General features: G+C 40.8%; 10 protein-coding genes across 11 annotated transcripts in view; 5 read left to right on the top strand and 5 right to left on the bottom strand.

Moving 5' to 3' along the window:
• The window catches only part of rplp2 (ribosomal protein, large P2), a 2,618-nt gene extending 646 nt beyond the window's left edge, over positions 1-1,972 (bottom strand). For both annotated transcript variants that reach the window (XM_079218699.1, XM_079218700.1), the window contains exons 1-2: positions 1,897-1,972; positions 56-179 (exon numbers count right to left, since the gene is read on the bottom strand). In XM_079218699.1, coding sequence (XP_079074825.1) covers positions 56-178 — 123 coding nt within the window. In that variant the 5' untranslated portion in view covers position 179; positions 1,897-1,972. The remainder of the gene's footprint in view (positions 1-55; positions 180-1,896) is intronic.
• Positions 1,973-5,602: 3,630 nt separating this feature from the next.
• LOC306736753 (adenosine receptor A1) lies at positions 5,603-7,698 on the bottom strand (the record flags this gene model as incomplete). Its single annotated transcript, XM_079218415.1, has 2 exons — positions 7,197-7,698; positions 5,603-6,239 (listed from the first exon to the last, which is right to left on the bottom strand). The coding sequence occupies exons 1-2, from the start codon at positions 7,550-7,552 to the stop codon at positions 5,603-5,605; spliced, it is 993 nt and encodes a 330-aa protein (XP_079074541.1). The 5' UTR covers positions 7,553-7,698.
• A 4,862-nt stretch (positions 7,699-12,560) lies between these two features.
• Positions 12,561-13,771, top strand: LOC306736621 (adenosine receptor A1-like; the record flags this gene model as incomplete). Its single annotated transcript, XM_079218273.1, has 2 exons — positions 12,561-12,889; positions 13,132-13,771. The coding sequence occupies 2 exons, from the start codon at positions 12,561-12,563 to the stop codon at positions 13,769-13,771; spliced, it is 969 nt and encodes a 322-aa protein (XP_079074399.1).
• A 17,111-nt stretch (positions 13,772-30,882) lies between these two features.
• Positions 30,883-39,755, top strand: LOC306736371 (tubby protein homolog; the record flags this gene model as incomplete). The annotated part of the gene is made up of 13 exons (XM_079218002.1): positions 30,883-30,897; positions 33,027-33,159; positions 33,284-33,400; positions 33,496-33,627; positions 36,341-36,460; positions 36,641-36,787; positions 36,856-36,938; positions 37,051-37,215; positions 37,332-37,444; positions 37,540-37,648; positions 37,774-37,872; positions 38,237-38,408; positions 39,622-39,755. The coding sequence occupies 13 exons, from the start codon at positions 30,883-30,885 to the stop codon at positions 39,753-39,755; spliced, it is 1,539 nt and encodes a 512-aa protein (XP_079074128.1).
• Positions 39,756-58,322: 18,567 nt separating this feature from the next.
• On the top strand, positions 58,323-75,843 carry tead3b (TEA domain family member 3 b). The gene is made up of 13 exons (XM_079218915.1): positions 58,323-58,362; positions 65,447-65,511; positions 66,392-66,454; positions 69,235-69,246; positions 70,224-70,349; positions 70,501-70,541; positions 70,718-70,774; positions 71,228-71,292; positions 71,394-71,530; positions 72,605-72,778; positions 73,329-73,472; positions 73,558-73,710; positions 74,282-75,843. Exons 1-13 carry the CDS (start codon positions 58,356-58,358, stop codon positions 74,393-74,395), a joined length of 1,158 nt encoding a protein of 385 aa, XP_079075041.1. The 5' UTR covers positions 58,323-58,355; the 3' UTR covers positions 74,396-75,843.
• Positions 75,844-78,829: 2,986 nt separating this feature from the next.
• On the top strand, positions 78,830-83,482 carry smpd2b (sphingomyelin phosphodiesterase 2b; the record flags this gene model as incomplete). Its single annotated transcript, XM_079218272.1, has 10 exons — positions 78,830-78,879; positions 78,979-79,075; positions 79,280-79,356; positions 79,741-79,834; positions 80,860-80,949; positions 81,041-81,123; positions 81,342-81,474; positions 82,081-82,185; positions 82,300-82,483; positions 83,058-83,482. The coding sequence occupies 10 exons, from the start codon at positions 78,830-78,832 to the stop codon at positions 83,480-83,482; spliced, it is 1,338 nt and encodes a 445-aa protein (XP_079074398.1).
• Positions 83,483-86,570: 3,088 nt separating this feature from the next.
• Positions 86,571-96,076, top strand: pkp1b (plakophilin 1b; the record flags this gene model as incomplete). Its single annotated transcript, XM_079218037.1, has 13 exons — positions 86,571-86,757; positions 87,895-87,986; positions 89,156-89,610; positions 89,736-89,877; positions 90,520-90,727; positions 91,166-91,346; positions 92,748-92,865; positions 93,485-93,664; positions 94,180-94,350; positions 94,486-94,639; positions 94,846-95,032; positions 95,203-95,287; positions 95,606-96,076. 13 exons carry the CDS (start codon positions 86,571-86,573, stop codon positions 95,678-95,680), a joined length of 2,235 nt encoding a protein of 744 aa, XP_079074163.1. The 3' UTR covers positions 95,681-96,076.
• Positions 96,077-96,631: 555 nt separating this feature from the next.
• On the bottom strand, positions 96,632-101,175 carry tnnt2b (troponin T type 2b (cardiac)). The gene is made up of 10 exons (XM_079218034.1): positions 101,121-101,175; positions 100,961-100,982; positions 100,802-100,865; positions 100,582-100,698; positions 100,421-100,498; positions 100,088-100,189; positions 99,874-99,983; positions 99,694-99,784; positions 98,940-98,980; positions 96,632-97,049 (listed from the first exon to the last, which is right to left on the bottom strand). The coding sequence occupies exons 4-10, from the start codon at positions 100,678-100,680 to the stop codon at positions 97,010-97,012; spliced, it is 561 nt and encodes a 186-aa protein (XP_079074160.1). The 5' UTR covers positions 100,681-100,698; positions 100,802-100,865; positions 100,961-100,982; positions 101,121-101,175; the 3' UTR covers positions 96,632-97,009.
• A 6,697-nt stretch (positions 101,176-107,872) lies between these two features.
• On the bottom strand, positions 107,873-109,351 carry LOC306736257 (troponin I, slow skeletal muscle-like). The gene is made up of 5 exons (XM_079217873.1): positions 109,314-109,351; positions 109,112-109,243; positions 108,900-108,989; positions 108,485-108,661; positions 107,873-108,118 (listed from the first exon to the last, which is right to left on the bottom strand). The coding sequence occupies exons 1-5, from the start codon at positions 109,320-109,322 to the stop codon at positions 108,020-108,022; spliced, it is 507 nt and encodes a 168-aa protein (XP_079073999.1). The 5' UTR covers positions 109,323-109,351; the 3' UTR covers positions 107,873-108,019.
• Positions 109,352-114,661: 5,310 nt separating this feature from the next.
• Positions 114,662-118,006, bottom strand: csrp1b (cysteine and glycine-rich protein 1b). The gene is made up of 6 exons (XM_079218583.1): positions 117,952-118,006; positions 116,963-117,079; positions 116,379-116,547; positions 115,979-116,108; positions 115,777-115,870; positions 114,662-115,328 (listed from the first exon to the last, which is right to left on the bottom strand). The coding sequence occupies exons 2-6, from the start codon at positions 117,069-117,071 to the stop codon at positions 115,252-115,254; spliced, it is 579 nt and encodes a 192-aa protein (XP_079074709.1). The 5' UTR covers positions 117,072-117,079; positions 117,952-118,006; the 3' UTR covers positions 114,662-115,251.
• Between the last annotated feature and the right edge of the window lie 26,173 nt (positions 118,007-144,179).

Below are 144,179 nucleotides of genomic sequence, written 5' to 3'. Positions count from 1 at the left end.
AAAAATCTCAACAGTTTTTTAAAATTGCATACAATGGCGATTTTAAATGGCCTACCTTGTTTAGGCGTTCGTCCTCAGCCTCAATTCCTACGCTGCCCAAGATGGCCTTGATGTCCTTTGCAGAGGGGCTGGTGTTTCCACCGAGCACAGCCAGGAGGTAAGCGGCCACGTAACGCATTCTGTATTGACGGACAAGACACAAAATTAACAATTTGCGTGCGACTGTGCAAATGATGCAAATCTGACGTCAAATCTGAGCGATTAAAATAAGACTAGTCGCATCTCAACCTACAGGCTTGCATGTGTTAAAAGCTGCTGGAACTTTATTATCCATCCTAATAGAGTAAAAATACACCACACATAACTAAAGACAGGAATTTATTTTGGTTAATTAATTTTGAGAATAAATCATCACTACATCTTCATAAATTCAAGCAGCAAGACATTTGATGATTGATTTAAGCTAAATTGCCAAACATTTCTGCTTTTCAAATCAAGCTGATTAAGATATGCTGTAATTCCTGTCTCAAATCAGTGTCATTATTTTGGGGTTTTGGACTGTTGACGAAATAATCTTAAATTGTGATGGCCATTTGTCACTATTTTCGAATGATGAATTGTGCAAATAATGAATAAATGGTAATATTGGTTTTTTGCAACATAATTCCATTAACAATTAAGGCACTGATTATTTTCTCAATAGTTAGTTTGGAATATAAAATGCACAAACATGTCCTAAAGCCCAAATTAGACACATTCAGTTCTTACATTGACAGTACTATTCCTATTTATCTAGTCACTGCAATAAGACTTTATAATAAATCATCTCTGGCCAGATCCTCCAATTGAATCAATAACCAAAGCACCGCTTTTGTCATTTAGTTATTCACTGTATACACACACACTTCTATTTCACTGTATATATTTCATATACACTGTATATACTTTGCATTGTTTAGTGAAATGTAATGCATTCTGCTCTGCTATTTTATAGTGTGTGTATATATATATATGATGATATAGCGTGATGATACTACGTTAGGGTACTTATAATAACATACAAATATTAAGTATGAAAATACTCCCAAAAAAAAAAAATATATATATATATATATATATATATAAATATAAAAAAAAATATATATATATATATATATATATAAAAAAATATATATATATATATATATATATATATATATATATATATATATATATATATATATATATATATATATTTTTTTTTTTTGGGAGTATTTTCATACTTAATATTTGTATGTTATTATAAGTACCCTAACGTAGTATCATCACGCTTCCCGACGCAGCCCACTCAAACGCATGCTAGTTACGCCATCTGGCAGGATCATTTTTAACTAACGTTAAACGTAATGTTACGACATGTTGACGTTAAACACATTAAGTGAACTTGGTAATACAAATATAAAACGCAGGCACACAATAAAAGTAAAGTTACTTCACAATTCCATGTATGGTCTGAATATTGTGTTCATCTCTGTAATAAGCGAAGGGAGGAGCCCAGGCTAGCTGGTCGTATATTTAAACTATGCTTACACTTCCGTCAAACACAGGAAGACAATAAGAGGTCGGTGTTAAGAGTTTCACCGTTTTACATTTTAACGTTATCTCTTCAGCAGTGTCACTCTGTGCCGCTGCGATTCATTTGTGATATAACGTTAAAGCTAAAAGAAAAAACATGGCGACCAGTGTTTTTCTAACGACGCCACCTGCTCTCCATTTCTCATCAGCGGCTTCTTGTCCAGCAGCGCCGCGTTTTTCAGTAACTAAAACCAAAGCCTCGAGTACCTGTCGCATTTAAAAACACAGTTTCACGTCAACTAATTTAGACACGCATGTTAATTTCATCAAACGCGGACTTACTTTAAGTCTAAAGAGACACGAAACGTCGGTCACGCTAAGAAGAAATCCGGAAAGAAGGAAGAGGATAAACCGGAAGTTATGGAGGACTTTAAGCTGTTGATTTCATTGGTCCATTCTGACGTCAGCATTTCTCTAAACCAATGAGAACGAGTTTAAATACATGAGTTAAATAAATGCATCTATTTATCCCATTATTTAGTAAAACACTGTGCTTATCTAGTATCTAAATTATAACTTTCTAAAACTTTTTTTTTGTTATTAAAATCATTGCTTTATTTAATTATTATTGATAGTTTTTGCATTATTGTTGTTGTAAGTAGGTTAATGCATTGAAATAATCTGCAATGAAGACAAGCTGTTAAACTGTATAAGTGTGTACATTGATAGCTTGAGGAATTATTTAGATCCCTTGCTTAAGTAGGTTGGTAGTTACTGTAATACTGTAAACAATTGTTTGTCTTGCATTGAAAGTGATAGTATGTATGTATAATGAAGGAAATGTACTTACAGTATTAAAAGTAAAAAGTCAATGTGGAAAAACATAAAAGAAAACAACCCAAACCTCCAAATTATTCTCAAAGTTATTATATTATTAGCATTGAATTAATTAATTTAAAAAAAGCAAATCCTCGCTAGAACCATCAAATGGTCGTTAAACATGTTAAAATGATCACAAATCAATTTTCAGCTTGTTAAATGGTGTAAAATATCCCGTTATTGCATGGTACAGTGGTGCCAGAAGTTTTGATATATGTTACTAAAGTGAAAGTAGTTACAGTAGAAGTTACAACTCAATGTACATGCATGCCAAAATCACATATTCTAGGTCTTCTCTAATAACAATGATATTATTATTATTTTTAACACAGTGTGACACTGATTGAGAATTTTACAATGCATGTTGCAATGTTATCAGCCAGGACGGGACACCCTAACCAAGGTATTAATACACAAAAGAGGGACACACTTAGAAGGTGGAGATTCTAAGAATGGCATGTGCAGCATACTCAATGACAAAACAGGGATTCAGTTGATTGCATCATTTATTTCCATTAATTCACCATTAAAACATAGTTTAGAAATCATCATCAATACATTACTGTATCTAAGATGGAGCTATAATTCTTTGCTGGGTATTTGTTATACCTCAATGTAGAAAACACAAAATCATGATGAAGTGATCCCCTTCCATTCACAACCTACAATTCAAAACGCTCCTCCTGTCTCTCCTGGGCGAAGAGCCAGTTGAACAGAAAGACCACCACATCTGAACCAAACTCTGCAATCTTCTTCAAGTTGGTCACATACCACATTTTATAGCCAAATTCTCCCAGTAACAGTATGATACAAATGGCCAAGAATCCAAGGAAGATGCGGTCCATATAAAAGTTTGCCTTTTCTCTGAAGGTCCACTGCTCCCAAGGTTGCGCATGCTGGGCTTCAAAGTATTTACCAAAGTGCATCAGGGCTGTGTTTTCGTTTTCCAGGTCTTCCTCTGGGGCCTCCAGGTCTTGGACACCATCAGCTTCGTCTGTGTCAGCCATTTGATAGTGGTTCGGTGCTGCAAATTTCCCTCAGTTGTCTGATGATATCAAAAAGATAAAATACAATATTGCTTTTGGAGATTTAACTACAGATAAATGAAGCTTCACAAATCTTTGCTTTGCAACTGTTTTTTAGAATGAATGTGAAGGGTCTTACCTCAAAGAAGATTAGTTTAGGAAGAAGATAAGATGCTCACACACAATTGAGACTCTTGGCTTTTTTTGTCTCCACAGCTACACCATACTTTTGCCCCTTCAGCATTCGACAGGCCACCAGCCACGGGAGTGTGTGTTGCGAAGGTGGTAAAGTCTAGTTGACTATGCAGCACCTCCCTCACTAAGACGAGGGCTGGGGATTAGACCGCACTCAGCAGTTTCAAATCCCTCATCAAGGATGAAGGCGACAGATGGTAACATACGTTTTGATATAACGCCAGCAGGTTCATGTGTGAATGTCTCAGGTGGGCGCGGCATAAATATGACAAAAATAAACCCACATATCAAATGACAAAAAACATTTATACATGCATATTCTAAACCAAAATGTTCAACTTCCATTAAGATCTGTGAATGGAAGTGGTGTTACATGGACAGAATCCAGGCAGAAGTCAAACTGATGACAATGCAGAACTGCTTTAGCCGAAGCTTTAGCTTTAGAGTTGGAATAAATCACTTCAGCATGAAGCTCTGTGTGCAATTTACTCAAATGTCTGCCACAGCTATTGAAATATGCCTGAAACTAGCTGAAGTAGCTGAAGTGATGCCGGCATCCTGTGATAAAGACTAATTTCCGGATTGCTTTTAATGTTATCAGGGTTCTGTTTCATTTGGCTCAGTGACTTTATTGTGAATTTGCATTCTAGGCAGGGCCCTTCCCCTTCTCTGTATAATGAATGGCTTTCTGTGAAACATAACATGTCAGAACACACTGTCCCCTCTATTGATGAGACCCAATACATTTCCATTCTGTTCTTCTGCTTTTGTTCACGTGACAACTCAAACATCCAATGGAAGGTTTTGTGCCAAGTAAAAATCTCCCTATGCTATAGCAGGCTGTCCGTTAGTCACGTGATCTGAATAGCACCAGCGTTTTCACTTATCCAGTGACATATCTCTCTCTTTGAATGATGGAATGCCATGCGATGTGATACATAACTTCATGTTCCCCTCAGGGTGAACTGTATTAATTACATTTTTAATAATTTCCTTACTTTTGATCAAATTCTTGCAAAACAGATGTTATTAGTGCTAATTATTGAATGTTAGCATGCTAACACGCTACACTAAGATGGTTATTAAATATGGACAAAGTCTCTTTGACAGTGGGTGTCTCCGGCCGTCGCCATCTTGGCAGTGATGACACAGCCTAACTCTGAAAATGAGCAAAAAGGTGGATCGTGCGTGGAGCTGAGGGGAGTCCAGGTGACGTAGCAGAGCGGACAGCTAGCAGCTAGCATCCTGAGACGGAACCCTCCTGTCACTCAAAGTGGTCATGCCATAATTATGCCAAACTTTAAGCCTAAATAACATGTTCATTTCTGCTGTAAAGTTTAGCGTTTTAACATGGGGCTCGCTTTTGGAGCCAGCCTCAAGTGGCCATTTGAGAAACACTACATTTATCAGCGTTTTAGCGCTAGCATTATTTATCAGCACTGGAGGTTGCTGCCTGCTTGCATTATACCTGCTTAGCATCAGCATGTGGGCATTTAGCTCAAAGCACCATTTTGCCTAAGCATAGCTGTAGATTATTAGTCTTGTTTAGAACGTATTTGCATTGTTATAAATGAAACGTTGGCATATTAAATGAAGAAGCTATGCATGTTTATTCTGGTATATTTCCCAAAGAGCTCTTTGAACATGAAATGTTTGTTGCATCACTTATTATGTTGACATATTTATTATAATTCAATATGAATCAATTAAGGAAACCTTAAGTGAAAACAAACAATGCAAGTTATACGCTTTGGATTGCAGGCACATTTTCTTAAAATCAATCTGTGTCAATGAATTAAGAATGGATCGGAAATGAACTTGTCCCGAGTCTCAATGAAGTGCTTTGCTTTTGTGTTCGTTAATAGGTTGATATTTCAAATATCACATAATCCCATAAGTGTCATTGGCGCACCATCTCGCTGTCCGCCACAGAGGTGCTGTAGTCCTTGTTACAGCTGTACATCCACTTTCTCCGTCAGGGCCGGTGTGCTGGTGGGACACGGGGTGGGCACCGTGGGCTTACATAATATGCAGCGGTGACTGATCTTGATCAGCGTGACACGGAACGGCTTTATCCTGAATGCATAAACCATTGGGTTGAGTGCTGAGTTCACGTGGGACATGAAAATGCCGAAGTACATGGCAAACTTGGGTATGGTACACTTCGGGCAGAAGAATAAAATGCAGTTCATGATGTGTATTGGCAGCCAGCACACAGCAAAGAGAAAGACCACCAAGGCCAGAGATTTGGCCAGCTTCAGCTCCTTCCGGTAGTACCTTTCTCCGTCACACGTGGCCTCCGCACGCCGATTAAGCTGTCGCCGGATCACCCAAAAGATCTCGGCGTACAGGGCGATCATTATGGACAGCGGCACCACCACCCAGCCGAAGAAATTGAAGTACACCATGTAGTCCATCCTCATGACTGCGGTGAATTCACAGACAATGTCGCTGGAACTGCTGTGGTTTCCTTGAGCATTGCGGTTATTCCATCCAATCATTGGAACCAATCCCGTGAGGAAGGAGAGGATCCAACACAGACAAACTGCTACATATGCCCTCCTCTGGGTCACTATGGTGCTGTACCTGAACAAAGTTATTGGAACACAGTTGAAGACAAGTTGATATTTAATAACTGAAATGTATGCATACTGCTTTTCTACATTAGCATTGATTTTTTTGTTTTTTGTTAACGCGTCAGTCCATAGATTATTGTTCAGAAGGATGTCTCTCAGGTGCCAGCTTTGACATCAGCAAACAAAAAGTAGTAGGGGCGACTGCCAAAGTTATGTAACAAACTGTGCTTATGTCAGTTCTTTAGACAGACATGGACGTTTTCATTTACTTAAAAGCTTTTGGTGTCCAGCCCATTGATTTATATTAAAGCAGACAGAGATATATGGCCACGTCAGACTCTGAGAGCCACCTCCTCCTGACGCTAAAAGCAAAAATGTTGCTCTCTGATGCAAATAAGCAATAAAAGCAATAAAAAAAGAAACTCTTTCTACTGTAAGTGTGACTTTAGATATATAAGGATAATCAGTAAATGGAGGGCTTTTGCTGAAGGAATTAAATTCACCAATATGTTGATCCTGAGAGACAATCTCGTGATTGTGGGTAAAATAAGCAAAATATACTACATTTGACTTGTAAGGCAGTGACGCATGCCGTGTAGTGAGGTATTAATAGTATTCTCTCGAAAATAGGATTGTGAATAAATAGCACATATTTCGGTTATATAATTCGGAGGCTATTTCTATCATAAAAGCTACGACGTATTAGAACAGGCAATCACAACCAGTCATAGATAATGTGTGTGAAAATGGCCGCTTCCTATTGCTCTCAAACATGAATATTTTATTCTTCTTACCGTAAACAGACATCAACAATTACAGCAAATTGATACTGCAATGATTTTCGAAACAATGTCTTCACCACATCCACCATCCAACACAATCTTAACCAAACTAATCTCTAAAACTAAAACAACTAAATTACACCTCTTTAAAGTGAAAGTATAACTGACAAACAAAAGTTCCTCACTTGGTGGGAATCTTGACACGCAGGTATCGGTCAATGGCGATGGCCAGCAGAGAAAGGATGGAGCTCTGGGTGATGATCAGCAGCAGACAGGACAGGAAGAGGCAGGTGTAGAACTGAGTTTTAAATCCCAGACTGATGATAATAGCCAGAGGGATGACCAGAACCCCCACAGCGATATCAGCCACGGCCAGAGACACAATGAAGCAGAAGGTGGTGTTGCGGAGAGCCCGGTTCACACACACAGCCAGCACCACCACCACATTCCCCAACACAGAGGCAAGCGCAATAGCAGTCTCAATGGAGATGTACATCATGTCCACGTGTTCCCGACGCTTGATACCAGGAGAAGAAGACATTTTTTTACGTTTCACAGCTTACCTCGACTCAGATTGTAAAAAAAATCAAAATCAAAATTGGTTGTTAAAACGTCATGCATCCACTTTGGGTTTTGTTTCAGCAAAAGCATCTTCCATGACGCATGTTCTCTGACTGAAATAAGTTTTGTTTCTCTTTGCCACATATACTCAATGCGTATCCCTTAAGCTCCAGAAAGGAAGTTGAACAATTAATCCTCAGCATGTTGTTCAAGCTTTTGCGCAAGACTGGATATCAGCACATTGCTTCGCCTCTACATCCTTGCTCTCCCTCTCTTTTCCTCTCTCACTCGTCTATAAAAACGGTTCGTAAAATTGAGGGGAGGGACTTTGCTATCTGCAGTACCCTGCAGCAATAGTTTTGATCACATTCGTGTGTGTGTGGTTTCTGAGAGCAGCTGTGGTCTCTACTTGATTACTGACAGGATGCATTTTGATAAGGGTGTTAATAATGATAAAAGCTCTCAGCTGAAGATGGATGTGCACTTGAGCTGATTTTATCTTTTTACATTCTCATTGGTAATAGCATGCAAGTTCAATGCCAGTAAAAAAAAACGCTTGAGAAAAGAGAGTCGATATTACATTTAGTAAATCTGACTGCACTGATCACTTTAATGTTTAACTAAAATGTCTTGCTTGTCCTCGTCACAGTTTTTCCCAAACCAAATTTAACTTGTACTTATCTTCAATAAAAACAGTAGGGATCAATATGTTCTTTGATTTGTGTCCAGTATCCTGAAAAACCATTGGTCTCTGCATGGGAACGCTGGGTCTAATGGCTGCACAACTTCTGCGAGCACCTTCCCGTTGGGCTAAACTCTTCGCAAAACACAATGAGCTCTTTGCCAAAGGTTGTGTCTGGTGTTTGATGGTTTGGCAGGTGAGCTATAGCACCAGTCATGTCACTGTCAGTTCACGGTCTATCAACCATGACGATACCTTCAGGGCCTGCCACTTGTACCATCGGCATACTCATAGTGGATTTGTCTGATTTGGGGCTGCGCCCACTACGTGTGTTGTAGAAATGATGATACTGGTCAATGTCAGCCTCTCCCCCATGCTCCTCTCTCGTCATGGCTGGAGTCGAGGTTCCTTCCCATCTTCCGCAGTCCCTCAAGGATGTCTCTGGAGAATGAGAATGTTCATTAGGCGTGCTAGTGATGATTAGTGAAGAGACAGTGGAGGATGGGGACATGACAGGTTGTTGAATGATGGGTGGAGGCATCGCAGTTAAAGGGTTGTGATGAGTTGTGACCTGTGGGGGAGGTGCTCCTGGCCGTCCTGTGATGGGGTTGAGGAGATTGGCTTGTGGTGGAGGAGGTGTCTGTGCTCCCTGCTGTAGTCCAGGCTTGTGGCATGTACGGTATGCGTCGAGATCTGGAACCACCATTCTGTTTTTGTATGGATAAACTTGAGATGTAGCCTATGGGCTTTTAAAGGTTATAAAAAATGGCGTCCCCATAAAACTAAACTGCACTCAATTTCGTTTGGAAGAAAACACATTTTCTCCCGTTTTATGGTAGTTTGAAACCGGGGGTTGAATGGGAATTGAAACAAAACAGAAAATGTAACAAAACTAGGTTAATGCAACCAAACTACTTGGTTTGGTTTAGTAAAAAATCCAAATGGCTTTAAAATCCAAATGTCAAACCCCTCCTTTAAATGTGTGTGTTTCATCACACTAACTGAAAGAGTGATAAAACACACAGATTATACATGCAAATAATAGCCTATAAACATTTTCAATTCATGTTGGATGTTATCATCTTTAGTATGACTGACTACCTAAACTGCAGTCATGTCCCACTTTAATCGTGCAATATCAATAAGAAAGACGCATGGGTAAATTGGAGTTAACATGGCAATTAAGGTTCAATTCCTTATCTATTCCATCTACTAACTTTAGCAAATGTATATTGCAATGCAGTAACATCTGCTGCAAAACTCTTTAATGCTTTCGTCATGCACAAGCAGTATTGGTATTTTAATCAACACATTTAAGTGGTGCTTCTTTAATAAAAACAACATGACACATTGTTTCTCTCGAACCTTTCTATAACCTGGACACTGCAGATTAAAATGCAGGTAGGAATTTGATCCTAATGTTCAATTACTTATACAAACTTGTTGGCAACAAGTATCACTGAGCAGGCAATCAATGAGATGGTCTTCAGTCTCTTAGGGAAGCAAATTCAATGTCTGCCAGTAAATATACTCGGTCCGATAGAGTCTGACTTTCTTTCACAAAGAAAGCGATGACTCAGGATGTTGTTTTTGGACATTTAATCTCAGGCTCTGGTCGAAGCATTAGAGGGTTCATGAGCACACTCATGACACTGAATCAGTTTTATTAGGGCTCTGCCTTTATTCGCTCCATTCGCTGAAGACGCATTGGCTATCAATGTCAAAAACACGGCCGCATCAAACATATTGGTTCAGCACTCAAAAAACATTATGCTGCATTTGTTGCACTCTTATTGTTATTGCACCATTTCTTTTTTCCCCCTCTCGGATCGATCCAGTAATCTAAAAGGTCCCATTTGTAGTCCTGTGGTTACACATTAACAATGGATGTAACATGACTGAGAAATTGCATGTGTTCCACCAAGTATTGATGGTCAACCCTTTGAAACCATTGTAAGGGCTATTTTGGCCTGTAAAATAAAAAACAGACATTTACCTTTTTTATATAAATTGCCTCTTTTTTGAATTGTTCCTCTTGATCACTGTGCACTTTTATCATTATGAACCTCGAGTTGAATTATGACACCAAATTTAAATCTCACACAGATCTGTAATTTTATTTTACCAATATACGCAATGTGCATAGCAATGTATCTAAAATATTGTCCTCCCATAATCAGGACATTGTAATTATATATAACAGCACGAAAAAAAAGGCTGCCATCCAAACAAATTCAAATCTGAGTTGAAATCAATAACCCAATCAACCTTCCAACAATCCTGCTCATCAGCAATAAACCAAACACATTACGTGAAGAAGGCAGTCAGAGGCAGAGTAGGGCGGGTCTTCGTAGAATGCAGCTGGGGAAATAAATAAATCAAACTAATGTTAATAACAGACCGTGCAACGGCTAATGGCTGTGAAAGAGGGAATTTGGCATGTGGATGAGAATGCACTTCAGCATAAAAAAAAAGCGCCATTGGTAAAATTACTGCATGCCCACCCCTGCATTAGACATATGGCATCATAGATTACCATACATATATATATATATACATATATATATATATATATATATATATATATATATATATATATATATATATATATATATATATATGTATATATATATATATATGTATATATATATATATATATATGTATTCCACTGATATTCCTCCACAGAAGACACCCTTTTGTAGCACCACACAACATTATCTACAAACAGACGTAATGAATTTAATTATGGTCTGGCAGGGATCCGCTGGCCCATGTGCTACAGGGATTACATGACAGTAGAACTTCTGTTACCGGTTCCAATTAATAAAATCATTCTCAACATCCTCACAGAGCATCCCAGCTTAATGCAGAATTAATTTCACTCCGACATAATGACTCCAGTGGTGCTCTGTCTCCATTTGTGCCGCTATTAATCGGTCAACCTCCAAAAGGATATGAGAGTTTAAATTAGCTGATTAGAGTGCAATTAAAAATAACTCAAGTGTGTGTATGGTGGTTGATGACTTGGTTTCTTCTTTGTTGAGTATTGCTAGGGATAGAACTGCTTGATAAAAGCAATTTCAGCAATAACTACCCAGTTCCTTGTGGTACTGCTGCCATCATCACTTTCATATTTAGCGGTCTATTGTATTTGGTGAATTCTTTTGAAAATTATTGTTTGCTTGCACATGTTTTTTTGTCTGTCATGCCAGCTCAGTAATACTTGGGCTCCATTTATGCCGAGACATTGGTGTTATTAGTATTACTTAAAACATAAACAAGGCCACAAACACACTATGACGAGTAATACAGGTAGATTTTGGTGAATCGCGTATCATTTTTATAAAAATGAATAAAATGTTGTTGAGTAACATAAGCACAGTCACATCACAACCCTCTTCCCAATGTGTTTCCACTTTCCCTTTTGACACTAACACTGTGACAGATTTCTATCAATGTTCTATCAATTCCAAAACTTAACATGTCTGTGCAGCTGTACAACCTGCTTTCGTGAGCTGATAGGAATGCACCTTTTGCAATTGTTATCAAGAAATTAGTCTAATTGCCTAATGACAAAAGTACTGCCTTGGCATTTTTTTTCTATTTTGTGACATTATAACCTGAAATTATACTGGTTTTTATTTGAGTTTAATATGATGGACCACAGAAAATAGTACAAATTAGTGAAGGGAAATAATAATAAATAAAAAAAACTGAAAAGTGGTGAATGCATTGTATTAATGTTCATTTGATGTGAAGCCCTTAAATAAGATCTGGTGCAACAAATTGCCTTCAGAAGTTCAGTGTGCAAGCTATGTGTCACATGATGTGTCACATCCTGTGACACACAGTGGACTTAATGTATCTAATTATATGTGACTTCTGAAGATCATTTGTAGCAACAGATCATAGGGGCTTCATAACGAAGGTGGTAAATACGCACACACCACTTTACAGTTTTTTATTTCTTAGATTTATCTTTTTTTTCCCATTTTGAAAATGTTCTTGTAGTTCCATCACATAAATTATTGTTTGTAATGCAATGTAATTGCTGGGTGTAATGACATGCATTAAAAGTCAAATGCGAGCATATAATGACAAAACAAGTAGAATTACATAAGCCTGCAAAAAACCCAGATGCATAGCTTACAGGGAAAGTATTTTGGAGTGTCATCACAACTTGAAAAGAAAAAAACAGCGTGACTTCCTCAAAGGTTTCACAATACTGAGATTAAGACCAATACTCAGACTCACAGAGTGTTTAGACGCCATTAACTACCCAACATCAGCCAGATAGGAACTACAATGGATGTGGGAGAAGTGATCTACACGTTGTTGGAGGTGCTCATCGCTGTCGGCTGCTGTCTTGGTAATGCGCTGGTTGTTTTGGCGCTGTGGACCAGTAAAAGCATTCAACAGCCCACCTTCTGCCTTATTGTCTGTCTGGCTGTGGCCGACTTCATGGTTGGCTGCGTGGCCATACCGCTGGCCGTGGTGGTGGACGGACGAGTGAAGACTTCATTCTACGGCTGTCTCTTCATCAGCTGTGTGGTCGTCCTGTTGACCCTCGTCTCAGTTTTGTGTCTCACGGCTATTGCAGTGGACCGCTTCCTCCGGGTGTACATTCCTCTCAGGTCAGATTATTTCTTGATTGTTTATTATGCCGAGAAACATGAAAAAGTATGGCTTTAAATTACAAGGTTTATATTTTTTGTATCTGTTTTATCTCAACCTCATTTCAGACCCTTTTGCATGGCCTACACTATAAAGACTTTTATATTTTACTGTACATCACAAGGATTACTTAATGATGCTTTTCTATATAGTTTGTAATAAACAGTTGGTTAAATCAATAATTTCTTTTTTTTCTTTTTAGGTACAAAAGGACAGTAACACAGAGACATTCTCGGCTTGTGGTGGTAGCGTGTTGGCTTGTTGCAATACCACTGAGTTTTGCTCCCATGTTTGGATGGTACAACCATGAAACCTTGTCCGAGTCAGTCAACTCTACTATTGTCTGCCAGTTTATTACTGTGATGCCCATGTCATACCTGGTTTACTTCAACTTCTTTCTCTGCACCCTCACACCTCTGTTGGTGATGACTGTGCTGTACGGATACATCTTCTGCACCATCCGAGGAAACCTTCGAGAGAAGCCAGGCAACGGTCCCCAGAAACAGTCTCAGAACTACCTGCAGAAAGAGAAACAGCTGGCAGGGTCTCTGTCTCTGGTCTTAGTTCTGTTTGCTCTGTCCTGGCTCCCTCTCCACATTATGAACTGCGTTGTTTACTTTGGGCTGAATGATGTACCAGCAATAGCTTTCTATGTCGGCATCCTGCTTTCTCATGCTAACTCGGCTGTGAACCCAGTCGTGTATGCGTTCAAAATAGAAAAGATCAAGACAGCGTACCTGAAGCTCTGGAGACAGTATATCACATGTGGAGAAGAAAACCAAGGATCTCAGACCAGCCAGACGACAGATAACAATCTCAGCAATAGTATGAACAGCGTATAGCCAAAAACGAGTAAAGGAAGATTCCCTTGTTTGTTTCTTTGTTCTTAAGGAGCAGGTTTGATTGTCTCTCGAGCATAATTAAACATTTAAACATATTCACATTGTGTGAATGTTTAAGATGAAAAATACAGTATGTGAAGTGTATTGAAATCCAAAGGCCAACTTTTTAATTAATGAGGATGATGTTCTGTGTATTCAGTATACAGTAAGCACATCTTCAGCAGTTTGCACTAAAGGTTCTGTTATCTGTAATGTTCAAGAATGTTTCTGCGTCCTGTATATGTGAACATGCGGCAACTTCCACTTGTCTGAAAAGCTTTAGTTTAGTTTCACATCACTGTTGTTGCTTTTTTTGTTTCAGGTCCAGTTCTTCATATCCTTTTCAACAGAAAGAACACTGTTGGAAATCATATTCACAAAAAAAAGAAAAGAACCTTTGCACATCTTTCCTTAGCTGAACAATTACTAAACATAACTGTCACTTAGGTGACAGTAATTGTGTGTGTACACCAGAAACATACAATGTTACTTTTTAAGACTTGCAGTGTTTTATTTGTTCCATATTAGACAGGTTTGAGCTGCATGGCATCTGTTTATGATATTTAGTTCTCCTATGGAAAAGGAAGTAGAAAGAAACATTTTAAAACAGTCTAACACAACTACACCACGAAATGCCACCTCAAAGATGACCAAAGAGTTGAGTTGACTAATCTCTGACACAGTCTCACAGAACCCTCACAGAATGATGAGATGATTCTGATGGGCAGGCGACACCTTGCATGGTAGTCCTTGAAATCTGTTTATGAATGGGTGTGTATGGGTGAAGGACATAGTGTTAAAGCACTTTGAGTGGTCGGAAGACTAGAACGGCGCTATACAAATACAGATCCATTTACCATTTATTGCAGAGCTGTTGAACATTGTACAGATGATCATATGTGTGCGGTCAATTGTTTTTTAATATTAGCATAATTAACTACTGAGCTATGTATTTTGAACCAGCAATCTCAAAGGTATGTCTCCTAAATTGAAGAATAAAATCCAACTTGAAATCTATTTGTTGGTAAATTGACATCTGTTGGCAACATGCATTGAATTTTTAGATTGTTTTTAGTTTTAGAATTGTATTATGAAGTACGGCATCATAATGAGATAATCACCCACAAGCAGTGAAATGAAAAAAGACACCAAACCAGCAGCCTCAAAATAAAATGGTGACACTTGCTCATGATCAAGTATGGTTATTCAATTGAAAGAAGAATACAACATTTTCTTTGACCCATTATTTATTAAATTATGCTGAGGTTTGTTTGTCTTAAGTTCATATTTCAGAAATTCTGTAGGTAGCCTACTGCATGAAGATGTATTATTATTATTATTATTATTATTATTATTATTATTATTATTATTATTATATATTTACAGGTTTGTAGTTAGTTGTGTGATAGTTAGCCCTTTTTTCATTTCCTCACTTTCCTTCACACCTAAAAACCCAGTTCCTCAATCCAAACAATGCAAGGGTGATACAAAGAGAGCTGCAGGATTTTAGCATCACCCTGATTCCCTTGATAAAAAGCATTTTAGTTTTTCCATTGTATTTTATATTTTTGCAGAAAATAAGCTTTGTGACAAACATGAATTCATGATCCCATTCAAAAAGTCAATTCCTTTCTGGTTTTAAGATTCTTGCACAACATTATTGTTTAAATTTCCCAACAGGTCGTGTTTGCGTTCACCAAGGCTATACTCAAACAGTTGAGTATTGGCCATATACAGTAGTTGGCTATTTGTGCAACTCAACAGTTGCCCTGATGCTTGCAATTTACACATTGAGTGTGTGGATGAAGCAAAGTTGTAAAATTTGACTAATTTAGTAGCTGGGGAGTTAGCTAGCTTGCTAACTCCACCATGCTTTCATGCTACACCGGTTACAGAAAAGAAGCCCAACAGCAATTTACACATTGAGTGTGTGGTTGAAGCAAAGTTGTAAAATTTGACTAATTTAGTAGCTGGCGAGTTAGCTAGCTAGCTTGCTAACTCCACTATGCTTTCATGCTACACCGGTTACAGAAAAGGAGCCCGAGCTGGTGGATGCTGGCTCAAAATAGTCTGTCCATCACTCCCTGCTATTTCTTAGCTGCAGGGATTGATGTGGACGGGTTGCGCTAGCTTGCTAGAGATCGTCTCATTTGTGGTCTGATGAACGGTAAATTGATGAGATTCAGTCGGAAACACAAATGTGCAAATAGGCTACTATTTCAGTAGTCACCAAAACAAGAAAGCAAACATTCATCTAAGAATAACATGAAATGGTATGCTTCCTGTGATTAGTTTGAATGGGTTTCACACCAGAAATGAGCTGCTAGAGTTTATTTGATAGTAGTCCGAGAAAACCTCATGCAAACAACGCAGCAAGGGGGTAAACGCTTAAGGGTTCGGTTCAGCCGGACCAAACAAAGCTACGTAAACGCAGCCTAAGAATCTACTGTATATACAGCTGTATTTTATTATGTACAGTATGTAATTAATCTGAAGTCCAAATAAACTTGCGTTTATTGTCGATTAATAGTCTTTTAGTGAGCATTTACTTGCCTGCTGTAAATAGTTTATGTATATTTACGAGCCACTATTATCATCCATCGCATGTAAAAACTAATTTATTTAGACTACGGTGTATTGGTGCACTTTCAAACTCTTGTTGCAGCATGCAGCTAAATAACCGTGTATTACTTGGAAGATCTTTAACTACAATGTCTCATTTCCTATTGTGAAAGACTGCGGCACGTTTGGCACAATTGTCTAACAGTAAATCAGCTGGAATTAATCAAATGTCAATCCTTTAATCTGACTTTTTAAGAACTAACTTTTCACACTCTGGGTTTATAGAATAGTTAATTTTCTAACCTCAAATAATTTGTAATGCTTATGACGTGTCAAGTTTTTTTTTAAATTATAATGCATACAGCGCTGTGGTTGTGATTTCATGAATGTATGCTGCATTGTCGTGAGAGAGAGAGATAGTGTGACTACTGACAGTGGCAAGAGTGTGGCAAGTCTGTGGCAAGCGTCAGTCAGGTGTCAGGACAGCAGCACGTCTGTGGCAAGTGTGTGGCCGTAGTTCTGTCCTTCACAGTAAGATATCACGCTTCAACAATTCCAAACTGTGCAATAAAAGCTCCTTAATTTCCATTTGAGAATGCTACAAAAATGAAATTGAATAAAATACCCAACAATACATAAATAAAGCAATAAACTGAAATGCCATGTTGTAAACATGTTTTAATATATTGTATATATATTAGATATTTTATAAACTGAATAATCAATTTCATATATGAAACAAAGTAAAATATTGACTTGTGGTATGTGGCAATAAATATGATCAACATGTGATTTTTTTTCCAGTTGACCCAAAACAATAGTAATTCTTTCATGTGGTAATTTTTGACAACATAATGTGTAACACACGGGATACTCCAGTGATGACAAATACATTGTATTCATTTGGGTGCTTATTACAGTCTGTGATTATTTATTGTGCACATTATGAGCTCATCAAGGTGTCAAAGTAGCATAGAGTTGTGCACAGTCATCTCCTGTGTTGTTGCATTTAATTATATCCTTATCAAATATCATCATCAAAATATTTTACGCAATGAGACACACTACCAGCAACACATTAATGACCGCAGGTCTTAGTCCTATGGACTGCCTCAAACTTCACTGAGACAAAACTTGGGAGTCCTACATTTAAGACACACAGCTTACATTTAGGAGTTTCCAGGAGCTACTTTAATCACAAGGATGTCTTGTGAATATGGTCACAGATACACACAATAGAGTTCCCAAAGCTTCAAGAGTGGGTTTTTTTTTGGTCCAATTTCCAGAGTGATGGTAGTCTTTGGCCACAAGATGACAGCAGAGTGGCTCTGACGCATTCAGTGTGAGTGAGCTTCATTCCAAGCACTCACTGTCCCTCTCAAGGAAGGTAATAGGCTGTGTAGTTATCACCTGAGTATGATTTACTCGATCCCACAAACTATACAACCTACTACCTCACCTTGCTAGGCTCAACTTCAGCCACCAATAAATGGCCTTAAAAACAATTAAACGTGTGATAACATCAGTATATGTTGTTAGAATAGACCAATTCCATCATTGTGTCTCGTAAATATATAAAGTCGTTGTTGTGTCCAGTCTTCTCCTCAGAGGTGAGGTTTTATTTATAAACATGCTTTTTTGTTGTTTCCTTTAGAGTGGCATATAATAACCAATAACCAGATAGTTACTAAAAACTATAAAAAAAAAAAAACTAGGGGGTGGGTTATGTCTTATATCTGCTTTACTCCGTGTGTTTGTTCCTTTATTCCTGGAGCCTCCCGAGTGCATCCAGAGCACATCTTCACAGCAGATAAACCTGTCTCCTTAGGAAAGACAGTAGACTGTATAGTTATCTCAGAGGGAGGACACAAACCCCACAACTATTCAATCTACTACCTCAGCCTTAAGGACAGATGCTTTTGCAGGGAGCCGTGGAAACTTGTCGGTCGAACTGTGACAGAAAAATAGAGAGCGATAAAGTGAGGTTTTATTTCACTTGGTACAAACAACAGTTGAAAAATATGTGTTTAGTCTGTGTCAAAGGATTTCATCACTACAGCACTTCTCAGAAATTAGACGTTCAAAGAATTACCCGTGACTTTGTGTAGAAAGCCACTGGATTTGCATTCAAAATACACACATGCACACGCACACTGGAGAACAACTTTATTCAGACGACACCCCCCTGCCATGAAATCAGGTAGTCTGGTAACAGTTTTATCAGGAATTACCTTCAAGGAGCAATTTCCTCTCCAGACTCACCACATTGTAGCCTGAGTTGTAAAACCATGGTTTGGTTCACCAGACTCTCGCCAGTCTGCTACTCCGGTAATGTAAGTAAGTGCTATTCAGTGTGAATATTTCTGGCCGGTGTTACAGAACTACAGGTGACGGATACACTGCACACACTGCTACTTTCTTAATGGCATGCACATTAACAATGAAATACTATTTGTCACCACAGAGAGTTTAGTTTCATGGAAACTGGCTCATAATGAAGGGCAGCTGTTCCAAGAACTAGTACCTATTTCACTCTTATACTTGGCTTTCCAGCTGCGCTTCCCAACAGACAGAAAAAGTAGTTTAGTTGAAGCACTCCCCCCCCCCCTAGTTCAGTCCCTTCTGTCTCAACAACCAGAGAGCAAAGGGAGAAAGATGGAAAATGGCAGTACCTCGGCCATTTTAGAGAGTCGTTTGGCACCCGTACCCAACATCTGTGGTGCAACCTGTTAACTTATGCCTCCTCCTTCCAATCCCTATCCATAAAACAGACTGTTTCTATACCTCCAAATAAAGGTATAAGTGGCTGAAGGAATTGCTATTTCATAAATCATTTCAGAGAGTTGATTGTTGCGGATTCACGGATGCACGCTAGCTATTTTTGTTTTTGCTTGGAGTTTTAATCGAGAAGCCGCAGGTTTGACTTCAGATTATTGCCTTTTTTGCTCAGTGTGAAAGCCACTTTAAGTCCATTGAAAAAAAAAGGTCTGCTGTGCCAGCTAGAGTCTGGGACACAAGCTGGGCAGAGCTGTCTGGGCCCCGACAGAGCCTCCCTTTGGCCCCAGACACTGTTATGGTAGACGACGATGGTCAACCCATGCAAAGGATGGGACGCTTTGCATAAATTAGCATGTGAACCGTGGTCGCTGAAAAGCGGCTGGGCAGTTAACATTCTGAATTCCTCTTTGGTCTAATTAATGCCGACAGTGATTGAAATGTTTTGGCAGGCTGTGCGGCTGCGGTGCCAGGGCATGCTCATTTGGGCAGAATGAAAAAGACACAAGGGCATCAGAGAGTGAGGGGCCTTAATTGAGATGTTGAATTAATTAGACGGTAAATGGTATCCAACTCCTCTAACCGGCTGGCCAACGCAGAGGGGGTGGATTCAACTTTTTATACAAAAAGAAGTTGTGTGGATTTCAAACAAAAATGTTGTTGTGGTGATGGAGCATAACTGTGTGGTTGATAACCTCTAGAATAATGTTAGGATTGATACCTGCTTATCTATGTTAAGTACCTAAACATTCAAACTAAATATAAGATTAATCAACACACACACACACACAAGTTAAGTGTTGGCATTGTTTCATTAAATTATCCGCAGTCAGTCTGATTCAAGCATCCGTTCTTACCTTGATTGTTTCCAAATTTTCCTGTTCGTGATTATGCCTTTTAACAAAAGCTGTACTCGAGGTAAACACTCATTAGTATCTCCATTGCAATCCATTTAGTAAGGTGCGTAGAACGACAGCAAACGTTCTTTTTTATTTATTTTTTTACACCCGGAAGTGATGGTTTGACTTTCACGGTATATCCGCACGTTGCTGATGATAAGAAAATGGCCGCTCATTTGCAGAGTATAACGAAGGCATAATGTTATCAATCCGTGACGTGCATGTAAGACTCACTCTGACCGTGTCAGCAATATGTTGACTGCCACGTTGGTTGTTCTTTCAGAGCAACTCGTCTTAATGGCAAACGTTCAACTTATCAAAGATATCCATGTTGTGGAACGCCTGGGTGGCGAAAAAATTAGTCGATGAAGGCGCAAAAAAAATATACCCATTACAAGTTGGCGTTGGTCCATGACGATCGGCGGTGTACGGGGGACGACTGTGAGGGGGGAAAAGGCTGAGGTTGGTTCTCTTGAGCGGCTCCCTCCAATATTTGGTGCCAAGAAATGGGCATTGTCTGCGTGCCAAGCTGAATCTCAATGAGACAGAAAAAAGGGGGTGATGCTGTAGATGCAGCATTGCAGAACCCGCCGCCGAGGGGGGAGGAGAGTGTTGGCAGCCAAGCAATGAGAGGATGCCATGTCAGAAAGGGGCTATGATACCACACAATAAGACATGGTGGCATAGCGCGCTGCCAGATGCTCAGTGCAATGTGAGCTAGGTGATCGCACATAGAGAGAAAGGTCCTTTGTTCCCGAAAGCAGACTTCGTCCATATGTTGGGCAACTGGTTATGTTTTGCACAAGCTCCTGGTTTCAGTTTAATCTCATCATCTGTGATGCAGCCTGTCTAATAAACTCCGGTCAGTTTATCGCCATCTCGCAGGCCGACGTCTTTATTGAGAAAATAATTTACAAATGAAGTATAGTGTCAATAGTAGGTGTCCCAATGTACCGATATTGACTAGAACTAGTGATATTTAGTAATTTAGATATTGATAAATAATATAATAAATGAATAATAATATAATATTATGTCAATAATCCAGTGCCTTGATGATTGTGTTTCAGTTGACTCGGACGATGTCATGGTGGCAGATGTTAGGCTTTGTGGATTTTTTTGTTCATCACTGGATCTGGTTGCATTTTCACAGTCTATTAGTTTAATTGTTTTTATTTGTACGCACGTTATGATTACTCTCTCCACCTCCTCATGCTTGTATTTTGAGTATAATACATTTTCTGGAAATAGGACAAAATGCACAAGAAACAGAGTTAAAGAGGAATTTATATATATATCACAAAACATATTTTGTCGACACTAACCGACATTATTACAGCTCTAGTTTCAATGAAGCATAGAATAACTGAGATACTATAGTACTATATATGTTCTTACAAAAGTACACGCATATTGAATCCAGACAAGTAATTGTATCCACTCTGCTTATGAGCTTTAAAAAAAATAATAATCAAAAACTAAGTAAGACGTGTGCTAACGTAAATTAGTGCCAACAATTTCAACCAATAATATCATGAAATTCATCCATCAATACACCTACAGTCCTTAAATGTAGCTCCGTATTGCGCGTATATCGTCCAATTTTTTGCAGGCCAATCAAAGGCAAAATATTTTATTTAGATTGCTCTTGTAACTGTACACGGCACAAATGTTCTGTTTCCCTTGCAGTACAGAAGATGCTCTAACATCTGTTTCGCTGGGATTTTAATCTTAAAACCCTTTTGGGGGTCCAGACCCCAGGCGGGGGGCCACTGCACTATTTCATATCTGGTCCTAATTTAAATTATTGTCAGGATGTCATTAGATGGACTGGCTTTGTTTTAGGGCCTCAGGTCAGTTCACCATGCCATTTCTGAGATAACATACATACTGCTGCCACTTCTACCTAATGTTTGTTGAATAAGGAGCAATGTGCAAACCAACGGTGGTGAGCATTAGAAATACCGTTTTCATTCATTTAAGTGAGATGAAGGTTGACAAAATAATTATAATAAAATACTTTTCAAATTCAACATCTAAAATGGTTGGCACCACTTGTGTTATCGGACATAGTAACACAGAAACCGTTGAAACATGAGCTAAAACCAGGCCTTTTGAAAATGTGACATGACTGCACACCGTATGTTGTCTTCTGTATGTCTTTATGGTCCGTATTGTACTGTGCCTGGCACAGTAAACTATTTATTAATACACTTAGCATCACAATATCTAAATTGCTACTAATAGAACTGATCATTATTGAAACTTTAGAACTTACTTCACTATATTCTGATATAAGTACAATGTATCAAAAGGGCAATGCCACTATATATTTTCTTAAGTTACGTGAAGTGCTTTGGTGTTTTATTAGTGGTGTTTATGTTGTTTATCGAGCTGTGGAAATCTCTGTTCACTACTCAGTGAAGTACGATAGATGGATCTTTACTTCACACAAATACTCTCTCAAGAGACCAGGGTGAAAAAAAAGACTTAGAAAGCACTTTCTATGGTTTGTTGTATTCAAAGTTTGCAGTTTGATGTCAATACATCTCGTGCCTGAATGTTCAGCCAATCTCAGGAGAGTGAGAGTGAAATTGAGTTGTCATACGTGGCTCTATTGTGTCACTGCCAATCCAATGTTGCACACATTTAAAACAAACGCAAGGACACTGGTCGAACATCTGGACCTTCCAGATGTTCGACCAGTGTCGACCAGATCAAAATGGATGTCTCGTGGCTTTTTGCTCAAAACTAGAACAGTGGTAGTTTATATAGAACAGTCGTAGTCTAAAGAATCAGATCAAATGCTGTTTATAGCCCAATAATTTGTTTGCTAACAAACAGGAAGAGCTGAATGTGTGTATGCAGTATGACCTGATAAAAGCAACAACGCCCCCCAAAAAAAGAGACTTTGATCCTGGCAACCACAGAGTCACTCTAAGCAAGCGGGGGAGATGACTTTCCAAACAACATGTCATCAAGCAAGTTCATCTGAGGCGAACCACGGGGGGGGGGGGGGGGCAGGAAATAAGTTAATTTTCTCTCTTGCTGCCCATCATCGCTGCCTCCCTGCTTCTTTTCAGTGTTCACCCTTTGTGTACAACTGTCGTTATCACGACAGATTACGGTATGCAAACAAAAACCATACACAGCTGCACACCGAGCGGCATGTGTCAAAACGTTCACACAGTTCAAACAGTCAGTTTGCAATAAGTTCGGTTCATAAAGGAGAGCAATCTGTAGAGGAGAAGAAGAAAAAACACGTTATTTGTGTAAATGTACCTAGTTTGTACAAGTGTTTTTATAGCTTTCGTGCTTCTTGCGTTTAAAACCCAAACCGTTAAGCCTGGATCTAAAACCGAGACCCTGCAATCTCACAACGTGAGCATGGATAGAACAATGCTTGCAACAGGGGGATCTGGTTCATACTGGTTTGTGAACAGGTCTATCAAACCGCAGCGTTCGAGAACACGTCAGAAAATGATCTTATTTGCCTGTATGTTGGCAAAATGAAAGAATCTTTTAAGAAGTTATTCCACCGACGTCGGATACTTTTTTGTTGTACATTTTGTGGTCAAATAAACGGCAAACAACAGCCACAATACAGCTGAAGGTTATTTTGTGTTGCCTCTGGTGCAGATTCCTCGCACCTTCGTTGCAATCATGCAAGACAGAAACCGAAATGCTTGATAAAAAGGGCTAAAGGCCTTTTTATCTCTGAGAATTTCCTCTGAAACTTAGAGGCAATTATCACTTTTGAGGGAGTTTTGATCGAGCCACTGGAGTTGTTGTGTCTTTAGGCTCCAACTTGCAGTACATTTACATGTCATCATGTTGCTTTTTACTGGTCTCGTACTTTAAGAGGCAGTTACACAACCACTAAAATGTCTTTTTATTCAGGGCATGTGTTTTTATCGTTCAGAGCTATGTAAACAGACTGCTCATTACGGAAACTACAGACAAGCTCCGTTTATTATTTCTTAATGCATTCAAACTAAATCCCCCGCGTGTCTCAACCCAACACAAACGGTGAAGATTTATGCGTCGTGTTCGGTGCAAGCAAAGCAGTGTGGAGGGTGACAGTCAAAGAAGTGTAAAAGTGCAAAAGAAATGCATACAGGGAGACTTCAGCACAAAGAGGAATATCAAGGCCGAAACAGAAGCAGAATCAATAAATTTGAAATACCTGGAGGTGAGTTTTGTGTGTACAGGTCAGGCTAGTGTTCACCCGCAGAGAATTAGGCCATGGTTGAGGCGAGGAAGAAAAAAAAAAAAAAAGGCGGATTGGAAAAGAAGACAAGAATGCGTTTTCCACATCCCTCTCTTTCGCCTGCAAGACGAGGGAAAGGCTGAGCGGTGTACCAGCGAGCAACCCCACTTGAACAGGGGCTGGGGCTTGAGAGCCGTTTCTGGGCCGTGCCCTCCTCTCTCTCCCTGCCCACTTTCGCCCCGCTGCCAAGAGGGAGAGACAGCAAGGAGAAAGGGAGGCAGGAAAAGAAATCATGAAGTCACAGAACGCTGCTCACACCATCCCGAGAACAATACCAAATCTGCCCGGGATTGGCGTTTAAAAGTAGACTTGAGTTCTGAACACATAAAGGGGGATCAGCTGTAGATTATGTGTCACCAAATAGACATACCACTTTGACTGGGAGGGGGGAAATAAACCCAGGTAAAGACATCAGAAGTGAGTACTTACGTGCGGCAACAAAGCCAAGAAGTTTGACAGATTTATCCACAGTTGGCCAAACAGCTCAGTGCCAGATATTTTCCCCAAGCATTTCAGAGCAAATTAGTTAAAGGCTTCTCTCAGAATTGCGCAGTAAAGACTTTTGTCAGCAGTTGGCATCATTCCCAGGTAGCACATGCCTCATAGGTCCCATTTTCAGTAGTCACTCCCGACGTCTTTAGTTGTTCTGCACCTGCCTGTGTTGTTATTCCTTACATAGTGAAGAACCAAAACCACTGAGGTTCTGATTTGATTTGGACTGTTGCAGTGAAAGGAAACCAGTGTTTACTGTCAACAGACCAAACGAGTGGTGTGGGATGTTTACCACAATACATCCTCGAGTAGCAAAATGTTTCATGGAGCTCTGAAGTGAAAACAAGGGCAGGGAAAGGGTCACTCTCTGGGGGAAAAGCAAATCCAAAGATAGTGTTTCGCGTGGGCTATCACCACAAAATACAAGAAAAACACTCAAATAGTCCTGAATAGAGCGCCACACTTAAATTGTCAAACGTTTCCATGCCACAGAGTACCACAGACACTCATTAGTCTCTTTCCTCAGGCAATATCCAAGACAGCTTCCTGTGTGACGTCACTAACTCCTTCTTTTTTTGAAAGCAATTATCTCCATACATATACTTTAAATCCTTTCCCTGCCCGTGCCGTCTTCTTTTCAGGACAATGTTCTTGAAGGATTTGTAGTTTCAAGTGCAACAAAAAAAGCCAAGCATGAATCGTTGGGCTGACATCTCAGGCGGCTCGAAGAAGAGAGCAGAGGAGAGCAGAGGAGCTGCAAACAAATCTTAACTCTGTCTTTCCTCTTCCTGCTCACGAATGCCGAGCTTGTAAAAGTTTCAGCTGCAAGGATTTGGGTCAGCCTCTATTGGCACCGGTTCAAAAGAGCACTGCCTGTTTCAGAAAGAAGAAAAAACAGAGGGGACAAGTCTGCGAGGGGAGCGATGGCTCTTTGTCCTCCCTCTCCTGTCATCCTCTCCCTCTCTGGGACTCGGGGCAGTGACCGCTCCCAGGACTCTTACTCTCTGCTCTCAGGGTAATGGCACCTCGTGCCAGCTCAGCCGTTGAGGCATCTGTTGCTCTGTTTGGTATCCACGGCGGTCTGGATCGCTCTGGGGAGGCTGGTCTCTATCGCAGACACCCAGAGAATAGGAAATGCAAGCTTCAGCACTATTTCCTGGATACTTTGTCCTCCATTTCAGATGTGTGTCAAGCTCTCACGAGGGTCAGCTCTGCTTGTGTTACAGTTCACACAAGGTTCTGGCTGCTTTGCCGTTAATAATTGTGGCTCAGGGAATCTCATCTGACCTTCCACGTTGCTTCCTTCGACCCCCTTTAAGCGCTCCGAATGTGCTTTTTCTTTCGCCATGTTCTTTTCCTTGCAACATTGACTGAAAAGAATAAACGTGCACAAAAGTATGTTAACGCAACCCATGGTTTGACATTTTATTTAACCCTCCGTAGTGTTATGCTCATGTTACAAGGGTAAGCTTGTTGTAAAGCCTCTCTGTGCAGGTGTCACATGGAGGACACAGATCTCTGAGCGCTGTGCACTGCCAGGAGCAGGCAGGAAGGAGATCTGTGTGAAATAATATCTGTCAACACCCATGTTTTTCTCCCCCCAGTGTGCCCAGAAGTTAAATAATGACAGGACTGATGATAGTACAAACAAAAATCCTGCCACAGCAAGCATTATTTAAACTTTCTGAAATGAGAGAGAGACTGTCTTTCCTCTCTGGTTCCTGTTTGACTAAAACCATTAAAAGGTTTGAGACAACTGTTGGCTGTACTTCAGAAACACACAAACCCTTTCCATAGCCATCTACACAATCAGAAGGGTGTAAAGATCACATGACCGATTGTAAGATGTAAAAATGATTAAAAAAATAATTGCTCATTCTCCGAGGTCATAAAATTACAGTTCTCAGTAAACATGCTGTACAAGGTTACAAGTTACATGCAGGACCCTGCCAAGAACACTGAATATACTGTATGTGAAAACATCATCTTCCAGCTGTTTGATACATTATGTAGTATATGTAATTAGTCCATGAAGGCCCATGAGTCTTCAGCTCATCACTCACACTTCTACTTAATACCAAGTACGTGACAGTGTACATGCATATGTGCATCCACCCACATGTCTGTATGCATCTGCATCCATGTTACTGTACTTTTGAGGATTGAGTTGCCTTTAATAGGCTCTGTGGATACGCATTTGTGTCTAAGGTCTCTGGCTTTCCTCTGGGACCATCCAGCTGAGAGCCTGCTTTCAATATAGCACAACTGTCAACTGGGGAGGACTGGCTTCAGTGACTTTTTTTTTACCACCGACCTTTTTAAGATCAAATTGTTTACGAGAACACAACATTGTTTTCCAAGAGCACAACCTTCGTGGTAGATCTAGCCTTTTCATTTTGCTCTCAAAAAAATGTAGATCCTGCAAAAGGAAAAATGAATAAAAACATTGTCAGTTTTTTCCAATATCGTGCAGCCCTCCTGTGCATCGTGCACATCGTTGGGCATTTCACTGGCCCTCCAATGTTTCTCTCTTATGGGTCAATAAGGGCAAGTAATGCACTGTGTACAGCCATAATATGACCCCCTATTATGTTGCTGATACAATTTTATTAACAAGGAACAAAATGAGTGAAGGGATGTTCTCAATTTGCTCTTTATTAGATTGGGGACGTTGCTGCTGGAGCCTTCATGGGGAACTTTTGTTTCACTGTTGTCTCCTCTCCTCTTACCAAGCCAACCCTCCAGTCCAGAGAAAACCATATGTGTGCAAGTAAAGAGACAATTTTGTGCTGGGAGGAATAGAAACTTGATATCTTAGTCCCTGAGACAGCAGCAGAAAAATCTAATACAGTTAACAAAGTTGGAAACCCAGGGGACCCTTCAGGGGGACTGTACTCCGAGCCGTTTAATTCAAGCATTATGTTTATGTGCAGTTCTGATTAGACCTTTTTCTTGACTAGCTATACCTTTACGGAGCTGTTAAGTTTAGTTTTTTATCAAATGACATCCCAAAAGTAAACAGTATAAAATGGAGTTCTAAGGCCTTAAATGTGCAAATATTTAGGATTTGTTTTTTTTCTTCATGTCAAGTAGCCATGGAAAAAGGTTCAGACATACACCTTTAAGAATCTAAGAATAGTAACCCCGTCTCTCCATTTTTCAGGATGTGACCTTGTTGAATCGACAGTGTCAGATCATTTTTATCTTCAACCCATGAGACTGCCCCGCATCTTTCCATTTATAATGAATGGACAACACCTCCTGCCATTGTCTTCTTTTGTACGATCCCTCCACTGGGGATGGACTCATTCACCCCAGACTTTCCTGTTTCGTCTGCATTGTTTGTCCTTCCTGAGATACGGGCCCGCTCTGAGTTGATGATTCACCTGGCTTTACAGTGCCAGCGAGTTCACATCCTCAACGACGTGCTGTTTCAGCACTCAACCCACGGGTGAACTAAAATATCATCGTCATACAGGCCCCTTTCTCAAACACAGGCCACACCACTAAAAGCTCTACCTTTTATGTATTTAACATAATTCACCCTGGTTTAGTGTTTGTACAACTGCTTTGAATGGTCCCCGTTTCACCATAGCTTTGATTAATGTGTTTTCATTTCATTCAGGCTTGTTGTTACAGTTGTTGGTGTAGTAAGAGCTGGTTTTACGGCCTTTCTCCTATACTCCTGGTGCTTCTCGATGCTTCAGCAATGTTGACCATCTTGCTCGCTGTAATAAAACACGTCTGAGACGAAACTAGATCGGAAAGGCAATGTATGGTGAGCAACACAATGTAGTTTCTGTCTCTTTAAGATCTTGATGGCTTCTCCGCTGCTCCCCTGAGGTCGCTGGCCTTCTTTAGGCCGCCTGCCAACTGCCATGTTACTGTCAAGCGTTCGCAGAAATGCCAGCAAAGCCATTAGTCTAGACCCTTTTCAACAGTCAGCAGACTGGACAGCGTGAGCAGCACAGTGATGTGGAGAAACACAAGGCCTGGCCTTATAAAACTACAAAACACATCACTTTTCTTTATTTCCTATCACTTGTTGTTCCCTTCAGCTGGGATCACTCTCCTCTTAACTCCTCTTGCGAGCTCTGAACCTGCAACCAGGCAGGACTGAGATAGAGTTTGAGGTTGTAAAATATGTTTTCCAAACTGTTTTGGAATATATAGCCAGTCGTGTACCTCCATGTGCCCCCTGGTGTCTCACAGCGGCTTCTTGCCTTGTTTTTTTGTCTCTTGGGGCACAGCAGCATCTGGTGGTTGACTGAGGAAATCACACTTTCGTCACATCATCCTGCCTTACACTCACACTATTGTACACTTGAAATACAGGCCAGTGAAGATAACTTTTCTTTTTCACCTTTTCCCAGCTTATCTGGAATCCAAACATTGACCTTTTGGCCATAAACCACATCTAATTTCAAGGCTATTTGTGCATTGTGCCCTTTTATTCTTGTTTAGTTATACACACCTACATTAAGACTTTACTGTTTTTATTTAACCTGTGTCTGTTATTCTTTCCCCCAGTATTTCGCTTTTTTGAACACCTCCACAGAAATGCTCACAGATGGTGAGTAGCTGATTACAGTAATCCCCACTGAAGGGTCGGGCATCCTGGTTGTGTGGTCGATGGGGGGGACCCTGTTGCTTTGTTAAAAAGCCTCTTAGAAGTCGGGTCATGTGACCCCTCGGTGGGCTGCAGGGCGTGTATGGAGCCTTGTGGACATCCTCGGACTGGATAGAGACAATCACACTGCTGCCAAGAAAACCCACAACATACTTGGTGAGAGATTGTATTGCATGTTTTTTTTTTATGTTCATACTAATATATGCAGGTTTAAATGCAGTGGTGTGCTTTGGATATACTTCTGTCTGACGTGTTTGCTCATAAAGACCTAAAACCTGGATGTGGCGTAACATCTTTACACACCAGCTATGCCCCTCCACAATCACATCGTGAAAGAGGCCTGGACGCCAGACAGGTATGTCAACATTACAACACAGAATTTATACAAATGTCTGTGTAGTTCAAGCATTTTTCATATGAGGCCATGTAAGTGTTGGATATGCTCCTCATATTACTCATACCTGAATCAACTGCAACTTTCTGAATAGTAATTACTGCTTCACCACACCCACTTTCCACTGGTACGAGCCAAGTAGTGCTAAACCAATGAGTGTCCTGGGAAAGCTTTACTTGTTGTTATGCGGACCTACTTCAGAAAATGAATCGGCATCTTTTTTAACAATCAATTAATTGTTTTTAACTGTGCCTATTCATTAAGTAATTCATTAATTAACAAACACATATTTTCTGGTTTATTTGTCTTCTATGGAATTAAATTAGATATTATTAGGTGAATATGGATATTACATGTTATGCACCAACCATTAACCAATGAATCAAGAAAATATGTAGATAAATTGACAGTGAGACTAATTGTTGGTTACCATCATTTTCCATAATCACACATGTGATCACATATAGCAAATTAACGCTCTCCTTAAGTATTTTGTCGACACCAAAATGACTTAGTTAGTTCGCTTAGTTACTATTATCATTACATTTCATTACTAACATGCACATTGTATTGTTTTTGCCTCAGGATTCAAGAGTTTGAGGATTCTGCACAAGCTCCACAAGTTCAGGTGAATCTTTTGTATCAATTTCCAAAAATATAATGCATCGATTGAAACTGGAAACAGTGAAACTGCTGGCAGTCTGACCTGCAGTACAGTCTTGGAGACGGAAAGACAAAAGGACAAACATCTTGTTATAGCTTGCATGAGTATCCCCGATGCAAACATGAGTTTTTGGTCTGTGGATAGTGATCGCGCATGATCAACAAGGCCTCTCCCTCCTGCCGAGCCTTTGTTGGTTTCCCCCGTTGACGTGTTTCTACAGAGCAGATGGCTTTACACATAAATCCTATTAACAACTTTCTGCTGATGGCGACTCAGTGAGTACAGGGCTTTCTTACTCTTTCATTATCTCCGCTGAGAAGCCTGCTTTTTTAATTTTCTACCCTACAAAGAAAAGCAGTGGTAGAGCTGAAGTCAGAGGTCTCGCCATGTCTGCAGAGAAGGTAAAAGGGGGCGGTTGTGGTTTTGTGGATTTTTATTTTTATTGACTTTCAAATAAGATGTGATTACTTGTTTAATGACATGAAATTATATTTAGAGAGAGAGAGAGAGAGAGAGAGAGAGAGAGAGAGACATGGGATAAATGGTACTTTTTATAAGAGTTGAATAACACTTTTGCATACAACAATATGTATGTGTTTATTATGTTTATTATTCAATGTTTACAGTTGGACTACCCATGCATAATTTAGACTTGGGGTACAAAGCATCCATGAGTATGTTTAGTTTTGTGATGTAGAATATTTCATTTATTGATATCTGAAACAAATGTTGACAATATCTGACCCACATACTGCTCCGTGTACAAATGCCAGCATGGGAAGTATTTCATGAGCGTAAGATCCAACAGAGACTATATGATCACAAAGCAGTCACAGCATGGACCGCCTTCATATATTCATACTCATTTATTACGACGTTAAGTTGCATCCTCGATTGAAGATGTCCACGTGCATGGAGCAATGCATCTGCAAAAGCATGCATGAGGGATTGAAGGCGCTCAGTAATCCAGCCACCCAAACCCCTTACAGTGCTAGTGTAGTGACGTCCATGGTAAATGCAACTGCATCTCTTTTTTTTATTGCCTTTATTAAATCTATTTTTACTATGACCATATGTATCAACAATTGTACAGCAGTGTTTTTGCGACTAGTCAAGCAATCATCAAACGCAGAAAGTGGGTTAAAAAAAAAATTCACTCAGTATTAAAGATGATTATTGATTAATAATTCCATAAATGTGTTCATTAAATCCATTAAATGATTTTATATGATTTTATTTTCACAGCGGACAAAACTGAACAAAACATTATTTATTTTTAAGTTGTCTACAATTTAATTATACATTTTCAATAGCTCCTTTGGGTAGATTGAAACATGACATTTGACAACTTTAACACAACAATGAATGACAATGTGATGAATACAGAATCTGCTGCCATAACTGTGAGTTGTGGATTGTGTGAGAACACAAATAGATCTCCATCCATGCAGGATCTAATAGGATTACCTTGACTGTCTCTGCTGGACGCAATCACATTGATCTCCTTCTATGTGTCTCGGCTCAGTGACACGTTGTTCCTGCCGCTGGTTCAGTCTTCAGACTCCTCACACTTCTAACATGGAAACATCAGATTATTGTATGGCATATAAACATCCTCATATAGATAAATACATGTAAGACTTTACCTTAAGCTTGAAGCGGCCAAGATGAAAGCTTGTATTGCGGGAGATGAAGGAACAAGAACAAACTGGAGAGATTTACATTTAGACAGAATATAAAGAAAATACAGTTTATTTTAGAAACAGAATAACAGAAAGATTCAATAGATACATCTTCTGACTCCCCCTTATATTTTTTTCAGTGGTTAACTCATTTATTCATTCATTCATATATCCTCCTCCCCGGCTGCACCTCATTTATTGATTTCATAAAATGATTGACCTGTCTTTTTGTGTGTTTTTTTTACGTGTGATGTAAAGTGTGTTTGCAATTTACAGTGATTGTGATGGATTTGTTTTCTTAGTACTCAGGAGGAGGCTTGAGAAAATTACATAAAATTGTTTTGTAACTTGTTATTTTTGCATGTGTTACATAATGTGGAATCAAAGATACTTATTCAGTTCTAGAAAATTCAGGTTTGCGCGCATCATTGTTCCTACCTGTACTTATGACTTATGACTACATTTGCTGTGACAGTATAACATATAAGGATATTTTTGATAAAAAATTGAATGGGAACAATTGGACAAAAAAATAACAAGTGCTATGTTATACTATAGAAACATTTGTAATAGCTTTAGAACTTGTAACGATAGTTTTTCTTTTCTTTTCTTTCTGCCCCTCGCTCCCCTGCACATCTGTCTTTGAAATGGTAAGTCATTATCATTAAGATCTTTAAATCTTTAGATCTATAAAGAGATGTCTATTTTAGTGATAATTCCAAGATATGTATTTTGTTTCCCAGTTTTTATTTTGTCTCCAGTTCATGTCATTCTTTCTCTGCCCTCTTGTTCTTCTTTCATGAGCCTCCAACCTGTTTTTATTTTTATTTTTTACAGGAAATCTTTAGAAGTTAAAAAAGAAGAAAGAGGAGACAAATGGCACAACAGAAGCCAAGATGAATGTAAAAGAAGCCAAGCCCAAAAAAACAAAGGTTAAGAAAAATGAAGATGTTTCCGACGAGGAGAGTCCTGCCATCCAAAGTGAGGGCTCAAAGAGATTATGATAGTTTGAGCATTTCCTCCGAAGAAAGCAGATAACAAAGTCTCTATGACTACTCTGATCTTATCACATTGGTGAACTGTTGTTTCCTTATCAACATTTTAGATGGAAAGAAGGTGAAGAAAAAGAAAACAGAAAAAGAGAAAGAAGAACCAGAAAAGGAAAAAGAGAAGGAGAAAGAACCAAAAAAGAAAGCCAAAAGTGTTCCAAAAAAGAAGAAAGGTACGTCATTGGTGGCATGTGAAAACCTGTGAGAAGATTAATCAAATATATTTTGCAAATGAAAATACAACTGAATATGTGTTACACCTCTGCAGGTTCAGACTCCGATAACGACGACGACGATGACAATGATGAAGACGCCTCCAAAAAAAAGACGAAGAAAAAGACAACAAAGGACAGCTCTTCATCTGCAACTTCTGCCAAAGAAAAGAAATCTAAATCTAAAGGTACGGCAAAGAAGCAGGGACCCGGTTCTGCAAAGGCATTAGCAGCGTGATCTAAACATCAGTTATGAGACCAGACTAATGTTGTTAAGAGGATTGATTTTATTGTGTAAGGGTTAGTGAGTGGAAACACTGACTTTGTAGCGCAGACAACAAAACACGGCAATCAAGTGACTAGCTCGCCCTTAAGCGATCAGCTTGGGAAAATGTCGTTAAAACGGTCAAATCCTGACAATCTTTTTAATTCTACTACTCTGCTTTATTTAACACAACTCCTGTGGCCTTTTGTAGCAATTTTACTGTGCAGGAGATCTGGAGAAAATGATGTGAGACGCATGAAGTTATAGTTTTTTCCAAATTGTTGAATACATTATCAGTGATTTTGAAGCTGAGATGTGAAGCCGGGGTTTTCTCCACTTTAGTGTCAGTTGGAGTTGAAAGAGGACGTCATGTTTTGCTACACATAGAGACTGTTCTGCCGGTCCAGACAGCTTTTCTTCGGCTCTTTAGAATGCATTCCCATGCAATGTACTTAATACAGACATTCGTGGTCTCCAGAGGATGAGTTCTCCTCACTCTGTTGACCCTTGAGCTTTCCTGTTGCTCCATCATTGGGTTTATATTTGGTTTAATATCCATGTTTCTCCATTCGTGGGAATTGTGATAACTTTGATGATCCTCTGACTTTTCATCAAGCGGAATCATCTGGTCAAAATTGTTCATTTGTCCAATACTTGTTCATTTCTTCCAAATTTAATGACACTCGTCATGCTCAGCTGTTCTTCGTGTTCAGTGCTAATTAGAACATGTTAATAAGCTGAGATGGTGAACATGGTCGACATTATATCTGCTAAACATCACCATCATTAGTATGCTCACATTAGCATTTAGCTGAAAGCACTGCAGTGCCTCAGGCGGTAACTTCTGGCTCTGAAAAGTGAAGCCAATGGGAAGCGCCTGAAACTTGTCTTTTTTCAACAAGTTATTAGGGGGCGACTCCTCTGGTTGCAAAAATAAATGTCTTTGTATAGAAGTCTATGAGAAAATGACTCGACTTCTCACTTGATTTATTGCCTGTGAAAACATTCTGAAGAAGAGTTTATGGTCTCAATCATGAGTCTTCTCTTTATGGTCCCATTTAGAATAAAATAGACCATAAAGCAGGCTATGCTTTAGGGCGTGGCCACCTTTTGATTGATAGCTCAATACCCCGGCAGTGCAGCCGTGGTTTTCTCCACTTTAGTGTCAGTTGGAGTTGAACATTTTGCTCCACACAGAGATGGTGATGTGCCCGCTTCTTATTTACGGCCTATGCTGTGCCTACTTATAGCCTCACAGACTCTTTTAGTATGACTGTAGACCAGTTTAGTCCTGAAATATTCATCCAGCACATCAGATTAAAGATTTGTTCATAGTAATGTCACTAAGTATCCATTTGGAGAAGAAAAAAAAACTATATGAACATGACTCACCTGTCTTTTACAGTGTGGGCAGTGTGAGTTTCATTATTCCTTTGAAGAGCTGAATTCAAACTGATTATTAGTGCGTGAGATAGAACTTGATTATCACTTTAACACTGAATTACTCTACGACATCGCCCAGAGTGTTGCTGCTCTTTTCCATTACTTTGGTTGGATTGTCTCCAGAGCTTTTGCCTCTGAGCTGAACTTAACCTTCCTCCACCTCAGATCAGCCGTCAGTCATTTCAGTAATACCTGCTCCGACTTGAGCTTGTGTCTCCTTGCTACTTTTGAGTAAAAGAAAGCCAGGTGCTCGACTTTTTTGTAACCATGGAAATGGATTTCATTATACCAGCAGCCTATTTTATGGTTGTTATACTTTTCTTTTCTTTTATCAGTGAGTTTCTGATACAACATCAGTATGTTTATTTGTGATCTCAGACTTGTAATTTATTTCAGTCACTATTTAGCTGTAGGTGAAGAAGTATGACTAGTCTAAGGCAGTCAAGGCTATTTTAAACAATGAGTTGACATATTTTAAGAAATTTGTACAATGCTTAAGTCCTTACCTAAGCAGATTTTTAACCACATGTCTTCAATTCCTTAAGTCCATTCATCCCACAACTATACAGGCACCACTTTGAGCAGTGATCAGTCAGCAAGTCAAGATATGAGTTCATGTTTGGGCAGATTCATATTTGAGAAACGGGATTAAAGAGTGAGCGTTGACAGCATCTCGAGAGTCATCGAGGTTTTGAGTACACAAGCGTAGATTTTGACCCTGATATCTTCCAGGTTAAGCTCCCTGAGTTATTGTCTATCCTGTGCATGTAAACACAGAGTGATAGCGGAGAAGATATTTGCAAGTGATGTCAGTCTATCTTCCAGTGTGCTTCATCAGCGTTCCCCTTGGTTTAAAACAATAGGATCCAAACATAAACCTAGCAGTCCGATGTGGGCGGGCCCTGGTGAAGTTTGAGTCCCTCTCACCTTCTCATGTGCTCAGAATTGGACAAATCCGCTGGAAGATAGAGGGAGAGCAAATTTCATTAAATGCTGCTCTTACTTAATTTGTCCCCGGATCAAATCCTTGCTTGCTGGTCGGTGACAGTTTTGTTTTTCCACTATCTAATACACAAAGGAATGAGATGTACATTATTTGCCTGATTACATTTCTCAGTGTGTGCTCACATCATTCTTCATGTTCGGAATCACATTCAAGGACATTTAACATTTTTTAAATTCTCACTCTTCAGAGGACAAAGATTCTGATGGAAAAGAAAAAAAGTCAAAGTCAAAGGAGAAAGACAAGAAGAAAGAGCCAGCTTCAATGTTCCAGATAAACGGAGACAAAGACTCAAAAAGCAAGAAGAAAGGTAATTACATTTTGATAAACTGTCACAGCTCAAAACTTTATGGTTGGCCCTTTCCTACGCTGTTTACCCTCCTTTAATGCAAATGAACCCGCTGTGAAACAACTGCTGTGTCGTTATTGCTTCAGACGAGTTCTTGCAGATTTATTACAAAAAATATCTTCACGTGTGTCTCCTGAGCAGCTGCCAAATCCGACAGTGAGGACAGCGAAGAGGAGACGAAGTCGACCAAATCAAAGAAGAAATCAACAGCCGGCTCAACATCCATGTTCCAAACATCCGGAGACAAGGAAAAAGAAAAGAAGACAAAGAAGAAAGGCACGTTTACCAGTACATTAATCCTACTTTTGAGTCACTGGCAAGCATCTAACTACATTAATATGTGTTGTATTGTTCAGCAAAGGCAGAAGAGACTGATGATTCTGACTCAGAGAAAGAAGAAAAATCTAAGAAGAAAAAGGGCAAAGGGAAGAAGAAAAAGGTTTCTCAAATGTCCCAATTCACCTTTTAAAAGAGTCACACAGATATTTTAGAACATTGTATTTCAATGTGACAGGATGAACATTAACGTATTATTATTGCTTGTTGGACAGGCGAGGTCACCATCACCTGAGATTGAGTTTGACAACTTGGAGAAGTTTGTGACGGCGCCGGCTCCGCAGGGCGTGACCATCAAATGCAGAGTCACTCGAGACCAGAGAGGGATGGACAAGAGCCTCTACCCCACCTACTACTTTCACCTTGACAATGCAAAGAAGGTCGGGGGAAGGAGTCGTCCTCGTGTGCACATTCAGCGATTTGTCTACATACCATTGCTTTCTTTCTTTTTTTAAAATCCAACTCGACTACTGGTCTTCTTTTCTTTTCTTTGTAGACATTCCTGTTGGCCGGCAGGAAAAGAAAGAAATACGGAACTTCAAATTACCTCATCTCCATTGACGCCACAGATTTATCCAGAGGTGGAGATAATTTTGTTGGAAAGCTGAGGTACATCGAGAGAATCATGAATTCATTAAAAAGTTGAATACCAAATTGAAGTGCTTTTTTACTGTGAGTTTCCAATTGTTTATTGTATTGTCTAGGTCCAATTTAATGGGAACTAAGTTCACCGTATTTGACAATGCTCTGAATCCAGATAGAGCTCTTCCAGACATGTCTAATGCACGGCAGGAGCTGGCGGCCATCATCTATGTAAGTTATTAGAAATCATCTATGTGGAATTAAATGAATGCAGTTTAAGTGTACACTTGGTTTGAATACAAAAGTAGTAAAACATTTTTGAAAATAATCCTGATTTGACTTATTTCTGGCATCAGGAAACAAATGTCTTGGGGATGAAAGGACCGAGAAGGATGACGATTATCATCCCAGGAATGGACAAGAACAACGAGCGAGTACCTCTACGACCAAGAAATGTAAGAATGTACTTTGAGTAAAACATAAAAAACTGCAAAAATGTACAGAATGACATACTGAACCGCCCATCTCGCTAGGGTCTTACTGTGTGTTACAATTCATATTGTTGGAACTTATATAACAATGCGTAATTGGGATTATCAAGTAGGCATCTCAGACTGTGGCTATTTATACCATCAGATGACGCATTAGCAAAGTCAGGCATCCCAGAATCCATTGCTGCTATGCAACATGTCAACAGATTATATACATACTGCTCACAGCTTTTTTGTATTTTTTTGTAATTTTGCAACTACACAAGGACAACATGTAAAATACTATTACTATTGTTTTCCTGACTTGTGCTTTGCCGATTCCTCGCAGGAATGTGACGGCTTGTTGATAAGGCACCAGAATAGAAGGATGGAAAATCTGATCGAGCTTCACAACAAGACGCCCGTGTGGAATGACGAATCTTCATCTCATGTGCTCAACTTCAACGGCAGGGTCACCCAGGCCTCCATCAAGAACTTCCAGATAGTCCACAGCAAAGACTGTGAGTATCCACATCGTCTGTCCTCACAACGAGATGTTAGGAGACCAAGAAATACAAAGCACTTTACTGCCAAGTCCCTGAACCTCACACAGATGTATAACTATGTAAAGTAACACAACATAATGAGGTTGATGTACTTCCTCTTTAGTTTTGTTTGGAAATGAGGAGATTTAAATTTATGAGGAGACCACGAACAACTATTTTTAACATTTTGTCTCATAGCTATAGACACGGGTCACACGTTTAAAGGCTGTTCATCAAGGCACTCGTTTTTAAGCGTAACGCTTAGTTTTAGAAACAAAACAGTTTTTTGCCAAACGGTTTTTATTTAGAAATACATATTGTTTATGAGCAGATCTGATCACAAAAAACATTACATGAAATGTACTAAATACATAACTACACTCTTAGAAATAAAGGTGCTAATTAGGGTTCTCCGAGATGTCCTCTTTGGAGAACCATTTTTGATTCCTGATCAAATATTTTGTAAAGGTTCAACCTGAAACCCTTTCAAAGGGTTCAGCCTAGAACCCAACATACACATTTACATCTAGAACCATTTGAGGAAGGTTCCATCCTGAACCCTCACAGACAGCCCCTCTATGGGGTAATGGTTATAGCCAGAACCCTCTTTGTAAGTTCTTTCCAGAAGTTCTCCACTTTCTAGTTCTACCAAGAACACAACCGGGACATTCGACTGAGAACCATTCTATATTCCAGGGGTTTCATCTAAATCCCTAAAGGGCTGATGTGGTGCAGCCCAACCCACAACAATCACTTTTCACAATCACAGCTTTTTGAGAACGAGTGGGCTGGATTGTGTTGTGTATTCCCTTTTAATGCCGATGCTTTCAACAATCTTTTAAGTAAAGGGTACTTTAATGGAATGCTGAGTCTTACAAAGAACCCTGAATTGAAAGAAAAAAAAACATTCTCCAAAAAAGGGTTCATTTGAAACCAATGGTTCTGGATAGAACCTGAGCATTTCAGGAAGAACCCATTTGGAACCCTTATTCCTAAAAGGCTAACTGTTAGGATTTTTGGCCCAGTTAGAAATAAATTGTTGTTGCCATTCAACTATGATAATGTAAGACCTTTTTACATTACTAATAACTTTCACTTGATATGATCCTATAATATTTGAATTCAAACAAATAAATATGTGTTATACAATATCTATCTACCTATTTAAATGATCCCTTGCCTTTTTCAGTGGACTACATTGTGATGCAGTTTGGACGAATAGCCGATGACATTTTCACGCTGGACTTCAACTACCCGATGTGTGCCGTGCAGGCCTTCGCCATCGCACTCTCCAGCTTCGATGGCAAAATCGCCTGCGAATAATATAAAGATTCCCAGTTGTCTTCTCACACCGAAACCAGTATGCAAAATGCCCACATTACGACAACTCTTTGAACTCGCCTTTTACCGCTCCCTGTGATTGGCGGATCGTGACGATACCTGCTGCTGCGCTTCGGTCTCCTATTATCATCTGATCTGGCACCGCACGACACAGGAGAGTCCTGGTTTTTGGCCCGGAAATTCAGTGGAAACGTCAGGATTTCTGTGAATCACAGAAAGACACACATCCTTTTCAAAGGACCCCAGTGACTGAAGAGTGAAGGGTTTTAAGGGGATGATGGTACACCTGGATTATGAGGGTTACTAAACATCATTGAAAGATGTTAAACTGCGTTATGTTTTGGGTTTGTTTTGTGCTGTCTTGTATTGCTGTGTATTTAAAATACCAAATGGTTATAATGTCTTGTGTCACATGTGACCAAAAAGTAAGTCATGATTGAGAGTGTCTTGTTACTTTGAGGCACAAATCAGAATTTATTCAAAGAGTCACGCTAAGTTATCAACAGTCACCTTGCTTCTCTCACGGAATAACTAATAGCTTTAAAATAATAAGGAAAGTGTTTTTATTTGAAGGACAACATGTATTACGTCTCATGTCTTTAACAACTGTTCATTGTTCATTTTCTATAGACATTGACAGATACATTCCAGGTTTACGGCATTGTTAGAGTGATATAAAAGTTTAATATTTTAAAAAAGGAGTGTCTTTAGTTCTTATATTTGGTGTTATAACGTTGTAACGTGATATTTTAACAAAATAGAGAAGATTTCTCTGCTCTCTCAGATGATTTCAGCTCCTGTAGGATTTTCAATTTTGTATTTTTTGGTTCCAAAATTTTATAAAATGTATTTATTTTTCTGAACACTGCCTTTGTTGCATTTCTAGGCTTATTGTAATAATATTATTTAAGAAAGCATGTCAACTTTGAAACTTGTATTTGTATTAAAGGACCAGTGTGTAGAATTTGAAGGATAAATTGGCAGAGATGGAATATACTACTAATGAGTATTTTTCCTTTATTATATGAACAATTAAAAATAGTCTTTTGTCTTTTGAGGTTTTCGTATTTTGGCAGCGGCCACCTGAGTTCTCCTGCACGCTTGGCACACGGTAGAAGTTTCAGTCGTTGCAATCTGCAACCTCACCGCTAAATGCCGCCAAATTCACACTGCACCTTTAATTGCGTAAGTTGTTAGTGTTTGTGTCTACCTGCCCAGGGACTGCAGATGGAAAATATTTTCTAGCTGAATCTGGTACATCTCTTCTCCTTGTATAAGATTGTTTTTGTACATGGTCAAATAAATGTAATAATCTATAATTAATTTCCCTGAAGTCACCATTCATTGTATAAATACATGTTCTGTCAACTTTGTATTGTTGCACTTAGTAAGTGTTACAAAATGCTGAAATATTACAATAGAAACTAGAGACCATCTTAGGATGGGAGCACACCAGCTGTGATTACAAATCAGGCCAAAGGGCCCCTTCCCACTTCATGAACTGCTACTTCAGGCGCCCTTGCTTGGACCACACACACACACACACACACAAACACACACACACACACACACACACACACACACACACACACACACATTTGAACATGTCCTTCATTTTGATCTCAAAACAACTGCATCTTGCACGGTTGCGATGCTATAGCGGTGACAATATCTGTCAACAGACGGACCGACAGAAATGAAAACACCCGGCAAAGCACTCACAACCTCTTCAGCAGGTTTCTCAGTTGGTGACTCCAGGATCACATTTTGCCGTAATGACTCACTAAGGCTTACAATACAACAATACTAACGTTGCTGTCGCAGCTGGTAATTAATGGATTTTAGGCTTCCAGCAGCCAACCGGTTAAGACGCATACCACAACGTCAATAGTTTGAATTCAGCCAGAGACCTTTGTTGCGCTCCATCTTCTCTCTCTCGCCTGCATGTCTTGTCTGTAATAAAAAAAAACTGAAAGAAAAGAAAAACATGGATTTTGTCAGTGCTGAATGACAAACTATATTAAGAGAAAATCCCCCATAATTCCTGGACTACACTGTAGGTTTCAGCAGATAAGCTTTAAAATATGTTTTATGACAGTACTGTATCATCCTCCATGAGCTGGCAGATAATCAAAAAAGACTCCTTCTTGTTGCAGGTTTTGAAAAACACCCACGCTGTTCTGCAGTAGTTGTCTGGCATGTTGAGAGGAGAGCTTCACTCAAGAGGAAAAACCTGTTTGAGCCGAGGGCCTTGAGAGCAAGTGAGAGGAGTGTATTCTGCCTGAACCTGCTCAGGAAGTTGTTCAAACTCGCAGATCAAACGAAGCCCAAAGCTGGCAGCTCTTCTGGACAGATGCTGCAAGGTGAGTTCTTCTTTCCCCCATTGTCTTTTTCTGTATCGTGCATTCCGGCGAAACAACTGCCAAGAAAACAGTTATCATTCTCAGACGCTAATACCCTGAGTGCATCTACTGTACGAGTGAGTCATGTTCACACAATCTGCACGTACAGCAGCTCTGCTTTAGTGCCTCTGTGGTGGATGGATACATAGCCGACCGTTCCAATGTTGCAACCATGCTGTTGACCAACAGAAGGAGCTGTTGCAGGATGGACATGTGTTCAAGGTTCTCAGTTCATTTTGTTCACACTGATGAAGGCATTCTCAGTCGTGAAAGATTTCCCCTTCACAAATTAGCTTAAAATATATGTAGTATCTTTCATGTTTATTCAATTTAATAATCTCACAGTGAACTCTCACTGTGAGTCATACGTGCTGGAAAATAGATTTGAGTCAAAGTAGAGTAGAGAAATGATACATTCAAAGTTAAAGTCGGTGAAATGAAAGTACTTCATTAACAAAGGTGAGTCAACTTTGTGACGTAGGATCCCTTTCAGAGTGCTCAATTATTCAAATATTTCAGCAGTCAATGATGCATCTGGGTTTGGCACAGCACCAACTTGTTATTTTGAAATAAAATCATATAAATGAATTAATATCTGCAGCCCAGATAAACGTAACATCTTGGCCCTTTTATTTCTGTTTATTTTACTGGGACAATATCACGTTCATATTCTTTATCTCTTATTGAAGCGATATGACGTTTACACTGAATGCATTTGTATTGCTGCACTATTCTATTAAATGCAAATATGTTAGATGCCTTGTAGCTGGGGAATCAGACGTAATCACTGTTTATTTTAAATTGTTGAATCACTGAACAGGTTTGGGCTGTGGATTGGTAATTTATAGATATCATGAACAATTAAATTTACTCAAACACTGTCCTTATAGGTACACTTTTAAGGTAATTATAAGTGAATGCTACTTTATACTATATATGCTTTATAGATGCATGTGTATATGTATACATTTATCTGATATCTTTAGTTACTTTGCAGATTCAGATTAATAATACAAAATATAATTAACAAATTAATTATGGTGTATTATTATAGATTAAACAGCATTATATACATTTGTTACGACAAGCCCCACTTGCACCAGCTGCAACATTAAATATATATTTTAGCTCTAACGTCAAGTTCTGAATGCAGGACTTTTACTTGTAACAGAGTACTTCTACAACACTTTCACCTTTACTTAAATAAAAGATCAGAGTACTTCTTCCACCACTGCAAACGTGTACAATGCACGATAGTACCAGTAATTACAAACTGATTGTACTTCGGTTGATGCACGATGTAGGCTGTGTTACTTGTATGTGTATTGAGAGGCTGGTTTTTGGGCAGGAAGCTGCAGCCCGGGCTGCAGGGTTTTGGTGGGCGTGGCCTGGAGGGAAGTCCCTGCCCCCCAAGCTTGTTGATTGACGCGCACCAGTGGCTCCTCCTCGCGAGTCTCTTTTTTTCTTTTTTTTCTTCCTCCCCCTTCGTTTTCCAGTGTAGTGCGTTGATTTCATACCAAAGTCATACTTAACATTCCACTTATACTGTCAAACCTCTGAGAAATATTACGGGACAAAAACAAGGCGCCAAATTAAAAGAAACTAACTAAACTGCCCGGCTGCTCTCATTGAGAAGAAGAAGGTGACTGCCAGATTATATATTTAAAAATAAAAAAGGTAAGTTCTCCACTCTTTCTGTTTAGAGCCCTTTTTTCTGGGAGAGTTTTTTTTCTTTCAAGCCGCTGGTCTCGCTGAAGTTTTCAGATCATTGTCATTTTTTACATTTTTCCGCGGAGCTCCCTTCGTTGGGAGGGAAGAAAACATTTGCAGATTGAATGCCTATTGTGTTTGACTTTCCCAGTGTGCATGGATATCTATGACAGGCTCTGTACCATCATATTTCCACCGGTAGCCAATTGACACGCTCGCACACATACACACTATTACAAGGCGTCCCGTTTGACAGCAGAGAAGTGGGGCCAATATGTTTGTTTTCTGTCTCGCTCAGTTCATACCTGGATCCCCCGGACACTTCCAGCCTTGTTCCTCAAGAGGAATCCAACGGTTTTACAGACAGGAACACAGGGAGAGACGGACACACACACACACACCGATTTGGAGGAATACACAACTTCAGTCTGGTTTGGACCTCTGCGTCCCGAAGGTAAGACAAGTTCTGGATTTGTCATCATGGTTAAGTGGAGGGGAAGTGCTCCTGTTCGTTCACATGCATTGATTATTGACACAGGAAAAAAAAGACACATTTACCACAACAACAAGAAAAATGTCATGAAATAATCTGTTTCAAGGAAGATGTTCTTTCTCTTGAGTTTTTGATGAGACATGTTCATCAAGACTCATTTAATGAATACAAATATATGTGTTTTCTATTATCCATATTTAAACTATGAATAATATAAAATACAATACATATATTCATTAAATAAAATTTGTTCAACAAACGTTATTTATGGTTATAAAGTTAAAACCACAGGTTATCAGCAGATTTACAAATACACGAACAAATGACACATATGAAGTGATGCCAGTGCGTAGACCTGTGACTTCACTTCTGCATACCCAAAAGGGATTTATGTTACATCATTACTGGTATGTCCAGTTTAATATGAATACATACCTAACCACCTGTGTTAGTTTATTAGCTGATCACAAAAGAAAAACATCCGGACATGACAAAAAGTTATACTTTTGTCAATTTAGAAGAAATTCTGAAGCCATGAGAAATATGTGACGGATGTAAAAACATTTTTGAGGGCTTGTCGAGAATTACACAAGCCATAATATCCTTTGCAAAGATAATTAGTTATATAATAGTATCTTGTGTGTTTTTTTAATAATCTATCTATCTATCTATCTATCTATCTATCTATCTATCTATCTATCTATCTGTAAGCTTGCTCCGCAGACTGATTAACCTCAACTGAGGGATATAGGCTCTGACGTAGTCAGTAACGTAACTTAAAGGAGCATTTCAACACACTTCTATAAATCACTAAACACATCCTATTAAAGTCTATTATGGCTCTTACACTATCTATCTATCTATCTATATATCTATCTATCTATCTATCTATCTATCTATCTATCTATCTATCTATCTATCTATCTATCTATCTATCTATCTATCTATCTATCTATCTTTTCTTTCTTTCCCTTTCACTTCTGTCTTTCGTGCTAACAAACAGAGCAAGCGGTGATACTCTGCAAAGTCCTACTAAGTACATAATTCATAGGTGAGGATTTGAGATTCATGGATATGTATGCGAGCTAATTGTATAATTATATGAGTGCCACCTCCTGCTACACCTGCTATTAGTCTGTGTCGTTAATTCAGACTTGAGTAGATTGCTTCCGTCTGACCAAGCCAAATGTTTTGGTTCATTAGAAAATGGAAAAAATAACTAACACGCTAGTTTGTAAAGTCAACAGTCGTCAGGTTTGACATAACAGAATGCAGTCTGTCAGGTCGGTCACAGCAAGCAGAATAACCTGTTAACGTTCCTCTGCTGTCGGTCTCCTTACTGTCTGCTTTTACTGCAGCAGCATTCCTTAAACAAGTACAATGTCATATTTCCACTCAATATTTTACACATGTTTTAAATATTTTCACCAAGTTTTTAGTGGAAACACAGTTTTCACAGCTCACGGCTGTAAGTCTAAATACGAGTTCTCTTGAAGGGAGGCAGCGTTGCAACACAACGATGATCAGTTATCGCATTGGAAGTTTTCTTTTCCTGTTTGTCATGTTAGGCCATAGTTGAGAGGCAAGATCCACAGTTTGAGCTATACTTTCTATTAACATGTGGAAATGATGTTCTAAGACGAAACAACCAACCAGAACGACCGAACAAATGTGTCTTTGGTAAATGAGACACGCCAAGATGCCTAATAATAGATTTCGATGCTGATGGGTAAATCTGGAAAGGATTAAGCATTCTGCTGCTCCGACAGATTCCCCTTCATTGTTTTCATGCAGCATGAATGCATCAGGCCTCCCAATGTACTATGTGGTCTTTTTTCTCTCTCTCTCTCTCTCTCTCTCTCTCTCTCCTTGAACGCACTTTATGTTCCTAAGCCGTTGTGGATTTAGAATGAACGCCGTGTGAGAGTTAAATTCGAAGGGAAAGTTTTACAGCTTCACTCATGTCATAGAGGTCAATTAGATTACTCGGGGTAATATCCCCTTAAAGTGGCAGTTTTCTCTCTTTTTTACTCCCCAGCTGTGTTCCTTGGGGCCGTTTTGTCGGGAAGGAAGAGTTAATGAGCATGTGCTTTCTTCATGAGGGGGCGGAACGAAAATAAATATCTTATCCTCTGATGTTTAAGCTTTCTAAAAGTGCATTCACAATCTGTGGAGACACTGTAGGTATTCCAAATAGCATGTGGCGCTCTGCAAAGGTGCATCCCTCCTTTGCAGAGTGTTTGCTCGGCAGCAGGGTCTGTTGACCGTTTGTCAGCAAGCGGCTTCACCCGTTTGTGTTAAACCCACAGAAGGGCGGCTAATGAGCTTTTTGCCCATTTGTGCAGACGTTGGCCGCTTTTTTAGCACCATCCCCAGAAGTGCTCGTCCAAATGGTGGACACTTGCCCCTCTGTCAACCCAGATCCGAACAAATACCACTTATGTCTGCGTGGCGAGCACACAGAGGGCCTCAGAGAAAAAGCCTGCAGCTCTCAGCAGAAGGGCATTAATGGCAATCTGGAGGACAATATGCAGCCTGATGCTAACTAGCAGCGGGTTGGGTTAAAGTTATGTCGTTTATTACAGGGATACGACCTAAATGCTGCACCGGACAAGTATATCTTTAAACATACCCCGGTTACTTCACTCTTCGCAATTGATCAGCATTGTTTTTGCGTTAATGCACTGCACATGTTGACATATCCTCCAAACCATGAGGTTTTAACAGATAAGCTTTCTGGCCTCCTATTCGGACCACTCAGGGGAGGAGTCGGGGAGTGGCCTAGAACAGTGTAGTCTTTGTATCGGTTGTCCCCAAGTTGCTAAACGTTGTAGTTGTTCTTTCTCTGGCGACCGACTGCTGGAAGTGATGTTCCACACAAATGTTCTCCAAAGAGGAAGAGCTCAGAAAATCAAAAGTCTGTGTGGGTGTGTGTGTGTGTGTGTGTGCCAGCGTCTGTGGCTCCTCCAGCCTCCATTATAGATAACATGAGGCTCACTGAGCCCGTCTGTTGTTTCAGAGACGGGTGTGTGTGTGTGTGAGGCCTGTTTGTCGCACTGGAGCTCCAGTGACCCAAGGGCACTCATGTGAAACCCCTTTAATCCTTTTGCTCAGAGTGTTTTGGGTTGGGGGATGATCTCCCTCTGCAGCACAGAGCTATTTGTTTGGCTCCTAATATAAAACAACACAGGTGCCCGAGTGAATTTGGGGCTGATCGAGCCTTTATGAGTGCATGAACTTACATTTCAATGTGCAACAGTACAACAAGTTTCCTCTCTCTGGTTCCGATTTTTATGTCTAATCATAATTTCCCCTTGTGAAAGTCCCCACTATACGTCCCTGATCAAAGCCGCGGCTGCTTTTAATGCCTTGTTCCACGATTTATATGGCTGGATGAGTTAGGGGCTGGCGCTTTCTGCTGCAAAAGTTATGCATGTCTTAAAGGTTTCACAGATTATGGCTTCAAACCGCTCCCCGACCACAAAATGACCAAGTCAGGCTAGAATGGCTTCTCTGCTGCTTTCTCTGGAAAATTTCCGATTAAAATGCTGATTCAGGCTTTAAGAAAAAGAAGGAAAAAAAAGAAACAGAGAGAAGTATTCTGGCGCACTTCAGCCGTTTTGTGTCAGTCTTTCCCTCCTCAGCTGGATTTAGGCTTAACCCTCTGAAAGTGTGACAATCCAAGGTAGACCACATAGGCAGCGGCGTTCAAACAGAACAATGAATAAATGAATCGGGCCTTGTGTTCATGCTCTGGCTCGACGTGTGGTACCCATTCATCAGTGACTCATTTAGGAAACCAGTAACCTCTCCTTACCTCAGAGTGAGCTAGCCTGTTTCCAGGCGCTGAGATCTGATCACGTGAAAACAACAAATAAAAATCAGTTGCGGGGAGTTTCATACGGCGTAAAATATAGGTTGGGCTCTTCCAACTCGGATCGCTTTTCACACATCCTCTTGCGTGCAAGACGTCGCTCTGAACATTATTGTTTTTCTTGGGCATGCAGCTGGTATCAAACTGCAAATGTTTGACTTGACAAGAGAAGCGTGTGGTGTGTGTTCATGTGTGGTGTCTGTGTGTGTGTGTGTGTGTGTGTGTGTGCCTTTCTGTCTCAACTTTTCCCTCTGCCTCTCTTTCTGCCTTCTTGCCGTGTGAGCTGTTGGCTGTCCAGCCCTCCTCTCACTCTCAGCTCTGATTGTTTCCTGAGCGCCGTGCCAGATAGGAAGTAGGAGGAAGTTATTGGAGGAGCTGGAGAGAATTTATTAGGGCCAAACACAGACACGGGAGGGAGAGAGGAGGGTGAGGGTTTTCTTTTTTTGGGGGGCGATCGGGCTCGTGCTTTCATGAGTCTGAAGAAGGCACTTGTGGCAAACTTTGAGCAGACACTCACGCCAGCTCATCGCCGTCCTTTTTCATTTCTTTAGAACGGCGACAGGGTTAAACATGTGCGATTTCTGCTGTAAATGCATCCGAGTCTGTGTGTGTGTGTGTGTGCGTGTGTGTGCCTGTCTGTGTGTCAGGAGGAATAAGGCTGCGTCTCCAGTTCCCTTCAGAGTGCAGCTTTCCTGGCCTGGACCCTAAAATGTTTTCTTTATCTGTAATCTGACCCCAGAGAGCAGCTGCTCTTTCTGCCACCAAGTCCTGTTGTTTCCCCTGTCGAGAGTGTGTTTGTGTGGCTGTCGTCGTGTCTGTCTGTGTGTGTGTGTGTGTGTGTCTGTGTGTCTGTGTCTGTGTGGGGGATGTCTCTCTGTGACATCTGTGAGCGCCCCTCAACCGTAGACGTGTGGAGGAGTTTGAGGCTGTGGTTCTGTTAGTGTGTATAATGTGAAGTTTGGTGGAGGTGTGTTTTAACTCTCAGCTAAGCAGGGGGTTGGAGGGGCTTTCGGCTGCCAGCAGGGGTCTGCTCTTTGCCAACAAGTGTCCCGACTCGAGCAGCAGCCTAACAAAGGCTGCGTTTTGAAAGACAAGGGACGAATCTCGTAGTGCATCGGTTAGCAAACAGACGGAGGTACAAACATTATGCCAGGAGGCGTGTGATGGAGAGACCAACACAAACAGTGGAGGAGACAGATTTGAAGGGAATCTGTTAACAATCTGCGACATGAGTCAGTAGACTCGAGTCAGGGTGTTGGAGCTACGGACAAGAGAGAGGGAGGCCGATCGCCACGTAGTGTTTGACGTGATCAGAAATGTCATAAAGAAATTGTTCAAAACGAGTCACAGGAATGTTTTGTTTCGGAAATACTTTTAATTCTTCAATCTGCTATAATCAGATTTGTATGTTGTATGTTATTGACTTTGTGTGACATGAAAGGATTATTGCCATAGCTTTGCAGAGCATTTTAACTTCTTTGAGCTCATTGTTTTGGTTCTACGACCTACACCTAACGTCACTGTTTTGTTTCAGGTTAAATCCTCTCATCAGCGTTGTTTTTTTTAGCAAAGACCTCTGATATGACTTGCTCAGCACCAAATAGCAGATAGACACAGTTAGCAACTGGTTGGTAAACATGACGGAGCATTTAGCAGCTAAAGAGACAGACATGTATCCTGGAGACCAAAACAAAGCTAAAAAAAGGTTGCTCACTTTCATCTAAGTATATACAATGGATGAATAGCCATGTTAGAGTCATCATTTTTTTTTTTTTTTAAAGGTAGAAAATTGTAAACTACCACTAGGACTTCCAGATATCTACAAGTCTACATTATCTGATCTCCAGAAAAAACAAATATGAACAATGTTAACTTGTTTAATCAGGTTACTGCTTTGTTTTGAGTTGACCGAAGATAAGCTGCTCGATCACAGTTGGCCCCTGAAATGATGTAACGTCACTGCAGACATGAGCAACGTTAGCTCCCTAAGGACTTTGTATCAGTTTCCTGTTTGACACCAAGCACCAAATGTGCCTCCGTGCCCATCCTCAGTTCCGATGGACCAGGTGCATCAACACGGGGGGCCTGGTTTAGTCCTTGTCATTTGATGCTCCCGCTCCCCGTCCCACAATGCAAAAAGCAGCAGACGTTTTTTTTCTTTCTGCAACGACTTTTCTGTGTGTGTTCGTTTGTTGACTCCCCTTTTGGTATTTACGGCGTCTTTTTAACGAGTAACATCAAAAAGGTCACGCTTTTTTCACGCAGGCTGCTCTTGACATCATTAAAATACGAGTTTCTCTGTCTGTTGCTTTGCTCATGAGAAGGAGTCACTCAGTCGCTTTGAGGAGCAACAGTTGAAGTTAAACAAACAATGTGAAATTAACAGAAACTTAAATATTTTGTCTAATACTCGGCACATTCTATTGTTTCTCGTACTACTGGCTCTCACGGGTGGATGTATCCGAATATATACATATATATATATATATATATATATATATATATATATATATATATATATATATATATATATATATATATACTATCGTTCAAAAGTTTGGGGTCACTCAGACATATTTTCAGTTTCTTCGCAATTGCTCGCATGGAATAGCCTTCATTTCTAAGAACAAGAATAGACTGGCGAGTTTCACATGAAAGTTCTCTTTTTCTGGCCATTTTGAGAGTATAATCGAACCCACAAATGTGATGCTCTAGATACTCAACTAGCTCAAAGGAAGGCCAGTTGTATAGCTTCTCTAACCAGCATAACTGTTTTAAGCTGTGCTAACATAATTGCACAAGGGTTTTCTAATCATTCATTAGTCTTCTATGCGATTAGCAAACACAATGTACCATTAGAACACTGGAGTGATAGTTGCTGGAAATGGGCCTCTATACCCCTATGAAGATATTTCATTAAAAACCAGTCGTTTTCACCAAGAATAGTCATTTACCAAATGAACAATGTATAGTGTATTTCTGATTAATTTAATGTTATCTTCATTGAAAAAACAGTGCTTTTCTTTGAAAAATAAGGAATCTCTAAGTGGCCCCAAACTTTTGAACCATATATATATATATATATATATATATATATATATATATATATATATATATATATATATATATATATATATATATATATATATATATACATATACACGATCCATCCTGTTTGGTCTGAAGCATCGGGAGGTTTTCGACGCATCTTCCTTTCTCACCAGACGACTGGAGAAGCGCTGTTGCCATCAGGTCTTTAAAAATGACGAGATGTGACCGCGTGGTTTTGACTGAAGGTCTTGCCCCACGGTAGTCTTTGAATTCCACTGCTTGAGTAGAATCCCATCTGGTCGGTGCATCAGAGAGCACCGAGATGATCTCATGTTCAGTGGAAGATAAAAATAGAGGAATAAAAATGTGGCAATGTGAAGAAAAAGAAAAAAAAATGCATCAGCGTTATCGTGTCGCCTCCTGAATGCCAACGCCGTCCACGAGCCGCTACATGAAACACACGGCCTCTGTTTGTTTTCCTGCCTGTAGGTGTTTGTAAGGGATTTCCTTCTCTCCGTGGCACCTTTTTAACAAATGCCTGCGATGGAATCCCTTTCCAGGTTTAGGTAATACTGACCGCTTTCCTCCATGTGACCCGGCAGCTTCACAGTGACTCAGTAGAATTACTGGAATTCATTGGGACATTTCACCGCACACAATCTCGTCTAGGAAGAGAGAAGAAAAAAAAAGAGGGGGAAACTGAGTGCGGTGCCAATAAACTCTCGGTTTGGTTCGTGGATGGAGACGGAGCAGAGATAAGCCGATTGCTGAAAACAGACTGCAATGTGATCGCTCCGTTCGGGGCTGGGAAAACGGGAAGAGGGATTGTGGTGCATGAGTGGCGCCGTTTGAATGGACATAGGAGGCGCAAAGCTTTGCAGCGTTGTTCCCGCCGCACGCTGGAGTTCTGTAGCGTGTTGCTCTCGTGGCCGGACTCCCAGAGAGCAGGACGGGAGGCGTGTCTCTGATTTTTATTTTTTTTGTTAAATGCGGTGTCATTCAATCGAGATCCTTCAGTAAATAAACCCTCCCATCTGGGAGTCTCGCGCACAGGTTTGTGCTCGGGACCGAGGCCTACAGCTAACAATTGATTTCATTATCCATTAATCTGGAGATTATCTTCTCAATTAATCTCATTTGTGTTTGTATGAAAACAGTGAGAAAAAGTTCTCAAGGCTAATTTATCAATGTGTTATCAAATAAAAAGAAGAGAAGCAGGAAATCCTCCATTTGAGAAGCTGAAAAATGAGATCGATGGACTGCATGTGTTCGCTTGAGCAGCTCGGTGTATCTGCGGTTTATTTTGTTGCGTGATTCTGTTGTGAGTTTCTCAACCAAACTTGGCTCAAAGTGTCAATACAGTACCTTTTATAACAGCTGTTCTAATGTAATCAACATGTTAATTCCAATTCTTTACAAAAGACCCAGTGGCAATAAATTGCGTCAGAGAGCCGAATCCCAAACGGCCTCCATCTTGAGTCAAACAAGCTGTTGCGCTGGAGTCCATAAAACTGTCTTTGCGACTTTATTTACTGCTCACTTGTATCACGACTATCGTCCGGGTTTTGAATCCTGTGACTCCACAAGAGGATGTATTGAAAACAACCCGGCTCCGCTGACAATGCCCTGCCTCTAGTCTGAGCTCTGAGCGTGTTCACTGCTGATGTTGCATTCCAGCTGGAACAATCCCACTGTTTTCCAGACCCCAAAGTGGACGCCTAAATTGGACAACACCCCCACATACACACCCCCTTCCCCCCGGTCTGCTCTCCAACCAACCAACCGACCCACCAACCCACCCACTCCTCCCATACACGCATCCCCTGGTCTCCTGTCCTTATTTGGGTAGAGACGTTCTGAGCGCTGTGTTAGGGGGGGGGGGGGGGGGGGGGGGGGGTGGCAGAGGAGGGAGGGCGTTGGGTTGACACAAGGGAGGCAGGAGGAGAAACAGTGAGCACTCGCAGCCCTTTCTTAATAAGGACATGTCTGGAATTCAGGCCCCTCTCTCGGTGAAGAGCCTCTCTTTTCGCAGCACCTCACTTGAACGCGCTCCCGTGAGCCTCGGAGCCCCGCGGAGGTCGCGTTGCACTGGAGACACTTGCTCCACGGCTCGCAGGGCCCAGCCAGCGTTGCAGTGTTTTCTGTGCTATAATTGGAGATAAACAATAGAGCGGCCGCCCCTCCCTCACTCCTTCACTCTTTCACTGTGCCACCCGTCTTTGATTTGTTGCCCCGGCTCTACTGGAGCGGTTGCCCCACAGCACCTGTGCATTCATTAATGAAATACTTTGGGATGCTTGAAATACATTTTTTTTTACACCAGGCCACACAAAGGGCATCTGTTGCTCTCAAAGCTGAGAAAGAAATGTGTATTTAAGGGTTAGACTGGTGTTGATGTTCGTGGCTCTTTGTGCCTAAAGATGTTTCAGTTTTTAATTTGCACCAACAAACAGCAGGAGAATGAAACAAGATCAAACGCAAATGATTTATTGTTACTTGACGTGCTGCTGTAAATGTTGATCTGGCTATTTAAGATTACAAATATGTTCTGCTCCCAGCTTCTCAAATGTGTTGGTTTAAAGCTCTTCTTCGTCGTGCATGACAAGTAAGTGGGTAAACGAGAGTAAATAAAACAAGTCATTTGAAGTCGTCATTTTGTGCTGTTGGAAATGATAACCGGAATTATTATTATATTTTTAATTTTGTAGCCGATTAATGATTAAGAAAATTATAGCTAATGAAAACAATTGTTCGTTGCAGCCCTTCTGCATTTCTTTCTTGAAACATAACAATTAATATTTCAATCGACAATTTACTAACCGTTGCAGCTCTGATTCAATTGATTGATTTATTTACTCCAATTTCTATGTTTTTTGCTATTGTCTTTTTTAAATTATTATTAAGTCAGCTTAAAAAATAATCAGGGGCAAAAAGCAGGATCGCTTCCAAAGTTTTCCCCATGAAACAAAATTGAGGGGGCAAATAAAATTGTGACTGTATGTAAATCGGACAAAGATGAAAATTGATAAAATGTTCTACCCTGGTGCAGATCATAATTAAACTAACTGTAGGCGCATGTTGTTAGTCTTTGGGAGCGATCCAGCCGTGTGATCTGTGAGGACGGACATGGATCACTTGAGCTGCTCAGTTTCAGTGTTGAGTTCTAACACCATGACCCTGTCCGCAAAGGGTCCGCCATAACCAATACCCTCTCAGCTAAAATTAGCAGCTCAACTTGTGGATGGCTGTCAAACTCTCGTTTGACTTCAGTGACGTCCATAAATTTCATGTTGTAGAATATGATCTACTCGTCTTTGATCTTTTTTATTCCTGTTACATGATGATGAGAAGAGAAAGGAAGCATTAATAATCCTCCTCCTCCAAGAACCAAGAAGAGGAGGCTGTGGGAGATTAAGGCTATCACCACGAATATATCTTGATTTAAAACTTCTTGGCAGCACAGCTTTTGCATAATTACACAATGAATAATTATAGAGAGGTATGTGGCCTTGAGGACAAGGTAGATATTTTCTTTAGATATTATTTTTCCAAATAAAGTTGAAAGAGAGAATCACATTTCAAGACTGAAACTTAATTTCTTGGTTGATTTTTATTTCACAAGAACCGTACTGGTCATATTTAACTGTGCAAAACCTTGTAAAAGAGGTCAAATATGGCTCATACTGAGGGAAAACGGCTGAAAAGGATAATGTAACAAATCATTCTATCATATAAACTCTAAATGTAAGTATAATATAACTCTGTATTTATCCTTTATACTTTATTTTTGTCAGCATCTGCAGAAATGCAGAAAGTAGAAACACAAGCATCCTGGGAGGATCGTGGTTACCTCATAGACTTCCCTTTGAGAAACAATACGATGGTGCTCCAGCTTGAAAAATACTTAAGATCTTTGCCTGCAGTCAGCCATAATCCAACCACACTGGGACACAGTTCCCAGACCGCAAGAATTCTTTGAGGCCAGCGCTGATTAGTGAGGTCTTTAAACCTCGTTTTATGGAATATCTTGAATTCATTTGGCCAGTTCAGAGAAATTAAATCGAGGAATTATAGTAATAATTACAGTTAGCATTGTTTATTCATACAAATTTAATGAGTGCAAAAAACAAAATGTCAAAGAAAGCCAAAGTTGTGACCTATAGATGAATGGCATTTCTTATTCCAGTCTCTTTATGCTTTACATGAACTCACTCAGCTCTGGGCCTTCTTTGGAGCCACACAAATAATTCACTGTAAGTATATTTATAAGGAAAGTACAATTATCGCCTTATGTTTGTATGTCTCTGCCAACCGGTCACGCTGCAGTTTACATCCATGTCCGTCCAAAATGCCACAATTGTATCCCCTTAGACACCATATGACCATGAACTGTCTATGAGAAGTGAACGTAGTCATCGTGATGCCACACATTGGTTTGTGGATTGCGGTTTTGAAGCCTTGGGTTTAGCTGTCGCCATCTTGTTTTTTTGCAACCAGTGAGTGGAAGTGACTATGTTGGTGGAAGCGACGTTCAGACTTTGTTTAGGGCTCTGGTATAGCGACCTGTCAATCACAAGGTAGCCCCGCCCGAACGCATACTCTGCTTTATGGTCCATTTGACTCTAAATGGATCATAATTTACTAAATGAACATCATGCTGTATTGGAGAAGACTTGAAACAAGCGGTTGTTCACAATGTTTTCTCATAGACTTCTATACAATCGGACTTCTCTTCGCAACCACAGGACTCGTCCCCTGATTGTCAGAGAGAATGCAAGTTTAAAGCCCTTCATAACTGGAGGTTGCCCCCTGGTTTTGACCCAAAACGTGTTTTGTGAGGTCCCAGTGACCTTTGACCTCCAAAATTGAATGAGTTCAACCCAAGAAATTTGCTCCGGGTGTTCCTGAGCTATTGCGTTCACTAGAATGGACATAACGGATAACCCGAAAAACATCCCGCCTTTGGCCACAGCTGTTGCCGATGCAGAGGAATCAAAACAGTAGAGAAACTGAGCGGGGATTAAGTTCACACATGTGGAAGGTGTTATTTAAATTGGAGATGAAATATAATTTTATTTAGTCAAATCCATATTGTTCCATTTCAAACATGGAAACAATAAGAAAGCCTGTTTTTTCCAGTTTCGTGTAATGAAATGAAGATGAAATGGCAGCGGATGTAAATAGCCTGAGAACAGCTTCCCAAGATTCATGAAACTTCCTCATTTAACAATATCGCCAATCAAGGTTTTTCAGGATCCATCATGCGCTGGCTGAGTTCCTCCACACACAACATGTTGACAAGACACATGGTGGCTTGTAATTATGATCGATCTAATGCATTTGTTTGAAATGTTGTGCGACAGAAGGTTTTCTTCATCGTAATGGATTTGTTTACCAGATGGCATCACATGAACCGCATTTCCAACTGTGGCAATAGTTTTACAATAGATCCTTTCTCCGTCTAGAAATAACATTTATTTTGTAGTACTGCAAAGCTGCACATATTTTTGGTTTAATTAGAGAAGTGTCTTTTATCGAAAATGTAAAATTATGGTTGAACACAGCATGTTTTTTTACTTGATGGTGATTGTTTTCAGATCAGATAAACAATGTAAAGCATTAAATAATAAAGTTGGTGATATTTTTTTATCATTATTGGCAACAAATGACATGAACGGACCAAAACCGACAATGCGTCAGTAGGTCTCTCACAACTGTCTGACTTTTCCGTCTCTGGTACTCGGGGCCCAAGCCTATTAAGTCCTACTCGAGGCATAAATCCTTAAAAATGGGTCACACATCTAGAGTTTCATTCTTAAATAAGACTAAGTTGTTTCCTAGAACAGCTGGGCACTGTCGTTTTTAGAAAAAGGTTCTCAAACAGGAGTAAAGCGTACACTTGTTGGGGCCTATTTGTAGCTGCAAATCAATTCAGAATTGATCCGCAAGTATGTTTACATCACCAGGAGAGTGTGTGTGTGTGTGTGTGTTGGGTTGAAGATGTGGTTCACTGAGTTCACAGCTTTGGTTAATACTCTGATTCTTCAGATTTCTACAGTTTGTTATTTCTTAATATCAGACCGATGTTATGAATAAACAAACGTTGCTCTGGAAGCAGTTAAGATCTCCGCACACAGTGAGAAGACAATTTTGCTTTGGCAGAAGCAATAAAATCATATTTTTTTAATCAATTTTTGTTTTACATAATGTATTTCTTTAGTAAGTATCCGTGTAATAAGTGGACTAATGACCAGTGAGCGGGCTTTATATTGAGGTCCTGCTCACCCTGTCTGGGATTATTGCTCAATGATGACCGGCCCGCTGTGCATTATCCCTTACTGAGACAACAATGGAGTTCTGTAGAGGTGCAGAGAGGACGTATTATTGGAGGCCAATACCAGAAGCTAGCAGCACACTGATTCACTCGCCAAACAAAGTCAATGGGATTTTCTACTAAATTCACAAGAGGGTTATTTACTGATGTATTTTATGTCGTATAAGAAAACTTTAAAATCTCTTCAACTTGAGATAGTCCAAAAATGTTTATTTATTTCTGGATTTTAAAACTCATTACTCTCTAGAAAATATGCTATATTAGGGTTTTGGCTGCGATCATTGTTGATTTGATGTCATGGGATTTGATGATAATTAAAAAAAGAAGGCTGACCGGCCTGTTTTTCAAACTGTTTACACTGTTGTTTGTTGTGGTGTGCAATTATGATGAACATTTGCTATAGAATTCACATCAATATGAAGTAAAAAAAAAAACAGCTCAGTAACTTGACGTGTCTTATCATTTCACAGGTGTCCCACCGATCCTTTGATTTTGGGGCTCGGGGTCGGGCCCAGAGGGAGCCGCCACCATTGCGTCCAACGAGTGGAGCGCCAACGGTAGCCCAGAAGATGGGCTGGACGGGGAAAACGAGGACAAGGCCATTGACGGGGACGCCGAGGGCGTGTGGAGCCCGGACATCGAGCAGAGCTTCCAAGAGGCCCTCGCCATCTACCCACCCTGTGGCAGGAGGAAAATCATTCTGTCCGATGAGGGAAAGATGTATGGTGAGTACGCTGGACTCCAGCCAGACACTCCAGATGTTTATTGTCAGTCCGGTTATACAAGTAGGATCGTGTGAAAGGCTTTCGCTGGGAGCCTCCATAAAAAGTACATTGTAAAGATAAAAGCACATATAAATTAGAATACAATAAATGTGATAAATATATAAAACACAAAAGAACATCTAAATGGAAATCAGTCCCGTAATGAATGGAGGAATGAGAATACCACACATTCCACTGATAGTTGTGGCTGAAAGAAAAACCAAAACTTCATAGTGCCCTGAAAATAAATTAGATGAATACTTTCCCCCCCTCTTGTGCTCATTGTCATAGCTTTGACACAGAGGTGAATGTTTTCTTTTCACTCGGAGCTCTCTTTAACAAGTCTGTACCTGTTGAGTTGTGACCCAGGGGCAGGTTCCTCCAGTCGCCCCAGTGCTCTCAGAGCTGGTTATGTTATTGCTGCCCTGAGAGCATCTCCGCTGCTCTCCGTCTGATTTACACCTGTCTTTTTCTGCCGTGTTTTCCTTTACAGCCCCCGCTTTTTATGCTCACTGTTTTACGGCCTCCTCGCTTCCTCGCTACACTTTCAGTCGCAAAAAAAAAAAAACCTGCTCTTTGTGTTTTATCGCTGAGCGTAATGTTTCCCCACAAACCGGTATCGCTGGGAGAGGGTTTGTGTTTGCCTGTAGGTGACTGGTTGGAGCTGGTTTCTGGAGAAGTGCTCCGTTTGATGCCGGACGGCTCGGTTAAATTGGCAATAATTAGCACAGCGTGATCCGAGACTCGGGAACAAAAACATCGCATTGGCATGTTGAAGATTTTAAACATCCATATGGTTTCAGGATAGTTTTGCTGTTTCCTGCATGAGGGTTCATTAAATTGCAGGTGTTGAGCCTTTTAATGCCCCGAAAAACTCCAGATGGATAAGTTGGCAAGGTCTCTGGTAGAATCACCGACATCCAGGTGTCGGGAATTGAGCATGTTTGTCTTTCATTATTTTGATCCCACTTTCCGAATCCTATTGTTGAGACAGAGCATGCTCCCCTAATTATATTTAGCATTTGAAGCTGAGGGATTGTGCTGAACGGCAACACATGTTGATTGACAGGAATTGTGCTGCCTTTTTCTTTCCTGTTTTACGTGCCGTTGTCCTCAACAAACCTCTTTTTGGTTTGGTGAAATTGTGTTATTTTCCCCATCGTAATTCAACTCCCTCAAGCCATGCTTTGTAAGCCTTTCCTTCCCTTTAATTATTGTCCACCATGTCTCAGAAACTTGCAATTGATTCCTTCTTCAGAGCAGCCACAAAAACCATCAATCATTGCCACCAGAGTCTCAGTCGGGCTGTATATTTTAGAAGCATTAGTGTTTGTTTTTAAATCACTTTTTTTTGTATTTGGGTGTTTTTTTTCTGCTCTTGACGTCAGATGAAATTCTTTCGCCGTGATTCACCCGAAATTGAATCTCATCCACTCGTTCGCCGGGCAGATTTGGATATTCAAGGGCGAGCACATACCTGAGATAACTCAGCCACCGTTGCAGCTTCTGTTCATCTGATTCGTTCTTAAGGAGCGGTAGTGTTGTGAAACGAGAAAGCAATTGAACTATTAAAATAGTTAACCCAAAAACACGCTTTTCTGATCCAGTCACAGATGTTTGGCAAAAATGCCAAACATCTGCTGATTCTACCTTCTTAAAAAAACTATGATTTGCTGCTTTTCTTTGTTGTCGATTATTCTTACTTGTTTAGACAAGACACGGCATTTTAAGACATTCCCCTGGGCTCAAGGATAGGCAGACATTTTTCACTGTTTTCACACATTATGTAGAATAAAAAAATAATTTATTGTAAAATGAATTGGAAGATCAATCTGTAATAAACAAAACGGACTAATCTAATAATGTCCTGTTTACAGGAAACCTTTCTGATGTGATTCGGTGATGAATCGAATAATTTGTAATCACATTTAATATGATTAAACCAATAAAATGTTCATTCCAGACTGGAGGGACCTGCTTAAAACGGTATTCGTAAATGTATATAATTTTTTCCAAATGACAGGTCACAACGTGCTTTTAATTGCTGTCCAGCCCTTGAGCACAAATCACTGCAGGCATCTCTCAATTTACCTAAGTAACTCTCCAGGCCTGTTTAGCAGTGCAGTGTTGTGTCCCCGGCTCCATACATTTGTCATGAGAATGTCAACAAAGAGGCCGTCCGCGCTCAAACCTGCCCCCTTTAGCAACAAACTGTCAGGACCCCTTTCAGAGGCCTGCTTCTTTCTTTCTTTTTCTAGAGCACTAAACACCCTCTCCATTTACAATAAGTCATCTGAGGTTCTGCTTGCAGGGCCAAGGCATGCCCCAGAAGAAGCCGTCTCACAAGGTGATTACCTCAGACTTCTAAAAGCTGCCCTGACGTGAGGTTGGGGGAATGTTAACGATTGCACTGTGTAATACTGTCTACCTTGCAGTCTCAGACTCCCAGTGGCCTCGAAAGGAAGGCGAGTCATCTCTCCTATTGGGAATTCCACTTTTTCTGCCAATTTTTCTGTTTTTTTTCTTTGGTGGGAAACCTTTTGAATTGTCCATTGCCTGAGCAAGATGACTCTCTGTACTTGTGTGTGTTCTGTGCGCTTCAAAAACCTGTCTCGATTTCCCAGAAGCATTAGTCATGTACGTGTGGCTCAGGGGTGACAAAGAGTTCAGAGAAACACTCCATTTTAATAAGTCTGAGTCACACATGTTAATAATCACTCCAGAACATGAACAACACTCAGAGAAACTGGAGGAAATATATATGTAGTATTAACAAGTTCCATTTTTTGTCCACCATGTAAAAACAAGGAGGTCATGGCAAACTTTCTCATATAGAATAGGTGTTAGGGCAGATTTTTTATTTTTCAGGTCTCGTACTACTTTCAAGATAAAGTGATAGTTTCAGCAAAAATGACAAAGTTACTTTTATTATAGTTATCAACTATAGCTTTAAACCAAACTAAACCGTTTTGATGTAATGCCTTCAGTTTGCTTGAGCGATTTATATTTGTGCTCGTCATCTAGCTAATATGATTAGCGAGCACATACGTAAATCATGACAAAGATTAAGCTAAAGAGTCTGTAACGTTTGCTAACACTCACCAAAAACTGTTTTATCTCCAAATGAGTGTCTCAACAGAGATATCGCTGGCTAACATTAAACAAAGTGCAAATGGTAATGTAGCTCATTGATGAAAAGGCTAGCTGTCTACAATGTTTATGCTAAGCTAACTGGCTGCTGGGCTAGCTATATATTAAATAGACAGATGTGAGAATGATATCAATCTTCTAATATAACTATAAAACAACTTGCATTCTGATTCCTTTGATTGTCGACTCATTATTTCAGAAAGTAATTACCACATTGTGTAAAAAAAAAATCAAAAACATAGTTGCGGCTCAGGCATGCGGTCCTTGTAAAATGTAATAGTTGTCACCTTTTACAACCGAAGTTCATAGGAAGTATCTCCAGAAGATCTACGTGTGTCAAAAAAAATGTTGTCCATCTTGTTTTGCTTTGGAGCTGTGCTGACATGTTGTTCCCCTGCGTTTTCTGACACACATACACACACACACACACACACACACACACACACACACACACACACACACACACACACACACCCTGCAGCAGTCAGGACTGCAAAGCACTATGAGTACAAAAAAGAGAATGATTTTAGTACTAGAGGGAGGTGTGTGTCTTCCTTTGACCTTTGAGAGTCGCATTAGGAATTAGCAGCAGGTTCAGTGGATGTGAAAAAAAGTTGTGCAAAAAGATGTGTGTGGAGGTCTAGAGTAATGATGACTGAGCAGGCCTTCACTGTCAGCCCCCTCACTGAGATGTTAGGAATGTTTTCAGTCATGGCTGGGCAGTATGTTAGCAATTTAGGATTACCTCAATGTTATGAGAAGGGAGGAGGGGAGAGAAAATGGGTGGAGAAAAGGTTCAGGAGAGAGACGGAGCGGGAGAGAGGGAGGAGGAGGAGGAGGAGGGGGGGGGGGGGGGGGGGGGGAGTGAGGAGAGATTACCTTTTTGCTCACTATCTTAGAGTGGAAGTGGAAAATTCCAGCGGTCATGTAGTAAAAGAAAAAAAAAGATAGGCGTGTCGGGGAAGAGGTTAAGAATGGAAGCCTGCAGCGATCTGAGCGGGTGTTGAGCAATCAACAAGGGGATCACGGGCTGCTCAAAAAGAGGGGGAAAGGGATGGAGAGACAGCCATTGTGGGGCAGTAAGAGGCCGAGGACAAGCGAGGCTGTGAATGTGATTGTACAACTGTGTCTGTTCGTGTGCACCTGTCATGTTCCCCCTGCTGCTGCTGCTGCTGCTGCTGGGGGGACCAGCCCCTCGTCTCTCTCACCTCCACAAACGTCAAGTCTGAGCAGATCTCGGCTGCCACGGCTGCAGCTGCCATGAACAACCACGGAGAGCATGTCCTCTATATTCTCTCTGAAAAAAAAGTTATCGACTAACATAACCAGTCCTACAGGGTCCCTGTTCATAAAATGTGCATGTTCACGCGCCATGCGGCTGCTGCTTTGAAGTCCTGACTTTTTTAAATATATATTTTGTCAGATTTTCTTTACTTTTCTTTTCTTTTTTTAAGTAAGTGAATCACATCCAGCAACTTTTTTTTTTTTTTTGCAGTCATCAACTCCTGATTTCAGTGATCCAAGGCCTGTTGAATAAGCTCTGTTCAGCAGTTGTTTTTGTGCTTTATGAGTGATTTATTTTCCCTTCCAAATATGTTTTACTTTATGGTCTTCTAAGAATTGATGAAGTGGAGGATGAGGCGGCATGTGGGGCCGATTACTTCAGTATCTCTAAAATTCCTCGGCCAACTGTAGTTTTTTTTTTGTAAATAAGGGATGTAACAGTTTAAAATCAAGGCTGTGTTCAATATGTTTTAATGGTGTCATGATCCAGTTTGTCTCCTTCCACAAAAGCAGAAATAAGTAATGGCCGAGAATGTGTCTCACGGCTTCCATTTCCAAATCATTTTAACATTCAACTTCATGAAACTTTGAAATCAAACACTGGGGTTGTTTGTCCGACTCGCTTCAAAGTGGTGTCACTGCAGGAAACAGTATGTCACATAAAACAAAAGCTGCAATTTGAAATATCACGAAACCAACCAGATGTTTTGGAGAAAAACTGTAGATATCATCTCAGCTCACAACCACAGGACTGCACTGTTCAACAGATGAACAAAACACATTTTTGATTATGCCACGCTATATATTTTCTCTCATAAAGTTAAAAAAAAATCTTTTTTTGGTCTGCTTTAAAAAAGAAAAACATGACATACTATTGTGAAGGAGATATTTAGTTTGTGTTTAGAACCTCAATGTGGGGAGTCCTAAATAACTGCTGTGAATTTACACTTTGACCAACAAGTTCTTATCTGTTTCTTTCTTAGTCAAACAGTAGTTCATGCTGCGGTACTTTGCAACGAGATATCTGTGAAATTCGTAGCAGAACTCCGTGGTCGGGACGATGTCATGCGTTTTCCCCCCCTGCTCCTCTGCTGAAGAGATTGAGAGTGACAGTTGCGCAGGGGTCGAACTGGCATTGTTCTTTCTTTGCCATCCTCTTGCTGGGACGGCCGGCAGCAGGTGCTGCTGTCCGTTGGGTGCAGGGTCACACGGTGGTGTTGTTTTGGGAAAAGGGGGCTGCTTTGCTGCCAGGTGGCAGTTGTTGGCAGAGACAGTTATGGCTTTGTGTTTCCTCCAAGAGTTACAGCATCAGCTGCCCCTTTTGCCCCTCTTAACCGGCGACCCCCTACCCCAACCTAATGGCCCTCACCCCGGCTATAACCCCTGCTTCTCCCAGAGCTGGAAGAGCTTGTGTGTGTGTGTTCGCCCGAGCTCTGGCTGTGTTCGCAGGCCCAGGCCAATCAGACTGGCTAGCACAGATGTGACAGGCTTAGAGGAATGCTAGGAATGCGGAGGCGCTGGAGCGGGCGTGTCCATCCTTGGCCCGGGGCAGAGGGGGGGTGGGGTGTGGAGGGGGCCAGCTCAGTATCGGCAGACGTTTCAGCTCTGCTCTGCTGGCCGACCGCCGGGTCGACTGCTTTTGAGAGTTCGGTGAGCGCTGTGCAAGCTCGCTGGAGATGGTCTGCAGTACTTTTATGGTAATTGCACTAACCAAGGCCTTCTGGAGGCCAAGTGCTGCAGAGTGCGTGTGAAAAAGCAGGACTTTTTTTCGCCTGTTATTATGCGTCTGGATACTCTAAAGACTGTGAAACCTCCGAGACATACAGTCTATTGTGTGTGTTCAAGAAGGCATATCTTGACCAGTTTTTTGTCGGTGTAAATTTCTGTCAGCAAGTTTCGCTCATTATTCATAATGATAGCACGGTTCGACCTTTCCCTCTGGCCCAATGTTCAGCCACAGAAACCCAGTGAACGTGACTTGGCAAAGATAAGAAATGAAAAAGACTGATGTACTGGTTTTCCCTGGAGACAACATAATAAGGCTTTTTGCACTTCTTACAACCTGGAGATGACTTTTGTTTGGTTCCCAGCTGCACTTAAATCTGGTGTACGGCACTGAATGTAAAGAGTAGAAGCCTGTTCCCTGCACAACCTGTTTGTGCAGAATTTCAAGAGTAGATGCCATGTAACTAAAAACACGGTTCTGTTTTCTAAGCGACTCTCTATAATTAGGCTTCAGGGCCACGTGAGCTGACAATAAGTAGGTGTGAAACGAGCTAATGAAAACTCTGAGGTAAAGCAAGAAAATCAACCTTTTTTAATAGCAACCTTATTTCAAAGAAGAAGGGGCATTTTAAATATGGTCTCCTGGAGGAAACAGAGGTGTTATTATGGCCTGTGACCTGTGATAAAAGTGTGTTTGCGTTGGGTCTGGGGAGCTCTGGGAAAGGTCACGGGACTGAAAGAGCTGCATGCAACATATGACGTAAGATTGCCACCTGCTGGCCATTTCAGGGTGTTATCACATATCGACAAATATGAACTCTTCTGTCGTGTGTTCTTGTTTTAGTTTTTTTGTGACCTTTCTTTCTTTTTGGTTTTTGTGTTACAGGTCGCAACGAATTGATAGCAAGGTACATCAAGCTGAGGACAGGCAAAACCCGCACAAGAAAACAGGTGAACGAGATTTGATGATTGGATCAAAATAATCATGCATGAGTTTGTTTTAGTTACTGACAGTAAGACATAACAGATACAACACCAGATGGGTGAAAGCCTTTAATAACAGCAACAACTGTTGTTATAGTTCCTGATGGCATGCTTAATTACAAATACGAGTGGATTACTAGTTATTTAAAGGATGAGTCTGGTTTTATCATACATGTATATTTCTTATTGTCAACAAATCCCATGAAAAGACCAAAACCAACACTGTGATAGTTTGTCTTTAAATATATAGTTAAAAGGCAAAGTAGTACCAGCTGGCACTGTAAATTTCAGCACATACGGTGTATTTATTGGGAACTATTTTCAGCTGCGGATGAATACACAATTTATTATTATTCTTAATATAATTATTATTTTGTTGTAATTTTTTGGCAAGAATTCCCCTCTGGATGAAAGTCAGTATTTATAGCAGCAAGGTGGTGTATTTGGGATTGACTCAAAATAAACTAAAGGGCCAATGTTTATAATTATGCCGAAATATGGCACCCATAGTAACAGTGAGGCTCATTCACGTGTTTTTTGTCACCAATGGAGGCCAATATTAATATAATAAGATATTTCCGGCTGCACAGGCAGTACATGTTGGTAGGATCAGTTGATTGTTGGCTTTGGTTGTTTCATAGGATTTATTGCTATATATATATAGATATAGAATATGGCCAACGTCATTTTCTTTTATTGTGTGTGTGTGTGTGTGTGTGTGTGTGTGTGTGTGTGTGTGTGTGTGTGTGTGTGTCTGCCCGCGCATGCATGCATGCACATGTGTGTGCATGCATCTTTGAGTGCATGTTGTTTTTATGCTCAAAAAAACTGTTTCACACCCCTTTAGGTGTCTAGTCACATACAGGTGTTAGCACGGAAGAAAGTTCGTGAATACCAGGCGGGTATAAAGGTAGGTGCCACAAACCTGCCTCCCGGCAACACTGACTGGGCGTCTCTTTCCTCTTTGGTTACGGCTTCTCTCTCTCTCTCTCTCTCTCTCTCTCTCTCTCTCTCTTTCTCTTTCTCTCTCTTCCCTTGTCTTTTCTCTCCCTGCCTCCTCTTCCCTCCTCTCGGCTATTCTTCTGTGCAGGTTTCTAGCCACTTGCAGGTTCTCGCCCGGAGAAAATCTCGCGAAATCCAGTCAAAGCTAAAGGTATGCGCTTCACCGCGGGCTCGGCGGAGCTGGTAAAGGCTTGGCTTCGCACTAACCACCTTAATTTGTGCACATCACTTATCAGTCCTCGCGTTGATGCGATGCCGGCTCCTGCTAGATAAGTGGACGCAGGCTCGGCGAGCGACATCCATCTGTTGAGGGATAAATCCGATGATTCAAACATCGTTTCGGAGTTCATTCTCCCACGTAGCCACGGTCCTGCTTCTGTACCACCCATGCAGCGCACAAACGGAGAGAGCTTGTTAACCACCGCTGTAAGCCAGAGTTGCATGTACCGTGAAACTAATCTCCCCCCTTCCATAGTGAAAGTATAGTATCTGCTTTAGAGGAATGCCACACAAGCTGTTCTGATGAGCCCAGGGATCATTCAGCAGCACGCTGCTCCAGCTCTGTACCTGTCCTCTGTGCCAGTCGTGCCTCTGCAGCAGACTGCACTTCTCTAAGACTTCCTCTTTCCCTACAACTCTTTCTACTTTGATACTTTTAGTTCCTCTACTGTGTCTGTTTGTGATGTGTTTTTTTTTTTACAAAACTGAACATTCACAAAACAAAAACAAATTAATCTTCATCCGATGACACCTTTTTGTCTTGTAGTTCTTTCGATCCCTCTGGTCTCTCTTCATGCTTTTTAAAAAGAACAAATCTTTTGTGCATATTAACTTAAACATAATGCAGACCTGTGTAAGTACCAAAGAAAATGTGGCATTCTTTAGTGCTAACTTCAACTTAAATTAACCCCTTTAATGCAGACTAATCCGGCAGTGGAAGCCAGCATCCACAAGTCACTTATGTTGTAGTAGGAAGACTCAACTTGTTCATCCAGTGGCACAAATGCCAAACGCATTATGAATGCAATGTAAAAATTCATAGCGAGTAGGGGAGGGAATCCCCAGAGGCCCCACGGTACGATATACTCAAGACACTTCAGCCACGATACGATCCTACTACAATTTTAAACATGTTGTGATATGCTGAGTATTGCGATTACAAACATTGCAATTACCCATTTTTTTGTACTGCAAATTATGCAGTTTATAAGATAACGCTTTAACTCCAATCACCTCACTTCAATCCTTTTTTTTTTATTGCAGCAAAATGGGTTTGTGAACTATGTGAACACATAGTTCAATCCTGCTGACTTTACCCAAGACTGCACCAGAAAAAAAGCACAATTTAGTGAATTGATGAAGCAATTATTACCAAATGGTTCAATCTGTATGTGCAATGTTAATAGTTTACATAATAAAAGTTCAATACTTGGCCTCAGTGTATTGATACATCTGATTCTGACATATTTTGTGGAAAGTGTGCTGAAAAGATTTGCCGACAGTCAGCCGTTTGTCGGTGTTTCATGGCTTGTCATATATTCTGTGTGGTGACTTTAATCCTCTCTGCTCGAAGGAGTGAATCATATTCTCCTCACTTCTTACTTTTTTGCACACACACACACACACACACACACACACACACACACACACACACAACAATCTGCATTTTGTCACACATGTTCACACAAACATGACATATTTGACTGAAGGAATATTAATACTTTTGATCACATCATGCTCCTGTGTGCTTGTTAAACCCTTTCCCAAATACATATTTACATTTTGAATATTTACTCAGCATGTAATTTAGTTCAGTCATTTGTGTTTATGCTTCCTGAGTTTACCTTAGTTGGATGATGGTATTGGCAGAACTTCAATGCAGTTCTTCCTTTTATTTTTTCCCCCCTTTTAAGTGTCAGATATCAACTAATAAAATGTACGTGCAGTCCCAACGCCTTGTTCAAGTATTAATTAAGGTATTAGGAAGTCAAGGCAAAGTAGAAAAACACACTAGTTTCCAAGTTAAATTGGCTGACAAATAGCAACTCTTTCCGCTTGGGAATAAAGAGAAAATGCAGCATCAGCTGAACAAACAGGAAGTAAACATGTGACGGCTGAAATGGACGCACTCTGTAGTACCAGCTGAACATTTGACGTAACACACTGCAGGCTTGTGCTGCAATGACCTTCCAAGGATTTAAATGTTTTATCATATGTTTCCTCTGCTGGTCTTCTATTTGGGGAAATGTGCTCCTGTTTCACAGTGCAGATTGTTAAGGGGAACTTACTGAAAGAATATCCTCAAAAAAAGCCGTTGCTTTATAGTCATCATACATGATATATGATGATTGTCTGAATTATTGTGTATCGTTTTAACATGTTACTGCTGTCCAATGCAATAATACAATAAGATAAGAATGTACATTACCAAATGTATTGCAAAGGTTTTGGCACATTTTTGTTTCCCAATAATATTAATATAGTTTCGAAATACTGTGATCAAATTGTATTGAAGCATTCTTCAAATACCTTGGTCCCTACTGAACGTCGTAAACCTCTAAACAAGCGTATGTCATTGCCTTGAATGTAAAACCAACAGATTATGGCAGCCATGTACCATTATTAACTCATCTTAACACGTCATTTAGAACTGCACCGTACTAATGGTTTCTCTCTTTTTTGATTCAGGCGATGAATTTGGTAAGTGGATCCTGACTTGTGCAATATGCTTCCCTCCTCCGCTTTGTTTGGCAGCACCAGTGCACTGTCCCCTTGCTGTGGCCCTCTGCTGGCATGGCGTCCCCGCCCCATTACTACCCTGTAATGAATCAACGCTTAGGAAGCAGCCACATCCTGCCTGATGTAGTGTAATCCCCTCAGTCTCTATAGGGAAGCCAAAGTCTTGCTTGCTTTGCATTAAGGTGTCGCTCTTTGATTCGGGGTCTCGCTGCTGAGACATCTGTCCTTTTTAATTGCAAAGTCATAGCAGAATTGGCCCGAAGTGCATTCTTTTTCAAGAAAAAAAAGAGCAAGTGGATGCATTTTTTAAATAGTTTGGTGTATTAAAATAAAAGCTTGAATGTCTTCGTAAATCCCGAAATATGTCTCATGCACCATGGATAGGAATTTGTTGGCTTTGTATATCTTTTGCTTTGTATTTCACCAACATTCATCCGCGTAGCAGTAATTTAATGTGTTGCAGTACACTTTTCGATGCAGCGCAAATGCAAATCTGCATTTCCAACTAATGCACTCTCTTCATTCTCTCTTTTTTTTCCTGTGCGGAGGCTGGTAACATACCAGTTTAAATACAAAACAGTTTGAATACCAGGGCGGCTTCATCTTCTCCGTTCTGCCCTTTGCTTCATTCTGCCAAACTGCACTTTCAAAAACAAATTTGCTTCATTAAGCTTTGAGAATAATTAGAATAAGTGTTTTTAATTGATTTGTTAAGCTAAACCCAATTTTTCAAGTTTATTGTAACTCTTAAAAGCTCTCCTCAAGGTTATTAAACCTATCAATTTCAGAATCTAGATGTTTTAGTTGTTAATTAAACAGATACACATAGATGCAGTGTAGTGTGGCAGTCCACAAGTCTACTAACACAACAATAGATCATGCTGAGGTTACAGTGCCACCTTGTGGCTGACTCGTTATTCCTCTGTTTCCCTCCGTAGGATCAAGCGTCTAAGGACAAAGCCCTGCAGAACATGGCAGCGCTGTCGTCTGCACAGATCGTCTCCCCGAGTATGATAAAGAATCACCTTCCACCACTGCCTCCTGCCCACTACCAACCACCCAGAGTTAGCCCACCACTTGTTTTTTTTCTCACATACAACACATTTTTTGTTATATTGTTTTGTCATAAAATATTGCATCGAATTTCACCCAGAAAACAAACAAAAACAAGTTAATCCAACAAAAACATTTAACAATGTTTTTCTTGTTCTCCAGTTCTGGCCTTCTCTCCCAGGACAGCCTGGACCCTCTCAGGAGTAAGTACACCCTTTCTACTGAACCCACAGCATGCCTGTGAAGTCGTATGTAGATACCTGATGAGAGAGATTGGTGCAAGAGAGGAGTAAAGAGTAACTAAAGAGTGACTGAGTTATGTTTGACATCAGGTGGGTGTTGCACGGCATGTTTAACGGATCACGTTTTTGCACACTAGGCTGGTTCTAGATCTCAACTCGGGAAGGACTCCTGGGCTTGGCCGCAGCAGCCATGGGTAAGTTCCCCCGAGCCGAGGTCCAGCTGTGAGCACAGAGCAGAACTAACTCTTGTTCTGCACTATAGTGTACTGTATGTTTCCTGCACTGATTAAAACCACTACCGGGCTTCCAATTTAATTGAGAAAATATATATATAGGGGAGGGAGATAAATTATCCTCGTCTTTTATGTCTTGCGTTCACTGAAAAAGCAAAAAATCTCTGAAAATGTTTAAGAATTGTCTTAGATTTGTCAGTAAACGCACAATTCATTGATACTATTTTGCATCTTTAAAAAGCATTGAAGCAGGTGGACATACACCTAGCTGGTGCAAAAGCACCTGCTTACGCTATGACACTAACAGTTATTCACAATATTTATCAGAAATACAAATATAGAAGGATCCTCGTGCCATAAACATCTGTGTAAACTAGAGCTCATTGTCTCACTGAACCGTTCGTTGTCTTTCAGTCTCAAACAGTTTGCACAGCCCCCGTACCCGAGCCTATCAGGTCCTATATCACAATCCATACCCAGTAAGTGTCGAGTGAAAAGCCCTGTGAGAATGCTTCAAAAAGGACACCAGAAATGATTTTGTGTGTGTTTGTGTTTGTGTGTGTGTGTGTGGGCCATTTAGGTTATGAGCCCTTGGCACCTCCTCCTCCTCCATCTGCTACTGCTGTGCCGGTGTGGCAGGACCGGACCATCGCCTCCTCTAAGCTGCGGATGCTGGAGTACTCGGCCTTCATGGAGGTCCAGAGAGACCCAGACAACGTGAGTGAAAATGTACAACAGGCCTTCCCACATACAGACGTGGATGGGTTACGGAACCGGCCTACCCTTTGTATGTCCGGGGCCCGGGAGAGGTCAGGGGGGCCCTTGGGCCAGAGCCTCTTATTGAAGTTAAGATTTCCTTTCAGAATGTCACAGAGCTCATTTAAAAGCTGCTATGTTCTGATCCCGATGACATTTTTTTAAGGCAGATGCTTTGAGCACCCAGGAGTCAGAAGCCAACGATTGTATGTACGGAACAGCCAATGTGGCTATTTACACACAGGTGTATCCAGCATGGCAGAGACATGCACCCAGCTATCCAGCCAACAATGCTATTTGCACCCGACCCAGGCCCACATTAGATACTGTATGTCATATCTGGCCTACCGTAGTCTATGTAGTTTTTTCCTAAACAAAACTAAGTAGTTTGGTTGCCTGAACCTAACCAAACTGTGACTGAAAATACTAATTAAAAAAACAGAAAACAGTGAGTCAGCTTCGTACAGCTCTTGAACCCCAGTTTCCTAGATGTAAAGTCTTGAGTTTGACCCATTCATCCAACACACGCATATTTTTGCTCTTTGTATTGCCATTACTACTTCAAAATCTTTCTGCCAGATAGGGCCCTCTAGCTTACTATTTAACTTGGCTGGGTGTAAATAGCCAATTAGCTGTCATGTGACTATTGTCCCCCAGATTCAAACGTTACCTAAAAACTGAAGTCCAGGTGCAGGTTTCGAACCAGCAGCAGCACCTAAGAGCTCTCATTCAAATGCATAATGTCACCGAAAGAGATGCAAAACGACTCCGAATGTCCGTGTCTTGCTCCTATGATGAAGTGGTGGGAGCATATCCTACCCTGTCTGGAGGGTCCTGGTGTACTAAAGCTATCTAATACCTAACGTACAACAAACACTAAAAACAACAGACTATTCAGTGAGGTTTGGTAGACAATACAATACTCTCTCCTCTTTCCTTATTCTCCAAAGTAAAGTGTCATGTGAAGTTCTGCATCTGATGCTCTTGAGGTTAACCACGTTCCTCCCTGGTCTCTTTTGTCTCTGTCCACTGCAGTACAGCAAACACCTGTTCGTCCACATTGGACAGACCAACCCCTCGTACAGCGACCCGCTCCTCGAGGCCGTGGACATCCGGCAGATCTACGACAAGTTCCCAGAGAAGAAGGGCGGGCTCAAAGAGCTTTATGAGAAAGGCCCTCAGAATGCGTTCTTCCTAGTTAAATTCTGGGTGGGTTATTATTCATCTATTCTCATATACCAATTAGCAGTTGTTATTCTGCATGTTTGTCTGGTTTTTGCCTGTTATATATAGACATTTATTGTATTTAACTGACAAAATCCCATTGCAATACTATCGCCTTTTCTAATAATTACTTTTCTGTGTACTGATAGGCGTACAAAAATGTTTTGCAGAGTTTTTAATAACCGTTAACTACACCGTTTTACAGCAAAGTATGCAAACGACTTCCTTTTCTTAGGACCCAGAGTTGGTTTTCTTAGCAATGTGAACTACTTTATCTCAAGTAAAAAACGGATACAGAAGGAATTTCACAATGGATTGCTTCATCATGCACAGTTCTCTTTATTTTAAGAAACCGTCTCTGCACACGTTATGTTTTCGGCAAAAAAACCTCGTCGTTGCACAGAAACAAAACACCATAAAAGGCCTTAAAGTGTTTTCTAGCAAAACCACAATCCATGTTGCTTCGAGGACATTTGAGTTCCATCCAAGTGTGTCATCATCACCACCAATCTGATCGAATGCTTCCCCTCTGCAGGCTGACCTGAACAGCAGCGGCATGCAGGACGGCCCTGGTTCTTTCTACGGCGTGAGCAGCCAATACAGCAGCCTCGAGAACATGACGATCACTGTTTCGACCAAAGTCTGTTCGTTTGGCAAGCAGGTTGTAGAGAAAGTAGAGGTAAGAGCTTTCTATCGATTCTGTATTCTCCTCTCAAACAGCTGATATACAGCCTCTCATTTTCACTACTGTGTGTGTGTTACAGACAGAATACGCCCGCCTGGAAGGAGGAAGGTGTGTTTACAGGATCCACCGCTCTCCTATGTGCGAGTACATGATCAACTTTATCCACAAACTCAAACACTTGCCCGAAAAATACATGATGAACAGTGTTCTTGAAAACTTCACGATCCTACAGGTAACACTCACTCGGTCTGGAAGTGTATGTGATGTGCACCTTCTTGACGAGAGTTTGATAAGATGATCGATACCACTCTCCAGTCTGTACAGTCAATAAGAAGCTACAGTCGGCAGCTTCTTAGTGTAGCTTAGCACAAAGACTGAAAGAGGGGAAACCGCTAGCTCGGCACATATACTCTTTAAGACTACAAAATGACGTTTTACACTGGTTTTAGTACATTAAACTAAGTATAATGTCTTAATTAGTGAGCTTTTGATGTAGTGGTAAGAGGATTTAGTTACCTTCAGGCCAGGCTAGCCATTTCCCCCTTGTTTCCAGTCTTTATGCTAAGCTAAGGTAATCAGCGGCTGGCATTAGCTTCACATTTAGAGCAGATATGTGAGACTGGCATCAATTTTCTCATTTAAATTTCTGTAAAAAATAAATTAAAAAAAGCCAATAACAGCATTTCCTAAAATGTCAAAATATTCCTTTGCCAAACTAAGAAATGAATAACATTTTTTCACTGCAGTATTTCTAAACTGACGACACTGCTTCATGTTTTTCACTTTTCCCTCTGCCCCCTCAGGTGGTGACGAACCGCGACACCCAGGAGACCTTGCTCTGTATAGCGTTTGTTTTTGAGGTTTCCACAAGTGAACATGGAGCTCAGTATCACGTCTACAGACTTGTTAAAGACTAACGGCTCCTCAGGGAGGTTTTTGGAAAAGCCACACTAAAGCGTGACACAATCGCTCTTCGACCAGCTCAACCATCCAGGAAAAAAAACAACAACAAAAAAAACATTCAAACAATGCCAGACCGAGCTCACATGGACACATTTTATGCTTTGAAAAGTCTTGTTTGCGAGGGGAAAAAAAAGAGTGAATCTCTCAACGTGCCGACATGCAAATACATTTTGAAGAATTACGGATTTTTCGAACAACCAGCTATTTTCCATGTGTTTAAACATGCTTTAGATGAAGTGGGTCACTTTTTGCCAAGGTAATTGATGGAGCCTGAAATGTTTTATTGAGGGAATGAGAATGTGTTGAAAAGACTCTTGTAGTACAGAGAGAACAGGACCACGGAAGGGGAAAACCAGAGCCAAGTGGTGTTGTTGCAGTAGGTTTGTTAGGAAAAGCAAGTGCCTTGTCTCCAAAGATTATATCATTGCCTGCCACTTTGGATTGCCTTTTTTTTTTTTTTTTTACTACCTCTTGTTTTTAAATGAACGGAAAATAGTCAGACAGGTGTACTTTGTCCAAAAGAATTGGAAAGAAACCTCTCAGATTGACATCTTTTGAGGCGTTTTTTAGTATTTGGTCACACAGACAAATGGGATGGGATAACTCATTTTAATGTAACCTGTTGTTTTTACATAAAGATCATCCCAAGTTTTACAGTCCACATGTATAGGGAGAAGTTCAATTGTGTTACCGTACTATTTAGGTTCTGCTTCTTTTTTTTCTTTTTTTTTTACATTTTATTACACAGTTCAAAAATCAGGTCTTACAAGCATCTATCTATAACTGACTTTTGACACTAGGGATGCCTTGTAAAATGCTAGCCTGACATAAAGCCAGGGCTTTGCCATCCTTACGAGATCCACTGTTAATTCTCTCTGTTTGAAGACGTGTGCTTGGTTGCACTTAAAAGATCAAGAAGGGGAGATGAAGCAACAGCAGTGCTTATTTTCTGCCTTGAGTTATGTAGCCTAATTGACAAAAAAAATGAATTGTTTCTGTACTGTGAGTCAGTGGATGCTAAAGGAATATGTGTTACATAGGAGAATTATTTTGGAGGAGGGGGGGGGACTTTCTGTTCATATTTGTGTTCAAGTAACTCAGCACAGAGATCATGGTTTAAGTGGGAGGGGGAAGAGTTAATCACTGTTTCTTTTGTTTAAAAAAGAGATTGTATGCTGTGAAGTCGGTTCATTTGCTTCACCCTTCTCCGTTGTAATGTGTGGAGAAGCTGCATTCGTTGATTAAAGTTCAGTTTTGATATTTAAGACTTTTTCCCTTCCTTTTTTTTACTGACATTAAACATAAAATAATTTTTAAATCAAACGAAATAATTGTCTTGAATGAGAGCTATTGTCTCTGTGCTGTGGAGTATGACCATTGATTGTTATTTATAGGGTTGGAAGATAAATAGCGGGAGGGCAGGGTGGGGTACTGGAGATGTATTGATCGTTTTCCACTGTGATGGAGATGTTAAAAGTATTGCAGGACTCATATTAGAGACAGGAGAACTGTCCTCCCATGGATCCTGCTAGACAAGTGTCTACTCTGTGTGGTTCACTGGACAACTGTGTTATAAAAGTTCAAATTTAAGATATTGTGCGGTGGGATAATTGCACCTGGCTTTGAATGTCATATTTCACAAGCTAGATACAATAACACTTCTCCTCTAGCAGGTTTCTCAATTCATCTTTTATACAGACATGTTTTTGCCATTATCAAGATTCATGTTTTCCTTTTGATTCTGTTGTCTTTTGACTTTCAGTGTTTGCCATATGCCTCACTGAAAATAATGTGTGATTGTGCTGATATTGATAATTAATAATGAGATATCTAATGTATCATATTCTGAATGGTGTGGGCAGTTTTTTGTTTTGTTTTTTTGGTTTAAGGTGGTTTACTGTTGTCTTTGTTACCATTGTGCATTGCAATTTTATACTTCAAAGTAGAGGTTGGACTATGTAATCAAACAAATGTATCTAACAATTAAAGACGCATGGTGCCTTTGGGGCCATTTTTCCCCAGAAAACTTATTAAACATGTTTGTAAATTTGTCTTGTCCATGATGGTTCTTTTTTTTGTGAGACCTTTAGAAACTACATATTATGTTAGTGTTGGCTTCCACAATTGGACTTTATGATCTCGCTTGTGCATCTTTTTTTATCCATTTCACTGAATTAAAGGTGCAGTGTAACATATATTTCCCCCATGGGGTCCCAGGTGTAGTTGTGTTATGCTAAAGTGTATTATCATGAGGGCCAGAGTTATTGGTTCACTGAAATTACAACAGAGTAGCCTATGTTAAAGTAGCTCAAAAGTGTCTAGTTGAAATTCATAATCAGGTAACAGAATGTACAAGTACATTTACTCATGTAGTGTATTTGTGTGAAATGTTGAGGTTCTTCTATATTTACTTGAGTATTTCCCTTTTTCTGTTACTTTCAACTTCACTACATTAAAACTTTTTGTCATTTATTTTACTCCGCTATATACATCCGAAAAAATGTACTGTAATTACTGATCACTTTTCATATTAAGATTTTTTTTTTTTAAGAATTACAATTGCCACCAAAGTGTAAATCTTTGGTTTCCAACCTCTTTGGCTTGTAGCCTGTTACAAAAAGCCTGAGTTCCTAAAGGGGAAAAAACTGGGGTGGGGGATTGGGGGGGGGGAGCATTGATGCATTGATAATATATTATTTACAGGAGTACATTTAGCTGATAATACTTCTGTTCTCAAACAGGGGCATTGAATTAAGGACTTTAACTTGCCTGTGCCATGCGTTTGACTAAAAGAACTACACCTCCCAGAGGTAATTGCGGCTGCCGAACTCAAACCGGAAACGACTATCATTAAGCAAAAATAAAACCGGATGTTGGATGAAAACCGCCTAATTAAAATGTTCCCTAAGAAATTATTGCTTATTTATTAAATTACATTTTAACTAAGGTATTCATAGTAACAATTCACTTCATAAAAATGTGTTCTATATACATTTAATCGGGGACTCAAGTAGGTGAAATACGGACGAGACTCAAGTTCCGGTTTTATTTTGGAGGTAAAAACACAACCGGAGGTCATTCACTTTTTTTTTTTTTTTCCCAGCTGACTTTACGCTGGCAGGAAAAGCACATAGCAATGGTAGTGGCCAAACTCCACTGAGGTGTTCCGAGATGCTGTTCAACCGACTTCGTTAATAATTACCAAGGATTAGTTGCAGTAATAATTAGCTAGCTAGCGCGCTTAAAGGAAGTGTCTTGGCTCAACTAACGTTACGGCACAGTAATCGGTCCAACGGTCCAGTTGACTTCAGCTGACGTCAACAGGTTCGTGAGGTGAGTTGATTTAGCTGGCTAATAAATAAATAAACCATTTTGGTAACAAGTCAACAGCAACCGGCGCCCGTTCGCAGTTACACGTTACAAAGACTAACGTTAACGTCAGTAAAACGGCTCCAACGGTTGTTCAGCAGTTTACGTCATCGACCCGGTTACCTGTGGTGATTAACGGTTGATTATTACCGCTAAACGTCAACGTCACGTGATATCGAAGGCGACTACGGTCCGAGCGGTTTCAATAAAGTATTCGCGAACAAAATACGTAATCCACGTGGTCTGCAAGCCAGCAGGGGTATTTTGATGCTGATTTGGCTGGGCTAGAGCTCTCGTGGAAACATTTTACCAGCTTTTTGGAGATGGTGTCAGAAAGCGTGACCACGTTTTGGGTTAAAAAGTTCAATGTCTGTGGCATTGACGTTAATATTTCATAATGGCTGCGACATATATTGTCTCTACACATATTGATAAACATAGACAAATGCTTTGGACAACTTTAGGTTCATTTTGAGCCTTATAAATGCACGGATAAATGCAATTGTCTATTTTATTTTATGCTTTTTGGTGTTGTATTAACACAATGAACAGCCAGTTCTTCATTTGACACTAGAGCCCCTTGGTTTTCACTGCATTGCTGCTTCCCAGTATTCTCTCCAGACAGCAGAGCCATGTCAGCACTCTGTTTGGGGCTGGTGTATTGTTTCACTCCCACGAGAAAAGAGTGAACGCAATCACCTCTCTACGTTGTCTCTTTTTGGAACTAAAAACTCGACCTCTCCCTGCGCTGCATGACACCGGGTCAGGTAACACATTATTTAATAAATAGCTGCTCGGGATACAAATTCAGCTGAATTACTCCAATACACAATTACACCAATTACAATGCTTATTTGTATTTATTGGATAGTTTGTGTGCACTAATGTGTGTTTGATCATATAGCACAAAAATGACCTTATTAATAACAACAATAATTTCACGTGTCGCATTAGGAGCTGTCCCAGTCATCTCACCTGATCTGACACTCCATCATCTACTGATCCTCTGATCTGCCAGCATGGCTAACACAGACTCTGTCAATGTCCGGGTCCTCTCTCTGAACTGCTGGTCAGTGGCTGTGGTTTGTAGTGATCCTAAATGCACCGTTGTTGTTGTTGTTTTTGCCTCGCGTATAAAAACACTAATATTATTTTTTTACTTTCTCAGGGGGATCCGCTACCTGAGCAAACACACTCCTCAGCGCTATGCCATGATTGGAGAGATGTTGTGCAAGGAAGAGCATGATGTTGTCTTATTGCAAGAGGTTGGTGGACGCTATCTTTCAGAGATTGCAGTGTCGACTGACCTTTTTAACTCATGCACTCCGTTAGTTTTTTTTTTTTTTTGTCGGGAAGACCAACCTCATGTCATAAATGTTCTTGTAAACTTGTATTTACACTATTAATTATGCAAAGATGACTGGTATTTTACTTATCAAGTGACATACAGTATCCCTTCTTTTTTTCAGGTGTGGAGTGAGAAAGACTATCTCTCCTTGAAAAAGAAACTTGCCTGTAGTCATCCTCATTCTCATCTATTCAAAAGGTAATTTTCTTTCTTTTCTCGTTTCAATCCCACAATGTAAGATTCATGATTCACACTTCATATTATCAAAAGGCTCCTGAATTGGCTTTTTTTAAGTATAAGTGAAGCATAGTCAGTACCTAAAGGATTAACTTTTGTGCCTTTTTTAATTCTTTCCTGACCTCCATACCAAAGCACAAGACTGAGATTAAGCAAAGGCCCTACCTTTCTAATCCCCTCACGAAAAAATGTAATCTCTAGCAGACGAATTCTCACGTCGACATCAGACAATACATACTTAGTTAAGAATAATGTCGATCTAAATGTTTCTTTGGACCACAACCACGTACAACTGAAGCTGGTATGTGGAAGATTCAACTTCTTTTCATGTCCTCTTTTTGTCAGTGGAGTCATCGGCAGTGGACTGGCCATTTTCTCCAAACACAGAATCCATGAGACCTTTCTATACCGCTACTCACTGAATGGTTACCCCTACATGGTGAGTCTAGAGAGCCTGAGACAGACTTGTCTTGTGTTTTGTAATGCATACAAAATATGACTTGATGAAAGTGAACAATGATAAACAAAACGGTTGAAAAAGATAATCTCATCTTTAGCCAAATAGTACTATTACACAACATGGTTACAAAGTGCTTCATAACAGACATAAAACCAAGAGGCGCCAGTGCAATAACATATAAACAACATTAAAATAAAGAACAATTGAACAAAGGCAGTAAATGCACAGAATACAAACTATTTCAGACAAGAAGGGCACTTTGAGAGCACAGACCTCTGCCAAGGCCAATGACATGCAAATATGCAAGCGCAACCATTCTATACGTCTGTGTACGTCTGTGTATAATACAAATATTAAAAACTTAGACTAGAAAAAAACATCATGAACATAGCAGCTTGTTATCAAGAACAGTTGCGATGAAAAAATTTAGGTGAAATGAGTCACATTTGCATATATGTAAATAATAATATCTTTACACGCGTAGATAAAACAATTGTTTTGTTTCACATTTGATGGGTTGTCCCTTGCCCTGTGCTACACCCTTCCACCAAGTTTTGCACATGGGAGAAGTTTGCCCTCAGGGCTTTCTGCCAGAAATCTCCTTTGGTTCAGGCACCCAACCTACTCGGTTAGGTTGAGGAAAGGATTATGTTTGATGTTATAATAAACCCTTTATTGCAGAAAGACCTGAGGCAAACTTTTCCATTCAGCAAATCGGGCCATTAGTTTTTCCATAATTTTGCTGACAAACTGAAAACATGTTGCTTGCCTCTAATAGAGGAGCAATTAGGGAATCCCAGGCTGCATCTGGGCTCAGTCTTGTCACACCGGTGATCATTACGACTGTGAAAACCACTCTTAAGTATACAGGCCACTAATGTGGAGCATCACCTTCACACGTCATCCCCGTCAGAGTGGATATGCGATTATTTGGTGTTAACAACCTCTCTTTGCAAATTAGCAAACTGTCTCTCGTAACGTATTGTGTTTTTCCCGTTCATCAGGCTCAACATGGCGACTGGTTTGGAGGTAAAGCTGTTGGGATGGCAGTCTTAAAAATCGGCAGCCTGACTGCAAACGTCTACGTGACTCATGTAAGGTTTCCCAGCGTCAGCTCTCAGCCCTGCCTATGTATTATATACAGTTGTTTATTCATTTTCTGCCGACTCTGTGTATTGATTTCAGCTGCATGCAGAGTACTGCAGAGACAAGGACTCCTATCTACCTCACCGCGTGGTTCAGGCCTGGGAGCTGCAGCAGTTTGTTCGGTAGTGTCTTTGTCTGTTGATTCTGCACAAAGAGTTTGGACCACTGTTTGTCCACTCTGGAGTATATTTTTCATATTTTTCTCAGGTGAACTTCCCCTGTTGCTATTTGGAGTTACTGAAGTGTTTAAAGCAACACTACAGTGGCTGACAGTATTCCTTAAGTGTCATCTTGTTTGTGTCCTTGGTACTACTGCATTTGTTCTTTCTGTGCCCATCAGCCACACCTCTGTTGGAGCAGATGTGGTGATTCTAGGTGGCGACCTGAACATGCACCCTCAGGACCTCGGCAACAGACTACTGATGTCTTACACTGGACTCCGAGACTCTTATTTAGAGTCTGCTAAATTTGACGTAGGTAGTGACTAGGGCAGCACAATTAAACACAATTTTTATTGAAATCACATTTTATATTGTCAAGCCTCAGAGATTATACTCTACAGATTTAAGAAAATATCAGTAAAAATAATTGCAATTGCATATTCTTTTCAAATAAGTTCAGCCCCATTATTGACAGCAATGGTAATATATATTTTTTGTAATATATAAAATACTTTACTTTAATATCAATTAATGAAAAAAAAAAAATGTATGTGGATCTTATCTTGTAGTTTGGGCCATAATTTGATTGTTTTTGAAAACATTTTACTTTGGAACAACAGTCGTAGACGGCTCTAAAACCGCACAGATGGCAAGTTCCTAAATTAGACTTCTCTAAAACATGTATGTGTATGTAAAAGTCAGGTGACCATGTCATCAGCTGGTATTATCACCGAAGACACGAACATTTCTTGGTCAGAAAGTAGTTCTGCAAAATTGTCAAGCATTCAGATGGCACGTTAGATGTCATCATGACTGACAGAATTAATGGTCAAGACTATGAAGACATGAGTCTGCTTGTAAAGTTTTCTTTTGCTTTCTTTAACTTGTGTTTTGTTTAAAAAAAAAAACATTTTCCAGGGATGTGAGGATGGTATGACTCTAATAGCTGACAACCCTTTTATCGGTAAAAAGGAACTCGCTCCCTTTGAGAAAGGAATTCGAATCGACTACATCCTGTTCAAGGTGGGTGAAATGTGTACTCCAATCCCACAATCACGATGTTGGAGTTATCAGATGAATTTGTGATGTGCTTTGACCCACAAAGCATTTCCCTTTTTCTTTTTTTTTATTTCCCAGGGATCTTCCAAAACGGACGTTTATTGTGATTTCATGTCGACCACCAAAGGCTCCGTCCGTGACCATCCATTCCCGTACTCGGACCACGAGGCTCTGACTTCTGTATTAAGACTGGAGACACAAACTCCAACTGAGACCGAACGTGACGGACCAAGAACAGTAAAGAAGCAGGACTCTGCTGCAGGTATGTGTCGAGTGGCTCTAGTGGCTCCAGTGTTGATCGACCACTTTTGCCCAGACTATAACGATTATGGGTGGATTGCTGTGAACCAATACAACGACAGGAAAAAGTCGAGTGAAAGTGACGTTATGAGGAGAGCAAGATACCCTAAAAGCAAATTGGATGGGCCGTTAATTACAGTTACGTACCGGTATAGTCTTTTGTCTAGTCCTGCAGAATTTCCATGTCTGGTAGAGAACAAGGCAATTTCGAATTGGTTATTCTTATTAATGCCATGTTGGATTCCATGCAAAATTCCTGCTGCAGTGAAATGAGAGGTTTTTCTAACCTTGGAAACACTACCGCTGTTGTTCACAGAAAGTGCCAAAATCAACACAAAATAAAAAGTTCCTTGTGGTAGTTTAAAACTTAAATTGATGTCCTTACGACTAGTTTAATTAACAAGGAACACATTGAATGTTGTATTGTACTTGAATGGAGCCTATATACAGCCTTGCCGCGCTGCTTGCATGGCTGGAGACTCAATTTTCTGTGGTACTAAGATGTTTGACTCTCTCCTTGTTTTTTTCCCCTCCAGGCAATTTGGCTGAGTTGGTGGACATTGTGACAGAGGTGCGTACTGAGGTCAAAGTGGGCTTGCACTGTGCTGAGAGGATGCGCTACACAGCATCACGCACCGGGGTGATGGGGCTGGCTCTGCTGTTTCTGGAGCTGGCCATTGCTGCCGTGCCCTGGTTGGCCCTGGGAGCAGAGCAACCTTTCCCTCGTACCTCTTTCTACCTGCTGGCTGCGCTGTGCTTCGCCATCCTGCTCACCACCGCTATGCTGTACATCTTCTACACCATGGAGCTGAAATCTCTTCAGGGGGCCGAGGACCAGATGAGGCTGGCCGTAGGAAGCCTGCAGGAGAAGCTCCGGGGGTTTCCTCTGGCTCAGCCCCACAACGCCCAGCGCAGATCCCCAGAGGGTCATGAGCCCAGCGCCTTTAACCCAGAGGAGTAAAACGGGAGCAGACCGGCTCAACGGGGGCTCACTGAAAGAAGCCCTTGATGTGAGCTTCAAGGTGGATGTTTGAGGAGCTTTTATCCTGTGAATGTGTTATATGCTCTTGAGATTTAGATTTGCACTGCAGAAAGAGTTTCCAAAGAACGTTTCTGAAAGTACTGCAGGACACATGCTTTGATCTTTTTTGTACTTTTTCTATACTCGTCTTCAGCCTCTTACATGACCCTCAATGCACCTCAACAAACCCTGTTACATAGCATATAACGTCTGTGCTACTGCTGTTCCTAAAGGTCATAAAGGTGACTGTTTGTGTTTCTTAATTAAGCCGTTGGTCGGGCCTGCATTCCACCCACCAGTAGTTTCAGCGGGACCACTTTCTATTTCTGTTTTCCTATTTTCATGCTAACCTTTCATGATTTGGACAGAGTTGTCGTTGGTCCAGAATGTTTGCAGATTTACCTTCTCTTGTGGTCTCCACAGCAATGAAGAAACAGACACTCCGAACATTGAAGATTTACATTTTTGGGCAGTAACATATTTATTTTTTTCTCTGCAGGATTGTAGAGAGCTTCCAGTGGCACTTAAACACAAGGATCCTATGCACCGGTTAAGACTTTTCAGTGTTGTATTGAAGGGAAGGGACACACACTTTATTGGCATGTCTCATGTTCACTGTCCTGCACTGCAAAGTATTTTTATGTATCACCATGTTTTACGACATGAGGATTTTTGTACTGTAGAAAATGTGCAGTAGAAAGTGTGCAGTGCACTCAGTCGACTAACTCAATGAACCACATTCTTTCATGTAGGATAGGAAATTACTTAATAATCTAAAATGGCTGTAAAACAGTATTATGACTCACCAAAAGCCTAACAATGTCTGATTATTTTAAAACTTTATTCTTCCGCCCAGATGTTGGAAAAGTACTTGTTAGTTCTTAATTTAGTAACGGGTGTAGAATTTAAAAATACACTTGATGTTCATTCCAATTGAAAATTGTGATGGGCATGATTATGAAGGCAATAAATAATAAAGACTTTATACTCTCGTTGCCTGACTGCTGTGTGATTATGGAGAAACGTGACGCATCGGTGTGTGTGATGGTGTTGTACACATTCACCACTAGAGAGCAATGTAAGTACATGTGTGTGACCGGTGAACTTCCAACACAGGCACTCAAAACTGGCTTTTCATAAGCAATTATACAAGACAAAGGTGGCAAAGCATGCAAGAGCGTTTGCCAGATCGCACATGCCAGCAGGCACCAGTACGCCCTCAGGGCAAGAGCACCCATGGGTGTGGTACATATTACATTTTATTTTTCCCATGCAGGTAATGCAAACCATAACTGTGCCATTACCTGTAGTGAAACTGTCAGTCACAGTTGAGAACGCCAAACAATCGGTCGAGTTACAGAGGCATGGCACAATCCTGAAATGCAATGAATACAAATGTTATATGCATATATATATATATATATATATATATATATATATAAAAATATATAATATAATGTACATGAGTGGTTGTTTTTGGTGAAATACTTGGTATTTACACATCTCTTGTGCAACCCTGGCTTTTCAAATTTCTGTACGTATAGAATGTTTGTTTTCCTACTTTTACTCTTGCATTTTCAACAAAAGCCTTTTTGCATGCCATTGGACATTCTAGGATAAGTAGGTCGAAGGGAAATCTTCCATACCACAAATATTTAACTTTCATATTATCCTAGTACATTTCATTACCCGTCTTTTGCATTTTTGCAAAATGCAAACATGAAACCAATTCCATTTTTGTCTTGTGATGGCGTCATTTTCCAACTCTTGCAGTCGTGCCAAGTAAGAAGGAATCAAACGCAGTGAACAGGTCTGAACTATGACTGGGCCGCGAGATTATAATCTACGTTTCTGTTTCCTTATCTGTCCTAATCTAGTCTGTTTTGTGTGTCATGTTGACATGAGGAAATGAGGCCTTCATTGACTTGTTGCTTTCCAGTAGTGGAAGAAGTACTCACATCTTTTACCTAAGTATATTATACCAAAACAATATGACTTTTCTACATAATAAATCAAAGTTATGCATTCAAAATGTTGGCAGTAGAAGGACTACATAACAAGTAGTAGTAAGCAAACTTGCATATAAAACATACAGAGGGTGGAAGTAGTACATTTACTGAATTACTGTAGTTAAGTAAAATCTATAAATTAAATACGTTTTACTTATACTGCTCTATTTTAGGCAGACATATATGTTTGACTGCACCACTGATTGATTCCATAGATGTAGTTACTTTTCATCTTTAGTATTTACATAAAAGGACATCATTACCATGTACCATTTTAAATAACTTAATTGATACAATATATGCACACACAAAAAATAAAAATCCAAGAAATGAATTCCCATTTGTTCATCATAACGTTATATCTCTTCCCTGCGCCATAAACCCTTTAACAACGGAGCTAATGTTTCTTTAATTGGGTAAAGTTGCATACCTAAACTAAAAAAGGTGTATTCCTGCAACCACAATGTCTATTTTAATAATATCGGTATCAAAATAAACAGAAACACTTGCGAGATATTGTTCAGATGTGTTAGTACCACTGTATATGTTATTGGTTATGATTAAAAATGATGGCACAACTTAAAAGCGAAATACCGTGGTCCCCTTCGGCAGTTGTCTCTGTGGGTTGGGAACCACTGGACTCAATGACCTCGAATATAAAGTAAAGCAACCAGTGACGTCAGGAAAATACTACCTAACATTGATTTATCTGGATTAAACCTCCAGGGAATGAGTCCGATTCTGACTTTACTTGCTGCATTGTTATTATTTCTTCCATAAGATAGAAACACTCAACGTCACTTTTGTTTTTTACTACTGTTTGCCAAAGGAGAATAGGTTACGTGTTTAGTCCAGATGAGCGAAAGAAAGTTGAGCAAAGAGTGTTGCATTGTGTTGGTATGGGCGCGGTCTAATGGCGCAGGGCAAGGTGCGCGTTTACTACTTCCTCTGCCAACTCCCGACACTGCGCAGCAGCGGACGGAGCACCTGGACGGTACAGAGAGAGAGAGGAGAACAAGATGAGTCTGGACCCCATGAAATCGGCCCTCTCCATCGGGAACGTGGACGACACGTCGCTGGCGCTGCCGTCCGCCCACCAGTACCGATCAGGCCAGCAGCGCGTCCTGGAGCAAGTGCAGACGATCCGGAGGACCAGGTCCAGGTCGTCCAGCAGCAGGACCGCGTCCACTTCTCTGTCTCCGACATGTAAGAGCGGCCAGGTGCAACAGGCCGTTTACACCTGTTATGTTGGGAGAGGAACCTGTTGGGATTTGTAGAACTTTTCCCCACATTTTCTCGGATTTTGTTCTGGAAATGATGACGCAGTCTGGGAATAATTACAGCTCAGAGACAATGGAGACAAAGCTCTCGTTGCAGGTGTTGGTTTCCAGGGGCATTTCCTTTAGCTGCTCCATTTAAATATAATGTGCAGATCATTATAATGATTAACTTAGAATAGTCCAAATAAGTAATTTACAAAAATGTGGCATGTTTTAAGATGTTTCTCTTAATCTGAAAGGGGGGTGGGATTATTTATATAACAAAAAGAATCAGGCTACTGCCCTGCAGGACACTCAGATCCTGTTCACCAGTGTCACCTGTTTTTTCATTTTCATTTTAAGTTCACCCCCTTTGACAATCAGGGGAAGGCTTTGAAAAACCTTTTAGAACTTTATTTTGGGAAATGTAATTCACAGGAAGTGTAACTGAACAGTGAGCTGAAAAAAAACAAGACATGAACAGTCATAACACAACTTTATAACTAACCAATATTAGGGGCCCTCTTTTTGGTTTGTGGTCGTCAGAGTTGTTGTGGACTCAGTATTTCTAAAGACCCAGCTATGGCCCTGACCTGTACATTTCTAAATAACATTAAGTGACCTACAGGAGAAAAATATTAATTTAATAAAGAAAAACAACAACAGAAGACTCTTGAAACCTGAGACCAGTCTGTATCTGACATTTGGGATGAAACAAGTCATTTAGTTAATTTAATCTCAAGGTCCATCATGTCCATTACAATGAAATATAGTTATATCTAAATATAGGATACAAGTGATTATTGATTGATCAATGACAACACATAAGGCAGAATATCAAATAAGATTGGCAGTGTGACCTTTAAAGGTATATTAAGCAATAATCTATACCTTCCTTGTATGTTTCCAGTCTAAAGTGTTGTTAGCTTTCAGGTTTTTTGTTTTTTATTTAGGTCTTTTTTTATTTCGGTCTATTTTCTTTAAGTATAAACCAAAGATCAAAAGTCATAAATTGAAGACATTGCTCTCGGCTATGAAATGTGTATTATGATAACAGCTGATAACCTTCCTTGTGTCTCCTCAGCTCCTTCGTATGACTCTATTTTTGTAGAAGCTCTGAAGTCACCGTCCAAGACATCCAATGGAGGCCTCTTCTTCGGGAATGGCTTTTCAGCTGTAAGTTATGGTGCTTGTCTATATATATATATATATATATATATATATATATATATATATATATATATATATATATATATATATATATATATATATATATATATATATATATATTTTTTTTTTTTTTTTATTTACAATCATGGAGGTAATGAGTCAGGGCTGTAGCTACCAATGAGGGCTTTACCAGAGATTTCATTTTGACACAAATTACACAATGATTTGTAAGGGATCTTAGGGATCTTTATATTATTTTTTAAATTGTAAACACCATTATTGTAAATTGTAAACACCATGAGAAAGATTGGATGTAGATTAGGGCAGAAACTACTGACTATTTTTGTTGCCAAATATTGTCAGAATGAATTGATGATTGTTTTGTTGGCAAAGTATCAGAAAATTGTGAAAACATGCCCATTATAGTCACCAAGATGGTGTCTTCAAATTGCTTGTTTTGTCCGAATTATTTTCTGAACCCAAACATATTTAATTTACTGTCCTAAATGACAACAAAAAAGTAGCAAATACTTTCATTTGAGAAACTGGAACCAGCTAATATTTGGCATTTGTGCTTAAAAAAGGCATAACACTATTACTAAAATAGTTGCAAATATATTTTTCCCCAAACTGACTACTTTGCTAATCAATCAATCAATGAATCAATCAAATAATTATTTCAACCTTAAAATGGAAAAATTCAACCTGAAAAATATAATAGGATAATCTTAAATTTGTTTTTTTTTCTGTATTTCTGAAAGTCCGCCCTGGTCTGTGTGAATTACGACTGACTTTTAACTTCCAATAAATCAAAGTGAAATGTCACCACTATTTGATGCGTCGGTTATAATTATAAGAAACAGGCTCAAATATGTGTTGTCCTCGGCAGACTTTTCTTCCAATTCTTCCTAAAAAAACCTGTTTCCAGATCCATCCAGACTTTCTGTCTCCTCCCAAAAATATGTTGTTAACCAGCCTCTCCCAAAGAAGCTGCCAGCCGTCATACAACCAACCCACAGGGCTGCACACCAAAACCTTCTTTCACAATGAAATGATCCATTGCCATCTTTACATCAGTCACTCTTGTCTCTTTGCTTGGTTGCTGCTGAAATAAGCCGTCGCGAGAGACGAGATTATCTTTTCATTGCAAACACATGTTCTCTCTGGCTCTGCAGCTCAGCCAAGAGAAAAACGTCAACCGGCAATTCAGCAACAACATGAAGGGATCCAGCGTGAAGAACACAGCTTCCACCTATCAGAGCAAGAGCGGTTACGCCGCTCTCGGCTCCATGCCGGTCGGTCAACCCAACACCAGCCGCAGCGACACCGATCTGCTGCGGCAGCGCTTCACCACGCAGCGCTCGGTTCCCCCGCAGAGGCTCCTTTCCAACAGGGGCACCTACAAGACGGAGAGGGCCTCCGCTCGGTTCGTGACGAACGTCGCGTCCCAGCCTCCGCCTCAGCCTCCGCAGCCGGTGTACGCCGTGAATGGCACAGGTCAGACCAAATCATACAGCCAGTTCGTGAGCAGCCAAGTTAGCGGGACCAAATCACTCCCGAAGTCTCCCGTCACTGAGAGCGCTCCGAAGGGCGCTCTGAAGAGCCCTCCGAAAAGCAAAGAAGATTCTGGGTTAGTTGGCCGCCTTTATCCTTCATTTCAAATGATGTGAATCGAATGTGTCGCTGCAACAAATCATTGTTGCATCCTCTCTGTGTGTTTAGATCATCATCTACATAGTTTTGTTCTTCTTCCAGGTCAAACGACAACAGTGGAGTTGCTGATATCACCATGAAGGAGGCTGTTGAGTATCTTTCCAACGAGGATGAGACGTATCAGCACTGTGGCGCTTCCTACATACAGCACAACTCTTTCATTGACGACAAGGCGAAAGAGGAGGTATAGGAATGTCTTTTAGACAAGTGATTACATGATGGAAGGGCTATTTCTGAGCCGGAATATTAACAAAAACATTTTTCTATTCAATCTTTTTAGTTTTATGAAAATCTTAATGGGAAGTTCATCCTCAAAATCGAAAACACATGTCTTTCCGCTTACCAATCGTGCTATTTTTTGTGAGTAGTTTCATGTAAAAACTGTGTTTGAAAGAAAAACAGCTCCTCCATGAAAATGCTCACAACAAGGGCTGTGGATTATCTTGAGTCATGACGTCATGACGTCTGAAAAGAGACATTGCTGAGGGCCATATTGTCCCGTTATATTCAAGAGAAGGGAGACATCTCAACCGCAAAGATCTCCCAAACTAGGCAACTCACACCAAAAACAGTCTAGAGGGGAAAATAGCACTACGGGTAAGATGAGCAATGTGTCATTTTAATGTGGGGGTGAACTGTCCCTTCAAGGATTATATCTTTAACATGCAGTAAATCTGGGGGTCTCCGGCCCTCTTTGGCCCCGCTTGTGTACCTCTATTGTAATCCGTCTTAGAAAATGAAGGCTTCACGTTGAACGAGTCCCTATCATTTGGGATTGTGGTAAATTATTACTGTGCTAACTCTCCGGAGCCCTCTGGTCTCGCAGGTGTTGAAGCTCAAGGGGGTCCATCCTTTGGTGGGTCTGCTGCGCAGCTCCAGTTCACAAGTGAGCGAGACGGCCTCAGCTGCCCTCCGTAACCTGTCCTTTAAAAGCAACAACAACAAGGAGGAGATGCATCGCTCCGGTGGCGTCACGGAGGCCGTGGCTCTGCTCCGAGACACGGACTCTGTCGAGATACAGAAACAGCTGACGGGTACAAGATGCAACCATTTGTGCACACACCTATTTATACATGCAAAAAAAAAAAAGTCAGACACAGAGACACTTGTGTGGAACAGAACATAATCCTGTTTAAATCCTCCTGTCAGTCCCTAAGCTTTTCTTGAGTGCTGCCATGCTGCAAAGTGTCAAGCACGTTCGCCTCGCCGCTGTTCTAACGATGAAGTTAAATGTTGTTTTAGGGGGAAATGTATTAAATGATTATACTAGGATTTGAATCTGAACGTTATGAACGTCGAGGGAACGGATCATGCTTTAGTCACCGGGCCAACACCCAGGTTTTCAAAAGAGTCGTTTAATGTTCACACAACCTAAACCTATAAAATCGACATGACGATAATGTTTTATATTTTCCCCCACAGGCTGAGAATGAATTTGTCATTGACGTGAGGTTTTCGCTTTTTCCTTCAAGGTCTCCTGTGGAATTTGTCCTCTGTTGACAGCCTGAAGCCAGACCTGCTCAAGAGCGCTCTGCCTGTCTTAATGGAGCGTGCCATCCTGCCGTACACGACAGGTCCCGACCGGACCAGCAGCAGCAGCAGCAGCAGCAGCCAGGACCCTGAGGTCTTCTTTAACGCCACCGGATGTCTCAGGCAAGCAAAAAGACCCAACCCAGCGCCTGATGTCAGGCCAGTGTGTTTGCTTTAGCTGTCATCAGGCTCCGGTTCTCATCGCCTTTGGGTAACTCGAGAGCGAGCAGTAGACGCACATATATTAATACATATTTATACATGACAGCTGTACATATCAAACATGCACTAGGGAATTGTGTAAAACATGCTTTTAGGAATGTTTTCTTGGAGAGATTTATTTTTGTATGCCTATGATGATGTCGTATTGGATGTGAATGTTGACAAATGACACTGGAACACTAGCAGATATTGCAAACTACTTTAGTTTTACTGCTACTACTCTCGGTCTCACGCTCTAACCCTAACCTCTTTTTTTGGGGTTAAGGTGGGGTGAGTTCAAGGCCGATTTTTCTCTGGAAAAAGGATAAATAAATATTACACAGTAGAAGGTTGTCATTAAGTCACCTCTGTGAGAAATACATGTCATATTTTACTAAGATTGAATATCATCACAATAAGATATATACTCAGCTGCCAGTTTATTAGGTACACTTGGATAAAACTAGTTTAAAATCACAAACTACATCTTCTAAAATTACCTTAGAGCAGTGGTTCTCAACTGGTCTGGCTCTGGGACCCACCATCACCCCTGAATGACAAGTCGCGACCCAAATCAAGGAACATTCTCAACTTCTCAAATTTATTTAATGAAAAGATGGTGCAGTTTGAACCTGATATAGTACAGAATATGAATGCCAACACAAAAACAAGTTTAATAATAAACCAAAACGACCAGCTGGTGTTGATGCTAGAGAGGGAACTATTCCCTTTCACACTCAATTACCTGCATTTTAATTAAAAACCCCAAAGTGCAAAAAACATACATAACAATTCAGAATCTTCAGCCATTTTTAAACAGACTCAACAGCTTTCATGCACAAACAAAAAAGTCGAACAACTAAGAAGTAGTTTCAAAAAGACTCAAATGACCTAACTTTAACAGAGAATACACACTCACTGAATATATGACAAACACTGTCTTGAGGTGCAAAACAAGTTGAAACCAGAGCCGGCAAAAAAACGACACACGCTGCATAAAAAAAGTCCCTTTTTCTATTTATTTTTTTGCCCATTCTTTTTTTGCCCGTTGAGAATCACAGACTTAGAGTATGCTGTTGAACTGAGATTGCTGTAGTTGTTTGACTTGACTTGTTTTATTCATTTCCCTGAGTGAGTGAGCAAGATTGCTATTGTTTAACTTTAAGGCAAGACAAATGTATTATCAGACAATTAAATTGCGGAAATGCCGCTGTACTCTCGCTACACAGCGATTGTCATGAAACACATTGTATGTTCTTTGCCAAGAATACCTCTTTCCTGGATCAAAACATTGTTTGACTCGTGATATTCCATTTCAAACAGAAACCTCAGCAGCACAAAGCAAAGCAACAGACAGGCGATGAGAAAATGTCGAGGTTTGATCGACTCTTTGGTCAGTTACGTTCAAAACTGCGTGGATGCGGGGACGCCAGACGATAAGGTGAGACGGAGAGAAAATGATCTGTTTATTCATGCTGCACTCTCTCTCTCTCTCTGCCTGTCTGCATCTCTTTTCACATGTCACACCTTCCAGTGGAACGTAAAATAAAAACATTCATTATTATGGCGGGGAGCTGCAGTTTGAAGTCAGCCAAGTCCCATTGTAATTTGCACAGAGCAGTTCTACTGCAAAAGAAGGCGCAGCTGAGTCATAATGTGACTCAGCTGCAAAGAAAACTGCCTCCCAAAGTATGCAGCCTTCACACAGACAGTTTACAGACTAATATTTGAACAGGAGAGGCAGGCAAGTGATGCTCAATATTGTACAGTATTGTGGATTTTTAAAATGCTGTGAAAACGGGTCGCCAATAAGCTCCATTTTACACCCAAAAATATTTAATGCAACTATTTTTGTCTTTAATCTGTTTGCTTCATTTGTGTCATTATCATTTTCCTGTGGCAAAAATGGGATATTGAAATGTGTCTGTGCTCTAAAGGCAGTCAAATATATTACATTTTCCTTCTCTCATCAATTATTTATGTTTTACAGTATTACTATAGATCATAGTAATGGCTAAATATCTCTGTGTTTTAATTAAACGTTCTCCCTGTTGAAACAGTCCGTAGAGAACTGCATGTGCATCCTGCACAACCTGACGTTCCAGCTGGAGGACGAGGTTCCGGTTCTGTTTAGCCGGATCACGATGTTGGCGAAGGCGGCCAACAAGGGCCAACAAAGCCCGGGCGACGCCGGCCCCATAGGCTGCTTCAGTGCCCAGAACAAATCGTCAGAACACGAGGTGAGAAGAGGGCGGTGCGCGCGGAGGAGACAAACGCGCATACCGATGTCGAACACAGCCAACGGGATCATTTGAATTGAATGACACGTCCGACAAGTGTTAAGTTTGTCTAGACAGAATCTGCCAGTGCGACTTTTACCAGTCGTTGCTTTGTAGTTTTTGAAAGGGGTGGAGTGACGGTGTGAGACTTAGTGCTCTGATTCCAGTAGATGTTACCTTTTGCTTTGTGTTCAAACATCTTCAGCTGCATGTTTGCATTCCCATGACACATTGTGTTTGATTCATCTTGTGTTTCAAAAAAATCCTCCAGTGAAATTCATATTATTATTATTATTATTATTTATTTCACCGCCATATCAACGGCAGACAAATAGAAATTCTCAACCTCCCTTGCCTTGGCATTACCCACAGAATCTTTCCTCCATATAGTCCTGCACACAGACACATTATTGGTCAATGCAGCCGTGGCTCTGTGTACGGTAAAGTTCTGCATTTCTGCCCCCTCCCTTGTCCAGCAAAACTTTGACTTCCCGGTCGTTGAGGACCCACAGCCGAGTGGGGCTGGTTTGCTGATCCACTCCAAAACTATGCAGAGTTACCTGTCTCTGCTTGAGACGAGCCAGCGGGAAGAAACACAGGAGGCCTGTTGTGGAGCCCTGCAGAACCTCACCGCACATGAAAGCATTGTAAGAAGAAATACGTTGCACTGGTACACGCTAACCAGGACAAAAAAAAGAAAACAACAACCTACATTTGATCATCTGATGGAGACAGAGACCAGTTTGGATAACCTTTGATTTACTTTTTTTTCATCTTCAAAGGTCTCCAGCGTAATGAGCCAGACGATTGTGCAGAAACTGAATGGCCTGCAAGTTATCAGTCCCCTTTTAAAATCAAAGAAAGTCAACATGCAGAGGAACACAGTGGGTTTGGTAGGAAACCTGACCAAAAACCCCAACTTGCACAATGCCATAGGTAAGACGTGTTTTCAACATAAATATGATAACGCATAGTACTAAGATCTACTGTATCACTGTGACCTACAGTGCTTTTTGCTTCATAGCTGACGTAAGAGTTGAGTCGGTACCTTGACATTCATCACCATAAACAATCATTTTCGGTTTTACAAGTGTTTGCTTGTGTTAAACAGCCTGTGGCTTGTGTTTGCCTTGATACTGAAGCTCGTAAAGCCCTCCCCGAGCTGCTGGGCATCCTCAGCGCAGGCACCAAGGAGGGAAATGAGTCGGATGACACCTTGGCAATGGCCTGCCATACTTCCAATTGCCTGCTTATGAAGGAACCCGAGATGAGCAAGCGCCTGTTAAACAACAACCTGATTAACTCACTGAAAGATCTCAGCCAGAACGGGTAAGATCACATGTGAGCAGAGAGAGAGAGAATGTGTATTCTTCGGAATCGATACCATTATTCAAGATGCGGGGATTACCTATGACTCACTGGGATTACATTGTGCATGCATGTTTTGATTTCCGCCAGTCCAAACAGATCTTTTCACAGTTGTTTTCCCTCTTTTAAAGATATCTCCCCAAATCCAGCAAAGCTGCGTCCCTGCTTCTCTTCAACATGTGGTCAGAAAAAGATTTGCAAGCCGTCCTAAAAAAGGTGAGTTGAAGCTTAAACCCCGAGTGACAAGACCTGTCAGGGTTTGGGTGTGTCCTCTCTTGTTTCGTACCTTCAAACTTAAAGGTATCCACGCCTCTGGCAGGTATTTGTGAGAAACAGAGGGAGAAAGTTTATGCGGTGTTCTCAGGGAATGGCCAGTGAATGTATTGAGGCTCTTAAAGCGATGCAGCCGAGGAATCTAGTAGCTCAGACTCCACATTTGTTCTCGAGAAATGATCCGTGAGCACAGTGCTGTTTGGTTCACTGGTTTGTTACTGAGGTGGTGCACTCATTTTCCTTTCACCATGTCTCCTGCAGCAAGGGATGAATAAGTCCTCGTTTGTGAACGACATCACCACGGCGGCACACAAGTCGGTTCAAGTTGTGGATTAACAGCAGCTTCCACGGATGGCTGAAATCCTTTTGGAAAAGAGAAACTAGCCCAAAGGTGTTTTCGAGATTTAACTGCTTTCAAATGTCTTTTAATGTTAAATGTGTGTCTGTGCCTGCAATCTGGGACCAATGCGCTTTTTTTAATTATTATTAGATATTAACATATGGGTTATGATTTTATTGTCTGTTTATGTCTGATTTTTTTTATTTTTATTTTTAGCTATAAGTTTGCTATAAAAACAGTTACCTTGTCTTAAGCAGTGAGGTGTGTTTACATTGGACAATTTCTGTCGGTGATCTTTTTACTTTTCTTCATATGCGTGTGTATGATCTTGAAATATCTGTCATGTCCCCAAACAAGTGTAATAATAAAGCTGAAAGAGATCCACTCCTCGAGCTGTGACTGTGTTTCTAACTTTCTACTTTGAGTTAACGATCCGTAATTGTTCACGAGTCCCTTATTAGGCCACGCCCCTCTGGGCTTTTGGCTGCAGAGTTTGAAATGGCCCTGTGTGGATTAGCAACACGTCTTTCAAATTCTGTTTACTCCACCCTGATAATTTATTTTCTGTGGCTTATGAACACGCTCGGAGGGCCAGACACTGCAGCTGTTGTTGAAATCGTTGCATTATGTAATTGTTCACGGGATTTGAATTTTGGTCCTCAACAGTTCAAACCACGCAGTTCACCCAACGGCCAGGAGGGAATTCTACAGTCATGGGTGAGACTTTAACTCATTTTCCACTCACAGATTTGTGTTCTCATACTGGTTATTGGTCATAAAATGAGAACACATAAACGCTGTCTGGATTTGGCAAACACAATTTGACCTTATTAAAGAAGGTGTGTTTTAAAATATATATATATATATAATTACCGTGAAGTTAGCGTTCCCACAAGTGAAGGAACTAAAGACTTAAGAGACAAAGGCCACCATTTCTGGTTTGTTAAACAAAGATTTTCTTTTAATTCATTGCAACCACAAATGAGTACACACAATACCGAATTAATTAGTCTGTGTGGAAGGACATATAACTGGGATGACATTGAAAATCATATTCTAATGGTGTCCTTTCAGCTATTAAAGTCATTTTAATGGGTTACGCGTCTCCTCTCAAATCCCTGTTTAATAAACACAAGCTGTAACGCCTCCGTCTGCTCCTGCTACACTGCTACATTCCTGCAGATGAATTTGGCATGCACTTGGTTTGACAGATACCATATTTAAGAGCGCTTGTAATTTTGTCCATGCATGTTCAAGTATTTAGATACAGTTATTATGCAGTTATTGTCAGGTGTTGGCAGTTCCCTTCAGGTTGACGTCAAGCGTTACTTCCTCAGGCCACGCTTGCTTCTGATGCCCTTCGATCTGAGCATAAGGAGGAAGTTGTCAGATTTCCATCATATCAGCCAGCACACAACCCGCCTAACCTGTAAAGCGCACTGAAGCCTGTATCTTCCCTCCCATGCTAATTGCATTTGTGTGTTGGAACCCTTTAATTTGAGCTGCGTGTCTCGCCGATCTTTTGATTCTCATGAACTTCAGACATTTTATTATTTCTTGTGATGCAAATTAGTCGCTCACGACGGCTGCATTTGACATTTAAATTATTTTAGGGAAATTCTTGTCGCAGAAAGGAAACTTCATACGTCATGAGACCACAAATGAGCCTTCTCCTAAAAGTCACTAACCATAATCCTCATAGTTCAGAATGTGGCCATTAGAAACAGCTGCAGACCGCAATCTCTTCCTTGTCTTTATGTATACATTTATTTTTTACAATCCGATCAGGTCAATGCTATGTCTGGTCCCAAGGCAGTTCATTCCTCTCCAGCAGTGCACTACAGAGAGCTGCTGCTGGCCTCAGATGCTCCGCTGAGAGCTTGTCATAGCTGTATGCTGTTGTAATGGGATTTGCTACCAAATAGCTGACCGCTATCTTTATCTGCTGTTGCTACCGGGGTACCTGATCCCTTGCAGCTTCACGATGAACACGTACATTTATACATTTTTAGAGGAAACTGGTTCATAATGGTTTGACATTATACAATTTCTGAACATGAATTAGGGTTTTATCTGAAAATAAAGTAAAATCAAGGAACTATTTCATAGGGATTCCTCTTTGAAATGATCAATTACATAATTATAGTAGAAATGGTTTGCGAAATCAATGTCATATTCTGCAGGAAAAACAATATAAGCTTGTTTAAGGTTTGTTCAGAGCCTGAACCCTGATTGTAGCCGACATCAGGAGGAAGGATCCACGTGATTTGGATTGCAGCAGGCTCTGGTCACTGTTTTATTGTGAGCTGCATCCACACAGATGATATCACATAGCAGTTATAAGATCTCGCAGCTGTTGTCCCTGCATTTAAACCCCATCTCTCCTTCAAGACGTGCGCATGCATGTTGTTCAGATACCCCGACGTGCCCTTTGTTGAAACACTTCTCGTATGTTTCTGTTTTCTCGGTCCTGTTTGACTACTCTGGAAACCTTATTCCTGCTGTCACTGCAGCTGACTCCAATGGCTGCAACTGATGCCGCTTCAAACAAACAAAGACTAGTGTAGCGAGAGAAGCTGAGGGGAAGTTGAAATAGGAGGAGGTGGAAACTTGATGAGGTCACAAGGTGAACGTTTACTTCAGGGCAGAATGATTGATTACTGATTATTGGTTACCTGAACGCTACTTGTCTTTAGGTTTTTGCATTTTGTATTTCTACCCGTCTTGATGAAAGATACTCTGTTTTAAAGATGTCAGATGCACCTATGTTGCGGTGGTGGAAGAAGTAGCCTACTCAGATATTTCACGAAATAAAAAGTAGCAATACCACAGTGCAGAAATACTCTGTTACAAGTGAGGCATCTACATTTTTACATGAGTAAAAGTAGGAAAAAGGTGTTAGCATCAAAGCATACTTGAAGTACAAAAAGTAAAACTACTACCACTACTTATGTGGAATGGCCCATTACAAATTAATGTTTACAGTATCACTGGATTATAATTGTTAATGCATGAATGTGTGGGTTTTGTTCTGGTAAATGTGGGGATAATTTATATGTATCTAATGAGATTAAATGTACTTATTTACTTGTCACTGAAAAGAGGGGATGGACTGCATTTTATACAGACGTGATATTTTGTCATACTCAAAGAAAATGCACTACTTTTTGCTTTCATACAGTAGATGTGTTAGAAGGCATTTAAAATCACAACATGTGCACTCTGGTGTGAGTATCCATAACACACTAGACTTACACTTTCTGGTGATCACTGACCCGGTTTCTCAGCACCGTGATCTGTGGAAATGATGTTAAAAGAATGTATCCAGCTTACTGAAGCCAAAATGTTGTGTTTTACCATTTCACAAAATGTTTTGCCATCAAAATGTGTCTGAAAAAAAGAGCATGAAGCCTGAAATGAACCTTCTGCTTGTTTAAATTAAAGCTCACTGGTGAGATAGCACCAGTTAGCGTTAGCTGAAGCTAAATCTATCAACGTTTTCCTGATCCCTTTAATTAAGAAAGTAATTTCTGATGATCTTAGATGTTAGTAACTCAGTTTGACATCCTAAATACTAAATACACAAGTTCAGTCGAACTGTTGCACCACATTTAGCTCACATATTCAAATAATTCAAATTAAAGATGAATTAATTGTACAAATTAATAGCTGAACTTCAAGTTGATCTATTCAATTCAATTCAGTTATCTGTTAAACTGTTTGGCTAGCTACCTAAAACTGAACTATTTTCTCCTCACTGTCTACGTAGGATTTAAATTAAACCTCTAACTCCTCACTGTATTTTTAGTCTACTACTTCTGACACGTGATTGTAGGCTGAATTACACTATAACAGATAACAGAGACACTGGTAGATTATTTACATATTGTGTTAAACACAACGTGAGTAAATGTTCCCACAAATCTATCTTCTATGTATATGTTGGCCTGCATCCCATAATTAAAACCGGTAGGGGACAAATGCTACACATGATGATGCGATACCATACCTCATACTTTTGCCTCGCCTGCTTATACTGATGTTCAAATTTCTCGGCCTCTAGCTGGCGAACCCGCTCCCACAGTTCTTTGGCTTTTTCCCTGTATCAGCACGGACAAGAAAGCCACCGATCGTGAAGCGTATTTGGGATAAAATGAGACATTTCTTTGCCACTGTGTTTTTATTTTACCTGAGTTGGTCCTCTTTCATGTGATCAACATCTAACTCTTTGCGTCGATCGCTGAGGATCTTCTTCTTCTTTTCTCTCTCCGTTTGTTTTTTGGCGCCCGGCTGTGTCTGCTGTTCAGGAAGAGGGCACATGAAGCGACGTGCACACATACACACACACACACACACACACACAGTATGCTTGTGAATTTTTTAGAGATAAAGAAAATCTTCACGTTGTATCCAATGAAACTGAAGTTGGACAGAATCAACTTCTTCCTCGCGCCTTCGTCGGCTTTCTTCTTCGCCTCTCCCTCTTCTCTTCTCGCTTTCTCTTCCTGATGGGAAACACGAGGGTGCCTTTAGTCACGTAGTTTACAGTGTTTGGATGAGGGACATTGTCTGAACTTGGTTGACTTGAATGTAAGAATGATTTATAGGTGGGATAGGCCTGGGGTATGGCAACCAAATGTCACTTTGACATATTTCATGTGGCAGGGTTTGAGGAAGATGATCTATCTGACAGTTCCAGTATGTCCTCAGGATGTTATCCGTCTTCGTATACGTACATTTACTCTGTTCTGCCGCTCTTTTTCTCTCTCTGCCCTGATCTTCATCTGATCTGCTCTCTCTGACCTGCGTGTCTCCTAAAGTTGGAAAGAAGATGCATTTTTACAGACCAAAACAAAATCACGTTGACTCAAAATGGACGAGTGAGATGTGAACATACAATGCGATCTGTGAGGTTGAGGAGCTCCTCTTCCTCCTTCTTACGCTTCTCAAAGTGAGAGTCGATCAGAGTGTGGAGCTCAGTCAGGTCCTTCTCCATTCTTTTTCGATGAATGTCCTAAAATTATAGAGCAAGTTGAATTCTGAATTTTTCCAATAATCTACCATAAAAAATAAATAGTTTGCAGGTGTAGCTTTGCTCGGTACTGAGATGAACTCACATCAAAGTCCACTTTCTCTCCATCTGGGATCTTAGGAGGCGCCAAGCCGGGCACAAAACCAGGCCTGCGGAGGAGAGAGAAATGGAAATATTGTTATGTTAATATGTCACTCACTTCAAATGATGTTGATATATGAATACGTAAAAACTCTGTTCTTACTTTGACCTGCGCTTTGCCTCGTCTGTGTACGCATGAAAAAGAAACAGCAATGTAAAATCTTTAGTTTATGAGGCGATGCTGACATGAAAAAACCCACAGAGCAATATTTTTCTATTGCACAACAAACAGCCTCTGTACTTCTTAAATGAAGCATCCATACCTGCATCATTGTCCTCTGAAGTCTCTGCTAAAAGATGAGAGGGCCGGAGCAAAGTCAAGCATTTCATACTGACATGTAGAGAATGATCAAGTCACAGGTGATTATCAGTGAGATATAAGAGTATGTCAAAATTTGTTTTACATTTCATGTGAAGAATTACTGCTGGTAAATAATATATGTTTCTTTATTACAATTATTATTTAAAGGCAAAATAATACACATAAATCACAAAAAAAAATCACAATTTAACCTCACCAAAATTAAGAAAGAGTAAGTGACAAAATAAAACTAATAAGATCCCATCAGTAATTCAAACCATTAGGGAACCAATATTTTACTTCATCAATGTTCCTTCTGGTTTAGAAGGTCGTAATACAACACAGTGTTAGTGTCATTGTTGATTGACACACGTTCCGCACAGTCCTGCTGCTCTCTAGTTTAAAGGAAGCTATCAATAATGAATGGAGTTGGAATGACAGCGACATAGCTGACCAGTGATGACGGACTTATCCAGAGAGGAATGCAGGTGTGTTTAGAGGACACGGCTTCAGATCGTCATCACAGATAAACTATATGTCGTCTTCACCTGAGTCTCCACCCAGTGACTATAACAGAGAGCACGTTGTCCTTAAGTCCACAGACGACACGGAGAAATGCAATCCTGACATGATTTTGGACTATTTAGGTGTTAATTGTACAACTGCACAACTCAAATTGGGAATTTAAGCACTAACTGGATTTTCAGCATATATACGAGTACATTAGTAGTACAGAGACATAGAATAACATTGTATTCCAAGGCTAATATATCATCACTGTCTAACCTCCTCGTAAATTGGAGTGTAGCTTAACTTTAAAATGCATTTAAAATGTATTTAAAATGTGTTTAAAATATGTTGTTTTCCTCAGCTGATGAACAGTTTTTGGAGACATATGGCTTTCCTTGGACAGCGACAGTATATTATTACTTTCATGAGTCTACATGGTTGACAACAGCGTGTTAAGAATAAAGTAATCTATTTACAGCTGGCATGCAAACAGATATTAGCATAAGCATTACTACCTTCTACCTCCTCCTCCTTCTCCTCCTCTAACTCCTCCACCCCTTCCACCTCCTCCTCCTCCTCCTCTGCTACCTCTTCCTCCTCCACCACCTCCTCCTCTTCTGTGCAAAGCAAGCATGTACAGTTAGCAAGCAAACAATGTGAACATCTCATACAGCATTCATTTCAAAATGATTTCTGTGTATTTTTGACAGTGCCTTCAATACCTGTATTTCAATTTACTGTAAGTGTTTACTGTACTTTTTGAATCGTTTTTGTATACTACGATTTATTTATTTATAATTTATTTCATAATTCAATCAGGGATGTTTTATCCAGCCATACAGGGACTACCCTGCCTTTGCCCAATGTCAGCTGGGATCGGCTCTCGACCCCCCACCCCATTAATTTTTTCATGAAGTCTGCAGATAGAGACTTTTCCAACCATTCTAACAATTTGGATATCACTGAAGAAGGGAAATGATTGCCACCAGCTTTCCCACAGTTGTATTTAGTGTTTGCACTATTTGCAAAGTAGTCAAAGTGCTGTGTTTTTTTGTTCTCGACATTGGGCCTCTGTGGGGAAAAGTGACACAGAGCCTTTAGACAGAGTCCTTTTCGGTAACTCAACCTTCTTCCCCTGCAAAGAAGGTAAGCCAAGCTGCATTTAGAGGTCCTCTAACAGGCATACAGAAATCAAAGTGGGTATTGTGCATGTGTCGCTGTCTTCCCCAAGGTCCCGTATTGAGAACATAAGCCGACCTACATTGCTCTCTAACAGCATCCCTACTCCTCGTAGAGGGGGGTGGGGTACAGTGGCCCACATGGACCGCCTCACAAAGGAGACAGAAATAGAGGCACAGCCCTTTGCCTCTTTGATGGCGACCTGTTGCGCCATTTGAATTGGAAGGGCAGATCCAATGGGATGTTGATACAAAGTGAACAGTCTCCCGCCTCAGATAGAGAGGACTGACTGAGAGGACAAAGGTCAATCTGGCGAAAGGGCTCAAGGACAGCAGCTGCTGCTACGGTGGCACCAACGCGCCAAAAATACAGTACGCTGTATGGTGAAGCCAGCAACTTAGCAGATGCAGTGTGATAAAGCAACGGTAAATGCAAGGCTCAAGTGTGTGAAGCAGGTAACAAAGTCGCAGAAAAAAATACAACCAGCCTCTTAAAGTGTTGATTTAGAAGCATCGATATTTCTGATATTTAGGCTAAACATGCAGCATAGAACCAATATTCATGCTTTTATTTTATTTTATTTTTCACGTGAAGCAGCTTTGTAGCATCCAGCCAGTCAGAATGAACAAGCAGCTGAAACTGCAGCCTATTCACTACACTCCAAATACAAACTGTGAAGACCCATCTCGAACCCACAAACTGACTTACGTTGTCCCCTAGAAGAAAAGAACAAAAATCACACAAAAAAAAAAAAATCTGTTACAATTAATTCCACCGGTGCTGGCATCACTTTGATGCCATCACTTTCTATTTTACACAAATGATCCATTTACTCACTCGTTAGAGGCATCTTCTGTGTCGGACATGTTTGAGGATGCAGCACCTGAAGTAAGTCCAAATTCAAAGGAGGATCGGGAGTGACACTGCACCAACAGCAACCTGGGGTGATATGATGAATGCTAAATTGAACCCAAGTCTCAATTTACTGGTTTAGATACTCAAAAGAAGAGCACACAGACTTACCCGGATAGTGCGATGTGCGCTTCAGAGTGGCCTCAATGGGGAATTGTACTGTACCCTCCTCTGTGGGCCATAAGCTTTTAAGCCCAGAAGTGGATCACATGGCGGCAAGATACCCATGTCTACAATGGGTGGGCACATACCTGCAAACAGATGGCAGATGGCATTAACTTGAATGGGAAAACAGGCATTCTCCATGGACTTGCATTGTCTATTTTTACTCGGCCAAACCTCGGCTGAACAGCGCAGGATTATTCCTCTCAAAGGGTTTCAGTAACTCAAGACTGGCAGACAACAGGAAGGTTAGAAATAATCCTTGTAAACCGCCTCTTGTGTGCAGCAAATACAGAGGGGTAGCTCAAGCTTCTCTGTTTTACAAGCAAAAAAACGTGTTATTGAATCATGATGATTCAAATATTTATGACACAACAGCGTCATAAAACCGCAATAAGTTGTTCCTTAAACTATGTGTTGTGCAACCATATCAATGAGCATTATTCCCACAGCAGGTTGCCAGGGAAAAGAGTGAAAAAAGACTCACTCCCTTCTCCTGCACCTCTCCTTTATTCTCTGCCCTCACATGCAATAACGTGCCATCAACAACACCCTTTACAGCCATGCCAAGTCTTTTGATACTCCCAATGTTTGCTGTTTAATATTGTCTCTGACCCCACAAGCAGGATTATGACTCATCATACGTCTCTGGTGAGCCAACATGTCACTGATTGAATGGAGTTTCCCCTCCACCTCAAATCTGGCTTCGGGTACAGATTGTTTGATGCCCTTTTGAAGCCTTCGGTGGTTAAGTTCAAGTCCCAAGTCGAGTCTCAAATCTCGTAGAAGCAAGTCCAAAGCTAAATCTCAAGTCCTTCGGGGCGAATGAAAGCCAAGTCACATCAGTCAAGTCTTCAGAAACCAAAAGAATCCGGTATTTGTCATGTAAAATAGTATTACAAGTATTTATACATTTTCCATCTAAAGCACTGTTAAATAGTGTTTTTACATCACTAAATATTTTAGGTGTTTAGATATTCACTTTTTGAGAATGAATCATGTGAGCAAGATTAACTCAAGCATGGATGGATTATTGTACGGGCCTATTGGGCACAGGCCCAGGGGCCCAAAGTGTCAGGCCTCCCTGACCTTCACCTACAAAATGCCATTTAAAGAGACACTTACCAACGAAGAAGAGACTCAACATGACTACAAAGAAACGTAAAAGCTACCAAGAGAATCAGAATGACAATGAAAAAGGGCAAAACTACTTTTATGTATTAGGTACAAGACAGCTGAGTCCACATGAAATAATGTGTGCTGATCTGTTGCTATATTGTCAGCAATGCATTGCTCTGCACTGGACATATACAATGCATTGCCAACTCCCTCACAGGGGTGGGGCGAGCTCTCAAATGATTTGACACTAAATTGTGACACCACCAAGGGAAGCACCAGTTTACAGAAACATTAAGAAATGCTTAATTATTATTATACATGTGTGTGTCTGTTAGAGTTTGTTTAATGTGTGCTTTTGATTCAATGGTTCAAAGTAGTCTCCTACTTTGATGCAACATGTACATGACGTGATTTCGTAAGTACTAGTTATGTTGGATATAATGTCTGTTATTAGGACCATTTACATTCTACAGATTTGTTTCAAGCTCTAAACTTTTGCTTTGTTCTTTGCTATATAAACAGAGGAAGTCATTCAGATTTTGCAATATAAGATAAACACATTAATGCCGATACTTATCTCTTTTATATGATTCAAAGTCAGCGGTGTGTTAAATATAGATTTCTGTGTTGCCTCTGGTGGAATCAAATAGACTCAACTGATCTATTTTCTGTTTTGACATGTTTGTAATGTAAGACTGATTCACTCAAAAATAGACCACAGATAAGTCATTCATGAGCAGAAAAGGCCTTTGACAGGAATAAGTAATGCAGATATTCTGATTTACACACGTATATGTGTTCAATCCCTTAATACAACACGGTGAAGAAAGAAGTATGCGTTTGAATGTTTACATTTGGTGTTGCTTTATCCATTTGAGTGGAGTGCAACAAAATCAAAAGTGTTCAGTCAATCGCAGTATTAAACCTCAACAACTTTTCTTTGATTCAATAAAGCTTTCTCTTCCTGACTATATTGTTGCCAACCCCACCCATCTGGCACCGGAGTCAACTAAAGCAAACAGTAGAAAGCACTTAGAGCTGATGCTTGTAAACCCTGAGAAGACAGCAGCCCTGGCATTGAATACAAGCACAAACAAGAGGCACTGTCTGCATTAGGATCTGTTATTAATATAATCGTTGCAATAAACTGTGAATTTAGTGAGACACAAACAACACTGTGATCCAGTTTGTAACCCAAGTCAGAAAACTGATTATGAACTGATGCCGCCACCTTGTGGTGGAAACATTGTCCTGCACTTTCTCATTTATCTGTACATCACCTTCTTTAAATCCATAACAAATTCACAAGAATTAAAAGAAATACAAATAAGAATTATCAATTGAGATAGTGGCCTTCTGTAGAAAACCAAAACCCACCTCAAATATTACAGCTTTGAGCTTAAATAAATACCTGAATAAAAAATTATAGATTATATCTGAAATAATTAGTTGAATCAAAGGCTAGATTAAGTAAGTAATTGTCAACTAACAGTTTTTTTTTATTATCTATAGTGTTTTTATTTGCTATTGACAGCTTCTAAAATGTGAGGTTTATTTGATTTATATTGACTATATTAATAACACAAGCCCTTTGATGACTTCACTTAGAGATCTGGGAAAATGTTTTTTTGTTTTTGTTTTGTTTTATGGATTGATTAATTGAGAAAACAGTCTGCAGATTAAGACATATTATACTTAGTAACAATGTCTTTGTGCATCTTGGAAATATTGTATCATATAAGGAAGTTTTTGTTTGTTTTCATCAATCATTCATATAAACATGCATATATACATGCAAGGTTGTACCCAGGAATTAAAATAATGACAATGATGATATCCAATTCATCCCAACCTAGTTTAATTTTGATATTCCACCAAATAAAAAAGAAATTAAAAAAATAAGGAATACTTTAATTGACCTGTTCAGTTGTGGGTTTCTTTGTACATTTTGCACTTATTTTAGAGGCCCAGGTGTCCCGCTACGCACGTGACGCACACTCTACTCGTCGGTGCTTACATCAAACGCACCCCTCACAGTGAAGCGGGCCATTTAAACTGTTGACGCCCTCGCGCGCCCCGCTGGCCAATTAGCGTTTCAAGACGACGCTAACGGTCCAGTCACGTGTCTCACGTTGCTCCTGGACAGATTTGTGGAGGTAATAACGACGTTATGCGTTATGTGTGGACTCCCCGCTGCTGCAGCCGGCCAAAAGACCCTTCTCATCTGCCACAAAGTGAGCTTCAAGCCGGAGCTTCCCGGCCCGCGGTCCTCGGTTGCAGACAAGTCTCTCTTCACGTCACTGCGGTACGTCACCAGGTAGGTCGTGTATAAAGCGCTCGTGCCTGTGAGTCAATTATTTGTACTGGCTGAGCTTTCGGTTTGGTAGCCTGTGTGTGCATTTTGAGTTTTCCTGCTGTTTGGAGAATTATTGCCTCAGTTGCTGCTGTTATGACTTTTTATTTTGATGCTCAGCAGCTTTCAGAGTTGTCTGACTTGTATTACATTTAGAATGTAAACTGTACATTTCATCACAACATCACAACAGCTGTTTGATGTGTATGAATGCAAAGTTTTTGATTTTCAAAGAACGAAATTCAACCAAATAGACCGACCAGTAAGCTAATGCATATGAGATAGGCAGAGTGACACAACAAATAATTAATCTACCAATATATAACGTTAAGTGACAAAACAAATTATGGAAATAGATTATTTCATTTAATCCTCTTTTATACCACATTTTCTTCTTCACTACAGCTTCCTTATTATGGCACATCTATGACCCTATAATGATATGTTTATTTCAGTGATAATGAAACGAAACACACAGACAATTTGTGAACATTTATTGAATATAACAATCCCCCCCCCCCACAAATCTCTGTGACCTAGTAAAGTGCATCAGAGTTTACATGAATTGTATCGTTCGTGTTGCATTCTGCGCTCTTCGGTGTACAGGCGATGGTAACGACAGACGTTTACTGGGTTTGGCCTGCGTCGAACATCTTCTTGCGGCCCTCCATCCCTGACATGGCCTCCACGTTCTTCCTCCAGTCGCTCACCTCCGCCGTCTTCTCCTGCACAGAGAGCAACACAGAGACGTTTGTAAAGGCCTCTTCCAGGTTGTTCTGCACAGTTGCATGCGCAACACTTCTATGAAATAGAATACACGCCATGAAACAAACACCCTCTTAAATGTGACGCTTGGACCCTTTGCGCCAGTGGTTTTAATTTGGTTTTGGCGAGCCGAGGAGGCCTGTATATCAGTTTCACACTCTGGCTGACAATCAGCCAAAGGCTTAAAGTGCAAAATGTGCAACATAAATCTCTCGCCATGGGGAACGCCTCTGTCAAAGCTCGTGAGCTGTGTGTCGTTGAATGAATCACGATTGTGTCTTTTTGTCCGAAAGCGTCTCCATGGCTTTGTTTTTTCCCGAACCCACCTTTTCTGTGTCCTCCTTCTTGACCGATTTGAGATTAGCTCGCAGGTCCAGAGAGACCTTGTGTTTGGAGCCCAGAAGGGAGCGCAGGATGGCATCAGCAGAGACCCGCACCCTTCTCAGGCTGGGTCTCTTAAACTTCCCCCGCAGGTCCAAGACCTTGATGTTCAGGTCTTTGATCTGCGGAGAGAGGAGGAGAGGAAGTACATCTAGGTCATATACTGCAGACGGTAACATCAATACATCAACCGTCCCATTGTAGAATCAGCTGATGTAATCACAAACCGTGTTGGTAAATAAATGACTTGTTTCACTACGCCAGCTTGCTGTTGCAGCTTCGATAAATGCGTCTATACTATCTTTTGTATATTACCAAAGCTGTTCATTGTTGTCTTTTTGTTGACTGGCGTTCGGTTACCTCTCGGCTGTTGTGCGAGACTTTGGCTTCGATATCGTACCGCTCCTCGTCCACCACGTCTATTTTGGCATGCAGCTCTTCGCATAGCATCTAAAAAAGAGAATAAGAAAAGGTGGATGTTAACTGTATCTCCTCCCGAGTGTAAAAACATCATGACTTTAGACTTTTAGTTTGAAAATGTCAACGACTCTGCGGTCAGCGTGATCTTCTACCTGCAGCTCGTCTAAGGACATGCCACTGATCTGTACAGGAGGAGATTTATCGTCCAGGTACTTTTCCTTCTGGTCCTCTTTTTCTTCCCACTCCTGCTCCAGCTCCTCCTGGGCCCTGGCCACCATCATGCTCTGAAATACCACACTCAAAGTCAATGTCACTGTTGGACGGCGCAGTCTGCAAATTGGACCGAGGACTCACCTTCAGCATGAGCTTCCGAGAGGCTGAGATTTTAGATTTTCTCTGCAAAAATGTATATGTTTTTGAAAATTGATTGCAGCAACAATCTTATTATGTGCGCCTGTTAAATTATTCAATTCCTTAGTGAGTAGTGTCTTGTGAAGTCTTACCTCCGGTCTGTGGGAAGAAAATAAAGAGAGGACACAGAAATGTAGCATTAGCATTCAATTGCAGATTGCAAAACACCTTTAAGGATCTAATCAGATAGTTAGTCATATGTTATGATATGCTAACAATATCTCGACATGATAATTTATCGCCTTTCAATGGAATCTTATCGGGATGAAATCTTGATACCCAATTACCTTGTCTAATTAGATATACAAATAACACTAACTCAAATGTGTGTTATATACTGTGTATATATATATATATATATATATATATATATATATGTGTGTGTGTGTGTGTGTGTGTGTGTGTGTGTGTGTGTGTGTGTGTGTATATCTCGTTATCAAGATATGAAATAACCTATATTGGGATATATATGGTGGCCCTAGTTTCTATAGATAAATCCTATTTGCTGTATGAAACTGACACTCTGATTTGGAAATGGAAATAATAACAGAAACACAATCCACTTACGCTTTCTCAGGCATCTTGGCTATTTCAATTCCCCCTGGAAGACAAAAATAAAACCTTTTGCCTCTGAAGTCAACATTGGGGTCCACTTGGGTCGAGCGCCCCAGTGGGTCTTAACTGTGGTTTCTAGTGTAGCTGCATTCCACCACACAGTCGCCCGTATAGTGTTACAACAATGCAAATATACCGTGTTCCTGGAGACACATTGATCTTTTAAAGCTGTCGTTGAATGTTAGTTTTTACTCTGTGGCTTTTATTATTCTTTAAAAATGATTTGTAAATTATACATTACATTGCTAAATTGTCTTACTTTTAGGAAGGCCTGCTGGATAAGATCATGCAGTCGCCTCCGAGTGCTGATAGCACGGGGCGGCATTAGCTATTCCAGTTAGATAACATCTCCTGCTTTCCCACTGGATAAACAAGGATCCCCCAATCCTCAGAACATGCTCAGCTACACTTTTTTTTAACTATTAATAAATAATGCAAAGCAAAAAATAAAAGTTCACGCTCTACAACGATGTTAATGTGTCAACCATTTGAAAATGTGTTTGACTGTAACTACCAATTACTTACATTATTGATTAATTGTTTGCTCTAAAAGATTGTTTTGTCACATCAATGTTTCATGACCTAAATATATTCACTCTACTCTCACATAAGACAATGAAAAGCATCATATCCTCACAATTTAAATGCTGGAATAATGAAATGTTTGGCTTTTCATTGATTTTATTTTCTGTCGATCTTCTCAACGATTACGCAACTTATCCTTTTAGCTTTAGATTTGTATATATCGTTTATACGTTGTTATCTTTCCCTTTTCATATCTCTAGATTTATTGAAGGCGATGCTGCAAATCAATAACGCTGACCGATTGTTGAATACGATATCTTGATTTGTCGGATATTCACTGGAACAGCGAAAAACAGACATTACTGTCTGGTATTTTATCCATTAACAGTTTATTTTTCAGTAATCTTTTAGAATATAATATATTATAATCAATACTGGAAAATTAAAGTACATACAGTATGCTGCAAACAGAAGATTGTATCCATATTGCCCGCTCAGTGTTCTGTGATTAAGTGATTTGTGATCATGTGATTTATTAAATCCAATAAATATTAATTTGGAGAGTCCTTATACTTGTAGAAATGCAATTTATGTTTCAACCTTTTTTTATTTGATAGAAACTGAAACAATTAGTTGATTATTCAATGAGTTATTCAACAGTAAATTAATTCATTTTTTAAGTAAAAAGGGCGCTAAAGAAATGCTGCTTCCAGCCTGTGAAATGTGAATATTTGCTGGTTTTCCGTGTTTTCTGATAGTAAACTAGAATCTTTGGGTTTTGTACCGTGGATGAGACGAAACAAGACGAGACATTTTAGGACGTCACCACAGACTCTGGAAACGTGTTACGAGCATGATCTTTCTATTCCATGTAATTCTGTAAACCAAATGATTGACCGAGCCATGATGAAAATAATTTAGTTGCAGCCCTTCACGGAAGATTGGTCAAGCACTTGCTCCGATTATTTCCTATTCCTTGATCCAAAATGACCAATTTCTTGTAAAATATCTATGTAATCCAATTGATCAATTCCAGAGTAAATTCAGTTCTCAGATCAAAGTGGAGCACAGACTCACGACCTTACCTTTCTGTGTTGATGCTGTGGATGCAGACGGACACAAAGCGATGGAGGGAAGAGCGCATATTTATCTCCTGCTCCCCTTTGTCCCTCCTCTTTATCACAATGAGATTTAAATAGACACACACACACACACACACACACACACACACACACACACACACACACAGAAGGGGGGTGGTCTCAGGTTAACAGTGGTTGTGATGCTCGTGTTGTGTTGGCAGATCAATGCCCTCTGCTTCCTTTATAATAATGTGTGTGAACATTTCTACACGGCAGGACGGGAGAAACTACTTCCCCTTCAGCAGACTTCAGACAGTTGTTAATCTGTTTTTCCTCTTTTACATTTATAAGCTATTCAGAGCTCGAGGTAGGATCTCTACTCTTGTACACCAGCTTTCCTGATCCTAACAGACGCCAGACAAGTTGTATTATTATTTATTTTTTACCCCATATTAAAGCAAACTTGAAGCAGCCACAGCCAAACAGCTTGTCTTGTTTCTGCAGATGATTATCTGAGATTTTCTTTGGCTACTGAGAGTGATGTTGGAGACGTGCCCTGTCCCGCCTGAGACTGCAGGGCCCCGCCGGTCTGATTAGGATAATAGCTGCAGACGATGCTAAGCCGAGGTTTTAAGGCAGGAATGCAGTTTCCAGTACACATTTAGCTACGGCCAACAACTAAACATAGACAAATTGCAGCACCATGTGATGCTGCCACTCTCATACTGTATGTGTGCACGCTTTGTATTCGGAGTTTGTGTGTGCAGAATGTAAACACACACGACTGTGTGTTGTCTCTGTGATCACACGTGTAAGCGCTCAGCTCATTCATGCAAGGACTGGTTGTCCTTGCATGAATCCACAAAACCCCGTGCGTCTGGTTTGTGTTTGTGTTAGAGATGTAATTGACCCTTCGCTAAGTCCCGCCCTCCAACACAGACCCGCCAATCACAGCGTAGCATCGGCTAGCTCTTAGCAAGGTCTGACGACTCTGCTGCATACACTGTCAATCATTCATATGGTCTTCATTTTCAGGCTGTTTTTGTTGTGGAGAGAGTCATCTTTAAATGTCATGTATGAGTGATACTCGCTCCCCGGTAGAAGTTGGAAGGAAATCACCTTTAAACCCGCTATCCAATACATATTTTCACCATTTCAAAACTTTTTGCATTCAAAACTTTAACACTTATTTTAAAGTGTGTTTTACTCGCTGCTAGTGAAGACAGAACAGCTTCACGGCGTAGATTCTTACTGGAGGGATGAACACACTTCCAAAATATCTTCCTTCATTCGGCGTTATGATGATATTGATGATGGTGATGGTGGTGGAGAGTCCAATCAAACGTTCCTCTCAAACCAGTCTGACTTTTCTGTGGAAACATCCAAACTGTTGTGGTCCTCATTTACCCAGTTTTCCCCTCTAATTAGTAACCTGTCTGCGTACACAGCATACTCCGTAAATGACGGTATTATGAACAACAGTCTTTCCACGCTGCTGCTCTTTACTCTGAACACATGCTTCACATATGTGGAAACATATGTGTGGCTGCTGCATTGTCTCCTGCTTGCAGTGGAGCAGCGGGCCCTTCAGTGGGATAGCTGGCGAGCTGCCGGCCTCCTGAGACACAGTGACTGTGACCTGCTGGGCCTCCAGCCCTGCTATGTATTACAGGTTCATATTTAGAGGGAGGCCACTTGCATTGTTTACAATCCCATCAAGGATGTGACTGTATTCTTTTTTTCTATATCTTTTGGGGAGAGTTAGATTGTTAAATTTGACAGGGCTGTTCTTTTGGTATCGCTGAGTCAGGACATTAAAGTCCCTGATGCTGATTTGATTCATGGCACTGAGATCCAGGCTGTTGGCTCGTGGCAGCTGATTATAATTCCTCAGTATATATGGCAGGAGGATTAACAAAGTGATGCGGGTTTGCTGGACCGTCTCTAGGAAACTGAACACCGACTCATATTCAGATGCCAACGGATTACATTGTACTTTTACAGGACAATAATTTTGAAATGCTGTGAAGCATAATGTTATACAAGTCTTTTTTACATTGTTATTGTAAATGTTCATTTTCCATGCGTTGTGTTTTTTTCTGTCATTTTCATTTAATATTCTTTTTTTACTTGAACACACTGTAAAAAGAGTCATGCATTCCAAATGTTACTTAAAAGTAAAAAAGTATATTCAAAAGTACTCATTCATGCAGAATGGCCCATTTCAAATAACATATTTACTGAAGGCCTATATCATCGGATTATAATTAAGGATGTATTAATGTGTTCATCACACAGCTGTTAAAGGTGGAGTTTATTTTAAATGCTCACATACAATACCCAGCAAGCCCGCACGTGGGAAAAAGTACAAATATTTTTGGTTCATTAAGAAACTGTGGCGGGCCAAAATAGACTTTGGCGGGCTGCCAGAGTCCAGCCATTGATTATTCACTTAGTGTGAGATCAGATCTCTCTACTGCCCCCTGGTGGGTAAAGGACTGAAGAGAATTAAACAACATGTCCACAGTATTTTCATACCTGCAGCAGGACATTTAAAGCATATATATATATATATATATATATATATATATATATATATATATATATATATATATATATATATATATATATGCTTTAAATGTCCTGCTGCAGGTATGAAAATATATATATGGGCACGTATTATGAATGTAAACAAAGGACAGCTCTGGAACAGATCCCCGTCTTGCAGTCGACGTGACTCACACACACAAACAAACAAACAAACAAACAAACAAACAAACAGCTGCCCGGCGCTCTGGCCGGTGTGCCAACTCCTCGGAGCGGGCAGAGACGGGGCTGAGCACTGCGACTCCGTTGTTCACCACAACCGCTGGCATTTTGCTCTTGTTTGATGATGATCAGAATGAATGACAAGCACACCCCCAACACCACATAAAGCAAGGCGATGATTTCATCAGACCACAGCCGTAAAAAGAACAATGACATTTGTGTCGAGCGTGCCTGCCCAACTTTGCACCATGGGGAATGAGAAGAAAATGCCATTGTTTGTTTGTTTTTTCCGTTGACTGATATTTATTTTGTGTCTCTGCAATAAAGAGCGTCTGAAGACACTATGTACAACATTTGACATGTGAGGCGGAAAAAGGAAAGCTTTATCTTGTAGTGTGACTGAAGCATGATGTGAGCCTGGTGTTTTCGTCTTGAAACATGTTGATCTTATTTTGTCCCCGCTGAGACAGCGACTGATTCGGATGTTACTCAAACTCAACATTTTCCCAACTTAATTCTGTTATTACAGAGGAAGGGTATCTTTGTATTGTAGCCAGGTTAATTTGTTTTATTTTTAAACACACACAATGTGCACATCCAAACACAGTTAGAATTTAGTGCGTTTTGGAATATTTAGCACATCTTGTTTTTATAAGCAGTCCAAAAACCCAGGACGTCATAATCCAGAATCAAATGCAACATGAAAAGCAAAATCTACTCGGTGAACTCATACAAAAAGCCGTGAGTTGTGAGCCTCTTTCATGCTTTCTTTGCCTTTTTTTAGCTGGAGTGAACGGGCGGAGTAAAGTAGGCGGGATATCGACTGAAGACTCCTGGAAGCGATGATATCAGAGCGATGTCCGTCCCAAGTGGGCCGAGGCTTCTAGGCTTCACTGGGAGTGAGCCAGAGCTCCGGCACCCTGACCGAAGCCAAACCCTTTGGGGCCGAAGTTCTTCGCGTAGCAGCCTGTGAATGAAATTACAAAGACTGAGAAACGCTGTGCATAAAACACTGGCGGACAAACAACTGGTTTATTATACCTCAATGTGCAGAGTCACAAGCCAGTTCGACACAAGTCATACAAGTCATGATCAAATGTGAATACATATATACTAAATGGCAAAAGGCCAGAGAGGCTGCCTCTCTCTTGAGTCAATTAGAGAAACCTTTTCTTCTGTGCTGCAGGTTGAAGTTCATCCAGATGTGACAGGTAGAGGTTTAACTTCACCAGTGGCATCCAACATACCACTTATAAAACAACGACATGCACTCTAATTTTTGATTAAGCCTGAAGGGACATCTTCAAATTGCTTTTTCCCCTTATCAACAGCTGGAAAATGTCAAATTTTCTGTACTTTTTCTACAGTTGGACCAAGAGCTTGTAGATAACACTTTCTGCCACACACACACGGACCTTTGCAGAAGATCTCCCCGTCTCGGTCAGCGACGGTCGTGGACTCGAGTCCTTTGCCACACTTGGCGCAGCGAAAGCAGCCTTTATGCCAGGACTGATGAGACAGAGAGAGACAGAGAGTTGGTTCAAACTCAAACGTACACAAAGCACTGACAAATCCCCCACTTAAACATAGTTAACAGTGTAGGTAAAAGTTTCTTACATTGCCTCCGGCGACAACCTTCTCGGCTGCGTACACAGTTTTCCCGCATCGAGGACACACATCGGAGCCCCCTGATTTCTGGGCGAACTTCGAGGCGTTGGGGTTGTTCGTAGGGCGATGAGGAGCTTGCCTGTCGAGTAAAAAACAGAGCTCTAAAGAGGGAAGGAAAGATGGGAACAGAACAGCTGGACGAACAGCTTGATTGAACCTATAAAGAGCTACTCACACATGTGGATCCTTTTTTATTTTACATCCCTCTCCTGAAACTTGAATGGAAGTCGTTTTGTTTGCGCAGACTTTTCTTCTCAAACCTTGTCATTCTATCATTTGCATGTACAGTATTTATCTTTATACTGATCTCAATGGTTTAAATAAAAGGAGGAAGTGATGTTTTTCTCACACTTCAGGCTTGATTCCAAGTCCCTCTCCGGTGTCCATACTCAGAGTGCCGGCTCCGCCTCCGAAGCCGTAGCCTTTTGGCCCGTATTTCTTGCCGTAGCACGATTTGCAGTAGATCTCATCCACATGGACGGCCACTGTTGTGCTGTCTAAGTTCTTCTTGCAGACCACTTACAACAAAAAAAAGGGGGAAAAACACCAAAACAATCAGAAATCCAAATCAAACCATTATTTATTTACTCTCACAAGCATCCAACAGCAAACTAAACTCTCTTTTTCCCCCCAGACATTTAGCCGTGACATCACCTCAAACTATGCGTGACAAACCCCAGTCTGTGCTGGAGGAGGAGGAGTACGAGCACCTTCCTCAGCCAAATAAGGAAGACCAAACCTTTTGTCACATGTTCCCACTGGATCCAAATAAGGACTGAGATGTCTGAGCGAAACCCTGCAGATGCTCACTCTCCTACCCGGGTGCCAAATACTCTGCATTCCATCACGGCACTTCTTGTGATTTACGAATTGTTTACGTGCCGGGAGTCTGCTGACAAATAAAGCAGATTACCTGAGAACTCCAGTACTTACTGCACAGAAAACAGGATTTATGCCAGCTCTTCCCCTCGCATTGCATTTCCTCGGCGAAGAAGACGGTTTTCTGGCAGCAGCCGCACTTGTTTCCTCCCCCAAAAGGCATTCTGTAAGCTTGCAGTAGAACATATTTCATTCACTGTGTATATTGTATATACCGCCTCTGTTCCGGAGCACAGATCAGTGTTGCTCAGCAGACGGAGGCCGTCCGCAACACTTCAGGCTACATGAAACAATACCTATAAAAGGAGAGGTGTTTGCTCCACGCTGCTTTTTCTTTCCTTCGTCTGGTTTCAGCGGACTGAAGGACCGTTCATCCACGATTGTAAAATGCAAAGTGTGCCTACTGGCGTTGATTAGATAGCACCAAACGGTATTAACCACACACCAGTGTCAGCTCGGAGTTTCTTTATGGCAATGTCTGTGCGTATTGAAGGTCGTCATCCTCCCTGAAAGTCAGCAATCTACTCGATCGCTCTGGATAAACAGGAAATACCCTGCATTTTATTTTGTAATCAAGCATGTTTAACAATCGTGACCTCAGACAACCCAAGGCGCTGCGATACAGATGTCTGAGTACAGCTACTCAAACCAATGTTTGAGAAAATAATGAATAAAAACACAGTTTGGGGATCATTTCATAGGACGGTGAAGCTTTTTCTGCACTGGCACCTTTTTCAAGGTTGTTTCTGATCTGATGCTTATCCTGATGTTTGAAGCATGAATAGTTTTAAGACGATAAGAGGACATTTTAAAGTTAGAGATTGTATTTGTATGCAAACTAGCAACACTTTAAAGAGATTTGAATAGAACACACTTTCTCTACATCTGAATTCTAACATTTATTCCATTTTATTTTTGATTTCACCAATTTGATCTCAGTAAAAAAAACAAAAAAACGTGTCACTCTACTATTAAATCCTACATTTTACATGTTGAGGTATTTGACAATGTTTTCTCTATTCTCAGAAGGTAAACACACCTACCTGTAGTGAGGTGAAAGGCGGATCCCCTCCAGTTGTTTAGTGGTTTAAGGAATGACTGAGCTGAGAACAGACACTGGTCGGATGAGGAGAGGCAGAGGGAGGCTGAGAGGACAGCAGGCTGAACTGAGGGAGGAGTCAGGACACGGGGAGGGAGAGAGAGAGATGCAGGGAGGTAGGGAGGAAAAGGAGGAGGAAGATAGTGAGAGTTGTTATTGATGGATAGGGAGGGTGGGAGTCTGAAAGGGAAAGATAGTCGCCATCTCCACTTCACAGAGAGAACTTCCTGCTGAAAACCGTCAATTAAATGTTTGAAGCAACAGATGAAAGGAAACTTTTTTTGAGCCCAAAACACATTGGTGTTCAAGGTGATTCTGTCCTTCAGTGAACCCGAATAGAAAGAAGTGGGAACTGTTTTGAGGACTTCCGTACCCAAAAGTAATGCAGCAAAAATGGATTCATCCAGTTTCAGCTGTAATTTGAGGCCGTCTACATTTACATTTCATGAACTTCTTCTTATACGCCGTCCCCAAACTGTAAGCGACATCAACTATTATCCAAATCAATATAAAACTAAAGCTTCTGTCACTTTTGATTAAAAAAAAAGAGTTAAAATCCTGGAAAAGATTAAGTATTTGATTGACAGCCCTAATCTATAATCAACGCTTTTATTTTCTCAGGCATCAGATGGCTCTGTGGAGGTGAAAGCTGTGGCCTTCTTTAGTGATGAACCCAACTCTGACATCATTCATTCATTTTTTTCCTCCCATCTGTCTGGTATTTAGCGAGGGAAACACATGACTGGTGGGATTGAGGGCAGATGACTGATTTGGCGAGTCAAGAGCATTCCACTGTTTGCTACCGAAAAATCAACTTGAAAAAAGTATGATACAGCTGCACTGTATTTAAACGTGATAATAAATAGAAACATGAAGTAATGTTTTGTAAAGCCGGAGGGCAATCGACCTTTTACTTCGTGATAACAAACTGTGTTTGTTTGAGATTCTTGCTCTGAACCACATCTGACATTTTTCATGATTCGTCTGGAGGGCAGCATGTATATGAAATACATTACAGAAAGCATCACGAGTAGCAGTGATATCAAGAGCGGACGTCCCAATAAACTGTCCCCGATGAGAAGAAACGCCTTACAAGGTGTTTCTGAGAGCTCAGTATTTACTCACCGTCTCCAGAGGCTTCTGGGTGAGTTCGAGTGAACCGTGTGACTCGGGGGGCGATCGGTCAATCAGACGTTTCTCTCTCTCTCGTAATGTTAACTTGACAACTATTTATCATGGGTCTGTCCCGCATGATCAGCTGATAAATATGGTCGCAGGAAATCTAATTGGGTAATAGATACATTAGCATATGAACCATACCATATTAATACGTGTACTATAATGCATCTTTATTTTTTTTTTGCTCGGACATCCCTGGACTATTCAGGTTTTCTAGGATTTATTTTTCAAACCGGAATCTGTGTGGCTCAGTGCAACGTGAGGCACATTTATGAAGAAAGACTTTTAGCGTTAGGGCTCCAACTAACAGATATTTTCTGAATTATTCAATTAGTTATTTGGTCTATAAATTGTTAAGAAATTGTGAAAAATCTCTTTCTCCCAAAGCCCAAGATGACATCCTCAAACATCTTGTTTTGTCCACAGCTCAAAAATATTCCGTAAACCATCACAGAGAAGTAACAAAACCAGAACATATTCACATTAAATAAACTGATATCTTTATTGCTCTTTATATGATAATTTAAAGGAATATACATTTGAGTAAAATGTCCATCATCTCTAACAACTTCTGGTTGGACTATTATAAAAACATGAATTGTATTTTAGGAAGGAATCCTCTTGTGTGAACCAAAAACATTTGATTTCATTGTAATAATGATATGTAAGTTTTTACATGATCCAAAAGGGTTTGTTCAATATTTTATTTTCACAGGATGTAAAGAAAAACATAATCTTTCAGGTAAAATAAGGAGATACACATTTTCCCGTGGATAGTGAATCAAAGTAATTTTGCCACTGCAACAGTATTGTAGTGTTTTTATGACAACAGTGACTACACAGAGAGAATCGTTGGCATTTTACTGGTTTTCTTGTCCACTTTGACATTCAACAATTGCGCGGGGAAGTTCACGCTTTCCTAGATCACATCGCACATGTGACCTCTGCATGTGAGAGACAGATGGATGGTCAGTGTAGCTATGAAGGAGGAGAAAAAGAAAAGAAAAAATGGAATATAGATGTTAGCGCCTTCAGCTCTGCTCTCATATCTCCTCCAGAAGAGGAAACTGAGGAAAGGTGAAACCGATAGGTCTATGAGTAAGGTCGATACGAGGAGGGAAGTAAGAGCCAGAAGAGAGTGATGCTGCTCGGTCTGCCCTCCTCCCTCTCTCCGAGCCCTCTAGGCTCTTCACCATCATAGGAAGAGACAATGATGAACTCAAGCAGCCTATTTATAGCCACGCGATTGGCCAACACTAGCCCTCTGTCTCTGCTCCGTGGACATCCGCCTTGGCTTGTTGTGCATGTGCACATGTGATTATCCTCATGACAGGGAGGGGGAAAAAGAGGAAGAGGGGAGAAGAGTAACAGAGACTCAGTGGATTTAATCCAGAGGAAGAGGAGAGGATAAGAGGCAGGGACGAGCTCGGCTGTGAGCCATCCATCAGGGTACGGAGGAGTGCTGATCGCTTATTGGAGTCTCATACAGGAAGGAATTCAGCACAGTCGATCTCTTTTTTTTTTTTTTTTTTTTTTTTTTTGCATTTGACCTGACTTGAAGCCAGGACTCCTCCCCTGGTAATGGTCTTCTTTTTGGCAGCGTTTCTTTCTCAGAAGATTTGCCAAGTTGTGAGGTGAGGAGAGCTGGAGGAGGTGAGTTGACTTCACGCTGAGAATGTGTTTGAATAGCGACTACCCGTCACCGTGTTGGTGTGTTTGGCTTTCTGCGCCGCGCTGTTTAGTGTTTAATCCTCTGCGGCTGATGCTTTCTGCTTTGGCTGTGTGTGTGTGTGTGTGTGTGTGTGTGTGTGTGTGTGTGTGTGTGTGTGTTACTTCTGCCAGGATAATCTCATGGCGCCTCATTTAGCTATTTCCAAGTGCATGTTTTTGAAGGTGTTTTTAACTTTAATGGAGAACAATTAGTTTGTTAATGGATCCACGGGAAATTAATCTGCAACTATTCTTTTGGCCAAAAAATGTCAAAAATGCAGAGGTTCCAGCTTCTCAAGTAATACTATTTGCTTAAATTCTTGACCTTCTTTGATATGAAACCATGTCTTGTTTTGTCTAACCATGTGTCTAAAACCCAAACATATATTTAGATATGTCAACTGGGGCTTTGAGAAATTGTGAAGGGCACTTTTGAAACTTTTTTCTGACCTTTTATGAACCAATTGATAAATGTAAGGAATGCATCAACAATGAAAAATAACCCTTCAGCCCTACTTTGTCGTATTATTATTTAAATGCTGCATTATGTGGTCAACAGAGACTTAAATCCCACTCATTAAATATTAAATGCACCCTTTCTTGTGTCACTAATCTGCCTAAATAAAACTTTGTTGCATTAAAGCTCACGTTGTTTCTAGTCCAAGCTGTGTAAGAAAACAAAGGAAAGTATCCCCAAATGTGTGTAATACTTCACATAATGTCATTATTTATTAATCCAGGAAACATTATTGGATGCATTTCAGGAGGAGGAGGAGCGGGGTGTGTGTGAGACGACTGTGTTCATGGCAGAACGAGACTCAACAAGCAGCAGTTTGATGGTTTAAGGCGCGCTCTGCTGCCTCCCGCTCTGCGGCACGCTCTGCTGCCTGCAACGAGAGGCCAAGAGATGCAGTTTCACAAATTAGTCAGTAGAGGTCCCGTACGGGCAGAGATTATGTTTGAGTGATGTCGAGACACACCCTGATTTCTCTCCTCTCCTCCCGACAGTCTCTCTTGCGCGCTGTAATCCGCGCTGCTGCCGCTAAAAGTGACGCGGTTCATCCACCGAAGACGAACGTGCCGAGTTTATTGGAGTGTGAAGTGCGAGGGCGAGAGATGAAGCACTCTGCTATCAAGTCAATTCACTCGGGCTGTCTGTACCTGCCTGTGAACCCACTCACTCTTTATCTCGGCACCTTTTAATTAAGCTGCAATCATGTGCGAGAGATGTAATAATGTAGATAGAAATTTGCAACCATCAAGGTCAGACAGCGTGTGTCTAGTGTGTGTGTGTACCGTGTGTGTGTGTGTAGTGTGTATGTGTGTGTGCGTGCAGATTAATTACACATTTCAGAGTTTTTCTGTGTCCAGCCAGTGCACATCTTTGACTGTAATCCTCACTTATCTGCTGTCTGTGACTTCACACAGAGAAAGTAGGGCTCTAATTTCCAAACTGCCTCTAGTCTTTAATCTCTCTGCATGAACTTCAGTCCTGCAGAGCGATTTAACTGCAAGCAGAGGCAATTTGCTCAAATGTGCAAGGGGGGAATACAACATGACCCACCACCAACGGATCGCCACCCGTTGCCACGCATCCTCACACCAGCTTGTTTCATTGCTCTCGGCGCGCCCTAAAACATCAGTCATGTTCCAACACATGTCCTTGGCCTGCTCATATTCTTGCCTTGCGAGTCGGATCGTGTGAGTCATTTTTGTGTGTGCATTATTTGGCCTCACAACACAATATGGTGGTGGTGGGTTGCCTTAGTCACAGTTTGTAATACCCACATCAAAGCTCATGAGAGGAGCAAAGCGTGTGTGAGCCCACGCTGTCACCACATCTCGCTCCTGTCGTTCCTTTATTTCCTCCACCGCCTCCCCCGAGCTGACACCTCTGAGTCGGCTTCCTTTGGCCCAGATTCCCGCTGAGGGAGCCTGCGCCCCGTAGGCGGCCAACTACAAACATGCAGTGACAATTCAAATCAAGTCTAGTTCACTGGGTCTGGCTGTGACTCAGGACACTGAGCGCCAGGCGGAAAAGATGCATACGCAACCCCCGCCAAGCTGTAAGCGAGAGAGAGAGGAGGCAGTTTTATGGGTGTTTCACCAGGTGTATGTTTGAGCTCAGCACTTAAGTTCAGAGCTACTTGCACTGGAACAGCGCCAGGTCCATTTGCAAGTCAGAGAGAGCGAGAGAGAGAGAGAGTGCGAGAGAGAGAGAGGGTGCCTGCTGTCTAAGTAGTCTGATCCACAGGCACCAACTGCAGCAGAGGATCTGTCGGGAGTATGTTATGCAAGCAGGAAGGGAGCAGTCACACTTTGATCCAGGCATCGGACGGAGGCTGAGATGCTCCCCGTCCTCCGAGCTGGAGGCTGCTGTTTGCCGGCCAATCTGGGAATTAGCATAACGGACAGAGCGGCGCGCTGTACTCTGAGCGATCCTGAGAGGGACCGACTGACGGACAGCTGCTCATCACTCCAGCTTCCATTGCACTTGTTATCGCTACCGCTAAGTTTTTTGTCAACCTCATTTTTAGGTAAGTTTGAATTCTTGGTTGAATGCTGAGAATACATCGTACTGTATTTGACTAGTGAGAAGCATGCAGCTGCACAGTTTAATTTCTAATTAAATGGACTTTAAATCGTTTTATTGATCTTTCCATTCACTCGAATGACCTTGTTGGCAAAACATTTATTAATCAGACAAACAAGTGTAGTACTACAAATTGCATTATACTGTTGTGAAAGACCTTGAACAATATACTATCCTGTGTGTGACAGAAATATGTGTGACTGCAGTAAGAGAGAGAGAGAGAGAGAGAGAGAGAGAGAGAGAGAGAGAAAAAGAGAGAGAGAGAGAGAGGCCAGAGGGAAGCAGGACACAGTCAGGCTGCTGAACTAATTCCTGCAAAGACTTTGCGGTCCCGCGCTTGACTTTTATTGTCCTGCCGATGACTGGGAGTCATGTGCCCAGTAATTGTCTGGGGTGTACTGCTGACTCACACCATTATGTGTGTGAGTGTGTGCGTGTGTATAGGTGTGTGTGTGTGTGTGTGTTTGTGTGCTACTGGCTACCACTGCATCAGGCTCATAATTCACACTATACTCATCTCCTTAGTTGACAGTGAGATGCAGTAGAGTGAGATCATTCATGTGTTGCTGTTTGCTCAAAGAGTGGATCAACATGAGTGGTTTTAAAAATGTTAGGATTCGTTTATTTGTCAATATACTATTTACAATGAAATACCTGCTTCTGCAAGGTCAGCAAAATACTACCTTTTTACCCTACTATGGAGGAAAAATAAACAAGCTGCCTGCACTAAGCAATATGTTATATTAACAGTTCAAATCACAATGTAATGTGTATGTATTCGCTTAGTGATGAACCCACAGAGAAATATAGCCTGAATCTGCAGCTCCTCTCCGTGCTTTAGGGTCTTTGTTTTGGTTTTCCAGCCTGCGACTCATTTTGTTCATTTTCATGAATCACTTTAGTGTCGCTTTCAGGCGAAAAAGCTCTTAAAAAACATTTTACGCTACTTGCCAAGCACCAATTGGTGAAGATGAAGTTGGTGAACATATAGCATGTGAACAGCCAAAGAGACCGATATTTCATTCCCAAAACGGAGCTAAAAGCAGTGTGCATATTGGATTTTATTTCATTGGGTGACCAGAAACGCAACTCCAAATAAATGCTTATGTTGCAAAATTTGTAAATCAGCAGTTGTTTGCCAACATATATTTAAATAATATTTACAGCTTGTTCCGCTGCCCCCAAGTGGCCAAAACAAATCAACTTAAGAGGAAGGTTCAACCGGCATCTGGGAGCCATGTCTGTTTAAAATAATCCATCTGATATTCCTCAGGACCCACAACAACACATTCTGGTTGGCAGCATATAGTTCCACACCCAGGCCTTCGCTCTCCCAAATGCACAAAATACAGACCATAATGTAATTCAATTCTAGATAGGGAGCCCATACGTGGCTCTGGGAATACCACTAATGGCGGGTGATGTCATTGCCAATAAAGCGGAGCTGTGTGTGTGTTTGTGTGTGTGTGTGTGTGTGTGTGTGTGTGTGTGCGCACAACTTGCTGCACGTTTGAACTCAATTTACTTCAGTGCCACTCTGGATTATGATAAAACAACACAGAAATAGTGTCTTGTGGTAAGAAGTGGACTATTGTGGTGGTGACAAAATGCTACTGAGGGCAGAACTTTCTCTCTCGTCCAACTGCCTGCAACATTTCCAAAACCCGTTCAGAAGCTCTGCTCACGTAAAGCCGATGCTTCGTAGCTTCCTTCTCATCAGAGACGTACCACTGAGAGCTTTGTGGTCGCATTGAACGACTGAGCAGTAAATCCATACAGCTGATTTTAAATTGCACATATCATCAACATAATTATGATGGTTGTGATTTTATAGTGCATGCATGCACAGTGATTTTTGTGATGGAATGTTCTCGAATGCCGGAGAGCATCATGTTCAAAGGACAATTTTTTTGTGTTCCCTTGTAAATGCCACGTCTCAGTGTGTTCTGAATCCAACTGTCTCTTTGTGTTTGTTCATGTGTGTGTGTGTGTGTGTAGTTGGTTTGTCTGGTTTGGAAAGTCTTGTCCACAGACACGCTCCAGTGGCAGACATGTTCCACCTTGGCTAACCCAAAATGACGGCCTCGGAAAACTGGATACATATTTGATGTGTTCTTCACGAACGCTGTTATACAATATTTGAGTGTTTCCGAACAGAGATTTGTCTCATTAGATGCGACGGAGAGGAAGGTGACTCCTCTCTTGTTGTGCTTCGTCTTTTTGTTTTGATGTTTCCAGTCTGTGACGGCTGCCAGAGGCGAGGATGTCAAACATGAGCGGTTTTGGGTGCAAATGTCAGGTCAGGGGTAATCTTCTACACGACGGTTTCATTCCGGTGCAGTTGTCCGTCAAAAAACACATTTCAGTTGCTAGAGAATAACTTTTTTAATAGATAATTCAATGCATGTTTTGATCTAAAAAAACAAAGGTTAAAATTTACTTTGGCTTCCTAAAGAATGATATAATGAGTCATACTTGCGTTTGCTTGAAGTGTCGTCGGATGGAATTATACAACTTGAATTGTAGAAACCTTCTTAAGGGTAGTTCTTCAGGTTACAATTAATGTCACCGTAAACGTCTTGACAGCTGTTGAGTGACACGTTGCAGACACTTCACCTCCCTGGAGAACTGACATTTCAGTTAAGCCCCCCCCCCCCCCCCCCCTCCCCCCGGGATCTGAAGCTGAGGTTGAACCACACATTGATGGAAGGACACAGGAGGCTCTCGGTGATAACACTGTTTGGATACAGTGGCTGCATACAAATCCTTTCATTATATATGGACGCTATTTAGTTTAATATGCAGCGGCCGGAGTGGAGCTCCTCTGCTCCTCTGCTCCTGCTGACTGTGATTTAAGTTGAACCGGCTCAGCGACTTTCAGGGAGGATGAACGAAAGATTGAAATCCAGATGTGGACAGTCCCACCCAGATCACGGAGTAGAGGAAAGCTCCACCGAGACAGAATTATGTGACAATAGAACAGTAATTTAATTGATATGTTTATATCCAAGGGCGTTTTTTTCTTTTCTTCTAGTTTCGTTCATGATGCCCACGCCTATGACGTCTAGTTTCTTTTGATCCGCTCTCTATTTAATTATTAAATCAGGGTCCTTTACAGAAGTAAGCTAGAAGTAAAAAAGTAAAGCCAACAAAATGTCTGTAACCCAAAACCTCCATGTGTAATGGTCCATGAGAAAATGTATTTGATGTGAATGCTGGTGTGTCACAGCTGTGTGTTCACGCCCACAGAGCTCCACTAAAATTGGCGAGTGAGCTGTTAATGTAACAGACAGGAATGATGACCAAAACTGAAGAAATTTAACTAGGTTGTAAAAAAATCATAAAAAAACTCAAATGTAAGCATTAGATTAGGCTTATTTAGTTGACTTCAGTTAAGCAAAGGAAACAAAACAATTTTTGTATAGCCTACTTTTGTACTCATCTATTCATTTTTACTTATTTAGGTCACTTATTCAATTTTATGAATCCCTTTTGGGAAATTAGGTGAAGGGAGAAGAACAGTAGAAGTAAGACGGTTAATTAATAAGACTTATTTCATCCACAGTAGCAGATCAAAGTAATTTCCAAGATTGTTCAATTATAGTGAGCAGGGAAGAGGTAGGTTTTTAAGTTTAGATTTGGACAAATCACCAGGTTTTATAAGTTTCACTTTAAGTAACTCAACTAGGAATCCTGCGCTTCCTAAAAGGAAGTCTGATCTATAGATGATGCAGACAGATGGATGTTGGTCACTTTTGGTTCTGCAGTGTTCCAGACTGAGCTCAGTGGTGCCACTGAGAGCCATATGCACACAGGTTCTCACTCCAACCATTTTAAACTGTTTCCACTAATTAATTCCTCCCCTTCTGGCTAAAGGTGTGCTAATGGTATGAATGGAAACCTGCATTCATGTCTGCTCTGCATGTTCTTGTGCTACAGCAGCCGGCGTGCATTACCGCTTTCCTGTCTTTTGTGCTCAAAGTGCTTGATGGGAAATGAAAATGCACGCGTTGTTTCCTCCACCGGCTCTGGAGACCAGCCGACGGCTTTCAGAACCGAGAGGAGCAGATGCTCAGTGTGTCATAAAAACTGTGACTTTGACTGTGACAGCTGAAGGAAGGACTCCTGTCATTCTGACTGGAAAATGTGTGTTTGTACACATGGGCGTGGAGGTCGTTTGGGTTGTAAAGTACCTTCTGTGTCTTTGCTTTTGCATGAAAACATGGCAAACATCAAGTTTAGTACTTTTAAATACTGCGTGGACAAAAACAATTTAAAAAAGAATTTCCCAAATAATGACCTTCCTTAGAAAATGGGATTAGGACTTCACAGCAGGGTTGAGAATCCGGCGATAAGGTTTGAAACGGGGTTACGATTCAACAGATTGAGATAAAGTAAGCAAGGTGATATGTTCCATGTTTTGAAGTCTAATTTTAAGGAAAAATATGTTTACTTTTTTGATGCAATCAGAGAACAGTGAATTTGCATTTATCACAGTCAATGTAATATTATAGCACTACTTTGAGAGGGCCAACACACTGAGAGGACGCGCTTTGCCAATTCAATATTTGACTGATCTTCTGACTGAAATTTAAAAAACCCATACAGTGTTTTTGAGAATCAGGCCAGAAAATGTATGATATCCTAAGATTTTATTTTATTTTTATTGCCCAGTCCTAATGTGCCATGCATTGCATTATTTTTCTTTTTCTTTTCGTAAGTAATACACAAACAATTTCTAATTTAAGGGTTATCTTTCCGATGTTGTCTGATGCTTTGAAAGCTCAAATATCAAAGAATTTACTGTAACGCTTTCTTGAAAAAATCTGCAAATTTGCGATAAACAAATTTTGATTCACCTGAGAATTTGTTACTTTATTTTTATGAATTAATTCCTCACACATTGTGTTTTGCTCTTTAAATTTTACACTATAGGTCACCATTCACATGCTTTCAATAGGATCTATACAGAAAGCAGCACATTTTTACTCACTGCAGTCTTTTCTTGGAGGCCTCGACGATGAAAGTGAAAAGCCGTGTTTTATTTTCTTATGCATGAACTGAATCCCTTGTACTATTTCAGGGGCTGTTGCTGCAGAGTTTGGAGAGTTTCCAAGTCTATTTCCAACGCACTTCTCTTTTCCCATACCTGTTCTAATGACCCAGTTCACAGAGCCGATGGCCCGCCACAGACAACTGCCCACTCTTTGACTCATCCCGGCTCTGCAGTGTGCTGTGAAGACCGCCTTCCCGTTCAGTTCACTTCAGAGAACCGTGTCGGTTGCATAACGGCAGCAAAACTGCAGAGGCAGGTTGTTTCACGGTGCATGAGGGATCTCGCAATACAACATCCTGCGCTGCTTACGATCCCATTTTCTGATCCTTCTGGGGGCAATGTGTCTACTTTTGTCTCGTGGTTTAAAGAAATAATTTATGTCAGAGCAGCAATGTAACCTGGAATATCAAATGTGGAAGCCCTCATTGACCCGGCTCAGCTTTAACGCTGCTCGTTTCAAAGGCCTCTTCTAAGTTTAAATTGGAATCCGGCTCCTCTGGGCTTGTGTTTTTTCTTTTTAAAAAGAGAATTGGGTCACTGCATGATTGAATCAGTCCGTGCATTAGCTTGAAGCAAAACAACAAGAGTCCACAAAGCAGCCATACTGGATGCAAATAGTCATGTTACTTATTAAGTGTGGCTTCAGCTAGAGGGGTCATAGACCCCTATAGCAAAGCGCACTTCATATTATTGCTCGGGCTTATTATTATTATTATTATTATTACTTATTATTATTCTTCTTATTCCGCCAAACTTTGGACCGTATCTTCTCCCACAGCGTTGCCCGCACATGCGTAAAAAATACATCAAAACGTGCGGCCCGATCGGGAATCGTGAGCTATGACTTTTCTAAGAGATTCGACCAGCCATTTTCCCGAAAAGTGCGAAAAACGGCGAGAAATTGTCCCATTCACTTGACTGGGGTTTCGGACTGAAGAGAGCAAAAAAACATACATCTTTGTGCCCACAGTGACTCGCCATAATGTATCGTAGAGAAATGATTTAAAGTTTAAAACGTTGACAAAAGTCTGGAGTTTATTTGCCCAATTGGGCATTTTTTGATAGCTAGCACAGTTTTCATGTAATTATTGTTCAAGTTTAGGAAAATGTGGGAACCATTTCAGAGTTTACAATGGGTGTGTGTGGGGAAGGTTAGAGCTGTGATGTCATCGCTAGAGCACGAGGAGCTGTGTCCTAAACAACCTTTTTGTATTTGTATTTTGCCATTCACTCCACAATATTGACTTTTGAGGCATAATTTATATATGAAAACGTTGGAAATATTGTGCCGGTGGTACACATGCGTCGTGGAATCCAACAAATGTATACTGTTTTGTCAGCAAGCCTGAAAGCGACATGAAGACCGGCCAACTGCTCCATTAACCTCCATGTTAAATCGGACCACAATTTTCTCTCATGACGGAAACGTGAGCACTTTACAAACTGAATTTACGCCCTCATTTATAAATCCTTACAAATATTTAAGTAGACGGAAACGTTCTCAGAAGTCTTGTGCTTCTCATGATGTCATTATTTTCGTGATGGGATCCATGGTTGTCTGTCAAATACACTAGTTTGAAAGTTAGTTTTTTCATTAAATCAACTCTCCTGTCTCTCTCTCAGTGAACACCATGGCAACGGTGACACACACGCACACACGTGCAGGAGGAACTGTCAGTTGGTCAGCTGACACTTGACTGTTTGTGCTTCCCATGATTTCATTATTTTCGTGATGGGATGGGATTCATGGTTGTCTGTCAAATACAATAGTATTATTTCTTGGTGTAACCACACCTCCCTACTCAATTCTGCGCCCTACCTCGAATAATGGCCCATCTTCATTACCTACACTTACACCGGTCTCAAGACACAAATAAACGCCTCTTAACTTCTTTTCTTCCATATGCTTCCTCTTATTAAACACTTAAACAAGCTTAAGACTCATAGACACGGTTTAAACATCCTAATATTACCAATAAGGCACACAAATAGACATTTTAGACCATTAATAACGTCCTCTGTCAGACGCTCATGAGCCACACCCACGGTTTTCCCGCCTTATGCAAATGAGCTGCACCCACAGAGACTTTCACCCAGACCCCTGCAAAGAGCTCCTCTCCCCTCCTCCTATTCTAATTAATGTTAAATATAAACTAATCGCTAAATCCTTGAACTTATTCAATCCCCTTGGCTTTTATTCAAGTTCAGGAACATAGAAATCCACTACAGGTACTTTACCCCTTATCTTTCTTCGGTATAATTCTCGTTAAGCCTGAATATACGGGTTTAACCCCTTAATAACCTCCCATTAACACACAAACACACACATCTCAGACAACACCCTAACCGAAATTTAGAAATTTCTGAAATCTATTTTAAACTCTACAAAAAACGTTTCACACACATTCTTATATATCATACATTAGACTTAGACACACACAGAATTATCACGAAACGATTGACTGTGTGTGTCTATGTGCGCCCGCGTGTGTGTGCGCGCACGTTTTTTGACCCCAGAAAGTTGGTGAGTGAGGAGATACAACTTGGATCGACCTTTCACCCAATGAGTCTGTTGTTGCTGGGGAAAAATGGACAACACAACGAATCCGATTAGGCTCCTCCCATAGAAGAAGTCTGATTGGCTCTTTTTTATTTGGCTTTCGGTTAAGGATTTTTTTCTTCATTGTGTAAAAAACTACGTTTTTCACCCTCTCAAAGAAAGTCATTTGATCTGATAATTCTGAAGGTGGCAGAGGTTATTGAGGTTATTGTGTTATTGAGAGATGTGTTACCTCAATAACACATCTCACTACCGGTAATGTATACATATTGCGACGTCTTACGGCAGTAGTAGCCACACTTTCAAAATTTCTTGTGAAATTTTCTAGTTATTCTTCTTATTCCGCCAAACTTTGGACCGTATCTTCTCCCACAGCGTTGCCCGCACATGCGTAAAAAATACATCAAAACGTGCGGCCCGATCGGGAATCGTGAGCTATGACTTTTCTAAGAGATTCGACCAGCCATTTTCACGAAAAGTGCGAAAAACGGCGAGAAATTGTCCCATTCACTTGACTGGGGTTTCGGACTGAAGAGAGCAAAAAAACATACATCTTTGTGCCCACAGTGACTCGCCATAATGTATCGTAGAGAAATGATTTAAAGTTTAAAACGTTGACAAAAGTCTGGAGTTTATTTGCCCAATTGGGCATTTTTTGATAGCTAGCACAGTTTTCATGTAATTATTGTTCAAGTTTAGGAAAATGTGGGAACCATTTCAGAGTTTACAATGGGTGTGTGTGGGGAAGGTTAGAGCTGTGATGTCATCGCTAGAGCACGAGGAGCTGTGTCCTAAACAACCTTTTTGTATTTGTATTTTGCCATTCACTCCACAATATTGACTTTTGAGGCATAATTTATATATGAAAACGTTGGAAATATTGTGCCGGTGGTACACATGCGTCGTGGAATCCAACAAATGTATACTGTTTTGTCAGCAAGCCTGAAAGCGACATGAAGACCGGCCAACTGCTCCATTAACCTCCATGTTAAATCGGACCACAATTTTCTCTCATGACGGAAACGTGAGCACTTTACAAACTGAATTTACGCCCTCATTTATAAATCCTTACAAATATTTAAGTAGACGGAAACGTTCTCAGAAGTCTTGTGCTTCTCATGATGTCATTATTTTCGTGATGGGATCCATGGTTGTCTGTCAAATACAATAGTTTGAAAGTTAGTTTTTTCATTAAATCAACTATCCTGTCTCTCTCTCTCAGTGAACACCATGGCAACGGTGACACACACGCACACACGCGCAGGAGGAACTGTCAGTTGGTCAGCTGACACTTGACTGTTTGTGCTTCTCATGATTTCATTGCTTTTATTCATATCTGTTGTGACTGACTCATGGATTTAAACATGGTTATTCATTTCATTTTATTTAAACAAACCAACTGAAGTCTTGGGTAGGAGAGAGGCAAAGTTGTACTTTTTTACATTGAGCAGCTCTGGTTAATTGATGGCTGACATGATTGTTTCAAGGTCTTCTCCCTCTTCTGCCCCTCCCAATGGGCTTTTCGCATGAGTGTTTGAGTGCTATTTTTTTCCCGCCATTCGATCTATATACCGCCCCCTGTCTGTCTAACTCTGTCTGGCCCCCCCCTTTCCGTGGCTGACATGATATTAGTTAATCTGATCTCTCTCTCTCTCTCTCTCTCTCTCTCTCTCTCTCTCTCTCTCTCTCTCATAGCTAGCACAGTTTTCATGTAATTATTGTTCAAGTTTAGGAAAATGTGGGAACCATTTCAGAGTTTACAATGGGTGTGTGTGGGGAAGGTTAGAGCTGTGATGTCATCGCTAGAGCACGAGGAGCTGTGTCCTAAACAACCTTTTTGTATTTGTATTTTGCCATTCACTCCACAGTATTGACTTTTGAGGCATAATTTATATATGAAAACGTTGGAAACATTGTGCCGGTGGTACACATGTGTCGTGGAATCCAACAAATGTATACTGTTTTGTCAGCAAGCCTGAAAGCGACATGAAGACCGGCCAACTGCTCCATTAACCTCCATGTTAAATCGGACCACAATTTTCTCTCATAACGGAAACGTGAGCACTTTACAAACTGAATTTACGCTCTCATTTATAAATCCTTACAAATATTTAAGTAGACGGAAACGTTCTCAGAAGTCTTGTGCTTCTCATGATGTCATTATTTTCGTGATGGGATCCATGGTTGTCTGTCAAATACAGTAGTTTGAAAGTTAGTTTTTTCATTAAATCAACTCTCCTGTCTCTCTCTCAGTGAACACCATGGCAACGGTGACACACACGCACACACGCGCAGGAGGAACTGTCAGTTGGTCAGCTGACATCCTGACTGTTTGTGCTTCTCATGATTTCATTATTTTTGTGATGGGATGGGATTCATGGTTGTCTGTCAAATACAATAGTATTATTTCTTGGTGTAACCACACCTCCCTACTCAATTCTGCGCCCTACCTCGAATAATGGCCCATCTTCATTACCTACACTTACACCGGTCTCAAGACACAAATAAACGCCTCTTAACTTCTTTTCTTCCATATGCTTCCTCTTATTAAACACTTAAACAAGCTTAAGACTCATAGACACGGTTTAAACATCCTAATATTACCAATAAGGCACACAAATAGACATTTTAGACCATTAATAACGTCCTCTGTCAGACGCTCATGAGCCACACCCACGGTTTTCCCGCCTTATGCAAATGAGCTGCACCCACAGAGACTTTCACCCAGACCCCTGCAAAGAGCTCCTCTCCCCTCCTCCTATTCTAATTAATGTTAAATATAAACTAATCTCTAAATCCTTGAACTTATTCAATCCCCTTGGCTTTTATTCAAGTTCAGGAACATAGAAATCCACTACAGAGCTGTGTCCTAAACAACCTTTTTGTATTTGTATTTTGCCATTCACTCCACAATATTGACTTTTGAGGCATAATTTATATATGAAAACGTTGGAAATATTGTGCCGGTGGTACACATGCGTCGTGGAATCCAACAAATGTATACTGTTTTGTCAGCAAGCCTGAAAGCGACATGAAGACCGGCCAACTGCTCCATTAACCTCCATGTTAAATCGGACCACAATTTTCTCTCATGACGGAAACGTGAGCACTTTACAAACTGAATTTACGCTCTCATTTATAAATCCTTACAAATATTTAAGTAGACGGAAACGTTCTCAGAAGTCTTGTGCTTCTCATGATGTCATTATTTTCGTGATGGGATTCACGGTTGTCTGTCAAATACAATAGTTTAAAAGGTTGTTTTCTCATTAAATCCACAGTTCAGTCTCCTGCTCTGTGACAGTGTCACACCTGTTTTAAGTTAGCCAATCAAGGCTGTCACCACGACAACCGGTGATACAAACGCAGGAGGAGCCAACTGACGTTGGTCAGCTGACATCCAAGACACTCTATTTTAAACTCTACAAAAAACGTTTCACACACATTCTTATATATCATACATTAGACTTAGACACACACACACACACACACAGAATTATCACAAAACGATTGACTGTGTGTATGTCTATGTGCGCCCGCGTGTGTGTGCGCGCACGTTTTTTGACCCCAGAAAGTTGGTGAGTGAGGAGATACAACTTGGATTGACCTTTCACCCAATGAGTCTGTTGTTGCTGGGGAAAAATGGACAACACAACGAATCCGATTAGGCTCCTCCCATAGAAGAAGTCTGATTGGCTCTTTTTTATTTGGCTTTCGGTTAAGGATTTTTTTTTTTCATTGTGTAAAAAACTACGTTTTTCACCCTCTCAAAGAAAGTCATTTGATCTGATAATTCTGAAGGTGGCAGAGGTTATTGAGGTTATTGTGTTATTGAGAGATGTGTTACCTCAATAACACATCTCACTACCGGTAATGTATACATATTGCGACGTCTTACGGCAGTAGTAGCCACACTTTCAAAATTTCTTGTGAAATTTTCTAGTTTATCAATCTAATGTCGGCAATAAACAAAAACATGTATATGACATTTTAAACATAGAGAGCTTATTATTTGTGCCTGAAGCCTCTGGTTCCCTGTGTGTTTGTTTGTATCAAAACCTGGTCCCCAGGCCACAGGTGGTTCATTGCACTTTATCGTTTCTGTGTGCCGACCAGGTGTGAAATGGCTCGTAAAAGCATGTTGGAAGGAAAACCAGCAGGGGTCCAAGTCCAGAAGATTAAAAAAAAAAACTACAAAGGGAAAACAGAACAAGATTCATCACTGTGATGCCCCATCAACAACCTGGCCCACCAGGTGATTGTTACACAGAAAAGAAGTCGTCATTGGAAACTGATTGGAAAAGGGCAGGGACTTTCCAAAATCCTATTGTAGGTGATCAGACGAACCATCTGTCAGTCAAACTCTCACCGAAGTAAGTCGGGAGAAGAGCGAAATCATCGTTTCCATCGAGAAAGCCTTCAGTGCCGCCCCCTGCTCTTCTTTGAATGGAGACATGTTTTCCAATTCTGATGTGACGACACTAACTTTGTTGTTTGGAACAAACAGTCGCCCCTCTGTGTCGCCCCGCTCACAGCGAAGCCACGCCCGGAGCTGCTCGTGGCTCCTCACAGGATGCTGATTGGTCCGTGCTTTGGCTTAACGGACACAAGCGCATTACTGGAAATCCAATCAATAAAATCACAAAGTTAATAATTCATATATGCTATTTGTAATGGTGCTTTACTTTCTCTCCTCTGGATTTGAATGTTTTAATTCACGGAAGAGTATTAATGTTTTATGATGTTAATGGAGAGCTGTTATTTTAGGTGCCAATATTGACTCATGGTTGTAGCGCCGCCTACTGGCAACAGGAAGTTGACTAAACACTGTTAGAGAACAGAAAACGTTAGTCTCAACTAAAGGGCTTTTTCATAGGGAGACATTTTCAAGACATTTTGACATGACGCAGGAGCAAAAGCACAGGTGTAAATATCCAAATGATGGCTGAATTCCATTTAGCTGCTTCAGCTCGAGGGTCCTTTAATTGTGCCTGTAAGCTCACTGTCACACTGTCATGTCTCGAGGCATCTTTGATGTTGTTATTAACGCCTTTTCTTTCTACACGACAGATGTTTCACATCAGATAAATTCCCTGCCGTTTCATCACTAAATGGAGCGGCCAGAGGTACTTTAATGTATCAGAAAATGGGCAGTGTTCAATAACCTGATCCCATGTGGACTTTAACCTTTAAAATCATTTCAGTTTGCTTGGATTATCTATGACATTTAGTGTTTTCAAACACAGCTGCCTAAAGCTGTGGCATTATTCAGGGTGTCGATGATGTCACGGCATTACTGACCATGGTTAATCACGTAAAGTGACTTATACGGGATAAATCCCTGTAATGGACCAACAGATTAACTCGCCCGCCTAAATACCCGCTCTAATCTCGCTTACCACAAAAAGTACAGTGGGCTTTAATGGAAAAGATAATATGTCAGTCTTTAATGGTTTTATCGTAATCTTAATGTTCAACAAACGTGAAAACAAACAAAATGAATGAAGTGAAATGTGTAGGCGATGACGAGACGGATCAAAACCCAGCTGAAGCCCACTGCAGGGGAACGCTGCTGCAGAGAGCTGTAATGGTATTACAAGAGGAGAGGGAGTATCGATGTTGGAGAGACAATGCGATTAGGAAAGAAAGTTATTCTAGTAGGTACGTTTATCATCTTCACCATCTTAGGTTAGCATTCAATCATTAATTAGCACTAAACCCAAAGTACAGCAGTTTTGTTTTGCAGCTGTTTGCTCATAAACTAAAGTATCGATGGAGCTGGAGTAAAAGTCAGGTTAAGTTATATTGTTTCATCCAGAGGGTAGCAGGAATGGGTTTCCTAATTTTAGGATATATATACGATATATGAAAAGTCAGGGGCTCACCAGTCAGTAGGCTCCGTCCTCTGAGTGTGTTTATAAAGTCTCCTTTCATCCAATAGTTTAGATATTTCTAGTGGTGGGCCGACCCAATGACATTGCCATCTCTTGAACCGCACCGCAAAAAAATTCTTAATTAATGTAAAATGTCTTTAAGGAGCAAACAAATAACAAGATGAATCCAACACTATTCTGGCTCCACTTTGTTAATTTGCTGCATTGTCTTCAAATCCTCATTGCAATTTACTAGATTGACTGAGATAATAAATTGACTGCATTCTATTTAAACCGATAGATGAAAGAAAAACACTATCTATGAAAGGTATATATGATATACCAATACACTGTTGCTTTAAGTTTCCAGCTATTTTGTTGTCAAAGTGTCTCAAATAGCTGAACAACTGTGGTGCTGGAGGGAAAACGATAAGACAAAGTGCAGCTTTCAGCCGTCGCAAACAATGGAAACACAAAGTCTGGACTGGTGTCAAATAACCGTGTGCCTCCAGCCAAAATGTAAGAAGAGCCACGCTTCTGTCCACTTGCATGTTCATCCTCACATGTGTGTGTCCTTATGTGCACTTTGTGTGTAAGCTGACCTCCGTTCATGTTTGCCCCCAAACAGATTTCCTCTCCGAAACAGCGAGCACACAGGAAGCAGGGACAATCAGGAATCTGGGACTTGATGCTGCTATATATAAGAATTAGATCAGGCCTCTTGTAAAACTAGATAGTGCGACAGTCTTGAAAAAAAATTTAATTATGTAGATGATGATGCACTCGTTCAACTCTATTATCTGTCGGTGCTCAGCTGGAGTGGAGAGAAACTGGAGCCCGGAGAGACAGAAACAGCAGGGACAAACTCAGCTCCGTCGAGGATCTGCAAGTGAAAAGAAACAATTTCATAAGGCGACGGCTCACAAGACGACATTTGGCACAAATCAAAACAATATTAACTGAAGCCCATAACGATCCACTGAGTGATGACGGCCCTCAGATTTCACCAGCTACGTTTTTAAGTCCTTTATCTTCCAAAAATGGGTCCCTTGCATTTAGGAAATAGTCTCTTCTGCTGTCTTATATGTTGTGTATTGTCAGACTCTTGGAGGCTTCACCAGAGTAAAGTGATCCCTCGCCGACATGTTTTTGGTCAGTGCGAGTATCTTTAGTCTGGCCCTCGGCTGATTATAGGTTTGGAGGACTGGAGCAGTTTTAGCTCCTCGAGCCGCCTCCTGGCTGGATGCTTTGATGGTGGCTCGTTGAAAGGCTGCAATGTTAAAATAAGAAGCTCAAAGTCTCATTCAAACAGGAACCCTGGGGGGAAAAACAAAGCACAATGTCACCAGAGAAAGTTTGAAATATGAGTCACTAATACATCTGTTCACAATGGCTGAAAAGTGTTTGTGTTAGAGAGTGTGTGTAAGACAGCAGAGAAGAGTGTAGGAGACAGCAGAGAAGAGTGTAGGAGACATGTGAAGACATAGAGCTTCCCTTCAGCTCTCAGTGGCTCGTCGTCGTCCAGCATCGATTTGCCTCCGCTCACTTTAAAGCAGCACGTGGGTCTAAATTGTATTACCGTAAACTGCATCATACTGTTAAGTGTAGCTCGTCTGCGTGGAGAGGCCGTTAGTCTGCACCCCGTCGTACTGATGTCTCCGTGTTCAGGGTTCACTAATGCTGGACATTTATTTAATCGGGTAAGACTAAACAGTTCAGATTCATAAAACACGCACTTTTGATTCAGTTACCAGCCGGGACGGCAATGATGGTGCCACCTCACCTTGTGAGTCTGTGTGTGTGTGTGTGTTGTGTTTTAGTGTGTGTGTGTGTGTGTGTGTGTGAACAACTCAAAGTGCTGTACACTGCATGTCAACATTCATGCCAGCTTGCCCACTTGACCTGCTCCTCCTCCTGAGCCCCTCAAAAGATGGGTGTGGTCTGAGCAAGGGTGCCGGAAAAAGGGACTTTGCAAGTAGGGAGTTTGGAAGTAGGGGTTTAGGAAGTAGGAGGTTAGGAAGTGATGAAGCGCCATTGGCCGCCCTTCACCAACCCTGGCCTGGTTTGGTGTCACAGCTGGTGTGATCCCATCACAAAATCCTCTCTTGTAGTCGGTGATTCCATATTATTGTGTAATAACTGTCAGTGAAATGGCATCACGACATGATTAAATGCTGTTTTTATTTGACAAAATTCAGTTTCTGCACTGTTGTATGCATGTGATTGAATTATTTATGTGTGTGCACCTGTGGGTCTGTTGCGGTCCAACATCTCACATTTCCAGTAGATGTCTGAGAGGATACGTAGAGACGTAGAACAACAATATACTGTGCACACAAGTACTTTGAGGACTACATCTTAAATAATCACTGGTAGGTTTTGTTGAGATGTTGCAAAACGCTGACAATGCATTCAGGGGAGAAGTGCTATTTGAGTTCCAGTAAAGTGTCAGACATAGTTACTAATGCTTATAGATGGTTTCCATCTGTTATCAGCATCAGATGACCGGATGAGGCGATGAAGCCCCCACCTTTATGTCTTTGTGGGCGAGGTGGTGTCTTTGGGCCGCGGTGGGGACAGCCGGTGTTGGCACGGCATGAAAGGAGCCCTTCTCCTGCTGCCTGTGCCAAGTGGTGTCATCCCGCCACTGGCTTTCACAGCACGCTCCACACTGGAGGTCGTGGCGAGAGGACCAGGAATACATTAGGAAAAGCTGTTGGAACATATGGCGTCTTTTTGAGATGCAACTGATGCTTTGATTGATTTTGTGTGTTTGATTATTTCTTTGTGATCTTATTTTAAATGCTGAATAATTCCAGTAACGGTTTCTTTGAATCCCTCTCTTAAGCCTTAAATCAGCTGGTTCACTTCCTCGCTTAAGAGTGCACGTAAACCACATTGAAAAGAGAGTTTTATTCACTTTCTTGATCTCCGTGTTTCTGCCAGATGATGAATCTGAAGTGGGGACTCGTCCGGCTCTCAGGCATTTTGGTCACTTTGATGTTCTTTTCCACTCAGTCAGTACCTCTGTGGTTAGAAACCACCTCTCTGTGAGGCAGACGTCCTGGAATGCACAGCTGCTTTACAGTATATTCTTCAGTTTAAAGATGAAGTGATGGCTTGTTATCCATCATGCACTTCACTGCGAAGGATGGACGTCCACAGCCTCCCTCTAACAATTTAGGAACCTGCACACCCCAAGCTTCATTCAACCACCATTATTTTATGAAAGTAGGGTACATTTTATGTTTTGGAATTGTCAGTAGCTCTTGAGTCCACTTGCGATTCCTCTGAAGCTGCCTTCTACCATAGTGACATGTCATATTTGGAGCATATATTGTGTTCTATAGATTCTCTTTCTTTCCTCTCCAGGCCCGTGACTGTCACCAACCATGAGCGGTAGAGTGAACATCAAAGTCATATCTCAGAGTCAGAGCGACGCCGGTGTCGGCTCGAGTCTGCCTCTCCCTCGATGCATGATGCCTCTCTCCAAGGTGGATCCCAAACAACAATACGGCGGCACCCCCAATCCCACGGGGCAGTATCAACACGGGGCCAGACGACAGCCCTCCTACTCTTCATCCTCGGTGTCCTCGGGTGCCGCGGAGCTGCTGAGAGGTGCGGCTTTTAAGAACCACCTGCTGCAGCAGAAAGCTGGCACGTATTCTCACAGAAGCCCAGCAGCTACAGAGCGAACCGATGGAACCTGCTCGGCGTACAGCAGCCCCCAGATACCGAAGAGGGAAGTCCGGCGCTCTAAAGACACGCTGGACCTCCGGGCCAGCACTCTGAACCAGGCGGCTTTGCGAGAAATCCACTTGAGACGAACCACCAACAAAAACTGGACCTTCGGAATCGATGATCTCAGTGACTGCTCCTCCGACTCCATGGAGGTCTGCTGTGACGAGCTCGGTGAGTGACTAATTCTAAAGGGTCGCAAGATGATTGAGTGGCTATTTAAGAAAAAGGCAGGTTCCTATGTTTTTTGTACATCTATGACCCCAGTTGGTTGCACCAGATTACCCATTTCTTTATTTCCCCTTGTTTCTTGTCATGTATTTCCCGTCAACTATCCTAAGAAGAAGGATACAGTACATGAAAAAATACATAAAAGAAGTGACCTCAGCTCAGATATATGATGCATGTGACAAGAGACTGCAAGCCAAACAATGTTGGGAACCACCGCAGCAAACCAATAAGAAGAAACTCTGATGCTCAATAATAAAAGCGGATGCTATCTGATATCATCCAGGATCTTGAGAAGGGCAGGCTGTCTAGAAAGTGTAATCACTTTATTGGATCACAATTGAATTCAGCCTCTGTTCTTATAAAGTACTGATCTTCCACTAAAGCAAACTTTTTCACTCAGTTCACAGCGTTCAACCCCTTTGTGATGCACAACCCAGTTTTTCCAATTGTGTAATGTGTTATCCTGTAACACCCGAGCTTTAAGGCTGAATGTTGACATTGGACTCTGTTCAGCACAGCAGTTGTTCTCACCAGAGCTGCTGCCAACTCTTCATATTGTATGTACCACCTGTTATGTGCATCAGGAAGTGCTTCATTTCTTTCTTTATGTGCATGTGGGGAAAACACAGATTATTGGCAGAGATCCCCTTCTCTCAAATCTCACAGCACTCTTAATGCAGCACTGTTTCCTCAATGTGTTACTTATTTTTTTTGGTCTGGCGAACCGTCCTGATTATATTTACGTTATTTCTGTCAGTGCTGTGTTAAACATAAAAAGTTAAGTGTTTTGCTCAGCTGCCTGCAGCAAACTCTGTACAATGTTGCCTAGAGACTGACGTACAAACATGACGTGCGTACACAAACACACACACACACACACTGTGTTTGCTTGGTTAATATTTCATTATTATTTTAAGGAACTGGGAAAACCTTGCTGAGTGAAGGCAATTCACCATCAGCAGATTCAACCACAACTCTTCAATCAATTAGTTCCAATTAGAGAGAGATTACATAACTAAAGACTACTCTAAATAAGTGATATTGATTGAAGTAAGCAAGCAGGCACTATTGACTCAGGGGTAGCAGCTGTGACAACAAGACAGAATTAATACTTAAACATGTTTGAGATTTGTGGATATTTTTCCAGAGGCCTCATCATGTTCAAACTAAGCCCAAACCCAGTAAGTGTAATAATCCTGTCAAACACTAATGCACATCTGTTCAGCTAATCAAACAAAAGAGTTAAAATAAAACTCTACAGCCGTGCTAGCAGCTCTTTAAGGCTGACAGCATATTATATTTTGCTATGTTAATCATCTTAGTTTAGCGTGTTAGTAAGATTTGGTGATTTGCCCTAAACACAAAGTACAACTGAGGCTGATTGGATAAATATGACACATGACCTGACTATGACGCCAGATGTAAACCTGAAGGGCTCACCAAAGTTATTACAACTCAGACCTAGAAATGTGCATCCCGAATTTATATGTCAATTCCTATAACACTTATAGGCATTTCAACCAAAACCACAAATGGTTAGCCAGAGGCTATTTTGAGGGTATCACTCAACTCATTTGGATTCATCCTCTGGGGACCATGCATGTCTGTACCGAGACATACTTGAGACATTTCAGTCAAATCAAAATGTTGAACATTCGGAACGACCCGTCTTTAGAGCCGCCAGTGTGGCTAACTGGGTAATATTAAAAACGAATTATAGTGTGTAATGCCATGTTCTGGGTGAATGCTCTATCCTGATTGGCTGCAGGGTGTCCAATGAATTCATATTAAAGTAATCCTACTAAGTAGTTCCAGTGAAACATTTATATCACTGACGTTGGTCCTTTAATGCCTCTTCCTTTCAACACCACAGGGTGGCAACACAAGCTACAAGAAGTACGTGTCACTGCCTCTGTGAACTACTCAGAATTAGTCTCATTTAAGTGATCGTCTCACATCCCATTCGCCACCTCAGGCTGCGACTGACGGAACACTTTTCTTGGTGAAAATGTTGATTTAGAGACAATGCTAGCTAGCTTGTCTTATTGTGAAACCTGCTGTCAACCGTACGCTATGTTACACACGTTGAGTCTTGCTCGCATATCGTTGTCTTCCTGGCTTGTAGCTGAGCAGAAATGTTCTGTGAGCTGAGCGGATTTCAAAATACCTCCCATTGACAAGTTTGATGTCTAATGTCGGACATATTTGTAATTGCACCGGGGCTATTATAATCCCCTCTAACTGTGTTCCTGACTACCATAATGACCTAGAGGGGTGAAAGCCTCCAGCCAGCCTCCTCAGGGAGAGACGAGACAAGAGACTCCGGGTCCTCAGCTGAGGGACAGATGCAGGACTGAGAGGCTGAGTGAGTGGTTTGATGGGAGGATCGGCTTTCACCTCCTGTCAGGGAGTTCCTCTTGTCTGGACGGACCTGAGGGACGCTTCCATTCAGTTTTTGACCATAGAGCAGAGAGATTTGTCTTTGTAAGCTGTCATCCAGCTTCAACTCAAAGTTAGCTGGAAGATGAAAAATAGTGTTGTTTTAATGACGGTTCCATTCAGTAGGAAACATCTGCAGAAACTGGAGTGCTGGTGAGAAATCTTACTTTAAAATGACTAAAGTTTCACAGAAAGGAGGATTCACTTCTCTAAGATTCATACAAAATAGCAAATGCATCACTCAAATGTTCAAACAAGATAGGTTTACCTCGTCTATCGTTTCAGCTTGAGTTCATCATGAATGGATTATTTTCTCAGCACATGAAGAAACTCTCATAACTGTTCAGGTCAGTCTTTGTCCCTCAGGCGGCTCGCATTCCTGTGACACAATGATTCTATTAGATCTCTATCGGGGGGCTTTTGGATTGCAATAATTACCACACAACTACGACATCATCCACAAACACAATTTTCACACGTGCCTTTAAAACCGTCCTTCGGCCTAAATTGATGTTCTTTGCGGTTTTCCCCTTTTGAGCACATGGGGAGGTTCTTGAATCCAATGCTTTTATGGCAGCTGAGCAGCCCTGAAATGATCACACGTGCTGTCCGGGGAAATATATAATAGACAGCTGTGTAACTGTGCTGTCATACCATGCACACACAATAAACACACACACACACACACACAGTCACACAGTCACACATAATTACTCAGCTGGCCAGTTGGAGAATCGGACCCAGATGTGAAAGAGACCAAATGAAAGATGCAGCTCCACCCTTCCCCTCTCCG

This window comes from Taurulus bubalis (assembly GCF_910589615.1).
Source record: "Taurulus bubalis genome assembly, chromosome: 5".
In the NCBI taxonomy this organism is placed as follows: domain Eukaryota; kingdom Metazoa; phylum Chordata; class Actinopteri; order Perciformes; family Cottidae; genus Taurulus; species Taurulus bubalis.
This window is presented reverse-complemented; position numbering and strand designations above follow the sequence as displayed.

Excerpts from the sequence above, each read along its gene's own strand:
- tead3b (XM_079218915.1), top strand. Across the intron at positions 70,775-71,227 it reads CTTGGCCGCAGCAGCCATGG|TCTCAAACAGTTTGCACAGC; the intron begins GTAAGTTCCCCC and ends GTTGTCTTTCAG. Across the intron at positions 71,531-72,604 it reads TCCAGAGAGACCCAGACAAC|TACAGCAAACACCTGTTCGT; the intron begins GTGAGTGAAAAT and ends TGTCCACTGCAG.
- tnnt2b (XM_079218034.1), bottom strand. The coding sequence starts at position 100,680 with ATGGAGAAGGACCTGACTGAGCTCCACACTCTGATCGACTCTCACTTT. Across the intron at positions 99,984-100,087 it reads TCAGTTTCATTGGATACAAC|CAGACACAGCCGGGCGCCAA; the intron begins GTGAAGATTTTC and ends CTTCCTGAACAG. Across the intron at positions 97,050-98,939 it reads GTCAGTGATCACCAGAAAGT|ATCGAAGGGCATCAGAAGCA; the intron begins GTAAGTCTAGTG and ends CCTTATGCTCAG.
- LOC306736257 (XM_079217873.1), bottom strand. Across the intron at positions 108,990-109,111 it reads TGTCCTTAGACGAGCTGCAG|ATGCTATGCGAAGAGCTGCA; the intron begins GTAGAAGATCAC and ends TCTCTTTTTTAG. Across the intron at positions 108,119-108,484 it reads AGAAGGAGGACACAGAAAAG|GAGAAGACGGCGGAGGTGAG; the intron begins GTGGGTTCGGGA and ends CTCTCTGTGCAG.
- csrp1b (XM_079218583.1), bottom strand. The coding sequence starts at position 117,071 with ATGCCTTTTGGGGGAGGAAACAAGTGCGGCTGCTGCCAGAAAACCGTC. Across the intron at positions 116,548-116,962 it reads TAAATCCTGTTTTCTGTGCA|TGGTCTGCAAGAAGAACTTA; the intron begins GTAAGTACTGGA and ends TTTTGTTGTAAG. Across the intron at positions 115,329-115,776 it reads CGGGGAGATCTTCTGCAAAG|GCTGCTACGCGAAGAACTTC; the intron begins GTCCGTGTGTGT and ends TTTCATTCACAG.